Consider the following 143,862-nt stretch of genomic DNA (forward strand, 5'->3'; position numbering starts at 1 on the left):
ACCGCGGCGGTCGCGGTTCCCACAGGAGGAGCCAGGGGAGGGGCCACCGGAACCACTGCTGGCGCCGGTTCCCCTGTTCGCGATGTGTGTGCTTCACTTGGTTGTGCCAGCTGGCTCGTGGGAGCTGATGGCACCACTTGGTCCACCACGGGAGACCCTGCAGGCCCGTGGTATGGAGGAGGTAAATGATCCAGGGGCTCCCAGGTTTCTGTTTTTGTTTCATCTTTTAGTTTGATCGGAAATAGTCCTACTCTGGCCTTTAGCCAGAGTCGGGCATATTCCGGTTCCTCGGAGTCCGAGGGGACCTTGCTCTCTACATACGAGAGTAACTCATTGCACGTCCACTTTTCAAATGTTCCTAATATTGGCCAAGTGAGATGGGGCCTCAGTTTCTGTCCACCCCAAACCTCGGCACAATAGTAGATCATTTTTGCCTTGGACTTCCTTTTCCTTTCAGGGCAATTTTCCCACTCTTTTAACAACCAACCCAAAGGACTTTCTGGTGGGATGTCTAACAATTCCTTCGTTTCTATGGAAGGGTTTCTCGTGTCTACTGGTTTTTGCACTTTACTCTTTTTCTGCCCCATGGTGAAGGAAAAAAACAAAAGTCTTACCTAGTATTCTGCGTTGTGTTTGTAGTTTGAGAGTCAAAAAGTCTGCTAATACTCACCTTCTCGGATTGCTGTTCCGGGGTTTTTCTTAGCGCTTTGATCTCTCCTCCGGACCTCTCCTGGGTCCTGATTGCTAGAAGAGTTTACTCTTTCCCGAGCTCTACTGGACGTCCTCTTCCTCTTCCAGCCCTTCGTGACCAGTCCCCCAGAGCACCCCTTTGGCCCCAGGCTTTACAAACGTGTAGAGAGAGTCCTCTCACCCCGACTCGCTTCCTCCGTGGCCGGCCAATTCCCTCGCGGGAGGATGGAACCGCGGCTTTGGAGTCCGCTCTCGCTCCGTGATCAGATCACGTCTCACACACGCTTGCCCAATCACTCTGCTCAACCTTGCAGTACTTACAGCAATTTTCCTGCGAGGATGTCTTCGTGCACAACTGACTTTTTATGAGCTACCAAGCCGCGGCTTCTTTTCCCGAGCTCTTCCTGGATCCGTATTTCTCTTTTATTGTGGTTTTTACCTCAGCCTAAATTTGGTTCGGGTGTCGGAGTGAACTGCGGAGGTTCTCGGCTTCCCAGGCCGCTGAAATCAGCGGGGGTACCCCCCTGGATAGCGAGGTTCTCCCACAGTTTTTCCGATCCGAGTCACGGCACCAATCTGTTATAAATGCAAAGGCAATTTTGGGATAAAATCAAAGAGAAATTTATTAATAGACAATAATAAACAGAAACAGCGATAAAAACCCACAATAAAAAGAACAGCGCAGCGCTGGGTGGACAGGGGTCTACACCGGAGGTATAGGTTTCCCAAATCCACGTCTGAGCAGCCTCAGGATTGGGGTTTTATAGGATTTTTAAGTCCTCAGGCCAAAATTCCAGGCAAGTTCCATTCACCAAGTGTCCTTGATTGTCCAGTGAATGGATTTCCTGCCCTAGAATGATGATATTATTTTTGTGTCCGGCCAGAGTCTCCTCTCATGCAAAGGAGACTCTGTGTGTTGCAAAGTTAAGTTTTTCATGACAGGGTGGTGGAATCCGGGTTGGTGCCGATGAATATCTTGGCCGGGTTTCCTCCTTTGTTTTCCCTGATTGCTTTTTCGACACAGAGATGTTTGAGTCTGGCGAAGCTTTTCTTTTGGAACTTGTCTTTTTCGATTGATCAGTTTCTCTACCCACTGGAATCCGCAGGGCGTTGCTTGGATCCGGAGGTAGATAATTTCCCGAGCCAGTGTCATTGTTTTCCTGATGGTCCGTGTCCTGTGTGTTTGTTTGGGTTGATGGGCCAGTTTTGGTTAGTTATCTTGGGCGTTGCTGGTAATCAGCAACCTCTCGGCAGAAAGCCTCATCCCACTTGGGGGGAGAGGCTTTTCCATGCTTTATATTTTGTTTTGTTTCTACAAAACATATCTTTCTTATATACTCCGAATTTTTAATACAACCATAATTTATTACATGAACTATGAAAACACCATCAGCAGGTGACAAAGACAGGCCACAGTTTCCCTCCAAGCCCTGACTGATGATCTGCAGGACATTTTCACCATGAAATGTGGGGTTTTTTTGACTGACAGGGCAGGGAATGCTGTACATTCTGACTTTGCAGGCTCAGATGAAATTGGGAAAGGGGTTTCTCCTTTTCAATTACCTGACAGGAATAATAATCCTTTATTTTAACCTTGCAGCAGGCAAAGACACTTAGATGAGATATTGAACGTGCATGACTGGTTTTAGTCCCTGCTTTCCAAATGGTGTTTGTATGGAAGCCATCCCTTGTCTTAACAAAAATCCCAAATCCTCTGGACATGGGCTCAGCCTTCCAGCTTCCATGCTGCAGAGATGAGGTTGTCATTGTTTGCAGACCAAGGATATCTCTCAACTACTGCAATCTAAATTTCAAGCTAAAGGAGACAGCAGCTTTCAATCATAAATCCCTTCCTCCTGCCCTTGTAGAGACCCTTCCTCTCTTCTCTGCAGCATCCCAAAGGGGAGAAGTGAATTCCAGCAGTTTACAGCTCCCAGGGAGAGAATGTGCTGTGCTAATCTCCCCCAGTTTCTCGCTGTTAAAATAAATTCTTCCCATGTTAGTAAGAGTCCCCCGAGGCCTCGGCAGAACAGGTGCTCACTTGACCCAAGTGTCACCTGCACCTCATATATCACACCAGCCCCGGGGAGGGGAAAATGCAGCCAAGGCTCCCTCCCCACAGCGCCCAGGGGAGCTCTGGCTCAGCACAAGCACAGATGGAGCCCTGGGTGTGTGCTGGGAACTGCAGGGAATGCTCCTCTCCCAAGAGATGGGATTTGCTGTTGTGCCACTTGGCCAGTTGTGTGCTGCCTGCCTCCAGGGGTGGATGGCTCCTTGGGATGCTCCAAGGGACTGCACAAGGCTCCTGGCTGTGCAGTGGGATGTTTGAGGTCAGGCATCTGTACCAAATGTCCTCTTACCAGGTGGATGTGCACTGATTTTTGGAGAAGAGCTCTGGATTCTCACGGCATTAGGCTGCATAACTGATGCTGCTGGTCTTGGCCATGGAGATGAGCAGTTCCCTCTGGCTTTGGTGAATCAGCGTTTTCTTCTGCAGCTCTCTCAGAAATGGAAGGAAGTTAAAAACTGAACACTTCTATCCCTGGAAATGTCCAGGTTGGCTGGGGGTTGGAGACATCTGAGCTAGTGGAAGGTGTCCCTGCCCATGGCAGGTGGTCAAATGAGATGAGCTTTAAGGTCCCATCAACCCAAACCACTCTGTGATTCTAAGCTGGAAAGATTTTCTTCAGGGAGTGCATTCCTTGCTGCAAAAGCTCCCTCTGTCTTGTGCCACAGGAGCCATAAGGTGTTAAAGTATCCTGAACCATGATGCATCTGGAGAAAAACAGCTCTGTGAGGGAAATCACATCTTTCAGGCCCAAGATGTGATTCTGGAGGTGTGAGGGGGAATATTGTGATGAGAACAATGGGAACATCCTCTGTCCATGTGCTCCTGGCTGCCCACCACTGGTTACTGGAGCTGGCTTTAAAGAAAAGTAAATCCTGCCTCTTCCACAGAAGTTCTTGGGGACAGAGATGCCATAAAAAGAAGTTAGGGGAGGTGGTCTCAGTATTAATTGACAGGGAGGGGTAGAAGTGAGAGAGATGTAATTTTATCTGAATAATATCAAGACACACATTGCATCATTCCTACAGTTTTCCAAAGTCACCAGCCAGGTTATGCAATGATGGCTTCATTGACATTCCAATGCTCACTACAACCCAAACTCCAGGAGCACATGTGCTTAGGCTCTCGTTCTTGTCCATACCTAATTAGGTACGCTAATTATTTGACAGGTTATTAATTATTTTGCTAATTATTTAGACTCTGCGTGCGACTGGTCATTCCAAATGATGTACAACGTGGGTTGATTTCACACTTCATGCTGTGTTTATCCCAAAATCAAAAAGGTTTATATTTTTATTCATGATCAGAGACACAATTGTGGAACAGTTGTTCAACACCAGGATCTTGGGAAGTTCAGCTGGAATTTCTAAGGAGACAGCTCTCATTGTGTTCCCTTCCAGGCTGTGAGAGGCTGAATGGTCCTGTTTTGTTGAATGAAATGTTGTATGAAAACTTGCATTTCGCTTTTTATGAGCCCCTAATTGCAAGTGTTTGTGAGCCATCATCTAATATGGAAACAGGTTCAACTGGACCTTATGGTTTAAGTGACCAATTCTGCCTGGTATTGATCAGCTCATGAACATTCCCGAGCATCTGTTAGGATGGGAGGCTGGATTGGGATCCTGATGGATTTGCACAGCAAAGATGCTTCAGAAAATTAAAATCTATTCATGGAATACTCTGGCAGCAGCAAAAAGAGTTTATATATGGCTTATAAATTCTTCACCAAGCTCTGAGAATAACTGAGTGCTTGCAGGAAAAAGGGCTGGGGATGCTCACATGGAACATGAGTGAAGAGGAATCGCTGCATTAATTTGGGATGAAATGGTGAACATAAGAAGCAAATAGGAAATACACTGGTGCTTTCAAAAGGCTTCAGGATGCTTTTTCTGAGTGGCTGTTGGCAATTTACTTCTCTGCCTCACTTCCCATGCCTTGGCTGATGTGGATGCTCAATTCAAGGATGGGTGTCCAGTGGGATGGGTGGAGAAAGAGGAAGGACAGAAAAGGGAAGTAGCTTTGTATCTGCTCCATGTCATAGTGCACACTCAGGCACTGGGGAAGGGAGGACAGCCAGCTGCAGAGCATGGGTTGAAAAATTATGGAAAAATGATTTTCCATGATCCTTATTTCACTCCCATTAATAAGGCACAGGAAAAACAACCTCCTCTGCTGTGGAGCTAAAAGTCTGTGTGGTTTTTTATTTTGGTTGGAGCAGCCTGGCAAACTTTTCCTGAGGGCCACCTGTCAGGCAAAGCCTCCCCTCTGCAGCCACCCGGGAGCCACTGGAGGCAGGCTCAGTATTGATATTATTTATTTCTCCCATTGCTGTAACCAATTAAACAAAAGCTTACTCAGTCCATAAAGAGCAACAGCCTGGGGAGAGTGGGAGGGAGAGGCATTCCAAACAGGCATTTTATCTCTGACACACACTCCTGGGCAGGGCATTGAAGGTCAGTGCATACACATCATCCTGGGCTGATTGCAGTGCTGACAGCCACTTGGTTTTATGAAATTATCAATTGATCTGTGATTGCAGAATCTAATCAAGGCTTGGAAAATACGGTCAGGTGGAGGAGCCAGTTGGGCTGGATTGTTCTCCTACCTCTGGTTCTGTGGGAAGGGCTCTCCAGGAGCCCTGAACAGGGGTTACTCCATAACCTTTGCTATCAGCTGCCTTCCTTACAGGTCACCCTGGCCTTTTCTGGTGGTTTTTTTTTTTTTTTTTTCTCACTCACTGCTGAAATGACATAAAATTGTGACTGTATTCACGTGATGAGGACACTCACTGGGGTTTGGCTCCGGCTGAAAGGTTTGCATATCACAAAAGAAGTGTCTGGCAACATTTTGAAGTAATTAAAGATCAGTGGATATTGGTAATTCCTATCCCCAAGAAAACAGTGTTTGCTGGAGCCTGACAAGCGAGTCGGAGAGGAGGATGGAACATCAGCAAGGGAAGAATCTAAGAATTTGTATTACTTGAAAAAGGATGAAAAGTGCAAGGTTTATCACAAGTCATCCCTACAAAATATGGAAAGAAGGATTTTGTCAGTGATGTGCACTGATATAATTTTAAGAGAGTTATTATAAATGTGATAATATCAATTGTTTTCAGAAAAAGACCCATATCCAGGTGCCATATTATAATTTGGATCATTCATCTTCCAGCTACCTGCTTTAGGAATCAAGTTTTTATGGCAGGAGGAAAAATAGAAAATATTGTTTGTGACCATTCCAAAGTATCAGAAAATAGAAGTAAAAATATAATTTTCTAAGTTAATTTTGTATTTTACAAAAAATAGTTTGCACAGAATCTAGAGAAAAAGAAAGGTGCAATTTTTAGTGCTTTAACTTAGCAGAACTGAGCAACGTGTGTGGTACAAACTGATGGATTTTTTTTCCTGGAGCTTTCCCTTCTCAAGGCTGGACAGACCTGCTGTATCACCATCCTCTTTTCAGCAGGATTTGCTATCCTTCCATGCTATTTTCTAATCTAAATGCACAGTTTTTTCCTTTCACCTCCTTTTCTCTGCCACTGAATGTGCAGCAGTCAGAATCTGGGGTCAGCATTGACCAGCCATTAATTAAAAGAATAATGGCAAGGATGTTATTTCTACACTTCTGTAAACATTCCTGCATGCCTCAGCCCTATGAAGCTGGGGATCTTGACAGGACCCAGTACTCCAGGTGGGGAGATATTGATATTTTTTCCTGCTCTCAGTAACCTTCAGAAGGCAGAAAAAATATCCATTAAAGCCTTAGGAACATTCTCCATGTTCATGTAGCAGCCAATGGAATTACTCCAGTGGAACATCAGGAAAAATCTACCATTAACTGCAGGAGAAGAGAAGCTCAGGATTCTCATGAAGATCAGGGCTCTGTCGTACCAGAAGAAATTCAGACACTCAAGTAAAGGCATATTTGTTCTGAGGAGCTTCCTGTCTGAAAGGCAAGAAGAGCCTTTGGAATCCAGAATGTCCTAAAATGAAGGGTCTGTTCTTAAAAGTAACAAAGTAACAATAATGACTGAAGAGTACAAGACTCTTACAGTCAATAACAGAGGAATTTGGAGCAATGGAGTGTGCTGTGCTCTCTCTTTTGCTAAATAAGACAGATTTTTTTTTTTTCTGCTGGTGTAAGGAGCTATGAACAGAATATTTCCCTGTCTCTCTTTTTATTTTATTTTTATCTTTTTCTTTTTTTGTCTCCTCTGAATGAAGCAAGAGAACAGCTGTATTGTTCACATCCCACCTCCTCATTTCCAGGACCATGGATCTACTCAGAAGGCAGCAGAGAGATGGGAGAGGTTATCCCTGATCTAGCTGAGGTGGCTCCAGCAAGCACATGTATTTCCTTTCCATGCTCCTTTTAAAATGCTTTACTGTTTAATAAAACAAAGTCAACCTGCAAAGGAACAAAATGATTTTAATAAACATTGCTGTGGGCCTAGGGGCCCTTTGGATAATAGAACTTTTATCTCTGTTTTTGAATCTTCAGGCTGCCCTAAATGCACACAATAACAGTAAGTCATTCCCAACATGCACATTCTCCCAGAATTACTGTATTAAACAACTGTGTTAAACAGGTGGGGAGGGAAGGTATATCTTGTTTTATTATCCCTGCACAGAGAAGCTGACTGGGAGGAGCTGGCCTTGCTGTCAGGGATGGCTCAGAGAAGATCTGAGCCTGTGGAGGTCAGCTCAGACACTCATCATTTACACTCAAAGGCTCTGTCCTGAGCTCACATAAAACTGCAGGTACAGGGATGGCAATAAATGGTGATTTTGGGGAAGCTATCATGGGGGAAGGGGCTTTTTATTTTAAGGGTAGAGATTTTTGCTAATAGGCTGCAAGAAAAACTGGGGAGTCCTTGGGATGAGGTTTCACTCTTGCTCAGAAATGCTGAAAGAAATCCTCCCTCAGCAGTCTCTGCACAGCCTGTTCTGTTTATAACTAAGGTCAGGCTTTGGCTAAGGCTGAAATGGTTTTTTTATCATCACAGCTGAGCCACAGAACTGGAGGGCACCGTGAGAACTGGTGAGGATGGGGTGGGACAATTTCCCTCAGAGCCTCTCCCTGTCCTGGCTCAAGTTCCTTCTGTAGGAGGCTGTGTGCAGGGAGAGGGGCTGTGGCTGCAGGTGTGGATGTGCTCCAGGGGTGAAATGTGGACATTCCTTGATGCCAGCCCCTGCTGGGGATTTGTGATCCTGGGACAAAATCACCCTGCAGCCCCACTCCCTGCATCAGAAACCCCACAGGTCACACAGGGAGCCAAACTGGAGTCCCAGCCTCATCTCCTGCACATCTCAAGGGGCCAGACTGAAAGTTTCTTTGTTTTCAATATAAGTAGAATGCTGTGATTGAGATGTGTTATTGAAACAAAACCCTTTTCCACGTAAAGTTTGGGGTCAAAATACTGATATTTTTAAATAAAACCCCATTCCATCAGGGAGGATACATCCATCTCTGCCCTGCAGATATTAGTCTCTGTGTTTAGAAGTCCTGCTGAGAAGGGGCATCACATGCTGGAAATATTTCCTGCCACACTGAGAACTCTTTAGCAAATTTTGGTGGAAAATAATTTTAAATTCTTCCTTTTCACTTACAGTGTAAAACTTTTGCTAGCAGACCCTCAAAAAAACAAACAAAAAACCACCCAAAAAGCCCAAGAGCCACTGGCAGAGCTGAGGTGAAGCAAACTGAACAAGCAGTTATCTCCAGGGCCTCTTTCAGACTCCCTTTATACAGAAAGCCATGACAGTGAATTCTTCACTGATTTCTGGTGATATGAAATCAGGGGGTTTGAGGTTCTGTGGACTGAAAGCTTCCATTAGAAGAAGGTGGATCCAAGGGTTAGGAAGCAGGGGGGATATTTTGAAAAGCAACAGTTAAATTTGCTGTCTGGACACATCTTTTCTATGTTGCTTTACAGATAAGTACCCTCAGTCTGTCAGGTTCTCATCAACAAAAATGATAAGAATATTTCCATCTTATCCTAAATGTGTTAGGAAGCAAATCCAGGAGATTGAGGCTTTCTGTCTGTGTGAACACACATATCTACCTGCAGTTCCTCCTCCCTTCCCACAGAGACACGACTTCATTCCTACAGCAGATTCCCCGATTGCAAGAGGCAAAAAGTGCTGGCTTTTCCCTGAACCTCCTTTTTTCTCTGCTGTGCAAAATATCCTTCTAAAGATGGCACAAAATTCTGCCACCAGGCATCAAGATCATGGTTCTCTCTCTGGCTGAGGCACTGCCTGGCTGAATCTGACTGTGACTAAGATCAAAAGAGGAGTTTGTCTGTCCACGTTGTCTGGATCAAGTGCTGCACAGTGCTGCCATGTGGGTCACACATCCTTTCATTCTATTTATTAATTATGACCATATATAATAGTAATATATTATATTTAAGTTAATATTATTTATTAAATGTATTAAATTTATATTAAATTTTGTTACAATTATATTATTTTATATATAATGTATAGTCCACATTATCTGTGTACTATTAATTATCAATTATAATTGCTATTTGAATCTGAAGAACAATAATATATTTTGGCCTAAACAAAGGTGCTTTCTTCTTTTATTCTAGAATGAGCTGATATTTATTTCTACAAGGAGAACACAAAGCCTGAGATTGCAGAACTGAGCTGGGAAAGCTAAAATCTATTCCAGTGATCCGTGGGGCAATTCTTATTAATGTTCTGACAGGTCTTGCTTGAGTTTCCCTACCTGCTGAAGTGACACAGAAACAATGTCTCTTAAGAGTGCAGCTAAATTTATGTTTAATTGCTGCCAGAACAGAGTTGTTTGGAGGTGCACAAGGAAAAGTGTGCATCTCTGCACATTCTGAGAGCCTGGAAGAGGCTGTAATAAGATACTTTGCCCAGTCAGAGGATTTGAAACCATCTCACCTTCAGCATCAGGGTTAGAACAAGGTCTCTTGGGCAAGGCTAGGGAACATCTCACCCTGTCACCCTGGGGTGCTGTGGGGATATCAGCAGGCTCAGACCGTGTTTGGAGTTATCTTTTACCCAGTTAACCCTTTATCATTTTGCTGGTGAATGCACCAATCAGGGAATTTGTCTGTGATAAGAAACCCACTTGAAATCAATGGGAGTTTTTCCTTTCAGCGAGCAGAATCTGAGTGCAGGAGTTTGTGAGGCTGCTCGGGCCTCTCTGGATGAAAGACACAGCACTGGAACACAATTCAAAAAAAGTTCCTTCTTCCACACATTCCTATTTACAGGAATATACGTGCCTCCACCTACTTCTGCACATTGAAAGGAATCTGCTGCAAGAATAAAGCTTATCAAAGCCTAAGCACATCACAATCAGCCTTCTGTGTAGATGCAAAACCTTACCGAGCAGCAGCAACACGAATCAAACCCAACAGAGGAAGACAGAGACTCGTTAAAAGGACTTATAACAAATCAGTTATCAGACGTTTAAAGAATAAACTCGTTAGGCTAAACCTGTTAAAGAAATCCCCAGCAAAGCTAATTAGGTCGGTGTTGCAGTGGCACAATGGTTCCCTTCTTCCACAGAAGACTTAATGGCAGCATCAGCCTGTTAAAGGCATACACTAAATATACAATGAGCCAGCTATTTATAGGATACCTCAGTCGGTTCATCCTCTAAAACTGACCTACCTACAAATTGCCCCTGGTGAGAGAGCTCTCCTGGGCTCCAAACGCCTATTGAAAACCCTGGGACATGTGAAAGAGACATCCATGGATGTGCCCCTTTTCCCAAACAAAGGGAGTGGTGATGGCTGGGGAAGAGGGACATGATTGAGGGGTTTTTGTTTTCCTTTCTCTCCGTGTTGTACTCAAGGCACAGATTAACCAACAGAACCTATTCTCAGAGCTTTAATGACAATATTGATCGAGTATTGGTGAAGCAGCTAGGAAAGAAAGAGAGTAAAAATAATTACTTTGCCCCTATAGAGTGCTTTTTGTCAACACGTGTAGAGATGGATGATTTGGAGATTACAGACATTTAACTGAGGTCTGGCACTGTGTTTTTTCCATGTTCTGCCTCTGGTTTTGTGCAAAACAGGATATTTTCCATTCTTGTGAGCAACAGGGTCAGTACTGCTTGCTTTTGGCTTCACCTGTTGCCACACTGAGGTTTGTGAGGCAAACCTTAGAACTTCCCTCAGGATGATCTGCAGAGCCCAGAGAGGCTCTGGCAGAGGGTGTTAGAATTCCCGTGGTGGTTTAGTGCTGCTGCTGTGGATAACTGCAAACCATGGTGCTCTCAGCTGTAACATTGCCCAGAAATACCTCAATATATGTGATATATAATAATTCGTGCCTTTGTGTTGTGTAGGCAAAAAACTGGGTGGGCAACTGCAGTTAGCTCAGGCTGGCTTCCAGGTGGAAGTTACACAAGCACAAATAATCCTGACAAGAGTATTAGATCTGTGTTTTATCACTTGGATTGCACAGATGCAAGGAGAAGTGAGGAGGAGGAAAGAGATTCCCTTGAGAATATGTGTCTATCAGCAGCAGCAGAGCCAAAAATAGATCCCAGGTGTCCAAGTTGGTCCTGAACATTTCATGCAATAGATCACTCCCTCCAGAGGTTGAGCTGGGTGATTTTCCTCAGGAAGCACTGGAAGAGTTAAATGCTGACTGGCTGGGAGGGAACTGGTCTATAACTAACAGGGAAAGAAATGTTTATTCCTGGAGAAGGTGTCACAAGCGTAAGAAGAGCTTGAAAACAAGAATTGAGCACGACAAAAAGAAACACTTGACAGCCACAGCCCTTTCAGTTACCTTGAGTGTCTGTGTGCAGAATTTGTAGCTGGCATCCAAAAACCGGTGTCAGCTGCAGAGACTGAGCTCGGGGTGTGAACCTACGGGAACAGCACTGGGACACTGGGGGTGACAATGCTCTCAAGGGGACACCTGGGCTGGGTCAGAGCTGCCACGGGAAGCAGAGGGGAAAATAGAGGAAATAAGAACTTCTAGGATTGCCCAGACTGAATTTCTGCCTAATGTTTAACCTACAGAGGGTGAAGTGATTGGTATGGGAATCTGAAACCTGCTGGTACCAGAGCATGGCTGGGCAGCAGGAGGTGAAGAAGCATTGAGGCAAAGTCCCTGGTTAGGAATATCCCCTTTTCCATGGAAAGGCAGCAGCTGAGTTCAGGACTGCTCTGGGAGAGGTGTGCACACACAGAGTATATAGCAGTCTTTGCTTTGGGATGCATCCAAATAAAATAAATGAACAGGAGTTTTTATACTGACTCTTTAACACGCTGCTTGGGAAACACTGCCATAAAAGCTGCATCTAAACAGCTGTGTTCCACACAAAGAGCTTGGTCCTAGACACCTGGATAGGGTACACACACCACGGCTCCTTCATGCTTTCCCTGACCATGTTTCTGTAAATAAATTCCTGAATATTTTGATTTGTCCTTTCCTGCTCTGACCACTAACCAGAATAGCCCGAGGGGCTGCGTTTATGCAGAGTTTTTGTGAAGCACTTTCAACATAGTTCCTGAAAATCGATGGCATCACTTTGTCTTAACCAGATAAAAAGTCCCTTTTGTAGGTGAGAAATAATATTGCTCAAGGCATGTGGTTACTATGAGGTAAGAACAGCTCCACTTCTCAGGGTGCTGGAATGCACCAGCCATCAACCTGGTGACTCACTGCATACTTGAGGCAAAATGCAGTTATCTCAGAGTAGCAGCATGCTCTAAGACATGGCATTCCTCACTGATTCAGATTTTCTCCCAAACAAATAAGAAATAATACCCAGTGGTGAAAAAATGAAAGTTACTTTTTTATTCCTCCTCTCTGTGTTCAGTACTTGCCAGGTATATTGGTCCAAAGATAATGGTGGTGGTCCATTCTGACCTGGACTTCTGTTGTTGAAAAAAAGTGCATTTAGGTTGCATGAATCTGTTGGAACATGCTGGGCTCCCTGTCCTGCAGATTTGGACCCTTAGGCTCCAGAAAACAGAGCTTCCCCACTGTGTTGTGTGGCAGAGAGCCAGGTGACTTGGCTGCTGTTTATAATCCAGGGAGAAAAAGACAAAGCCAGCCCTTCCAGAGGCTGAAAACAACTGCCCAGACAGTTTGAAAGGCTCAGATCACACAGTCACACAGTGGGATGTGTGTTTGTGGCATGACTTGGGTTGCTGCTGGGGGTGGTATCACTATTCTGAGCTAACATCCAATGCAGGACCTTCCCTGCTGGATGGGGAAATAGAACAGAAGCACAGACCCTCCCACTCTCGTCAGAATTAGCTTGGACTCTGGATGACAGTGGCTCTTCTGCAACTCTTTTAATCAAGCTAAACCCTCTTTTTCTCATGCCTGCTTCATAATATCCACGCCTCTTGCTTTGCCATCTCCTTTGCAGTGAGTTTTATGGGGGCTCTGTGAGATATGAAACAGTTACAAGAACACAGATATGTTGGAGTGAGGAATAAGAGAAAAAAATCCATTGAACGTTCTAGTCCCTGCATTTGACAGCACATGGGTTTGATCTGCCAACATTCTTTATTTTTTTTTTTGAGTGGTCTGAAGTGCTGAGTGATTGCAGATAGAGGCAGAGTGAGGCTTGAAGCCTTCTGTGCAGCTCATGATGGGCTGGGAGTTACAAGTAGTTTCCTTTTGAAAGTCATAGTCCAAGTTCAGAAGGAAACTAAACTGCAGGTGATGAATACTGATGACTTGTGCTTGGTCCCACACAATAGCAACAATAGTGAATATGAAAGACTGCTAATAGAGAATATGGATTTGTGCCTAAATGGGAAAATCAGCAGATATAGGTTCATTTGCTTGCTCTTCCATGCACCACAGCAGGCTCTAAAGGAAAGTATTCAAATCCTCTGGCTTCATCCTTCTAAAATTTAGGAATTCATCTAAGCACTGATTTGGTTCCCTTTAGAGTCAACACAGAGAGAGACAATTTCAGAAGGAAATTCAAGCCATGTCAAAGGCACTGTCTAAGATAACAGGAAGATTACACCTGTAGAGTTAAAATTACCACCTTCTGTTAACTGCAGAGAATGTTTAGATGAAAACCCGAAACCAAATGTCTGGCCTGTTCTAATTCCCCACAAATCCAATGGATCAAATCATTAATTTGTATCATCTAGTCTTGGCCAGGAGCTGTCATATCAATGACAGTTGGGAAACAGTCTTCAGAGCTGGGAAATAACCAATTCCCACTGCTCTTTCTGCCCACTGTATTTTCCTGGATTGGACTTCAAAGTGGTCGCTGCCTTAGTTTAAACCTCAGTGAAAGACAAATCACTATTTACTTTCTTTCTCACAAGACATCTGCTAAGAAGCAGACCAGCAGGGAAAAAAAGTAAAAAAAAAGCTAATTAGAAAGCTGGATCTCAGGAAACTGAAAATCTCATTCTGTAAGCCCAGAAGCTCTTGGTGCTCAGAGCAAGTGTCCTGAAAGATGGGTGCCCAGGAGAGCTGGAGTTTGATTCTGAAGTTATGGCACTTCTGCCTTTGTTAGTTTGAACCTGGGAAGGGATTTATATAAACTGATAAATTTGGGATCTGTTAATTTAGGAACAATGCAAAGATGGGGAAGCCCCTATTTGGAAAGATTTGTGGGTTCAGAGTTTTTAAGGTATCTAAAAACTGCACTGAGGATGAGAATTCAGTTTAGTGCAGGGGAACTAGATATCAGAAACTCCTTTTAGAAAAAAACCCAAACTTTTCCTTACTGCTTCTTCCCACTCTGTTGGGACCTGCCAGCATTTTGTCTTGGGCAGGGATTCCAGCCTTTCCCCAGCCACTGCTGAAGACTCAAACCTTTAATTCTGCATTTGGAGGTGATGGAAACAGGCTCTGTTTGCTCTTTGCCTCTTGGCTGGGCCCTTGAGCCCATTCACAACCTTCTTGCTGCCATCCATTAGAACAGCCTGGGAGTTGTCTGGCCACAGAGCCCTTTGTGTCACCCATCCTGCTTGGGGAACACTCAGACACTCATCCAGGTGTTCAGGGATCCCAGCAGCAGATGAATCTGGTTGGTGCACAGGATATCTCTGCAGCCAGCAGCACAAAGCACACTCTGAGCAAGATCACTGCTTGCTGTGATATCGTTTGCAGAGGAGAAAGAGGAAATATATTTCACAAGAGACTGGGAGAGCACCAGAATATCAATACAATGCTCACAAAGCAAGTTTAATCCATTTTTAGCCTGTAATAAACAATGAAGCCTGCGAAACCTTGACAAGAATACATTGTGCATCCTCAAGGAGGACAACAGGATATGTGGGAAAGAAAAGTTTGCCAGTAGCACAAGAGGAACACAGAGTGGAGTCTGAATATCTTCACCAGCTCATGGGACTCTGGAGTGAGTTTTGCTGTAGAATCACAAACAGAGATGAAGAATTCACTGTGTGCAGCTGGCACATACAGCTCCTTTTCCAAGAGATAATAATGACCCTTTGTGCTGGCCTGTTTGGGGTAGAGTGAATTTCCCTTAGAGCAGCTCATAGGAGCCTGTTGTAGGTCTGTGACCAAAACATTTGTTGTTAATATGCTGATGTTTTTGATCATGAACATCTTGCTCAGCAATGAAAAGGGGAAAAAGAGGATTTTAGTTGGATTAGTCATCTTTTGTTTGGGATCCAGCTGGGTATTCATCTACCTGTGGGATGTGGCGGATGGTTGCTTTTGTCTCACTTGTTTTCTTTTAGTTATCTTCTACTGCATCAATTTTGATTTTTTTTTTTTTTTTTTCTCTTGGCCACCAAGTTTTTCTTGTTTTTATTTGCCTTTTCCTCTTCCCCCAGGCCCCTGGAGTGAGAGCTGGAGAGCAGTGAGGGGATGACTGTGCTGTGTTGAGCTGAACACTGGGGTTAACCCACACCCACAGCACTCCTGGAACACACCATGGAAACACCTTTGTCCATCATAGTGGCAGCTGTTAAGTGATCAACATGGACACTTCTCTGCTTTCTAGGTCTCTCAGTTCCATGTGACTTCTTCCTAAACTTCTATGAAGAGTCCAAATTACTGTTTCCCCATCCTCATCACTGCCATAATTTTTTGTTTGTCCGGTGCATGCAAATTGGAGACTCTCTTCCCCCTGTGTGTTGTGAATTTCTGTTCTTCTTCATATCCTCCCCTGACAGACTGGTTTCTATTTTCATCCTGGGAACAATATTATAGTTTGAAAAAGTCCAAATATTACTTTTAAGATATATGTGGAAAGAAGGGTGAAAAAAGTGAGGATTGAATGTGCTAAAATTGTTAAAAGCTCAAAAAACATTCCTTACTGGAAGAAGAAATAGAAATCCTTGTTCAATGGAGCTTTGCTGATTTGGGGTGAAGATCGAGGCTTTGTTCATTGTAGGAGAGAAGGTGAGTTGAAATACCCAAGACTAAAAAGACGAGACCACTGAAAAGAGAAAGCTACTGAAGTGAAATAATTTTGTTTTTAAAAATGGCATCCAGAAACCTTATCTTTGACACATAAGAACAGACACATAGCTAAATATGCTGTAACCTGCTTAGGTTTCCAAAGCAGCAAATTAAACCAGTGGACTATGCAGTGAGTGTCCATTCAGATGAGCAAAGCTCATTGAACACAACAATACTGTAAGAGAACATGTTGAATACTCAATGCACCAAATAATCCGCTCTCGATACAGAGACAGTCGCAGCTTTGGGAAATGAGGCAGCAACCGTGTGTGTGTGATTTGTGGGGGGAGACAGGGAAAACATTCTGGATAGGAAAATTAAAAGCAAAACTACTCTTTCTGCATTGTTTTATGTTTTCCTCTAATTATATTTTTATTATATTGTTGGAAAATCTTATTTCCTGGAGTTGGTTGGCTTTGACTTTCTGGATGGAGGTGTTATTTTGTAGAGAGTTTTTATCACAGAATTACAGAATCTTGGAATACGTGGAGTTGGAAGAGACCCATGAAGATCATCAGTCCAGCTCCTGGCCCTGAACAGACACCCCAAAAACCCCACCCTGTCCTTGTGAGCATTGTCCAAGCACTCCTGGAGCTCTGGCAGCTCTGGCCATGCCCCTTCCCTGGGGAGCCTGGGCAGTGCCAGCACCCTCTGGGACAAGAACCTTTTCCTGATCAGCCTGAGCCTCCCCTGACACAGCTCCAGCCCTTGGGTGAGGAAATGTTCCCGAGGTTTGTGAGACCGCTGGGTGCCTGAGGAGCATCATCTCACTTGTTTTCTCTCTCTTCCTCTTCACAGCAATATGAAATATCATTCTGGGTGGTGCCAAATCCTGCTAGACCAAATCACAGAAGCCTTCTCAGGCACAGTGAGGAAAGACACCCAGAACTGCTGCATTGGTGGAGTTGGCAAATCCCATATGGCTGCACTGCAGGTTCATGGAGGCTTTGCTTTAATTTCAAACAGCCTCATGTAGGACACAAGGGTTCCCCTTCTATTTCTGGTAAATGTCAAGAACATCAATGAAAGAACACATTGATGATAGCCCCAAGTGCCATTTATTTGTTTAAACAAGGGCTTTGACCTTGTTTGTCTGTTCTGTGTATGACCCAATTCCTGAACTTTCCCTGCTGTGGAGTTTCCTCTGTGGCTTTGCATGGGGGGAATCTGTGAGGATAATTTCAGTCTTTGATTTGAGCCAGTGTGACAGAATCCAAGGTGGCTCACCAGGAAGTGTGCTTTGTGGGTGAACAGTCACCTGGAAAAAGGCACACCTCGGGAGATTTGGGGACCCTGTAACAGATCAGCTGAGCTTCAGCCCTGCCAGAGCAGCTTGGAGTTTAACAAAACAGCTTCTAATTCTGCTTAGGAAAGATTTGCTGAAGATTTAGCGGAAGGCAATGTTCTGTAGCCACAGGGGATGGGTGAGAGAAGGACAGAATGTCCTTGCAGGCCAAAGAAGGGCTTGTCCTTGCAGGAAGGAGGGTGTCTCCCGTTGCCCTCCTTGCCTCACATACCCTGAACGAGGTGGCTGATTTTTTCCCTCTGTCCAGCCCAGCCCAGCCCAGCCCAGCCCAGCCCAGCCCAGCCCAGCCCAGCCCAGCCCAGCCCAGCCCAGCCCAGGGGTAGTGTCTGGAAACCAAGGGGTCCCTGTGAGGAAACCTCAGATCACAGCGTTGTGAAGCTCTGCCCCTACCCCGGGCTGCCTTTGCTGATCTGCTGAGGTTTATCTGGGTGGGTCATGCCCTTGAATCAGACCATCTCCATTCCTCATCCCATGCCATCCGCAAGCCCAGCCGCGGCACTTTCACCCGGGGGGCACAGCTGGGCCAGGAGAGCAGCCGGCTGCCTCCAGAGTTAGTTCGGCTCGGTTCGGCCCAGCCCGGTCCGGCTCAGCCCGGATCAGCCCGGTCCGGCTCAGCCCATCCCGGTTCAGCTCAGCTCAGCCCGGTCCGGCTCAGCCCGGCTCAGCCCAGCCCGGCTCAGCTCAGCTCAGCTCAGCTCAGCTCAGCTCAGCTCAGCTCAGCTCAGCTCAGCCCGTTCCGGTTCAGCCCGGCTCAGCCCGGTTTAGCCCATCCCGGCTCAGCCCAGCTCGGCTCAGCCCGGCTCAGCCCATCCCGGTTCAGCTCAGCTCAGCCCGGTCCGGCTCAGCACGGATCAGCCCGGTCCGGCTCAGCCCATCCCGGCTCAGCCCGGTTCAGCTCAGCTCAGCCCGGTTCAGCCCGGCTCAGCCCGGCTCAGCCCAGCCCGGCCCGGCCCCGCTCTCGCCGCTCTCCCGGCGCTGTCCGCGGTGCTGAACCGCTCTCTCCGGGGATGGGGAGCCGCTCGCCCCCGGCCCAGCTCCTGGAGGAGAGGCGCGATCCCCGCAGCGAGGCTGGGAGCATCCTGCTCTCCCATCAGCATCCCGGCGCTGTCCGGGTCCGGGAGGAGAAAACTGACGGCTTGGGGGTGTAGAAAAAAAAAAAAAAAAATAAAAAAAAAAAAATTAAATAGACGGGGTCTTCCTGGAATGGCAACCGGCCCCGCTGCAGCCTCCTCCCCAGACCTCCTCGGATCCCTCCTCGGCAGACAAGTTTCCACCCCTCCCGCAGCCCCATCCCGCCGCCCTTCCCGGTCTCACCCTCCCTTCCCACGGCCTCTGTCTGGCCGGAGCTGAAGTCCCTCCTTTTTGCCCCCGGCCCCTCCCCTTCTCTAATTATGTACAAAACACTTCTTAGAATAAAATGGCCAAGCTGGGGCTCCGCCCTGCTTTCCTCTGCCCCATTCATCCTCTCCAGCCCGCTCCAAGCCCCTCCTCCGGTGGCAAGCCCAGCCTCTCGCCTCTCTCCTGGAGCTCTTTTCATTTTTATTTCTAACCCCCTCTCCATTCTCCCTGCTGCCTCTGCTCTTTCCCCCGATGGCTACGAACTGAGCAGCAGAAGAGGGGGGGGCACAGGAAGAGGGGGGAAAAAAAAACCAAGAAAAAGGAAAAGGAAGAAGGCGAGAAGCGGATTTTTTTTTTTTTTTCCTTGCCTCTGCCCTTAATGCCCGCGATCTGGATCAGGGAAGGGGATTTTCTGTCTGAGCATGAAAAGGACTGCTAGAGCCCCAGGATTTTCACACCCGCAGTATCAGCCCCGCACCCAGTATGCGAGCTGGACAGAGAAGCTCTCCCACAAGTTCCTACCGAGCCGAATAAAAGCCACGGGCGAGCCGCTCTCCGCCACAGAGGGACATTAGCATCAGGTAAGGGAGCGCTGCCGTGCTGCGGCTGCGGCGCTGCCCCTGCCCGGGCCGGCTCCCCGCTCCTGCCCGCGTTGTGTAACGATCCCCCCGCCCTGGGAGCGCCGAGCCTCCGGCACCGATGGACGGCCCGGTCCCGCAGCTCAGCAGCCGTTCTGCATGCGTGCTGCCGAGCCAGGGGCCGAGATTGGCGCACTGGGAGGGCTGGGAGCGCTGGTTTTACTGGGGCAGCCCCCCCTCCCCGGAGGATGCTCGGCAATTGGGGTTCAGCCCCGGCTCGGCTGGGCTGGTGGCGAGGCGCGGGTGGCGGCGGGGGTGGGAGGCAGCCAGGATCCATCTGTATTCCGGAGTATCGATACATCCCGGAGCAGGGGGGGACCGTCCCCAAGGAGATGGTGTCATCTCCACTTAATCCACTGCTCCGCTTTCGCAAGTGACAAGCAAATCGCGGAGGAAAAGGAAAGTCTGTCGCCTCGAATCCCACACTGGGCTGATTGCCCCTACTTCCAGCGGGGATGGGAGACGGCGGCAGAGCCGGGGGAGGGTAGGGATGGCGGGGAGCTGCACCCCGCGGGGCTGGGGATGCGTTTTCCCCACATTCATTTCCCCATCCAGCGCTGCTGGCGAGGCTGGTGCGGAGCGTTAACTTTGCCTTTTTGCAGTCCTTGGGGAATGGCGGGACGGAGGGCATCTCCGTGCCATTGCATCATCCCCGAGTCCGGCACAGCCTGGGGCTAAAACCCCCGGGGCGATCTGGAGAGAGGAGGGGGGCTATAGGTGTGCGTGTTTTGGCTTCGGAGAGTTCCCCCGTGCTGGTTCCTGAGAGCGGGGAAGGGGAGGAGGTGTCACTTCTTGGATGCAGTCTCCTCTTCATGGAGAGAACCCAGCAGCAGATGAAATGCTGGCAGAATTGCTGTTTGAATTTAACCTGTGATTGATATCTGCACTGGGCAGGACAGAAGGGTCCTTCATGCTTTACTCTGGCTGCTCATCTGGCTGCATGATAATAATAATTGTTAAAGGCAGTAAATCTGCTTTTCCCAGGAGTTGTAGAGAAGTATTTGGGAGACATGAGTGAGAGGAGGAGGGAGCGAGTGAAGAGATGTGGCTTTGGTGTACGGAACATGAAAGGTTCTTGAAAAAAAATCCCTTCTAAAGGAAAAATATCGATCAGCTCTGCTTGTGAGTAGCAGACAGCAAACCCTGGACTCTCTCCCTCCCACACACCCCAGACAAGCCCCCGTGGTCTCCCTGGAGCATGCACACGCCGAGCACACCCAGCACATGCTGTGGCACTCAGAGCCCTCCCCGTGCTCACACACAGCACCTCGGGCTCGCTCTGCCGTGGATGCAAACACCTCTCCAAGCTCTGCGGCCCCGCAGCTCCCGCACGCTCAGCAGCGCAGCTGGGACCCACACACATCAGAACGTGCAGAAATAGCTGCATTGATATTCTTATTATGGAAATCAAACCTTCAGAAGTTCGCATGAGCACACACATGCTTTCCTCTTTGCAGGGCTCGCGGAAGGTGGTTTGTTCCTCCAGTGTAGCTTTCTCTCGTAGTTGGCTCCAGGCATTGATTTGGGGTTTGTCTGACTCCAGAGCCCTTTGCAAGTCAGCAGAAAACCCTCTACATTTGGTGTGTCTACGTTTGTTTTATGGCTCTTTGCAGATTCCCAGGACTCGGGAATGATTTCACTACTGGAAAGGCAGATGATGGGCAGACAGGGAAGCAGGGAAATGGCTGGGGGAGTGGTGGCAATTCCATACTCATCATGTTTTCTCTGATCAGGAGCTGGAGTCTGGAAGTATGGGAAGAGCTCTGCTGGAGTTACGTAGCTTTTTAATGTGTGTGAGCAGAACCACACACACATCTCCAGCTAAAACACACAATGCAGAGCTCCTCTTCGGTCTCACCGTGGTTCAGAGAAAATCCCTCCCATGCTCAGGGGACAGGTGCTCCCTTTGCATGCCCCTTTGATCAGCAATGACACAGTGGGCACAGGGGAGATGATGTCACTGGTGTTAGAGGTGTTTAGCATTCCCCTCTGACCTTCCTCCTCTTCCCCTCTTTCCATGGGGCCTAGTGAGGAGACAAGCCTCCAAGAGCAGGGATATAACGAGGCTGACTAAAGTCTGTGTTAAAACTTTGGAGAGGAGGAACATATGGTCAATTGGCTGGTTTTAGGTAAAATGTGTCCCAAAAGAAATGGCACGGAATGTGCCTCCGTTCCCTCCTAACCACCACTGTTTACTACACTGGAAGTATGCGTAAGGCGGATGCTAAACACTACGTGGGAATGGGTCTGCCAGCAGACAATAGTCACTGTTGTCTGTGTGACAGAAATAGCTCAAAGCCGAATCCTCCCGTCTTTGCTCAGGCAGGAGCCCCACCACCTTCTCCAGGTGCATTGCTCGGGAGAGCACGGCAGGAACTGACTCCAGAGCCAGGGACCTGCACCCAGCTCCCTGCCCACCTCCAGGAATGGATGTGGATTTCTAGACTTTATCCAGGACTTGCTATTTACAGCTGATGCAGAGATGTTGAAAAAGCAGGAAAAAATTGATCGGGGCGGGGGGGTGGGGAGTCGGGAGAAATCGCTGAAGAACATCAATGTGGGTGAAAAACCCCCCGAGCACCTCGAGACGCTCGTTTTGAGGTGGGAAATCAGGGAGGAACTTCCCTGGGAAGGGAACACACCCCACTCAGCCCCGCAAAACCCCGCACGGCCCCGCTCAGCCCCGCTCAGCCCCAGCCCCGCAAAACCCCGCAAAACCCCGCTCAGCCCCACACAGCTCCGCAAAACCCCGCTCATCCCCCCCAAACCCCGCACAGCCCCAGCCCTGCTCATTCCCCCCCCCAAACCCCGCACAGCCCCGCACGACCCGCATAGCTCCGCACGGCCTCGCTCAGCCCCCAAAACCCCGCACAGCCCCAGCCCCGCTCAGCCCCGCTCATCCCCCCCAAACCCCGCACAGCCCCACACGGCCCCGCTCAGCCCCGCTCATCCCCCCCAAACCCCGCACAGCCCCGCACGGTCCCGCTCATCCCCCCCAAACCCCGCACGGCCCCAGCCCCGCTCAGCCCCGCTCATCCCCCCCAAACCTCGCACAGCCCCGCTCAGCCCCGCACGGCCCCGCTCTTCCCCCCCAAACCCCGCTCAGCCCCGCTCATCCCCCCCAAACCCCGCTCAGCCCCAGCCCCGCTCAGCCCCGCTCAGCCCCGCAGCTCCAGCGCGGCGGGCGGGCGGTGCCGCCGGGCCCCAGGAGGGGGCGCTGTGGCTCCACGCAGCGCCGGGAGCGGAGCGAGGCTCTCCCGCATCCCTGCCCGCAGCATCCCTGCTCCTTCATCCCTGCTTCTTCATCCCTGCTCCTTCATCCCTGCTCCTTCATCCCTGCCCGCATCACCCCTGCCCGCTTCATCCCTGCCCGCTTCATCCCTGCTCCTTCATCCCTGCTCCTTCATCCCTGCTCCTTCATCCCTGCTCCTTCATCCCTGCCCGCAGCATCCCTGCTCCTTCATCCCTGCTCCTTCATCCCTGCCCGCAGCATCCCTGCTCCTTCATCCCTGCTCCTTCATCCCTGCTCCTTCATCCCTGCTCCTTCATCCCTGCTCCTTCATCCCTGCCCGCATCACCCCTGCCCACTTCATCCTTGCTCCTTCATCCCTGCTCCTTCATCCCTGCCCGCTTCATCCCTTCCCGCATCACCCCTGCTCCTTCATCCCTGCTCCTTCATCCCTGCTCCTTCATCCCTTCCCGCTTCATCCCTGCTCCTTCATCCCTGCTCCTTCATCCCTGCTCCTTCATCCCTGCCCGCATCACCCCTGCCCGCATCATCCCTGCTCCTTCATCCTTGCTGCTTCATCCGTGCCCGCTTCATCCCTGCCCACATCACCCCTGCCCGCATTCCTTGGCATCATCCCCTGCCCGCATCCCTTCCCGCATCCCTTCCATCCCTTCCCGCATCTCTCCCGCATCCCCCGCCCCATCCCCAGCCGCGGGTAAGGCGGAGAGGCCGGGGGTGGGCGCTCGGTGCTGCCGGGGCTCGGCTCCTGGAGCCCAGGTGAGGCTGCACCGGTGCGGGCCCCATCCTCCCGCTACGGAGCCGCGGGGCGAGAGGAGCCTGCGGGGAACCGGCCCGGTGCGTGCAGGGATCGTTCACCCGGTGATGAAATGCAGCTACTTCTGGGACAGAGCCCAGCAGCTTTTCCGTGCCAGCAAATACTACAGGGGAAGTGAAAAATCACTTCATGCATTGGAAGTGCAGAGATGAACTTAGTGAGGCAGAATATAAATTACCCAGAGCGAGGGAGCTTGTGCCCAGTTGTTTGATTTACACCATCCTGCTTGCAAAAGTATCATGAGATTTTTAACAACCATAAGGACCTTGGCCCATTTCCTTCCAGGCCACACAGAGCAGCTTTTCAGAAAGGGAGAATATCCACACACACACACAGAGATCTGGCCTCTGAATGGATCCATGGACCGGGATCTGGTGCTGTGGACCTCCCTCTTCCCTGGAAGATGGCTGCCAGAGCAGGATGCCGAGCTAGGGAATGGTGCTGAGCTGAGTCAGGGCAAAACATCTCCTGCCAGCAATGTGTGCCTCTTCAGAGCGTTCTTGGATGCCAGGGAAGGTTTTTCCCTGCTTGCTGTGCCCCTGCATGGCCACATCCAGCTGATGTGCTGGGCCTGGAGCACGTCTGGCCAGAGCTGGAGCGGGCTTGTGGCTGCAGGTGGTGTGGAAAAGGGAAATGTTACCAAGGAGAGAGACCTGGGGAAGCAAACTGGATACATCTACTGGGTACTTCTGTCTGGAGAGAGGATGGGCAGAGATGGACCAGACAAATGAGATGACATTCCCAGGGCTGGGAGTAGGCACAGGACAGCTGTTGCTGGCTTGATGAGCTAAGCTGTGCAGTGCCAGGGAAGGAAAAGTCCTGACTAGTGGGAGGGAGGAATGGGAGAAAGAGCAGAAATCAGAGGAGCAGCTGATTTAGACAGAGCTGAAGGCTATTGAAGGACTTAAGTTTATTTCAGGAATGCTGGATCACGTCTCAAGCGGAGGTGGCATAAACATGAACATGTCATTTTGGAAAGAAAACACGAGTCAGGCCCAGGATTCCCCTGAGCCTGGGCTGGGGAGTTTCACACAACATTTACAGCCCCCTGCTCGCAGAGCTGTTTTCCTGCAGCCTTGAGGCAGGACCTGCAAGCAGCTTCACGGGAGAAAGATGCTTATTTATTTTTGCTATTTGTTCTTCTGAAGTCATGTGTTCCACATCCATTTTATTGTTGCTGGCAGAGCTCAGCTCTGCACAGAGCTGCTGCTGTGTCCCCTGCAGCACTGCCTGAGTGGGACCCACGGTGGCACCGGTGGTGGTGGCGCGTTTTTGGGTGTTGGCAGAGCATTGCCCAGTGCCTGAACCCTCACACATGTGATTCCTGGCTCCTGTGCCAGCAAAACAACCAGTTGCACTGCTGATGGATCACCTCTTGCAGTGGCAATAGGAATAAGAGTAAGTCATGGAGGAGTGAATAATCTAGAGAGGGTCACCTGCAGGGGAGGATGGAGCGAGGTGCCTTTGCCAGACGTGTGCTGATGTTCACTGGTGAAAATGCTGGGCACAGGTAGAAACTGATGTGCCAGAAGCACCAGCACAGCTTTGCAGCCTTAGAGCAATTCTGTGTTTGTGTGTGTGTTAGCAGAGGCACCATTCAGTGCAGAATTTCCATCACAGAGACCCTCCCAGAGAGTCAGGAATTACAGCAAAGTCAGCTCAGAGCTGACACACCAAGCTTGCAAACCAAGCTAGGAGAGGTTCTAACACATAAGAGAAGCTCCAGAAAACCAACAAAACCACAACAATTTTCTCCAGCACTTTTGGTTGGATATCAAAAGAGAATATAGAAGGAGCTTTCACTCCCATCCGCCATCCATACTCCTAATTTCCAGTGGAGCAGCTCCAGATCCTGTAGTCTTTTCATGCCTGGGACCTGTCTCATTGCTACCCTGATAGGAAGTACATCCTTTATGCTGGTATTTAGAGAAGATACATCCTGAAGCCTTACAGCAGGTCTTCTTACAGCCTGGACTTTTATATCTTTGCATGTTACAGCTGGAATATGTTGTACAGCGAGTTCCTGCGAGGAGCTCGCAGCCTCTTGCTGTAAATCATTGCAGCCTGTCGAAGCCAGGGCTGTTAACTGGCTCAGTGGTGAGTGAGGATCTCTTTCTTAGGCTTTGATTTAGAGTGTGATTTAGAACCTGGCCTGTGCTCTGGACTCCACTGTGTCCATCACGGTTTTGGATTCAGTTTTGGCCAGAAGTCCTGAGTCGGCACAAGCGACCCCATTTAGCCATTTCTTCACCCTGCCCTGCGTGTGTGGCTGTCAGATCCATTGCTAACACTGGAGACCCCTGTGGTAATTTATCCTTGCAGCTGTGCATGCTGACTTGCTAAGCAGGGTGGAAGACAGGGAGGGTGAGCTTTAAAAGCATCGCCTCGTGCAGGCAGCACGATCCAGGTGAGGCTGCGGGACCAGAAAAATAAATAAAAGGAGTTTGTTCAAAATTAACTGCAGCAACTGAAGCTAACCAGGGAAGAATGAACAGAAACGAGCTGTGAGCCCGGGGAGGAGGCTGGGGATTCAGAGCAGGCAGGAGGAGCAGGATGAGCAGGTGTGAATCCTTAGCTGGACTGCTGGGATCAGTGGAACAGACACCAGCAAGGCAGGATGCGGGTGCTGGAGCAGCCGGGCTGCTCTTGGCGCGTGGCTGCTCTTCAGGCAGGTGCAGATGGTGAGCGGGTGAGCAGAGCCCTCAGACATATGCTGGGGTACATATGTGGCTCTGGGTCCCTCCTGGCTCTGACCCCCTCCCTGCCTGGAACAGGAATGTTATTCCAGCCATTTCCCACACTGCTCTGTGCCGAGCGAGGTTTGCAGCCAAAATCAAAGGTGTGTTTGGAGGGAGCAGCGAGAGCTTAGGAGGTACAAGCTGAGACTGAAGAATGCCTAAGAAATACTGAGAAAGTCAAAGGGAAGAACTAACAAAGACAGCACGGGGTTTGTGCTAAAATTGTGAACAGAGAGAAGAAAGCAGCAACAAGGATCCCTATAACATAGCCTTAAGACGAGCAGCTATTTCTAGAATTGCTTATTGTCATGTCGTCCAAATTCGGAGTTGCTTCTGCAAAACAACTCCAGGCTTTGCTGTTTTATGCTGGAGAATGCTGATAATGTGTTTATCTGCCATTTCCACTCTCCTAAAAGAGAGCTTTAAAGTATTTGAAAATGATGGACCATGTTTTAGGCCAGTGAATAGATAAATCTGATCAACCAGAGAAAAGTGACCAATTAGGATTTTCCCACAATATTTACCTAAAGAAACCAAAGAGAGGAAATTTGAGTTCTATAAATATTTAGATAAAACCCTTTTTGTGCAATTAGAGACACATGTGCATCAATCCTTTTACTTGCTGCTTGGGGGGAAGAGTCAAGGTGAAAAGACTGATTGGAACTGGAAGTGTTGCTCAGGGAATTTGCTGACGATTGAAGGAGGGATATATTTTGCAGATGAATCTGGATTGGACCTTGTTAAGGCTGGAAAAGCCTGAGAAGTGTTCTAACCACAACAGTAGGACACTAAAGGGACCAGAAAGAAGTGGATGGGCGCTGTCACTCCTGGGATAACCTTTCAGCCCTGTGGGGATGTGCAAAGTCAGTGGTTGTCTGAGGACTGTCATCTGCAGTGCCAGATGGAATATCCTGTGTGTGACTGTTTCTTTATTGGTTCCTTTCATGCTTTGTGTTTTCATAACATTCTGCAGTGATGGAGTAAGTTTCGAGCCATCTTTGGAAGTGTTTTTTTGGGGAGAGGGTTTAGATCTGGTACCACGTAATTTCCTTGTGTGTCTCCCAGTTTTCTATGGGAAAGAGAAGGGGTGAATAATCATATCTCAGTTCTCTCCCCTCTTTGTGACTGGATAGATGTCAAAACCACTCCTCTTGTCTCAAAGGCCCTGCTGCTGCAGGATGTGTCACTGAGTGCCCAGATATTGCTCCAAGTTTATCAAATAAAGACTTTTTTTTTCACACCTGGCTCAATTGCCACCGACCCAGAGCAGTCAGAGCCACAAAGAGCCTGATCCTGCAATTAGAATCACACAGACAAATTTTAATTACAGCCCCATGGACATAATGAATCTGATTTCCAAGACCAAAGCCTAAGCAACAGCAAATCCATACACATGCCGAGTGTGGAGTGAATCATGTTTATGGTCCATCAGTGTTCAGCTTCTTTGTTCCAAAATGCTGGTCAGGAAGGCAGAAGAAATATTCCCTGGGATATTATAAAGACTAACATATCATCAGAGGGAGAATCAATGGAGATTGATGGCAAATTAGATGGACGCTTGAGACATTAAAAGGAAGGATGGAAAATAGAAGTGGTATTATAATTGAACCATATTAATACATTTTAAATTGCTTTACAAATATTAACAAGTTAAATAAGGGAAGCCTGGAAATAATAGTCCATCTAGTCTGGGAAAGCTGGGAGTGAGGAGGGACATTCGGGTTCCAGTACAAAGGTATCTGAAGGTTAAAATGAAAAGTGATCAGAAGTATTTTAACCCTTTGATGATAGAAGAACAAGGGAACACATCAAAATTAAAGGGCACAACTCTTAAAGCAAATTAAAAGGAAATAGTCCTTTCTTCAGTGTATAGTGAAGGCACACAATTCCCTGCTGCAGGATGTCGCTGAGATGAAAGTCTGGATGGATTTCAAGTGTAAAAGGCTACGTAACTTTGTAGCAATTAATAGCATTTGCAGCCCTGCAATCTGGGACAATGGTAATCAGGTCTCAGGCTTCAAAGCAAAGGATGACCATCTTTTGGGGTCAGGAAGGACATTTTCTCTCTGCATAAAAAGAACATAATATGGTTGGGCAGGTAATGTGACTGCCTATGGTCGATCCTGCTGGAAGCTAAGTCAGCAAGAGATTAGCAAATTGCTTCCGTGGGTGCTGGATTAAGGTATTATAAAAAGGTTTTCATCAATGCCAGACAGAATATCAATCCAGCAATCTCTTCTTCTGTGTCAACTCCCACAAAAGTAATTTCAGTGATTAGAGCAGATATTGAAGTAGGACATAAAAGGGGTGGTTATAGGTGGCAGCAGTGACCCTGAGCTGCACAGCTCAGTTCCCTCTATCAGCTCTGGAATCTGTGGGCTGGCACAGAGCTGGGATGAGCCTGGAGTCTCCCAGCACCAGGCTCTGTAGGGATACAACCTCCCTGTCCCCAAGGACCTGCTGCCTGGACAGAGGAGGAGGAAAAGAAACAGGGAATGCTGTCACCTCTGCTCAGTACCGGAGGAAATGCAGCACAAGGCTCGGAGAACAGCTCAAATCCTGTCAGTAGAAGCATTTCAGTTTGCAATTTTGCCTTGACTGATTTTGAAAGTAGTTGGTGGCAAAAGGTAGCAGAACATTATAGAAAACAAGACCTTAAATACTGCCATGGGATGTGGGGAACGTTGGGAAAATCAGCCTCCAAGGTGTTTGTAAGATGTCACCTTAAAGAATCTGCCCAAGCTGATGCAGGGAGGCTGTGACAGAGATAAGTGGGTGCATGAAATCCTAGGACTTAGCCAAAGCAGCTTGGTAGGAGTGACAGGAGGACAGAGATCAGCTATGAAGCTCTGTCCTCTCCCATATTTTGCCCACAGTGCCATCCCCCTGAGGGTCCCAGGGTGACTCTACCTGTGTGCCTCGTGTTGGGCACAGTCCTGCCTCCTGCCCAGGGTCACCCACCATCACCGTGCTGCTGGAGGGATGAGGAATGTGACTTTCTCCATCACTTTCCTCTCCCATCAGCCACTCTGCTCCTGTTGCTGAAGACAGAGGTTGGGTGAAGAGACAATCAGGCTGTTGAGTACACACAGGGAAGCTGAGCTTCAGCAGGTGACACTTGTGGAGGTGCCATGAGCATCTCCAGGTGAACAGAGACAAAACTGCTCTCCTCTGGTCAGGAAACAAAGCAGTGCTTCCTTCAGAAGGGTGGGAAGGATGGGCTGTGGGGAAAACACATCAGTAGGTGGGATAAAGTTCTGACAGGTGTGTGACTGGGGGGAGGAAGGGGGGAGCTGGCTGGAGGGAACACAAAGTTCACTGTTTGGGCAGGTGTGAATGCTCAACATCGGGACAAATGATTCCTTTGCTTCCTGGATGGCAAAACAGAGAGGGATGTGAGTGGCAGGTGCAAATCTGCCAGTGAAGTGTTGTGGAGGTGTGATCATTACTGTGCTCATGGCCTGGGCTGGGAAGGATGGACGAGAGAGTTCTTGTGGTGCAAAATTCACCAGAAAGATGCATGAAAAAGATATAATAGCTACAAGGTAGGGCTGCAATTTACCTGCATTATTGGAAGATTGATTTCTGATGAAAGGAGCAGAGAAAGAAGGGGAATAAAATTTTATGGCTGGCAAGAATGGGGATCAGAGGTCTAAAATGGCAGCTGTTAGTATTCTTTAAGGATTGGTTCAAATGGGGCTGCAGAGACCAGTGCAAGCTTCTGATTTCCAACCATCTGCATTTAGAAAAGAGAGGGAGACCAGCAGGCTGGCCTTGGTGAAATTCTGCTGGATCTCTCCCGAGAATCAGAATTGTCCCTGCATTTAAAGTACCTGAAAGCCTTAAAACACTGACAAGGCTGAAAGGTGAGGTGAGGGTCGAAAGCGAGAAGGGCTGACAGGAATAAGTAGATTGTAGTCTAGGCTGGATAATTCAGGGATCTGTAATAAAACTGCCCAGTGACAGATAGTGAGTAAAAGACTACAGGTATATTATGGTTTACAGAGCACAGGACAGATGTGTCTCTAAGGAGGATGAGATAAGGAGAGGAAGGCAGCAGCGGCTGTTTGGGGATGCAGCAGCACTGTGTGAATAAAGCAGCGCTGTAGCAAGATAGTTCAATCATGGTGCTGTCACTGACATGTTATATACGACCTTGAGCAGGTCACTTAGGCTGGGAGCTTTGCAGAAGAGCTTTTTAAATGCGTGTGTTTCCATGCACAGGAGCTGAATCCCTTCAGAGCTGCGGCTCTGAGCCTCCAGCTCGCACAGCGGATGGGAACTGCCCAGGGAACTCGGATCCAAGTTTGGCATGAGGCAAAATCTGGATTTTTTTAAAGAATTCAGCAACCCCTCATATATTTCCTCAGGAAATATAATCCCCCAAAGACTGGTAGTCAGCTGTGCTGACTCTTTCCATTTCCAGTGCTGGACAGAAGCAGTATTGGTTTGGCTCTCTCTCCCCTCCACCTCAGTAAAATGGCTCCTTCTTCAGAAATCTGGCCTGAATTAATTTCTCTCCTCATCGCCTCAGATCACTGGCAGAGCTGGCCTTTTACTGGAGCAGATAAGGGAAGAACATGCTAATTGCATCTGTTTGCCTCCCTTGCACACAGAAATGAGTATTTTACATACATAAATATATCGCATAAAGTCAAGTTTGCACACACACACACACACACACCTCGAGACATATTCATTGTGCTTTAAGAACGCTGAATCAAGGCTGCTGTTCCATATTAATCCTTTTACCAACTTCAGCATTTGCTGTAAATAGCAATTAATGATAAAGCTGCTTGCATTAAATAGAAGAGCAGAAGAGGCTGATAGGTCCTTCCTACCGCTGGATGCTCCTGCAGCGCTTCTCATTACTTTAAGTTTGAAGACAGAGATTCTGTCCGTGGCTGCACTTTTTTCCCCTCACTGCTGCTCCTCTGAGGCAGCTCTTCTGTAAAGCCTTTTCAGCAGGGCAGTGCAGTCCCCAGCCCTCGTGTGTCACATCACAGGTGTTTGATGCTGTGACCCTGCCTGGGGTGCTGTGGCAGTGGTGGATGGGAGGGCTGGGGACAAACACACTCTGCTGCCCTTGCACAGCATCGCTCTGGTCTCCAGACCTCCACCAGTAACATTTGGACTCGGGGAAAAGGAAATCAACAGGAGAGCTGAGACACACTCCAGATTTTATTTTTAGGTGTGTGTTTAAAATTCCAGGCACTTGAAGGGATATGAGGATTGATTCCCAGCTCAATAACGCAGTATTTTTGTGTTCAGAGGCTCAGGATGCATTTTCCATGCCACAGATGAGGGTGTTCAAGCATGCAGCATCTGCTGGGACTGTGATGCAGGACGGTGGAAGATGACAATAAACCACTGGAGGATTTGTGCTTGCTCATATTGCCCAACAACTGATGTTAATAAAACAAAATATACCCAGAACTGGGTTACTTCTGAGAGGAAGATTCTTTCCTCCTGGAGAAACTCCAAGAGCAAACTAACAGGGAGCTGAGATCTTTAGCAATGTGGAAACATCCAGAGATATCTCCATGCTCAGTTCCTACACATATACTTAATTTTCTTTAAATCCTCTGGATGCAGGGAGCTGAGCATCCCTAAACACCTCCAGGACCAAGGCTGCTGTGAGCAGGGTCCTGTGCTGGAGAAACCAGGCACAAAAATGGGTGCAGAGACTGCCTGAGGAGCAGGATCCCTGGAACAGGCTGTTCCCATCCCTGCCTGCCTCATTCCAAGTGCTCTTCAGGGCTTTGAGTCAGGGATGGCTGCTGGAGGGAGCTCTGCTGCTTCTTGTTTTTGGCTTGTCACAGGTGCTTGGACATCACACCTTCCAATTTTCTGTAGGGACTTCTGTGTCTGTTTGATTCTGTGGTGATTAAAAAAAATATAAAAAAAGGAAAGCCAGGAGTAGTGAAGAGGAAGAATTCAGAAAAATAGAGGGTGAAAAGGGATGGTGTCACTGTCTTAAAATACAACAGCAGCATATGGCAATTTCTAATGGAAAAAGTAAATTCACTCTCAGATTATTTCCTGGGAACTTTTCACTCATTTTTGATACAGGGCTTTGCTCATCTATTGTGCTGTAAATCTAATTATTTCATTTTAAGTTCTCTGTTGAATGCAGGTTTAGACTAGAAGACAGCAAAGGACTCTGAAAGTCGTCAGCTTAAGGAATTCACAGAAACTCAGCCTTGCTGAGATCCCTCATGTTGTTATGAAGATCTGACAGACAGTTATTGGAATTCCTGGTAGGAATAGGTGAATAATGATTTCTCTCTTTTTTTTTTTTTTTTTATCAGTTTAGTTCTGGAAGAAAAAATGAAGGGAAAAAATTACTTTTAGATATTTAAATATAATTAGTGTGGCGGGGGAAGAATGAAAAGATTTTATATTTGAGACTAAAAGGAAAAGAGAATAGAAAATCAGTTCAAAACTTAAATTTTGCATAAATGAATAACTTTCTTTTTTCATAACCATATTATTTCACTTTTAACCCGTTTTGTTTTTCAACATTTCCTTCTAGATCCACTTTATAAACATCTCATCATGGAGCATTTACGTTAAGAAACAATGCAGTCATGTACTTTGGGTATTTTAAATTTTTCCCATCCCACTTTCTGACAGTAACTATCTAATGAATTCAATCTGAATTAATAAACATTGGCAGACAATCCCCAAGCACTTTTCTGAGCCTAATTTTAGGACGTGTTAAAAACAATGTCTCGCATCCTTCAGTGCCGATGATTGCAGTTCCCTTTATGCTGCACACAGTTAAAGACAATTCCTACCTCAAATAACAGATACTCAAAAGGGTCCAGAACGATGGGAGATAAAAGGAGGAAGTAAAAAGATCTGTCTGAAGTAAATCAGGAGCAGAGCCATATAGAGAAGAGGATGGTTTTGACTCCATTCCCTGCTTTCTCACCAGCCTGGGGATTAATTATAAATCTCTTTCTCACCCATTAGATTTTTCTCATACTCCTTCTACTCCTGCACTTTCTCATTCACACCTTCAAGTCTTTGCTACTCTTCCTTTAATCCAACTTTCCTGATTCTCCGATTTTTGCACACTTTCCTCTTTTCTCGTCTGCTCCTCCTGGAGAAGATTGCTAACTAAGTGGCAAGTGTTAATAACATGTCTTGGCTGTGCCTGCTGCGAGGAGAAAGGAGGAGCAAGCTGAGTGAAGGAAAGCTGCAAAGGAGGAGGAAGGGGATGATCTGAACTGATTTCAGACTCTGCACAAAGGTGCAGGGAGGCAGAGGAAGCCCCTACACGCTCAGAAACCTCACTGCAATGGGAGCAGAGTCTGAGCTGAGTGTCCCAGGAGGAGATCATCAACCTATCTGCAAGGTGGGACTTGTTTTGTCAGGGATACAGCGGCCAGAGCAAAGGCTTGCAGGGCTGGGAGATGTGAGGGGAAGCAGCAGACCCTGTGCTGTGACACTCAGACAAGGCCACACTTGGTTGGTGTGGCTGGGTTTGTGCACAGGGACTTGTGGCACTGGGGTAACACCAGCTGTGGGTGTGAGATGGGGGTGACACTGCTCCCTGTGCTGGCAGGGCTCCCTCTGCCCCCACCTGAGCCCGGGATGTCACCACATGTCATCCTACCAGCTCCCTCCCTCCTGCAGGAGCCCCTGCTGGGCACTGCAGCCTCTGCTGTGGTCACTGGGAAAATGTGGGCAGAACCTGTGGGTTTAGGGGACTGAAGGGTTTAAGGGGGACACAGGAGAGCCCCTGGTTTGGGCTGGAAGCTGCAGCTCTCTGAGGAGAACAGGCTCAGCCCACAACTCTCTTGGTGTCATGGAAAGAAAGATGTTGTCTGGTCTGCAGGAGGAGGGACAAAACAGAGGTGTAAATTAGAGGGAAGTTTCCTTGAGCTGCCCTGGTCTGAGAATAATATACCAGGAATAAAATGTCCGAGAATAGCTGTCTGTCATTGTAAACAGGAATATAAGCATGATAGATAACTTCAGGCTATGTCTTCATGATCACAGCACACTCTAAATACTCTTCTTTCTTTGGAAACTCCTTCCCAGCACCTTTGATTTCACAGGGATAAACCAGCTCTATTCCTGTTCTGCATTTAATTTAGCACTCATACAAATTATGTATCTGGAAAGCTATTTATTATCTAATTCGATGTCTGCAGTTGAGGAAAGACTCTATCCTTTCCCACAGCAGTGTCTCTTTGTCTGCCAGCTCTGACTAGCTGCTAGATGCCCTGGGGAATGTCAAGGCAGAATTTATTAATCATGACCAGCCATGGAGGTGTTTTTCAGATTTGGATTTGGCCAGCTGATCGTGCAGGATCTTTCTGGGAGTCAGGCTGTTGAAGACACAAATGTGAAGCTTGCTCTGGATTGCTTTCAAAGTCACTTTGGGAAACTGCAAAGGCATGCAGGATCCTTCCAGGGTGAGGAGTTCCAGCAGGAGAATGTGTGCAGGCTGGTGAAGGGGGCTGCTCACTCCCTTTGGCAGGACACCATACCAGGGAAACTTTACCTCTCAGCATGTCCTGTCCTTCCCCCAGCCCACAAAGGTGTGAATCTCTCAGCATTGCCGTGGAAGCCTTGTAGGCATTCATTCTGAATGTCTCCCTCGGAGCAGGAGGAGCTGTGATGGCACCTGGCACTTGCCAAGCTGGAAGTCACCCCTGGGCCTGCCCACGAGCGATGGCAGAGCCGGCCAACTGCACAGGTTGTGCTGAAACCACAGGGTTTGTTTCACAAACAGCTCTCAGCTCTTCCAGAGCTTCTTGCCTCCCTTTGTAGAGCCTGGGTGAGCATGTGCTGCTCTTCCTGGTCAGTGATTTCCTCCTGGCTCTGAGGAAAGGTCAAGTGTCCACGCCAATTCTTTTGGGTCTGTCAGCAGCCCTCAGACCCTCTGGCGATGAAGGGCGAAGGATTTGCAGTGTCTGGCACGGATGGGCAATATCTCCCTGCAGGAGCATTCCTCCTTTCCAAAAGACACTCCACAGTGTAACTTGGAGTAATGAAGCATTTCCCTCAAGGTCTCTTCCAGGGGGTAATTCCATGCTCAGTTGTACTGCTGCTGTCAGAGGGACGGGGCTCCAATGCTACAGATGTGCTGGTGACAAGGGGTAAGGTCAACTTTCAAGTAAATTATCCACAGTTTTCAAAATTGATCATCCTCAAACCTCCTTTCCTGCCTTCGACTTGTTCCATTGTTGCCTAACACAGAGACAAATTGAGTCACTTTGCTCCTTCCCCACCCCAGAGATGAGGCCATACGCACAGAAACGTCAGCTGGGATGGGATGGAGCCATTTGTGGGGTGGGGAGGTGGAAACATCGGCTTTTAATGGAAGTCTCAGACTCCAGCAGTGCTCACTATTAGCCAGGAGCTGTAATCCATAGTGACAGGCCAGCTGGAGCAGGAGGATGCTTCCAGGCAGATCTGCATTCAGAGGTGCACTCCCGGCAGCTGCGTGGGGGAATTCAGATTTCCAACCGTGGAGCCTGGCGCACCAGACATGTCCCATTCGGAGGAAAAGCAGACAGAAAAGCCCCTCTTCCACTGCAAATAAATCTCCTAAAGTTGGGGATGCTTCTTTTTATTTACCAGCTCTCCTTGGGAGAGGAGGTGAGGGCTGATCCCTCTCTCTGAGGTTTCCTTAGGAAGGAGCAGCCCCTGGTGTGTATTGGGGCTTCCTTTAAGGCTGGTGAAAGGGAGGAGAGGGAAGGAGAACAGTCCTGCATGGCCGTGCTCTGCTCTCTCCCCATCTCCAGCAGCCTCTCTGTTCTCCTGCCCCTCTCCACCTTTGAATGGGCTCCGTGTCCTCCAAGCACCCAGCGCTGTCTCCGTCCCTCACCCAGCCTGTGGCTGCACAGGGGACCCTGGGGACATTTTCCTCCCCAAAATGAGGAACTGATGGATTGTCACAGGCTCAGATCCAGCTCTTGCCCTCCCTTCTGCTGCTTGCTTTGCCCTTCTCTTCAACCCACTTTTCCCACCACTTACACGGACGGAAACTCACAGGGAGCGATTCCCCTCTGCTACGTGCAGGGGAGCAGAAATGTGGTTTAAAACAAGCAAAAAAAAAATAAAGATAAAATAAAATCAGGTAGATTTCCGAGAAGGAGGTGGAATATATCTTTTAAAAGTACCTAAGTGGTTTGGAAGGCAGAGGTCCCGGGGGGTCAATGGTATTCAGACTTTTAAATCCCTGATGCTCATGAAAACATTGAATACAAATTCTACTCTGGGAAAATCTGCATTTTCTTCTCTTTCTTCTGGTTGGTTTTTTTTTTTCCTTTAACAAGTAGAGGAGTTGGTTTTTTGGTGTGCAAAGGGGAAAGGAGCTGTATTTTGCTGTCATTGAGCTGACAGAGCTGCTTGGAAAATGGATAATTTCCTCGGGAAATTCCTGCCTTTTGATATGTGGTTGGTTTTTTTTAAACTTCAGTGTGAAGGAGAACCATGATCCCACAAGGCTCTTATGACCTAAAAATTTAAAAGTAATAATAATTTGAGATCACTGATATCTTCTGCTCCTGTGGTGTTGAAGCATTAAGATGCTGTGGGAAATATTTAGCACTGTATGATAATACATAAAATAAACAGCACCAAATATTTTATGCAATATATAACGCATTTTAAACATACATCAATACAATACACAATATGTAAGAATGTCAAAACAAATTAATTGAAACAACACATAAATAATGTGTTTATTTCCTCAAAATTAAACACTTCACTATGACTGAAACGAAGAGAGAAAATCCACATGATTTGTTTTGACACTTTAAACATGAAAAAAGTTTGTCAGAACTGACATGTTCCCATGCAACATTTAGATTTTGAGGGAACTGCTTTTTCCTGAGAAAAACTGTTCTGTCAAAATTTTTTGACCAGCTCTACATACAGTCTATCTAAAAAGACAAGCATCACAGCCAAGACTCTCAAACGCTCCAGGTGGTCAGGAGATGGATTAAGCACAGAGCAGAACAGTCTCAGAGAAGAAAATAAATAAATCTCACAGCTAGAGGTGGCCTCAAATGTGGGTAACAAAGGCCTGCAATGTTTGAGAAGCGCAGACCTGAGTGGTGTTGAACTTTAATCCCAGAAAGGACTGAATGCCTTCAGTTTTTAATTTTTTTAGTTGCAGAACTGCTGCACTGATGGGAGAGGGTGTTTGTGATGCCTGTGCAGATCCTCAGGATCCTCTGGGATTTTCTGGTTCTTGGCTTTGGTTGGGGTCTAGCTGCCACCAGCCTTCTGTGCTTGCAAGATGAATACTGGTAAGGATGAGATGGCTTTATTTTCCACACATCCTTCTGTCCCAGGGGAAATCCCAGGCTGGGGGCTCGGGGAATAGCTGGAAATGCAGTGCTGCAGGTAGATTGACTCTGGGATTCAGAGCTTCTGAGAGCAGCTTTGGGTAGGAGTTCTCCCACCTTCATGATACACAGATTTTAAATCTTCTCATTATATAAATGCAGTTCCAGGTTAATGTGAGCTTCTAATTTAATATGCTGTTCCAAATTAAGAGTTAATATGGTATTTGATTATCTTTTTGCAATGAGATCCAACCCAAGGCTCATTGACTTCAATAGACTTTCCAGGAGAACCTACAATGGCAGAGCCTGCGCTCCAGATTTCTGACTTCTGCTGCAGAAGCTGCCCATGAAATGCTGTTCTTTAGGGCTAACACTCATTCTGGCTCACATTTCCAGCCTGAGTTGAAGTGCAGTGTGTCTAACCTCTGCTCTGTGGGGTGACAGGGCTGCAGAAGGGGCTGACCCTGGGTGTTTTCAGCCTCAGAGCAGTTCCCTGCGTTCTGGGAGCAGTGGTTTGTGGAAGCCACCTCTAAATCCTCCCCCAGGGAGCTGCAGGGCTATGGAGCCCACGTCAGGGGCCAGCTGGGCTCACCCTGTAGCTCTGTTCCCCCACAGAAACCTGAGCCAGGCCATCCTCAGGAGGTCCCAGAGTGTCCTGGCAGGGCTCTGGGGCAGTGGCTGCAGGAACCAGGGGGTCTCAGTGCAAGGAGAGCTTTATGGCCACTGCAAACTCCTGATCCAGTGGGATAAGGAAGGTGGAGCTGCCCAAGGCTGGAATTTGCAAAGCTCAGAGACCCTTTTCTCTGCCCTCTTCAGCTGCCCCTGCTTCCCTTGGCTCCATCCAGCTGAGTGGTGCCCAGAGGAAGCTCTGGTGGTATTTCTCATCCTGGCTGGCATTATCCAGGCAGCAGGAGCTGTTCCAGAAGGAATGGCCTGGGGATTTTAACCCCTTCTCTCCTCCAATAACAATGGAGGAACACAATAACCCAGCCAAAGACTAAGCTCCTTTTAGAAGGACAAGACAAATGGGAAGATAAACTATTTTCAAGGATTAGATAACCTCAGCATCTTTTGCTGAAAGAATCAGTGGTAGTTTGCATTTCCCAAGCCTTGTGGAGCAGGATCACTCCATGTGGGGCTTAGGTGACAAAATCTCTTCCCAGGAATGAACTTCAGAACAGAAATATTGCACAGACTGTCAGGTGTGGGATATAAGTTGACTTTGTTGGACTGATTCCCCCATTATTCCCCCATTACTGCTCTCCAGAGGAGTTTTGCCATCACTCTTTTTTTCCTTCAGCCTCTCAGCTCACAGATCCCAATTGTTGCAATGGAATATGTTAGAAAGGCAAGACTGGCACCAGGATGGAGCAGCCATGAAAGCAGAAACCAGGATTTCTGGACTGTAGCGCAGGTCTCATTAAACTGAGAATTCAGATTACTTTTTCCTAAGTTTCCAGCAAAAAAATTGCAGGGAATAATACTATTTTTGTTCAGTTTATTGTGTCTGGTTTGCAGGTGTTTCTTTTTCCAAACTGTAAGAAAAGTATTAAATGAATTTGGATATTTCCTCTTGTGCATAAATTACAAAATCTATTTCAGCTCAGTCAAAACACAGCTTAAGAAAACACTTGATTTTGATTTTGAATGTATGTTACTCAACATGTAATGAAAAACAAAACACAATCTTGAACCGATCCCTTCCAAACTGAACACTCAACACATTCTGTTCCAAAGAAAAGCTGACTTTATCAAAACGCCTATTTTTTTCCCCCCCTTAAATCAACAAATTTCTACAAAGTGTTTTGCCTCTGATGAATTGGCATTTTCCTGACATGAAATGAGCAATCCAAAATAATTCTAAGCAGCTCTGTGGCAAGTCCCAGCTAATTCTGGAACAGTAGCATGAAGGTGCGTAGGAAGGGTACTGCAAGGAGACGGAGCACTGAGCTGAGACGTAAGAGATTTGGGTTGAATTCCTGAAGCAGTTCTAAAATGATCTGGGACAAGCCATTAATCTACCCCGTGTCTCAATTCCCATCCTGCTGAATGGAAAAAAGCATTGTTTCCCCATCTCCTAAAGATGCTGCAAGAATAAAAATCTATTAACACTTGTAAGATTACTGGACTTTGATATGAGGTGTATAAATACTGAGGAAGATAGAGGATAGAGCTGCATTTTTGTGTAACTTAGAAAGAAATTATGAGGAAGTGGACTAGCTAGGACAACACTTTAATAACAGTAGGAATAATTTCAAGTTCAGGGCACTGCTTAATAGAAATCACTGCTCAACACCCGCCATATTTTTTTCTTTTTTAATAAGCAGCTCAGAAAAGTGCAATTTATCATTATTATTATCATCATCTACATTCATTCTATCTCTGCCACTTCACAAATGAGAGGAGTTCCTCACAAACATCGACAAAAGCGAGCTCATTATCCAGTCTCCCTATTTTTAACTCTCATTTGTGACAATAGCTATCAAACTCTTGCCAACAGTTGGGCTGCTGGTGTGCTGACACCGCTGCTCCGCGCCCGCTGAGCGGGATTAGCTCACTGTTCCCTCGCCTTCCCCCATCTGTCCCCGGCCATCTGCTGTCCTTGCTCTCCTGAATAGATTGAGAGCTTTTTGGGGCATGGACCGCCTTGCTGGTCTGTGCAGCACCCACTGTTCCAGTCTGGGATTCTGCAGGATTGCCTTTGGAATCGCAGAGCTGTGGAATGGCTTGGGTGGGAAGGGATCCACAAGGAGCAGAGTCCAGCTCCTTCCCAGACCCCCCAACATCCCACCCTGGGCATCCCTGGAGCTCTGGCAGCCTCGGGGCCGTGCCCATTCCCTGGGGAGCCTGGGCAGTGCCAGCACCTCTGGGGGAGGAACCTTTCCCTAAATCCAGCCTGAGCCTGGCCTGGCCCAGCTCCAGCCGCTCCCTCTGATCCCATCACTGGTCACAGAGACATCAGAGCCTCCCCTTCCACCTCCCCTTGTGAAGAACCTGAATGTCACAACTTCTCCTGAGCCCCCTCTTCTCTTGGCTGGACAAACCTCAGCAGCTTCTCCTATGGCTTCTCCTCTAGACCTTCACCATCTTCATGACCCTGTGACACTTCACCATAAACCTGTGCATGCACAAACAGAAGTTCCTTTCAATTGTTTTCCCTGTGAGAAGGATCTGCTTTCCCCACAGAGCCCTGACCCAGTGCCTGTGGAGCCTGGAATTCAGAGCAGTGCCTTTGGCACCTTGGCCAGCAGATTCATGGTCAGGACTTTTGGGGTTTGACCCCCTCTGTCCAGCACCACCTGATTCTGTGACTTGGTGGAGTCACCTGCTACTCTTGCTTGGTTTGAAGCCACCACTCATCCTCCTCATCATCACACCAGGGTTTATAATTAGCTGAAGCGTGGGGACAAATGAGTTGAGAGCAGGTACAGAGCTGTTACCACTGCGATTCTCACCTCCTTACAGGCAAGGAGTAATTGGAGTTTCTGCACAAAAACAGGTCCCTTTCGGCTGCCGGTTGAACTGAATTAATAAAAGAGGGTTTGTGGCGTGGTTTTGGTTCACTGAATATTCTGACAAGTAAGCAAAGTGTTGATAAACTGAAAATAAGAAAAAATCTTTTCTCCTACAAGTCATTTGGGGCCAAATGTGATATTTTTACCACTGTTCCATCTTAAGGGGGTGGAAAGATAAACCAAAAGGAGAAAAAGCTCCAGTACTTTCAAATAGAGATTTGGAAATCTTTCCCCTTGGAGCTCTCACAACTCAAACACTGACATCTCCCAATCATTATTTTTTTCAGCATGAGCAATTTGGCAAAAGTGAAGTGAATTTGTGGGCTCTGTTGGTATTTATGGAGAGGTGTTTCTCATCTTCTCTCCTTGCCTTTCCTCACCCAAAAACATTTTGGCTGATGAATATCCTGCAGGTTTAACCACTCATGCATATTTAAAACTAGAGTGGTTAAAGAGTAATGCAAATTTAGACACTGATCAGAGCAGAATTACTGAGATTTGGGGATGGATTAGCCAATCACTGCCCGAAATAGTGAAATCCCACTTCCCTAAGGAAATAGCTTTCCAACCATTTGGGATTTTACGATGTTGTATGCCACAGTCACCCAGAGACTCAGAGCCACTGCTGAGCTGCAGCTCCAGCCCTGACTCAGTCAGATATCAGTGTCTGCAGTCTGAGCTATAAAGACATCTAGGTCAGAAGTGCCCAAATTCTGTTTTCCCAGAGCTGAGGTTTATCCACAGCACTTCATATGACTTTAACTCTGACAGATTGGTTTCCCTTTCCCTCCACATTGCCTGTATTCCTCTGGCCCTGACAGAGGAGAGGTGCTCCCGGCGTGGTTGGGTTGCTGGGCAGGGATTCCAAAGGACAAGCAGAGCTGCTCCTGGGTGTTGTCTTTCCAATATTTTCATAGGCCATCTCTCAGTTAAGGACAGAGATGTTAGTGCTCCACAGGTTGAATCCTAAAGGTGTGGGGCAGTAATTAGCTGTCCAGGAGTTTGAGTGCATAAACTCGAAGCAGGCATAGCTGAATAAAATCTAGAGTAGCACATCCTGTACTTAAAATTAAGGGTACACTTAATCTGTTCACTGAAATGAGGTCAGACATTCGTCACTTTCCAGGGTTGAGCTCTAAACTAACATAAGCTGTTTCATCTCTCCCCTGACACTTCAGTCTCTTACTAATTTATCAGCATCCTAAAGCCGTGTGTGAAGTTGCTGAAGAGCAGAAGTGTTTCAGATACAAATAGCAATTGTTAGCCTCTTCCCTCTGGTAAATGGCAGCAGGCAGAAACCTCTCTCAACCTGCCAAGAACCAAATGTGGGACACAAGGAAGAATTATTGGTGCATGAAGCTTAAAGAGATAGGGGACTTATTCCTGTACTGCAAATAACGTGTTTGGTAATTTCTCTTTCCTGAGTCTGCATTTCTGATGGAAACAGTTCACAACAACAAGCATGGGAAAACAGGGATGTGTGTGAGATCAATTTGGATCTAATGGAAGGGATAAATGAAAGGTACAGGGGTTAGGGGAAAGGTAGAAAATCCCAGGAGGCAGAGAAATGTTCACAGCAAGCGATGGAGAGTCAGAGCACCTGCATCCTGTCTGCCTGCTTATAGCAGGGATCTGGGGCTGCACAGCCTCCCTTGCATGAAACAGACCTTGCAATATAATTTTGTGCAAAATCTATCACTCTGAGCTCTCCCACTGTATAAAAATTACCTTTTAAGTGGCTAAGTAGACATCCAGCTCTATTCTTTTCTTCTTATTTCAAGAAACAATGGGAGTAACAGCACTTGCCTGCCTTACTAGAGTGCTGAGAGCTTTAATTAATGTCTCTAATTCAATTTGAACTCCTTGGATAAAAGGCACTGCCTTGTGACAGCAAAGGTATTGCCGAAAATAGAATATAATTAACACACAGATATCAATCACAAAGAAATTAAGTGTACATTCAAATACAACTTGCACTTTACAGAAAATACTTGCCTATTTTCCTCCAATAATCCTGAAGACTCATAAGATAAGGAACATTTAATGTTCCAGGCTGAATTGGTATTAGAAAAAGGGCATCTTAAGCCACCTAACAAACTCCAAGGGGCTTTAAGAGGGATCTCCATGTGCACTGGGGGATGTGTCTCCATGCTGGATGGTGCTGGAAAATGACTGTACCATGACTCAGAGTCAGCACATCCAACATTCCCTTCTCCCACTGCTTGTTTGCTGTGATCTGGAGCCATGTCCTGGCTCACCCACGGATCATGTTTATTAACAGATGTGATGATTGCATGGTCATGTTTGTTGACATGAGCCAGAAGGACCCAGCTCACTCGCTGCTCCGCTGTGCTTCTCAGTGGAAATGGGCTTTATAACTGGATTTTAGCTGCTGCATTGCAAAACTGGCTAAAATGGTTCATTCCTGTAGGACAGAAACACCTCAGGAGTCACTCAGTGGGCAGCAGGTTTGTGTTTTTGGGGGTTCTACAGCCCAATCCTGGCCTCTCCAATGAGTCCATGGTCTAAACAGTCACACAAATACCATTGTGACTCCACGTTGATAATTGGGAAGAGAGGCCAAGACCCCACACGTAAGGGCACTGCCCAAGGTCATAGGGAGAGTTTGGGGCAGAGTTGAGCAAAACACTGGATTCTTGGATCAAAACTCAGTGTCTGGCTCCCCCAGGCCTTCCCTTTCATCCACAGATTGCTTCTGTGCCAGATTTAGCTGTTAATTAGCCTTGGGTCTCCCACCCAAGGGCTCAGGACTTGGAGGCATCCCCTCCCTGCTTCTTCCCTGGCTCCTTCTTCCAAATCCACAGAACCTACTTCACATCGGTGGAGCCCCATAAAGACACCTGAAAAATTAATTTCAGATTCAAGCTTGTTAGGAGGTAGATTGAATGCACCTCACAATATTGTCTTAGACACAAGATAATCCCACTTTAGTAAGCTTTATAGCTTCCATGGGGACCAGCCCTGTGGAATGGATTAATCTTTAATGTGAAACAACATCTCTACAGCAGCTACAGGGGGGAAAAAGATACTACTAAAAAATTAAAGTTGATGGTGTAATAGTAGTCTGGACTCAGTTGTGCTCCACCATCCTCCATTGCCTCGGGCACCATTCCCTGCTCTCAGAACTGATCCAGGCAGCTTCCAGGCTGGAGATTTGATCATTTCTTCAGTGGTCTCAAGGTGTATTCTCCCCATATCTTACCTCCTGAATAGGAACATCACAGCCCCAACCATCCTGACTCCAGCTGTGCCCCAAAGGAGAGGAAGAGAGGATGGAGAGCTGTGTGTGGGGAATTAGGGACAATCTCTTTCACAAGCTGCTATTTCCCCAATGTGTGATATTCACATGTAGGACACACTGGGCTTTCTCTGAGGCCCCTTTTGTTTGGCTCTTCTCATATTTCAGTTCTCACTTGCACTGTGCTGGAAACTGGAGTGGGGCTCTCTCCACCTGGGTACATCAGAGCTCCCCTCCCCTCTCTTTGCAATAGAAATCCAACAGAGAGTGAAATATTTAAGGGGAAACTGATCCAGCCTGGCAGATGAGGAGAATAGCTGAGTGTAATGATCAGACAACCGAGGAAGCTGGGACAACATGGACAGAGCAGCTGATTGTTACCTGCTCACCCAGCTCATGGCAAATGCTGAGTTTGCAGCTGCTCACCCTGGTGGGACAAGAACAACCAGGCAGGGAAGGAGCCTGGGTGGAGAAGCAGTAGAAATACCCTTCTGAGCTGGAATTTGGAGAAGCTGAGGGTGGGATGTAGCTGGGAGCATTCCCCAGTAATCACCTTGGGCTCATGAGTGAGTGGGAGCAGGGATGTTCTGCTGCCCTCTCTTGCCCTACAAAACTCCCCTGTTTTGAGCTGGTCCTTGTGTGATGTGAGGGACTAAGCCCTGAGAACTCCTGTGAAACAGGAGCCAGTGGTGAAAGCTGATGTTAAAAACATGTCTCCAGAAAAAGATCAACCTCCTCAGTCAGGAGCTGCAGGTACCACCAGGTTTAATAACAGTAATATTCCATCTGCAATTAGAAAGAAGTTATGTGGGACCAACAGAAAAATCAAACATTGACTGACTTTCCCATATTTTATTACTTCCTCCCCATTTCTTCCTGTAATGCAACAGCTGAGTGTCATCTTTAACCAGACTTACACAACTCGGTTCTGTGGAGTGCTGCAGCTCCTGGAACACATGCTGTGCACACGTGCAGGCTCCCACACACTCTGGCACACTGAGAGGGCTCCTGAGCTCCCCAGCACAGCCAGGGCTCCAGCCCACCTGCACAGCAGCCTCACACACTCACTGCCATGGGATCAGCCCTGCCACGCTCCAGGGAAGGCTCCTGGAGCAGAGGAGATGTCTTTGTACATCTCAACAAAACCTGGTTTTGAGTCTGAGTCTTCTGTGAGCACTCTAAAAGTTTGTAATTCCCAGAAAGAAAAGATTTTGCTGAGTGTAGGGAGGTGTGCTGGAGGTGTGCCACGCTCCCAGCGCTGTGTGTGAGCCTTGGCTGGTGTGAGCAGCAGAGCACAGAGCAGAGACCATCGCTGCTGGTGGCCAGCATGAAATCTCACTGTGGCAGAGCTCTGAGCTGCCTCATTTCTCCTGCATTAAAAAGTATCTGTGCACTGTACTTTGCAGAAACAGATGGGTATCACCTGTCCTGAGGACAGCTTCTGCTCCCAGAGTTGGGGGAGCAGCCTTAAGGTCACAGCCAGCCCACAGTGCTGGCATTCCCTCCACAAAGCCCAGGAGGCTGGAGGAGGAACAAGTTGTGAGCGTGGAGAGGGCTTTTTCCAAGCAAATCCCTGGTGTGAGGAGCACAACCCAACAGGCTGAGCTGCTGCAGCAGCCACCTTGTGCTGTGGGAGCAGCAGGGACCGTCCTGGGCGCGGGGTGACAGCTCAGCAGGTCCCTCACCTGTCACCTGGGGCACGGTGCCAGCAGCCTGATGGCTGAGGAGCCGGGGATGGGAGTCAGGAGAGCAGGGCTCCCTTCCAGCTGTATCCATGGCTTGCTGAGCAACCTTTGGCAAGGCACCTTACCCCCTGATTGCCTTCCCACTCATCATATGTCCTGTCACATGCCTGGGAGAGGAGCTGGCTCGGCACAGGGCTGTCCCCAGCCTGGCTCTGCTGCTCTCCCTTGGTGGATATGCATGTTCAGAGTGTCACCCTGCAGAGCCTTGATCTTGGGAAGAGCCTCCAGATCCCAGCATCACTGAAATAACAACAGACCCCATCCCCTGCACCACACACACCTCCCCAACACCCCGGCAGGGAAGCAGGGTGAGGATGTTTTTATCTGTCAGAGTTTGGCAGGATTTCACAGCTCTGTGTGTGTGTGTGTGTGTGTGTGTGTGTGTGTGTGTGCCTGTGTGTCCGTGTGTGCTCGTCGCCAAAGCCTGGGTAATTATTTTGTTTTATTTCTTTTTTTGGCAGCACTTGAAAGTAAGAGCTGGGTCTTTATAGATTGCTCAGGTTGCACAGAGTATGGATTACAGATCATCAGAGAGACATGAAAGCAGGAGACACGTTTCTCTGGCACAGCATTAAAGGGACAATAAAGGGGTAGTTGTTGCCTGGGGTGCAGCCACCTCCTGCGCCCGGCCTTCACTCGCCTTCGCAGCACTCTGGAGAACTTCACGAGGGAAATGATGGAGAAGCTGGGGTGAGGATGTCTCAGGTCAGGACCTGGTTATTTCAAAGGTGATATATGCTCAGGAGGTTAAAAGCACCACTTAAATACATGAATAAAACACTGCCAAATGCTCTAAGCTGTAACACGGGCAAACCGAAGTCTTTTAAAACTTGATTTTTCACATCTGTTTTCACCCTGAGAGAAGGTTGTCAAAGGATCAGAGCATTTTTAATCTCTCTCTTTCTCTCTCTCCTCCCCTCCATTTCTCTTTCTCTCTCCCCTTCCTCCTGTCCCCTCTCTCTTCCAACAGGACTCCACAGAATGGAGCAAGAATGAGAGGAAAAAGGCAGACAGAAAAGCATGAACTGGAGGCTTGTTGAGTTCCTCTACCTCCTGTTTATATGGGACCATATACTCATACAGCCCTCCCACCAGGACCCAGCTGCTACCAACCAACATGTCTCCAAGGAGTTTGATTGGCTTATTTCAGACAGGGGGCCTTTCCACCACTCACGGAGCTACTTATCCTTTGTGGAAAGACATCGTCAAGGATTTACAACCAGATATAAAATATACAGGTACGTCGGCTTCCAGAGGCTCGGGGGGGATTTTAGGTGGTGGGAGCTCGTTCCCACGGGCTCCAGGCTGGGAGTGGATGGGAGATGCACCATTGTCCCTACTCCACCTGGAAATGCTGCTTTGGATCCCCGTGGCCCTCAGCTGGCAATGCAAATCGCTTCAAAGGCTGGCGTGGAGTGCTGTGATAGTGAGATGAAGGCGCTGCGGTGTCATGGCAATGTGCACAGCACAGAGTGAGATGAAAAGGAGCTGAGGGGGTGGGTGTTCTTCACTCGTGGTGACAGACAGTTCACAGGCAGGCTCCCAAGCAGCTTTTTCAAATCAATGGAGCTCTGGACAGCCCAAGCCTCTGTACCAAACTCGTACATGGGAGCTGCCAATAGCTGCAGGTTCACATAAAGATGTCACCACGCACGTCACAGTGACAGTTCTCACACTGCTGTGTAGGAGCCTTGGCTGTGTGCTGCCTACCACGCATCCTTGGAGGATTTATCTCCATGTATAAGTTGGACTTGGCCCCAGAACTGCGATCTTGGTTTAAAAAACTACAGAGAGTTAAAAACACCTACGGACAATAGGCACAATTTGGATTTCATTTTGCCTTCTAGGTTTTTAAGTCTTAGTTGTTGCTTGTTTCAAACTCTTCTTGCCAGCTGTGCTATCTAGAACCACACTTTTTCCTCTTCATTTTAATCTGAAAAGCTGGGGTGCTCACATGAACATCCTATTAAAGCAGCAAGCACTTTGGAGTGAACGGGAATAAGCCAGCAAGTGTCAGGAGATTGGTGCTGAAACCCAAAGAGACTGAAAAACTCTCCCAGCCATGTGTGCATTTACATAATTATATGGTCCTGTTGTGCTTCAGAGAGACACTTGCACACACAGCCATGCAAAGTGGTGGGCAGGGAAATGCTGGGGAACAGCCCATGGCACTGGGCTTGTGGAGACATGGATGTGGGGATGGGGGAGCAGGGAGTGACAGGGAGTGACAGGGAGTCACAGGGAATGACAGGGAGTCACAGGGGGTCACAGGGAATCACCTGTGTGCAGGGAGTGCTGTCCCGTGGGCACGGAGCCAGAGGCAGAGTAACAGAGATGTGTGAGGCATCAGCTCTAAATGAGGAAGAAAAATGAGTTGTTCTTGTCCTGTGGCCTCCAGGGAGAGCAGCACCCCCCTCCCCTTGCAGCAGCAAGGGCAGGTTAAAAATATTGTCCTGACTTGTCCCCTCCAAAACTACTCAGGGGGAAGACAGACCAAAAAAAGTGAAAACTGTTCTGCCTTTCTTCCACTGGCGAGGTCTCACTGCCTGTGCACAGAGCAGTGGAGGAGATGCCTTTTCTCAAAAGCCTTTTTCCCTGGCTGTGCTCTGCCCAGCTGCCCTGCTGCCCTGCCTGCCAAGGCACACAGTGACCCAGCCTGCAGATCCCTGCCCTGCTCCTGCCTCTGGCACCGGCTCTGCCCTTTGCTAAAGAGCTGTGCAGCCCAGGCTGCCAGCACGGAGTCTGCAGGGGCTGGGGGGAGAGAGGCACACGATGGATGTGTTCAGACATAGCTATGAACTGTCACTGTGGGTCAGGCCACAGATCCATCAAGCCTGGGATCCTGTCTCTAAGCATCACGGAGAAACGGGTCTGGAAGGACCTTGAGAGGTCATTTACTCCGTGCCTCTTCCCCAAGGCACGCTCAGACATACCTGTGTCACGTCTGACAGAGGTTTGTGGGGAGCCTGCAAGGTCTCCTGTGATGGAGGATTCACACCCTGAGCAGGCAGCCTGTGCCACAGCTTTACCTCCTCCACTTGTATAAAGGAGCCAAAACCTGGTTTGCATGTGCAGCCTGTGATTTTTTGTTTTACCTGTCAGGGGGAAAGGAATAAATTCCCTTTTGGTTTGTAGGGAACTAATATGGATTTGTAGCCTTACCTCAGTTCAGGATGAACTTTATGTATGGGAAGTGGAAAGATTTCCTCTGTTTCTGCTGAGTATTGCATTTATGAAAGACATGAGGAGAAGGTGGAGAGCACAACGCCCTCCTTCCAGCATGGGAGAAAACAGGCATCAGCATTCTGTGTGCATGGGAGGTGTCTGAGAGGGGCATTGCAGATAATGACCGTGCTGGAGAAGTCACCATTCCCAAAAAAACTGGAAATCAGACAAAATCCAGTCCAGGTAGTTCGGGAGAAAGTTCAGAGAGGACTGCAAGGGCACCCAGGGCATCTCATGGCCAAACACCACGCCCTGAGCTGAAGGAGGGAGTGGGTGCTTGGGGAATGCCAGTCATGTGTGTGGTGGTTGTGGTGCTGGGAGCTGAGCACTTTGGAAAGACAGATCTGGGACAAACCTGCTCCCACTGTGGTCAGCTGAGGAGGAGGGGAAAGCCTCGTGTGCCTCAGTAGGGCTGATGGAACCATCAGCTGGGAGTCTGGCTGGGGGCTGGAGGGCTGTTTGTTTTTAATGTCTGGCCCTGTTGGCAGAATTGGTCACTTAAAAACTGAGCCCATGCATTTTTGAAGGGGATATCAGACTCAGTCTGGCTATGGAGAATTGGTGGAGCCACAGCCAATTCTCGCAGTTAAGAGCTAGACTGTGCCCACACTCCCCCAGAACATTCAGTTTTACTGAAACCCACAGGGGTAAAATCTCATTTTGTGGGCTCCTTAAATTGACTTCTAGAATCTGTAAAGCTGTTGGGATTTTGTCAACTGTTTAATTCCAGCATAGAAGCCTCTTTCCTACCAAAAGATGCCTCTCAATTGCTCTTTGCACTAGAGTAGCCCAAGGGAGGCACATATCCTGCATTAAGGATATCACTCCTTTCCTTAGAAAAGCAGCTGATATGGAGCATGGGAATTTTCTGTGCAATCTTCTCCCTCAATGCCCCTTTCCTCCCATACTTTTTTAGGTTGGCTGGTTTTTAGTTTGTTGCTCTGTCAGGCAGCTCCTTGGGGCACTTGTGATTTTGCTGAGTGAAGTTTGGCCTGAGCCCTGCTCCTCTCCCAAGGCCGATGGCAGCAGATCTCAAACCAGCCACAGCGACCCAGGGTTTGGAGAGGATGTGAAATCAGTCCAGAGGACTTCACCCATCCCTAATTGAAACACTGTTGGACATTTAGTGGTGATTTCCCCTGTGCCCTGCTGTGTGGGAACACGGACACATCGCATTAGGATCGTGTCATTTACACTGGAAAACCACCAAGGCAAAGGCACTGCTGGTGCTAAGAGCAGCACAGGGCAAAATGCAGAATTTTCTCCTTTTTGCAGGTGATGCTAAAGAGAAAGCAACATAAAATCATGGAGGAGTCCTCATTCCATCACTGCTGAAGTCCAGAGGTTGTCAGCAGCAGGCACAGAGCCTGTTGCAGTGAGCAGGGCTATTTTATATTCTGCATAAGCAGGATTGCTGTAGAACCTCAGAGCTGATATTATCTTTCACAGGAAGCCTGGATCCAGGTCTAGCATCCTAGCATGGAGAGCCAGTTCACTGTTACAGCCTCTGAAGGCTTGTTCCCTCCTTCCATGCATTTCATTTCCCTGGATTTTAGGTCTCTTTCTTGTAAAACTTGGATCACTGATTTTCCTGGTACCCTCAGTCAAGGCTCACACCTTGCATGTGGCATTAGGAGGAAGGCAAGCAAAGGGGGAGATGTTATACATTAAATCATGAACAGAAAGAATGGATACAATTGCATTAGGGAAGCACATTAGTCAGCATTGATTCATACTAATAAGGGTGGTTTAGGGGGGCCTCTGGCAGGAAAATGCTGCTTTGATCATTATCTGTGCACGCTGGTACTAATGCAGATAGGATGGCAGATGCTGAGAGTGGTTTGTGGGATGTCTGAATATTCATTATCACCCTCCTTGTTGTTATTCCTAGTCATGAGAGCCTTGGGTACGAGGTACTGCAGGAAGGCTGGAAAACAGATGAAGCTCAGCTTGGCTTTGGGACTGGGGTCCTGCTCAGACCAGAAAACATCCCCGTTACCACTGAACAGTTAACAGCTTCAGCCCACTGCTTTGAAGTATGTTGTCATGTTGTCCTTTTTTTTTCCTTCTCTCAGAAGTTATTTAGCTATAAGGCAAAGCAAAAAGTGGGCTGAGCACTGGAATGCTCCATGCAAATTGCCAGGCAGAGGCACTGACAGAGGAATTTCCCTGATGATGCTGCTCAGCTGAAGCAAGTTCTAGAAAAAGCAACAAGAGAAAAACCCAACAAAAAACCCACACCCAAAAACAACAACAAATAAAGAACAAAACCAAAAAAGTTTCCTAAAAAAAAACCAAAACAAGAGGCTTTTTGTGCAGTGTCAGAGGTGGGAGGCAAAGAGGGGCAAGGTGAGATGGGCTCATCCAGCTGAGCAGAGAGGCTGCCACTGCCAGCTCTATGGAAAACAGGGACAGGACACAGTGCCTTGCAAAGAGGAGCCCACAGGTAGAGAGGCAGAAGGTTGACACAGGCAGGATCTGGATTATTTTGCTCTGGGCTCGTGGTGTGGCTGTGGGTGAGCTCATTTCTGTATGTCTCAATTCCCTCCCCACCCCCTGAGAAGGGGAGATGAGGAGATGACAGCACTTGCCTGCTCTGCATTGCTGGGCAGACTTAATTAAAAGCTGCAAGATGTTTGGACATAAGGGACAACAGCAATATAAAATGGATGATCACACGGGGCTGCAAGTGGAATGTGCATGTGCAAGAAGAAAAGTGAGTATTTTCCATGCGTGGGAGTTTAATTCCATTTTCTGAAATGACAGTGGGGACAGGGAAATCTGGCTCTCTGTGTAAGAGAGCAGGGAAACCCTGGGGTATAAAAAGGAGATCTGCCTTGTAACTTCTCCTGCAGTGGGACCAGTTAGAGGCTGCCTAATTTCATGAAACCTGCAAATAGAGAATCCTTCTGAGACCTCTGTCAGGTCTGCTTAAAATTCACCAGCAGATTCAAAACTTAGGGAGGTGACAGCAAAGCAGCCAGTCCTGCCCCATCCCTCCTCTGCAGAGTGACAGGACAGAGCCAGCTGCTCACATAAACTCTGTACAGCAAGGTCCCAGACAGATAAAAAGGGAAAGGAGCTTCTGAGACAGGAAAAGTTGGGAGTAACTGGCTGCACAAGCTGGACAGAAATTGGTTGGGATGCTGCCTGGGGAGAAAAAAGCTGGTTATGTTTTTTTTTTTTTTTCTCTCCCAAAATGTTGTTTCTCAGGAGAGCAGTGCAGGTCTAGGAAAAGTCAGTGGAGAGGTGAGAGGTGTCTCCATCCTTGGTGGTTTTCAAGGCTTGTCTGGACAAAGCCTCAGCTGATGTGCTCAAGAGCTGGTCCTGCTTCAAGTGGGAGGTTGGATTAGGGACCCCCAGGGTTCCATCTAACCAACATTTCTGTTATTTCCCCGTTTCTCCAATTCAGAGTGGACACTAAACTCTGTGCTCATAAAGGGATTTGCACTGGCGAATGCGTTCAGCTGCACTAGAGATTTTTATTTAGTCCTAGAGAACTCACAAATCTGAGCAGCTACGTGCTCCCTAAATGTGTCACTCCCTCAGTGAAGAGGAAGAGGAGGATCCTGAAGCCAGGATCTTTGCTGTGCACATAGCAAGGGCTACAACAGACTTAGAAATGCATATGCTGTTCTGCTGCTTGAATTTTCCCTTAGAGGAAAAAAAAAATAAAATAAAGAAAGGAGGAAAAAAGATTGGTCTCACAAAACTGTCTCACAAAACTTTCAAAGCTTTATGGCACCACAAATTAAAAACAATGAGCCAGATTCTCTGTGACATAAATACGTGAAACTGTTGACTTCAAGGTAAATTCACCAATTTATTGGCTGGAGAATGTGTTCCAGCACATCCAGCAGTGCCCAGAGCTGCACACACAGCACCAGGGTTTGTGTGGCTGCCTGCCCTGGCTGGGAGCACTGACAGCCTTTAGTGGTTCTGAGCAAAAGCAAAATGTGACTCTTCCATCAGGCACTGGGCCTGGCCGAGCTGGTCAGTGATTGTGAGGGTTTTATGGCTGCTTTTATAGCAGAATCACAGATCACAGAATTGTTTTGGCTGGAAAGGAATTCCAAGGTTGAGTCCAAGCTGTGCCTGATCCCCACCTTGTCCCCAGCCCAGAGCTCTGAGTGCCACGTCCAGGCTTTCCTTGGACTCCAAACTTCCCTGGGCAGCCCCTGACAAGGCCTGAGCACCCTTTCCATAAAAAAAAAATAAATTCTTCCTGATATTCAACCTAAAGCTCCCCTGGCACAGCTTGAGGTCATTTCCTCTTGTCACTCGTCACTCCTGTCAGGGAGCTGTGTCCCCACAAGCCTCCTTTTCTCCAGGCTGAAGTTTACTCCAACCTACAGAAGCTTGGCCTTTCCTAGCTGGAACTTCCAGGCAGATTCATACAAACCTGTGATTTCCAGAGCTGAGGAACTGACCTGGCAGAAAAACAGCATGACAGGTGTAAAAAAAAAAAAAAAAAAGAAAAAAGAAAAAAAAAAGTTAATTTTTAACTAGAACACTTTCTGCTCTCACTCATTCTGTTGTCAGGGGATAGCAAAGGGACAGGACTGTGCTGATGGAGGGTGACAGAGGGACTGGTGAGGAGGCTCTTTCCAGCAGCAATGTGCATTAAAGTTCTTTCAGAGGCCTTGTGAAGTTGTTTGCTTGTGCTAAGTTTTGGCACAGACAATATCTATTAGAGCTGCTTTCATCATCTTTTCAGGCTGTTCTTCCCTCCATTCTTCATTGACTGTTTTTGTTTTCTCTTTATTGCATTGAATTTAATCCACTGGTCACTCGAGCAGTACAAAGAATTGATTTTGTGGTTCAGTGGTTGTACAGAACAAAAATAACATTAAAAATGGGCTGATATGAAATGGATGTTTGTTCAACTTTTCAGTAAAATGACAAAATTAAAACATTTCATTTCAGGCTCAGTGAAAGTTTTTAGCTTTGCTCTTTATTTTCACTTTATTAATCCAGTGATTTTTTTTTTTTATTTTTTTTTTTTTCAATTTTTAAGGCACTAAAGTTCATCTCAAGACATGAATTCAGGCAGTGCCACTTCAAAAATGTCAGAAGAGGAACATTTTGGTTTTGAGTGTTTTGTGTTTAGCTGTTCGTTCTTCAGCTTGAATTTGCAAGGAGTTTTTATAACCTTGAGTTAGGGAAGGACTGAAAAAAATCCCAAAAAAACAAGACTGATGTCCTTATTCACTCTGTGACTTTGAAATCTTGAAACTCCCCAGGGCCCAGCTTTGATTTTCCCTGGGTTCAGCATCTTAGAATAAAGAAGAAAACCAATAATAATTTCCCCAGCACGTCTGGGCGAAGGAGTGAGAGCCAAGACGGGCAGCAGGAACGCAGCTGTGCCTGGGGAGGCTCGTGGTGCTTCCCAAATGAAACTCCCAAATTCCCAAATTCCCTGGGTGCTGGGACCTGGCTGCTGTGACAGTGACAAACTGCATGCCAGGCTGCACTCACAGATCCTCTCTCACACACCCTGGCAGCTTCTCAGTCCTGTTCCACTTGGCTGGGTGTCTGAAGCATCCAAGAAAGCACCGTGAACGTTCCTCTCAAGCAGCATTAAGGTGATGTTTAGCTCAGGTATGAATTGATGGGCACTGTTAGGCCTTTTAATCTTCACTTGGGCTTTTTTAGTTGTGCTGAAGTTCCACTGACAAGGTTTTCTTATTAGGGTTTTATGCCATGTGTTTAAAAGGGACATCAAGTCCTTTTGTTTTCCAGTCTGAGGCAAGGATTTTTTAGCAGTTGAAGGACAGAGGGAGCTGAGATGAAAGCAGGTTCTTTTCTCTGTGTGGGATGAGCAATGGAAATCCATACAGGCAAAAATACAGAATCTCCCTGGTTTATATTGTGCCTGTAAACGAGTGATGTACATTGGTTTGTAATCAGTAAATGCCGTGTAAATAAATGTGTGTAAACCAAAACCTGAAATCCATTTCCATAGTGCATGTAAACAATGAAGCCTCCTAGTGCTGTCTTCAATGTAAATGCTCATCTAAAAATGACATTACTACACGTTTATGCAACTTTACGAAAGCCACAATTTACATTCCTGTCTCAGCATCTCTAAAAGCAGTTGGCAAACAGGATCCCTTCAGTAATGGGCATTAAACCAGACAATTCCATCACACAGCATCTCCTTCAGCCCCAGCCTTCATTCTTCATGCAGTGCAGGGACTGCTGCTGTTACCTCCCCTGCATAATGCAACTCCCTGCAAATGTGCAGCTTCTCGTGGGTTTGCATGAGCAGAGAAAAGGCAGGAGTAGGGGCTGGCAGGGAATGGCTGAGCTGTGCAGAGCTTTGTCCTGGGGTGTCTGATCAGGCACAGAACTTGGCCCTGCTCAGGCTGGAGGAGCAGCTGCTCTGGCTCTCTTTGGATTCGAATGGTGAGGGCTTGGGACCATCCCTGGCAGCTGCAGGGCTTGACATGAGGACACACCTCTCCTTCTCCTTGATACTCTGGAGAACAGAGGGTGAGAGGAAGGATGAGTGGCACCAGCCCTTGATATGCCTGGAGCTGCTGAAAAATGGGAGCAGGAAATGTGTCCAGGCTCGGGGAAGGGCAGCCCTGCACGCCCAGGCCACGGGGATGGTGTGGAGGAAAAGCAGTTGATAGTTCACATTCTGATGATGCTCCTGCTGTTAGGACACACCAGTTCCTCTGGAGAAAAGCTCTCCTGTGAGCTGTGTGCCTGGAAAGGCAGATCAGTGCCTGCCTGCCCTGCCTGCTGATCCAGGGAAGCTCTGAGCTGGATCGGCCGGGCACCAGCACAGATCTCCAGAGCTGCATCTTCCAGCAGGAAAAGTCCCCTTCTCCATCCAGAACGAAATATTTTGATCCTCCTCCCAGTGAATCCCAGAAGCAGCACAGAAATATTTCAGTCACTGAACCTTTCCAAAGAGATCTGCATCCTGCTGGGCTTGGACAAGGATGTCCACATGCTGTCCCATTGGAGACCTCCTGCATGGTGGGGACTGTTCCTCTCCACATGTCAAGTGGAAGTTGTGCCCAGCAGGGCTGCTCCCAGCATGCTGTGACAGCAATGACTCTGCACATTCATCCCAGATTTCTCCAGAGCAGCAGACTATGGTCCAGTGGCTTGGGAACATATTTTAAAGGCTAACAAGGCAAAGAGAAGCTTTAACTCTCTTTCTTAAAAATATATATTTTTAGCTGTTTTTATTTCTTTATTTTTTTTGAATAATCTTATTAATTCTGTTTTCAAACCAGGCAGATGCTTATTTCAGCAGAGAAGCTGTTACATTAAAATTAAGAAGTCATCCTGTTAGATAGACAGAATAATTTTGTTCTGGCACAAGGAAAAGGAATTATAAGTTTGGGGTTTTTTTTGTGGGGTTTTTTTTTGGGTTTTTTTTTTTTTTTTTATATTTCTGGATCCTGCCAATGTTTCCCTTGGGTTCCAGAAAGTATTTTTTTTTCCCTTTCTTTTTTGCTGATTGCTTCCCACCAGGCTCTGTAAATGGAACAAGATGTGTCCCACCAGGGCAGCCGGAGCCATGCAGGCAGCTTTCCTGGGCTAAGCTGCTAAGAGCAGGTACAGAACCCAAGGACACAAAGAAACCCTGGGATCAGCTTTGCCTGCAGCAGGGTTTGGGTCAGCCCTTTGTGCCAGGATCTCCTCTGCAGGCAGTGTAATATCAAATATTCCTGTGCAGAGCCAGCGCTTCCTTTGTGCCGCTGCCCACGTGTGCCCGGCGAGGAGCTGCCCCAGCAGCCAGGTGTGCTGGCACAGCCCAGCTTCCCTCAGGACAGCCCTGGGCAGGTGAGAGCTGCTCTGCCCCAAGGCATGGGGCTGGTGGAGGCACCATTTTGCTGCCAGGGCTCTGCACCAGGCTCTGTTTGCTGGTGGCCAAGCCTGGGAGCTCTTGTGACCAAACCCATTTCACACCTGCAGAGTTTCACTCTTCCAGCACTGGCACGGCGGCCACAAAATATTTACAGGAAGCTGCCATGAGGTTTCCTTCACCGTGGAATTATTTTTTTCCTGGTTAAATACATCCCATCAAGTGAAAAACACGGAGAGAGGGAGGAAAGGGGATGGGTAGGGAGGGTTTTACACCCACCCAGCGCTCTGGGTTGAGGCACTGCAGTGCTGGCCGCTGGCAGCCGCTGCCTCCCCCTCCTCCTCTTCCTCCTCCTCATTCTCCCTCCCTGCCAGACTCCTCGCAGCTGCCTGGCTCTGGAACCACTATTCCAAGAAGACAGTGATGCTCCCATCCCCACGCTCTGTGGCGTGGGAAAGCCTCTGAAACCTGACTGAGAGGGAGCCTTGAGGTCTGGCACTGCCAGCAGGGCCAGGCTGGGGCTTCCAGAGGGATGGGATCCTCTGAAGGATCTGTGATGCTTCTAAATCAAAGTCCACTGACAACACAGAGCACTAATGCCTGCCTGGGGATCTGCCCCTGCAGTCATGTGACGACATCAGAATTTAAGCTTTAATTAAGAAATGAGTGCAGGCAGGGAGGGAAGAGCCTCTAGTCCTTATGGCTACAAAAGAAAGCTTGGAAACATGACCTGAGTGCAACCAACATCTGCTTTAATGTGCAGATGGCTCCCAGCAGAGGGGTGAGCAGCGGGGAGAGGAAGCCATTCCATCAAATTCTCAATCAGGTCAGGCCAGCTTGTGCTTCTGCTTGCAATGAAAGAGCTTTTTTGGAGAGAGATTCCAGAAAAGCTATGCTATGACAGAATTAAATAGAATTGTGGAAGCCTAGAAAGGCTTGGGTTGGAAGGGACTTTTAAGATCCTCTAGTCCAGGCACCCTTTCATGGGCATGAGATCAAGTTGCTCAGGGCTGTCCTGCAGCTTTTCAGGGCCAGGTTTCACACTGACACAGCCCCTGCTCAGGAAAAACATCTAGAGGTGTGAGAGCTGCCTGGCTGAACCTGCCAGTGGTGTGCAGCACTTTTTAGGCAGCAGCATGGAGTTTCTCTGCTCTGGGATTGAAGCAGGAGGTGTTTTTTGCCTCCTGGAGTTCCTTAGCCCAAACTGTAGGGATGCCTTTAGTGTACCCTTGTGTCTTGCTGGCCCAGAACCCCACACTGTGCTTTCTCCTGCCAGTTTCAGCAGGGGTGAGGAACAACCAGGCATTTTAGTGACCAGTTAAGGAAAAGCCTCTGGATACTCTCCATGTTCCAGGGATTCAGAAGGCTTGTTGAAGGAGAAGCCTGTTTGATGGCTGTGCTCTCACCAGGGTCTGGAGGTTCTGAAATCCCTGATATTGCAACAACCTCTCATTGCCCTGAGTGAGTGTCATGGAAAAGCCACTGGAAGAGCTCCCTGTTACAGCTGGGACCAGTCTGGGGACCCTGACTCAGTGAAGCGTCCTGACACCTGGAGCTTGTCATTCCTGCAGCAAAAGTGCCTTTTTGCAAGCTGCAAGCACAGCTTCCATGGGCTGGTAGTGACTGGCAGCTCTGCTGGAGCATGGGCTGGGTTTGAGTACTGATTTGGGATCTGAACATCACAGAGCACTCGGGGCATTTGGGTTGGGTGAGGATGCACTGAGCAGTGAGGGACACTTCCACCCCATGGCAACCTGCAGGTGGAAGAAGCTGTGTTATGTCAGGAGAGCAAAGGTTCTTTATGCCTCTGCATCCCTGAAAGGTGTTTTCATTGCCCATGTACCCCCACCCAAGCTCACTCTGCTTTCCCTTCCCTTTCTCTCATACTGGTTATTTCCTTTCCAGCAAAGGCAAACCTGCCCAGTGAGTATTCAGCATTAAATATTTCAGTGTTAGCTTCCAGCTGGAGTGAAAAGCCCAGAAAGAATATTACTTTTAACTCCCCTCCAAATATCTGGGGCTGTCCCTGGGGAGAGCAGGTGCACAGCCAGGGTTAGGCTAATCAGAGAGCTTGGTACACAGGGAACAGCGTGTGTTGCATGGTGAAGAGCAAGCAGGAAATATAGGAATAAGACAAGAAGTTTTTTAGCTTCATCTCTGATTAAAGAGAAATGAATAGTCCCACACTCCTTGTTCTCCCTGTTTTCCTTCCCCTGTTTTCCTCCCCTTCTCCCCCATTCATGTGCAGACTGTGAAAGTGTCAGATTTCCCACTCCCACCCATAAAAGGCTCCTCTCTGTTCCTTGGGAGTATTTGATATTTGGAGTCTGTGCTGTGCTGTTCAGCAGTGAGTGTTGCCAAGTCACATGATGAACTGTATCTCAAGACTATTTAATGTCTCTTCAAAGCCCACACTTTCAGAGTCCTGTGATTATGTAAATGTCTCAACTCAATTTTTAAAGTAAGTTTACGGCCCTCATAATTGCAGAGGAAAACTTGATAATACGACTCCTACATACTCAGAAAGCAGAAGGCAAAAAAAAAAAAGAAGAAAAGAACCCCTGAAGTTTATCAGATTTTAAAAGTCTCATGAATTTTAAAATCAATCTCTTAATTCTTTTTTTGAGCTTGACTCATGATTTTCAAACTGTCACCAGTGTGGCTGTAGGGATTGTAAGGCTGGTTTGTTATCTTATTAGGTAACTTACATAAAATATCCAAGCCCATGGAGACTCTGAGATGGAGTATTGCATTTCAGTGCTCATCTGGAGACAATGGTGTCTTTTCTTCTGTGGAGTTGCTGAGGATCTCCTCTTAATCCAGGTCTCCAGTCACTGCTGCAGCATAAATATTTTCCCAAATTATATTAATGTTAATCATATGAATGAGAATAGCCATAATATTGATCTTCATAATACTTAGGTTATTAAATTTGAGTTTGAAGGTAGTTTTGTGGTGCGATTCATAATAGCAAATCTCCTCAGCATGCATAAACGGGGAGAGCAGGCCACAGAGCAATAGCACTGCAAACCCAGAGAGTAATATATTCCAGAATCTTCCATCCTACCACAGCATTGCACAGGGAACAGACACTTGTGGCTAAGTTAGCAATGCCACAACTGCAGTTTTGCTAATTGTTTGATGATCTCAGATGAACTGGATTGATCCGAAGGGAGAAAAAAAAGCCTTTGAGTGTTGAAACGAATAGTTCCAATATTTCTATGGGTATGCACACCACCAATGGGCTCTTTATTCATCACAGAATCACAGAATGCTTTGGGTTGGAAGGGATCTTAAAAAATAAACCAGTTCCAACCCCTTGCCATGGGCAGGGCCACCTTCCACTAGACCAGGCTGTTCCACGCTTGGCCTTGGACACTTCCAGGGGTGTGGCGTCCACAGCAATACTGCTGAGATGTTTGCAGACACAAAAGCAGGGATGCTGGTGTGATAAAGAGAGATCAGCACCATCACTTGCCTTCCCAAGCAGGTTTACTCAGCCTGTGTTGTTTTGTTTTAGGAGCCAGACCCAGACAGAGCAAACAGGGCTCTGCTGGTCACCCAGAAATGGCTCTGTGCCCGCAGAACCATTGAGTTTTGAGGTGTCTGCAGCATCTTGCACAGCCTACAGTGGATTAAATGAAATCTGAGAATGCTTCCCTGTGAAATGACTCTGTAATAAGGGACAGAAATTACCAGCTCTTCCAGCATGTAAAAATAGAGGAACCAAGAGTGTGCAAGAGGCTGAATGCTGCTATATAATAAGCTTACAGGATAATTGCCAACTGTACTTGGACTTAATTTTCTCCTGCAGAAGAGTCATAAAAATAAGTTTATTGTTTTCACTCTGGGGAACTGAGATATTTGGATCAGGTCTTTAAAAAAGACAGTACTTTATCTCCCCCTTGAATATATCAGCTCTGTTGGTGACCATCTCCTGCACAATTGTGAGTGAGCATCCAGAGGAAAAGATTTTCTATGCACAGTGGCAGTCTGTGAGCTGGCACAGAAGGATCTCAGCTCCCTGTCAAGGTCTTGCAAGTGTTTGTAACACTGAAGTAGGATTTTCACTCATAGTGGTTGGGATTGTGCACCAAAGAGGAGCAGAACTGATGAAATTCTACGAGGGTGGAGGAAAACAAATAACAGAATGGAGAAGTCTTTGTATTTTAGGCTCAATAAAATTGTCTCGATGAGGCAGAAAAACATTTTCTTCACAGTAAGGTTTTGTCAAAATGCTTTATTTTGTTAGGAGTAGAGTGTTTCAGGCTGATGAATTGGGTTCAACATATTTTTGATATCGTAGCCTCTCTGGTCACCAATGACTATGGTGAGAGCAAGAGATCTAAGAAACGAGCTATTTTGACAAAATTTTGTCTAGTGAAAACATTACAAGCTGTTCCAGATTCTTCCAGCATGGAACAAAGCCAGATTCTGCAGGCCTGAGAGTAGCTACTAAAAGGAATCCTCTCCTGGGCAGCTCCAGCCACAGCTGAAGCTGGAGCTCTCCCAAACGTGAGCGATTTTAGCTTTGTCTGGAGACGCAGAACTGGAGACCTTACCAATTACAGATGAGTTATCCTCAGGTGCCACGGGGAGAGTGCACAGGGACTGAGGAGTAAAGGATTAGCCAGCGCACACAGAAATATTGAGCAACTCGCTACTACCTCCTATTGTGCTCGTGCCAGTGGAAATCCTTCTCAGAACGGCATATTTTATTCAATTTTTAAGAGCTCTCAATTTTTCATTTAGGAAGGGAAGCTGGAGCAGCCTCTGATCCGTAATCAATCAGCCCGCCCTCACAGGAAAGCTCTGAGGAAGAGCTCTTGCTCTTTGGTCCTTTATCTTCTCTGAGAACCCACAGAAATTGTATTTCTGAATGGGATTGAGAGCGAGGGAGAGGGAAAAGCACAGCCAGGGCAATCCTCAACTAAATCTCACAGACCTCTGTCCTGTAGTAAATATCCTGTAGTGACTAACCCTGGGGACAGTATCCCAAACAACATTTCTCCACTCAGAATGTTACAGATAAGCTTGGCCCAGATTTAAAAAAAAAAGGTATTTAAACACATCATGTGGGTAAATAACTGCCTAAGTACCAAATTCCTGTAGATTTTAGGGGGCATTGCAAAATCAGGAATTTTTAAACAGGATCTGCTGCAATCTGAAATGAGGACATCCATAACATAAGCCATGAATTTATTCTCCCTGGTAATAAATCACTAGAAATACACAATGATAAAAGGAGGAATAATAGACACAGCTCATCCAGGGATCTCAAAGCTCTTTGCAGCCATTAGAGTTCTTTAGGATAGTGGAGGAAAAAAAAGGCTGGGCTTTGTTTGTTTGTTTGGAATGAATAAATTAATCATTAGTAAAATATTATGCAGTTCATCAGATATATTATTCACTAGCTATTTGTCAAAATAACAGCTCAGTCATATATCATCAGAACTAAACATTTATAATGTGTGTATATCTAGTCCTGAGTTGATTTATTCAGGTTTATGGTGTTTTAGTTATTGACCAGTTAAAGCTCCATTCCCTTGGGAGGCAGAGATGTGGAAGGTTGGGAGCTCTTGGTGAACTTGGACCATCTCTTCTTGCTGTGGATTTATTCAGGACCTGAAAAAAGCAGAATATTTCATCTGGGTTTCCTTTTGGCACTACCTCAATAGATCAGCCTTAATTCTGATTATCTCCAGCCAAAGCTAGGTCCACCTCAGGTAGGAAAATCCATCCACTTACCCAAAATCAAGCTGTGATCTGAGTTCTCTGAGTTCTGGCAGGGCCTGTGTCTGACCCCAGCACCCAAGGTCCTCATCCCTTCTGGGTGATCTCAACTGTTTAATGTCTCCCCACCTCGCAGCTGCTGCTCAAGAGGGTTTAGGGCTCCCAGCTCACTGCTCCATGTGATAAATCACACGATTTCAGAAATACTGGGGGAGAGCAGAGCAGTCTTTTACCAGGTCCCTCCCAGCTCCCTCTCCTGTGCCAGCGAGCTGGACTCCTTCCAAAAGTGCCTCAGCAGAGCGAAGCGACGTGACTGACACTCCCTGACTCCCCTTGTCATTCGTGAGCAGCATCCCAGAAGGTTGCAGCTCCTTCCAGGCCTTTATTGGAGTCAAACATCGCAGCCTCTCCCCTGGGTTTTATTAGGGAAGCTGGTGCCAAATCACTCAGCTCCCTCCTACTCGATAAAAAATGTTTATAACCCAGTAAATCCTAACATATCAGCAGCTTGTTATGGAGGGAAAAGGTCACTGGGAGAGAAAGGGGAAAAAAAAGTTACCCTTCCATTGGAAATGCTGGCTGGGTACAGGCGAAGGAGTCAGCACCAGGAAAATATCTTTTGATATGATAAAGTCTCATAATAGAAAATGTTGCTGCAATACAGGCCTCGTTTCTTCAGATAAATATTTAATATAGATCACTAAAGATTAATCGAGTACAGAAAAGTGTCTCTCCTATGGTTGGTGTAAAGAAAACATCTTCTCGTTAATTTATTATGGAGCCTGAAATGAGAAAAATCCTATGGAGAGAAATGCAGGGTACGGTTTCCATAGAGAAGCAGAGCACCACACCAGAATTTATTTAGTGTGTGGGCAGAAGACTTCCCAGAGCCAGCTGCAGCGTGGCGTTCGCGTGATAAAAAACCCCAGTGTAGGAAGGGACCTCACAGAGACACTCGTTGTGTCCCCTGCTCTGAATGCTGCACATCCCAGGGGCTCCTGAAAGCCTCTGAGACCTGTGGCCATTCCAGAGCCTGGATGGAGGCTGTACAATGGCAGGTGTGACATCCCAGCTCAGGAATGGGCATTCAGTCCTTCTGGAGTAAGGTGGTGTGAGGAGCGAGCTCACTCCTCATCCTGGAGGCTCCTTGCTTTGGTTTCCCGATTCAGAATAATCAGGATTGCTGATAACCATGGCCCTTGATGGCTCCAAGGCACTGTGGAGTTTCACTACTGGGCAGTCAGGAATTCAGGGTGCTGCTGTGGGATTTCCATCTCCTGCAATGCTGGGACATGTTCAGTCAGTTCCTCTGTGATGGGTAAAGGACAGGATCCCTCTGCTGTCTTCCACTGTCCACTGAAACCATCATCCCAACCATTCTGCAGCATTAAATAAGTCAGCGACCGAGAATAAATCATAAATAGCAGCAGATACAGTAAGAGGGGGAAAATAAGAGTCCCAGGCAAGGGAGGAGAGATAAAAGATCCAATTTCAGCTGAGGCTGAAATGGAACAGAGAGTCAATGAGATGGAGAGATACATGGGGTGTCTTCCAGATGGCCAGCTCCACTGACATGGAGCCTCTGGCACCACCAGCATCTTGTGATCAGCTTGTGAACAAGGGGACACCTCTTGTTTTTAGCTGAAGTGGGCAGGAAAATCCAGCAACTCTGTCTATGCTCAGGAAATAGAGGAGCTCCCTCCTAAAATGCATATTCTAGAGAGCAGAAACAACTCTGGAGAGAAGGAGGCTGGAACATTTTTCCACCTCTCCAAGAAGCTCAGTGCACCATGTGTAGTTGTTTCTCCGGAGGCAAAACTTCCTTTTTCTCCTTGATCTTTCTCTGTGGACACCTTTCCTGTTTTGGGCAAGCAATGGGCAAAATGTGAGTCTGCATGTTTAGTTGTCCCCAGGAGAGAGGCTGAGGGGGGGAAGGTTGAATGCCACCAGTCCTACCCCCTGAGCATGGCTGGGGGGTGAGCAGGGACTGGAGATGGGAGGAACACGGCAAACCCATGGCTGGAAGGGATGGTCACCTCCATTTCTGTGCCATGTGCAGCTCCAAGGGTGTTCTTCTGCCTGAATCACAGGACACCGTGAAATCCTAAACCTCTGGGATGCTCTCTTTGCACTCTGCATCTCCCAAGTCTTGACTGCTCCCAGAACACAAGGAACAACCAAAATCCTAAATATTAATTTTCTCTGGTTCTATCACTGCCTGTTGGACTCTATACAGGTACAAATGAACAGCAGCTCTAAGCTGGGACTACCTAGAAGAAAGACCAACAGATTTTTAATAGCAGTGGGGACTGTTGCAGTCATTTACCATGAAACTGTTCTGTGTTTAGAACATTTTTTTCTGGCATGTGGCATGGACCTGGCCAGGAGAATCACAACAGTTGATTATTAACAGATATCCCATCCATCCCACCCCCAGGATAACCCATGGCTGAGCAAGGGGCTCTTGTTTAGTCCCCTGCAAGCGCCAGGGCTGCACTGCAGCTCAGTCCCTGTCACCTTGCTCTCCCACTCTGCCTGTCGTGCTCTGCACTCCCGCTGCAGTGAGCCACAGATATCATCTATGGAACACAAATACGATTTTATAATAAGTTTTCTATGCAGGCAGGATAAAATGCCAAACAGAATCAGAAAACAATCAGTCAGTGAAACTCAGCCTCGGTGATGAGTGCGCCGCTGGGCACGGTCCAGTGCCCAGGAAGATTGAGGCTCTAAATACAGGCACCACCTGCCCTTCCAGAGACAGGGAGCAGTGGGGCAGGGAGGGATGGGCAGGGCTGTGGGAATACCCAGTGCACCTCCTGTTGGGAAAAACTTAAACCAGGAGGAGTATCAGAGCTGCACAAAGACGGCTCCGTACGAGATCGCTTCTCCTGTACGTGGGGATGGATCCAGGAGCAGCTGAGCTTTGGCAGTGCCAGTGGAAGGAGCAGGGACAGGCAGGGCTGGTGCAGGGACAGATCTTACTGAGATAAACATGCACTTGTTGTGGAGGCCTCTGGGTGCTGCTCTTGCACAGAGCCGGATAATTCATTCCTCCCACAGTTTTAGGAGTCTCCCTGCCCTCCATCAGGTTTTCAGGTTGGGATAAGTTTAAATCAGGTTCTATGTCCTGCTAAAGAATGTGGTGTGTAGGAGCCTGGGTCCGTCCTGCTCTGCACACTGCAGGAACTGGGAGATAGAAAAACGGAAAGGAAAGCTGGCAATCATGAAGAGGGGAAGGAACTCCACCAAAAAAGCAGGAGAAAGGAGAAAGCTGGACACTTCGGTGTGGAGGGATGTGCTGAAACACATCCCATGGGCTGGAGCATCACTCTGCTACTCTGGGGATTTATCCTAGTCCAGAGAAGGCAGAGCTGCATCCCAGGGATAATGACCTAGACCCCAGCAAGGAAGCAGCTGTTCTCCTGTCCCCCTCCCTCCTGGCACTGGCTCAGGCACTGGGGACTGTGAGGTTTCCAGACAGGAGAAAAGATCAGGACCCGCTCTTTACCAGACCATAAAGATATTGCTTTTTATTTTCTGTTCCATTTGTGAGAGTTGGGGGATTCACATTGGCTTTTTTCCTGTCTTCTTTAAACACTCCAGGCTTGAGTCATATAATTGTATAACTCACAACTTCCATTTAAAAAACAAGAATAGGCTGTCTTTTAAGATTGCAGAGGAAAGCCAGAAAATACAAGTATTTAAATCTCAAAACACAGAAGGCAAATAAAAAGCTTTGCAGATATTGTTGTTTTGCTCAGTAGATAAATATATACATATGCATGTGCCTCTAAATTCTGGGGTTCAGTTCATTCTTTGGGAGCAGAGGCTCAGATGTGCAATAGCACATAATCCCTAACTCAGGTGTGTGTGTATCTTGAATTAGAATATGAGCTGATAATTTAACTTTGCCCAATCCTCCCCTCCTGAAAAAGCCATGAGGGGAGGTTTTTCATGGAATGCTGGAATGGTTTGGGTTGGAAGAGCCCTTAAAAATCACCCAGTTCCAATCCTCTGCCACAAGCAGGGACACCTTGGGGTCTCTCCTCAGCTTTTCTGCAGCATCTGATGCTCTCAGACTGAATTTTCATCCTCAGAAGGATCCTGTATTTTAACTCAACACAAACCAAGAAATCTGCCATGACAGAGAGCAGCACAGGAGAGAGGGGAAGAACCAGGAGTTCCTACCCAGGACTCAGCAAAGGATTCCCACCCCACCACGTTGGAGATGAGTGCCAGGGGTGTCCATCTGATCCCTCTCACTTTTGGTATCGGTCAGGACCAGCTCCATCCCTGTGGCATGGCTCCAGCTTGCATTTGGCTTTTGTGTCCTCCATGGAGGGCTGGGATTTGGGAATCTGTGCAGTTGTGGTTTTTAATAGCAGTGTTTCTGACAGGACAGGAGGAAATGGCCTCAAGTTGGACCAGGGGATGTTTTAGGTATTAGAAATTGTGGAACAGCAGGCTTTGGAAGGGCTGCTTAGGAAAGTGGTGGAGTTACCATCCCTGGAAGAGTTAAAAAACTGTGGGGATAGATTTTTCCACTTAAGGACATTTTTTTCCTTTTTTTTTCCAAGGTTGTTTTGAACTTAAGGACATGTTTTAATGGTGAATGTGGTAGCACCACATTGCTGGTTGATTGTTGGACGGGATGATTTCAGAGGTCTTTACCAAATTCAATGATTTAATGATTCTAGCCATGTTTCTGTTCTCTGTAGCTGATGTGGGGTTGTGTTTGCACATCATCAGCACCCTGAGTGAGATGGGGAGGCAGAAATGAGCTGAGCCCTGGGCAGGCAGAACAGGGGAGCAACTTCAGCCATGACCCCACCATCACTTTAGTCCTTGCTGGTGAAATACTTTGTCCTGTCTCTGCATCTGTGTGGATTTTCTTCATGGTTGTGCTACATTCTGGATCTCTTCCTTGGAAAAGTTGTTCATCTCCTGCTGCTTTAGCTTCTCCGTCTACAGTGACACATTTGTTTAAAGGTGCTTTGAGATCCACATATCAAAGTCACAAATAACAGCTAAAGAAAACATGACTCATGATGGGGAAATTGCCAAGCATGTGCCTGAATAACCAAGTGCCTCAGAGCTTCGCAAACAGATCCCAGGAAACAAAAGCATTTGCATTCACAAGTCCCTGTTCACTGGCTAGGACAGGACAAAAATAAAGCTTTTTCTTTATGAAGTGTTGCATAAAAAGCATGGTTATCTTTTCATTGCAGGCCACTTTGCAGCATGCAAAGAGATTGCCTTTCTTCAAGAGTTTGTGAATTTTTATTTTATTGCAGTCTTTTTATTTCCTCCATCAAAACATGCCTGAGTTTGAAATGGCATGACTAGGAATGAAAATTAAATACATCAAAACTGATTTTTGTAGAAATGAGATTTTGGAGCAACCAGGGAATATTCAAGGCTTTCTCACAGCTTGTGTTCAGTTTTTTTGCTAAAGAGGGATGTAGTCTGAGGAAATGGGTCACCTTTTTCCTAGAGAAAATTTCTTCAGTTTTACTGTAATTCTGAAATGTCATAGGCTTTTGGAGACTTTCTTTTCTTTTTTAATCTCGAGCAAAGCACAAATGTCTCTGATTATGTATGAGTTGAATTTTGCTGCAGCTATACTCTGCAGCCTAATTTTTTTTAGCCCTTAACCTCTTATCTTACACTATTTGCTAGTAATTTCAGACCCAGTCACTATCTGAATCCTATACTGAGAGGGGACATCCTCTGCATACAGCCACTGTGGATATTCCTGCTTGCTGGATGCCACTGCTTGAAATTCAACCCTTGGCCAGTTGAGTGGAACAGCACAGCTTGGAAATCAGAGGGATGTGGAACCCCAGCACAGAACTGAGTGTCCTGAGGAGGAACCATGAGGAGGAACCACTGTTTTCCCCTAAACCAGCTCTGAGGAAATAATGTCCCAACACTATGGAAATTCAGTGGCAAGGATCAAAGTGGGAAGGAAGTGTGGCTTTGTTTTTACTATTTTAACACAGTTTTTGTTCACTTGCTCTCTCCTACCTGTGCCACATGCTCCCAGAAGATTCCTGCAAGACCTCTTGCAATGGCTGAGATGATGGAGGATGTGAGTCCCTATCCCATCCCCTGTGCCATTCTGAGGCTGGTGCCCATCTGTTGGATCTGGGGGTGCCTTTGCAGTCTGCCTGTCCTGTTGCATCCCTGCAAGTTGTCTTCCCTCCTCCTGCAGCCTGGAGCACGCCCTTCCATCCGAGGGACGGCAGGGAAAGGGCTGCACCCTCCTCATTTCACTTCATCTGGGCAAAACCCCCCTCAGCTGCCCTGCAGACAAGGATCCCTGGTGGGAACAGGTGATTTTGCCAACTGGTTCCCAGCCACCCACCAGCTCCTGCCTTGAGTGCTCAGTGGTGTCTCCATCAGCTGAGGATGACTCAGGGCCGAGGGGTGGGCGACAGGGGACAGTCTCCTGTCACTGCCTGCTCTGCCCACAAGCCTGGCAGCTGTGCCCAAGTGGCTCTGCCAGGACTGCCTGGAGGGCCCAGCTGGGTAGAGGAGGCAGGAGCAGATTTGTATTTAAACATCATTTTTTGTTCTTTTTTTTCCCCCCTTTTAAATCAGTGAATTTGAGCCTTTGCCAAGTGAGGAACACAACTGACCAGAGGAGGGGTGATGGCTTCATTTTCTAACAACAGCTTGAGTTTTGAAACATGGTTGCATGCTGTGCTGGAGAAAAATCGGTGCTTTTTTTTTGAGAAAAAGGGCAATCAAGGCTAAATTTCTGATATTACTTTCCCAGTATTGACAAACGCTGTGCTTAAGCTGCCGGCGGTGCAGCAGCCAGGTACCCTCGCCTGCAACGTGAGGAATTAAGGTTCAAGGCGACATTTCTCAGCTTTTTCATCTGAGCAAACTGTGAATCATGATAAGTATAGAGCAAACTTTGGGGCTGTGGTGTCACAGGCTGAGGTTATCAGCTTGCTACAGCTAAAATTAGGAAAAAAGCCTGTGGTTCGCATGCACCTCTATCTTCGGGAAACGAAGCAAGTGCAATTTAATGAAATGATTTGTTCCAAACTGTGTTCTTGTTACAGCCTTTGATTGTGAGCACAGGCAGGCTCTGAATCCTCATGGTGGATTTTGGGGCAGGGTAGGCACCTCTGACAGGGTCCATGGGGTAACAAGGGCTCACCAGGACTTAACCTGTGCCAGTCACCCCTGGGGGATTTGTTATCTGCTCTATAAATCAAACTCTCCCTGTTTGTCTTCCACTGCAAACTTGGTTACAAAAGATTTAAATATTCTCATGTACCACGTAGCCACAAGAGGAGGGACTTCATCAAGGTTGTAATCCTCTAACCTACTGCAGTCCCAATAAACACATCAATGTGAAAAGGTCTAGTTTGTCAGGTGTTTCTTTGTGGATTTATTGTTTGTTTTGGGGTTTGGGGTTTTTTGGTTGGGTTATTTTTGTGTGTGGTGCTTGTTTCATTGGTTTGGTTTGTTTGTGTACAAGATTGCATGGTTTGGGTTTTTTTTTCTGTCTATGCCACATGTTCCTGTAGAGCCTGATTTCTCTCAGCATCCTGTGTCTTGGCTTCCCTTCCAGCCTGTTGGCTGATGTCTGCCCTCATCCCCTGACCAGGATTGTGTGCAAAGGAGTGTCCAAGAAGGGAGTTGACAGAAGTGTGGAGAAGAGAACCTACAACCATGCCAGCTATCCCAGCTTTCCTCAATAATACCTAAAATTCCTTAAATAACTCAGGTGTTTCCATCCATTGCTTCAAAAGTGCTGTTCTCTGAAAGCTTCTTCTTCTTGACAGCTCCTTGACATTCCAGGATCAGCTTGATTGTGAATTCTGGGTCACTCTTGCAGAAACAGAAATCCAGGAGGCCCTGCTATGAAAAAATAATATCTGTGTCATTGTATTGATAACCAGAGCACTCAAATTGCCTGATTCACAGATGGGTTGCTCTAGGCTCTGTCAGGTATTTTAGTGGGAGAGCTGTTCCTGCTGCCTGTGCCATGATTTTTATCCTAATTCACAGTGAAGGACTGGGTGTCTCTGTGTTGTCCATGCCAGTGCTCGGAGCACAGGACCCTGCAGCCTGTTGGAGCAGCTCTCCCAGTAAATAAATAATAAAGCATGTCTGGTCTGGGTGAGCTTTCAGGGAGGAAACAGCCCCAGAGCAGAACGTTTGCTATTATTAATAATGCTATTATTGATAATGTTTGTTAAGCTGTGGTGGCATGAACAGCGCTGGGAGCTCTTGGAGAGATGTCACTGCTGCTTCCAGCAGCTCCCTTCAACCTGCTGGGAATTGTAGAGGCTCAGAAGTGCCATCAGCCCAGTGTGGGAACAGCTGAGATGGGGTTTGCAGTCATGGGAACCAGCAGTGAGGGAGGCTGGTGATGGGAAGGGGCTGGGCAGTGCTTGAGGTGTGGGATTTGTGCAGGGAAATCTGCACAAACAACGTTCCAGGGAGAGCTGGGGGAATAAATGTCCACAGGCTGTTTGTAATGAACTGGTGGGGGAGATGGAAGGACACTGCAAGAAGGCTCTGGTGGGATGTGGGAACAGATCCACACAGGACTGATGAAGGCAGATGTGTGGAAGAAGTTCAGATGTTACTGTGTCTTACTGAGGATGCAGAAATCCATGACCTGGAGGTGGTCCCAAGCAGCTGAAAGGGGAGAAACCTACTTTGCCATGTTTTCATGTGTTTGGATTTGAAGTCAGAGTTAAGAATTACAGTCACATCCTGGCCATGATCACATTTAATAATAAACAAACTTAATAATGATCAAATTTGATGACCTATCTTTCAATTTGTTATTATCTATGCTGAATCACTCTGCTTTGAGTCTCTAATAATAAATTTATTTCAGTTTTTTTCTAAATAAATCAATCTTTTGGACACCCAACAGTTCCATGTTGCTTCCAAAGAGACCCAAATGCAGTCCTATCCTAAGAGAGAGCACAAGATTTGCATTCATGTTTGTCTGACTGGGTTTTAATTCAGTGCTGGGACAACCTGTTTACCAAGGGGCTTTCAAGGTCACATGAAATTCTTCTGGCTTTGAAGTGATTTTATTTCATTTTGATTCTTACAATTGTCATGTTGCTCTGGACCTCTTTTTTACCTTCTCTCCCCCCCCCCCCAAAAAAAAAAATAAAAATAAATCCACAGCAACCTCAGAGCTTTCAACTCTGGAACAATTTAATGTCTTTAAGAAAATAGAGAGATGAAAACAAAACTCTAGAGCAGGCTGAACGGCTTGCCCAAAAGAGGGTGAGTGTTTGAGGTTTTAGAGCCCTCAGCCAACATCAAGCACAGGGTCAAAGGACAGAGCAGGGGGAAAAGCAACAGGAGAGTCTTCCTTTGACCTTTGGAGCCAGGTGGAGGAGGAAGAAGTCCAACAGCTTTGCTTAATTTCTGCCATAGGACTCTGCTGAATGACTGAAACTCTGATTGTCCTCCCCTTGCTTCAGTCTATCCAGGTAAATGCCCTTATAGCAATAAAGCTGCTGCAGAAAGCACAGCATTTATCAATCGATCAATAGTCAATTTATTTATCTCATTCACCTGCCAGCTGTCATAAGTGAGCCTGTCTGTTTGCCTGGCTGTTATGCAAAATGCTGTTGGACTTTTAGCTTAAGTGATTTCTTTTTCATACTTCTCTGGAATTAAATTTTTAGGGTCCTTTTTTTTTTTTCTCTTTTTCATGGCAGAGTTTCAGGCTCTGTCTAATTTGGAACTAGTTTAAATCTACAGACTGGAGGTTTTTTAAATAGATTAGGGGGGATGAGTGCCAAACCCTCACAGGAAACTAATTCTTGCAGGTCCTTTGAAAAGCTCAGCTTTGAAGAGTGACTTCTTCATGCTGGCCTAAATAGGGAAGAGGCCAAGCTGCAGAGGGAAGTGCTAAAGGAATATTGCACTGCTCAGCCTGGGGCTGTCTGGCATTTTGAGGGCACAGACTGGAAATGAAACATCAGTGACCCCACCATAATCACAGATGCCCCGCACAGGCTGGTGTGAAGGCTGATCTGGCAGAACAAGATAAGCTTTAGAGCGCTGTTGTCATGCTCAGACCCCGTCCCTGGGCATTGTTTGCAGGATCCAGGGCTCACAGAAACCTGCAAGAGCCATCATGCTGAGGGCTGGAGATAACCAGCACTTTGTGCAGCCAGTGGCTGGGACAATTGGGCTGAAAAAAGGAAAAGCAAAGCAAAACAAAACCTCCAAACCAACAGCTCTGTTGTAGGAGCATCTGGAAGGATTCTGGAAGATTTAGGGCTAACACAGAACTTATTTCTTACCCAGACAAGGCCTAAAATCTGTCTGGTTTGGTTCACATTCATTCTGACAGATGCTAATATTTGTCTGCAGCACACACAGACATGTCCAAAAATGTCTCTCTTAATGATGGTGAAGTGCTTGAAGGAAAACAGGGGCAGGGACACCAAAATCCCAGGGAACATCTCTCTGACATCAGGGAGTCCTGATGATATCACAGTCAATTATGTGGGCAATATGCCAAGGAGAGGGCATGAAATAATGTTTGTGTCCTGCTGTTACTGAAGAGTGTGCTGCCCTCCACAAGGCCCATCACCTTTGGGAGCAGCTGATGACTTTCAAGATAAATTTTATTTAAAAAGTAAAGAGCCATTGAGCAGAATGAGCTGGTGCCTTGTCCTTGGCCGGTTCCCAGGGAGGGGTGGGATCCTGAAGGATGCACATGCAGCACCAGGAGGGGCTGGGGTGCTCTATTTAGGCTTTGTTCAGTGCCTTCCTCCTCTGCTATATTTTATTTTTTTTTCCCTTTTTAAAACTGTGACTGTCATGATCATTATTTAATACATTTAATTTCTTTTTTGTTTCAAGCACCAGCCCCCAAGGTCTGTGCTGAACTTGTTTCGTCACTTACACGCTTTGGCTGTCCTGGCCATTTGGAGATGGGGAATTTAATTTGCTCTGGTGTCCCCTCTCCCTCAGACTTCCCTCCCTGGGTAGAGCTGCCCCTGCCCTTGGATCGTGCTGTCCTTTCTGATGGTGCAGACTGGGGTCTGCATCATGCACCTATTCCACTCTCTTGACTTTTCCTCCCTCTTCTGTAGCTTTTTCCCTGTTTTTCTCTTTCCCTGGAGGGGTCATAGTGCTAATGAGCACTGAGCCATTCCTAGTGGCTCCTTCTGCCCCTGACATGCAGGCCTTGATGGAAGCTCATTAATGCAGACTTGAAGGGGTAGAATTTTCTCATCCTCAGCCAGATTCAAATAAAGTGTGTCCCTTGCTGTTAGAGCCTCCAATGTGTGCATTGCTCCCTGAGGCAGTGCTTCACCCCTCTTCCCTCCCACCTCCCTTCCCCCTCCAGCATCTCCTCCCCCTTCCAGCCCTTGAAGAAGCTCCTCTGTATTTTCTCTAGAGGGCAGCTGCCCTGTGCTGTGGAAGGTATTTCCTGGCACAGCCCAAATTCCCTTGGGCTCTCAGCCCTGTTGAGACAGAGCAACAAGTGCCTCTCTCCCTCTGCTCAGACCTTGGGTCAGAGTTTCTCCTTATCCCAGCTCTGCCTCAGGGATTCTGACTCTTCCTCCTCCTTGCCAGGAGGTTTCCCATCTTTCCAAAGCCATTGAAAGCTTCCCTGCTGGCAGAAGTTCAGGTTCTTGCTTGGGATTTCCCCTGAGGGTCAGAAGACCCTGTACTAATCCCAATTTACCAACCTTAGCTGTACCATGTGCTAATCCTGGTAGAGTTTTCGCAACTTCTTCACCTGGAAAAGTGATGCACAGGGCAATATTTCACTTTTTGAGATGCCTCAGTACCTGTAGAGGCCTCTCTGTGTTCCTGGTGCTGGCACAGAGAGCCTGGTGCTCAGGGAAGTAAAGAGTGAAAGGCAGCCAGGATGGTTTTGTGAGGAAAGGTTTCAGTACCCTTTTGCACCCGTTATCCACCAGCCCAAGGCCTTGGTAAATCCTCCCAAGATTCACAGGTAAAAGGATTCAGCAGTGACAAACAGACAAGAGTATTGTTTACCTAACCCAGCACCCGAAATTCATTTTGGCTGATTTTCTGCTTCTGCAGAAAATGCAATTAAATCTAGAGCTGAAAGCTAATAGAAAACCTGTTCTTGGAGGTGTTTCTTCAGTGACTTCAGGAGTTTCAGGCTGGAACATTCCCTAAGGCTGGATCTATGCTGTTCCCTGCAAATATAATTTATTTTTTTTTATGACCCCAATAATTCTAAATTATTTCAGTAGCCATATCTGTTAATGTTAAGTCTATTTTCCAAAACTGTACCATAATCTTGGCCTCAGGTGCATCTTGCAGCAGAGGGTTCTGTAGGTTGCATGGAAGATTGCTGGAGTTGGAGGTTTGCTTTCCATGTAAAATATTGGAATTCAGTGAGCCAAGTTTAAAATATATATTTTTGGACATTAAAATGGAAGCTTAACAAGGCCATATCATTTGCTTGACCACTGAGGTTGGGGCAGATGACCCCACTGGTGTTCCCTTCCAAACTTAAACCTTCTTTGATTCCAACCCCAATGAATCAACAGCACACAAAGAAATAAGGCAGTCAAATGCTATGTAAAACCTATAAAAAACTTGAAAAGTGTCACAAAGTAAATTCAAATAATGCATAACTTAGAGGGAATTGCAATTGGTTCATGGATATTCTATGAGCAGAAGATAAACATCTAAGTTAGTTGCATAAATTATTCATTATAACATATTTGTTCAGCTTTTCTTGTCAGCTGGGAAAGCCACACATCCAAGCATAGGGAGAGTGCAGCAGAACTGGGCTTTCACCTCCCTGATGTGCCCTGGGAGCAGGGAGCCCTGGGGAGGGATGGCACCAATAACAACTGGGTGGGAGAAATCTCCTTTACCATAGTGCCTTAGAGGTGGATTCTGCTCAGGGCTCATCTGCACCACTGGGGGCTGGGATTGTCCCATGGCAGCATGAAAAGGCTGAAGATATGGCAGTGATTTCTTTTAAACTCCTGCTCTTGCCTCCTGCCAGTGGTGTCACAAGGTGATGTTGGAGCTGATGTGAAAAATGGACCCACTTTCCCTTTGGACACATCGTTTATCAAAATGTCATTCTCCTTTCTGCCTTCTCCTGCCTTCATTGCCCATCCCTTCCCAGTCTGACCTGTCCATCTCCACCCCCTGAATGGAGACACTCCATGACCTGGGTGTTGATGTGTCGTGGAATCCTCGAGTGGTTTGAGTCAGAAAGGAGCTTAAATCCCATCCCATCCCAGCCCAGCCATGGCAGGGACACCTCCCACTGTCCCAGGCTGCTCCCAGCCCATCCAGCCTGGCCTTGGGCACTGCCAGGGATCCAGGGGCAGCCCCAGCTTCCCTGAAGGAGAACAGGGATCAACACTTGACCAGCTCCATGTTTCAACTCGATGGTCTTTGCTGCTAAATTATCAATTGCAAATCAGCAAAACTGAATTCTGTGCTTTATTGGGAACATGAAACCTTCCCTCAGCCCTTTCTGGAATCCTGCAGGCTCTGGAGTGCTCTGGTCCCTCCTGACTTTATGGCTACTGCAGGAAGCAGGAATCTGAATGTGTGCTTGAGTTTTACAGGAAGCAATAATTGTCTCTTTGGAGAGGAAGCACAGATGGCATTCTTCCTATGCTTGCTAGTTGTGATTTTTCTGATGAGAACATGGGAATCTCTATTTATTATAAAACCTTGCCTGTCTTTGAGCATCCAGCTCTGCCTCTTCCCATGCAGTGCAACTGCTGAAGGAACCATTCCTTCCTCAAAGGGAATTTCCTTCTGTGGCAAGGTCTGGGATTGAAACTAATTTGGAATCATTAGAGAAACCTCTCCATAGCGTCAGAGAGAAGTTATTCATCTTTATTTTTAAAGTTTTATCTATCATTAAAATCAACTTTTACACAATTCTGGGACAGCAGAGAACACCCTCTGCTCCATAAAGGGAATACATTGGTGGTGTATTTGTTATCTGCAGGCAACTTGGGAGCCAATGATCTGTTTCAGTCACTCCTCATGTTAAGAACCTGTTGTATGGGGGGGCTTTTTTGTCTTTTGACTGAGGTTTTTCTAGGAAAGATGTATGTTTCTTCAGATTGCAAGGTTTGACACTAATGACTCTTGTAGCATAGCAAGAGGTGTGTTTTGTTTTGGCATTTTCACTTGGCTTGTGAAAGCAAGGAACTACAGAGGGGGCATTAGCTCAGGTGTAAGGAGATATTTTGAAGTAAATAGCTGGCACTTTCCTATTTTGATAAATGTAACTGCTGTCAGGCAGCGTGGAGTGTTGTGAAGGGGCACAATCAGAATAAATGCCTGCATAATTACATTAAGTCAAATAACCTAACACACACAGAGTGGACTGAGCATAGAATCAGCCTGGGCAGGAAAGATGTGGTTTGTGATCCTGGCTTTGCCACCAAACCTCCTGAATCTGCCTCTGTGTCAGGGGCTCTGCCAGCCACGTGGGCTTCTTGTGCTGGGGGACACTGGGATGGGAAGTGCTGCCTCAGGGCCAGGTGTCATTCCTGGTTTGGGTGTTATGGATTATTCCACACCAGCCACAGAGACAGATTTGACCCCAGGATCCTGCCAGGAATGCCAAGTCTGCCTGAAGGTTTCCAGTTAGTTTTTCCTGGGTTATAATTTGAGCTGGGTGCCTGCAGAGAGGATCCCTGTCCCAGTTCATGCCTCAGAATTATACCTGTGCCATCTAATCACCCAATCCTCAAATCCAACCCCAAATCCTTAATTCTGATCAGTGGTCCCTTAACTTTTTATCTTTTTTACCAGTCACTGGGCTGGCCTTCTGAAGCTACTTCCATTCTCTTGAAAGAGTCTCCTTGGTCCTTATCTTCATTCCACTTGTTTCTGCTGAATTCAGCTCATTCCTTGTTAGCAGCATTAATTTTCTCAAAGAAGTTTACCCTTGGTCAGCTCTTGCACGTGAGGGCTTCCTCTGCTGCTGCTGAGCTGCACTAATGCTAAACAAGACTATTCCCAGAAAACATCATTATTAAATTTCCTCTGTTGCACTGGGATAAAGTTAATTTTTTTTTCCACAGAGGCTGGTATGGGGCTGTGTTTTGGATTTTGCTGGAAGGGGGCTGTGTTTTGGATTTGCTGATAGCACAGGTGTGGTGCTGAGCAGAATGTGCACAGGTCAGGGATTTTCTGCCTCTCTCCCAGCCCAGCAGAGCCGAGGCTGCACAAGGAGCTGCAGGGGGATAAAACCTGGAGAGCTGAGCCCAGCTGAGCCCAGGGATAACCCACAGCACATCAGGCTCAGCTTGCAGAGCTGAGGAAAGGGGGATGTGCAGTGTGAGGACATTTCTCCTCCCCAGTCACTCTGATGGAGTCCTGGGGATGGCTGAACTCCAGACCTTGATGGGAAGTGGGGACTGAATTCCTTGTTTTGCTTTGCTTGCCCCTGCAGCTTTTGCTTTATCTGCTAAACTGTTCGTCTTAACTCACGAGTCCTCTCACTTTCACCCTCCTGACTCTTCCTCTCTAGGAGGATTGAGTGGCTGTGTGGGGCTGGGATTAAACCACAACACCTATAGTCTAAATAAAAGGTTTGTCTTAAACCCAAATTACAGGAATAGGTGAAGGAAAAGTGACAGAGAAGCCTGTGAGCTGATGGTCTGGGAGATAGCTTAAGACAGAGCAGGTGCTTTGTAGGAGAATGGGTATAAATAACATCCTCTCCTTTAAGGAAGGCTTTGCTCAATATTTTTTGAAAGACATTAATAGGTTTCTCATTTTTCAGGTGCTCAGCTGGTGATGTTTCAGAGGCCTGATTTTTAGATTGCAGGTGTGCAGGCTTTTCTCTAGGCATTTCTCTCTGTGTCATTTCAAAATGGATACCTGCAATAAAGAACTGCTTTTGCAAACATTAACTTCATTTTTTTTCCCCCAGTTGCTCTCAGTTTAAAAGCACAGATTTGAGAATTACTTTGGGTTTTTTTTTTCCCTAAAACATGAGCAAAATCTCTGCTTTCACCCTGGACTCTGCTTATATCTGAGTCCATCCTTCTATATGGTAAACTAAAAACTGTTTTCTATAATGCTCTTTTGCCATACTCATGCTGCTGAAAGATGAAGATGTTTGGGGAAAATGTATTTTCTTCAGCTTTGCTTTGCTTTGCGAAGTGTGCTAGGAGGACTTGTGGGCAGCAGGGATATAACAGTGATCAGTTTGGGCTGGATCTGTGGTCTAGACCATTTGCTGACAGAGACCAGAATTTGCTGCTTTATGGAGAAGTGCAAGACCTCAAAGCATGGGAGGGTGGAAGGACCAGCGTGGTTTTGTTTTAGGGGAGTCCAGCTCTCTGGCAGACCCCAAGGGCTCCTCCTCACCAGCCTGATCCCCGTAGTGTATGGATATTGTGCAGTAATGTCTCATTTCTCCTCTTCTCCTTCCCTGCCCCTCTGTCCAGCCTTGTGGCCTCATGTGTGTATCCATGTGGGGGTGTCCGACAGGATTGGCCCCTTCTCCATCCTCCTCTCCCCACCCTGGTGACTGTCCCTGCCCCTCCAGACTGGGAGCCTGACCCCTGTTGTGTTCCTGTGTTGTGGCACAGGGAGTTTGCCCGTTGGAAGGTGAGGAACACAGCCATCGAGAGGAGGGACCTGCTCCACAACCCCCTGCCCCTGATGCCTGAGTTCCAGAGGAGCATCCGCCTGCTGGGCAGGAGACCCACCACGCAGCAGTTCATCGACACCATCATCAAAAAGTACGGCACCCACCTCCTCATCTCTGCCACCCTGGGAGGTAGGTGGCACCTGGCTGGGTCCTGAGGGGGCTGGAGGGAGAGGAAGGCACTGGGAAGTGCTGGAAGTGTGTCCAGTTTGGAATGCAGCTCCTGGAGCGAGTGCTGAGGGAGAGGGGGATCTGTTCTGAGGGAGAACTGGGGGAGCTGGGGCTGGGCAGTCTCCAGAGGAGACCTCATTCATGAGGATAATTATCTAAAGGGTATGAACCCTTTTAGGGTCCTTTAGGCATGGACATAATTACCCTAGAGCATGGACCAGGCTCATCTTGGTGGTGCCAGCCACAGGGACAAGAGGAACAGGCAGAAAATGATGCCCAGGAAGTTGCAGCTGAATGTCAGGAAGAGTTTCTTGGGATCACTGGAACAGATTGCCTGGGGAGGGAGTGGAGTGTCCCTCACAGAAGATATTCCAGAGCCAGCTGGGTGCAGTCCTGTGCCCTGGGGTGACCCTGCTAGGGCAAATACCCCACTGTGCTCCCTTCCTCTGTGACTCTGAAACCAGTGGGGGCACAGGCCAGGCTGCAGCTGCCCCTCCCAAAGCCCAGATGTGCCCCCAGAGCAGCAGGATGGATTGGGAGTGAGAGGTGGGAGCTGTGTCCCTGCGCTGCTCTGAGCCCTGTGTGTGTCACACAGCTGGGGGACTGTCCTGCCAGCCCTGCACCCCTGCCCTCAGCTTCACTACAGAACCTGTCCACCCCTCTCTTTTCACAGGATGAAAACAAACACAGGGGGAAAAGCATCCTTTCTTGCTGGAACTGGAGGAATTTTAAAGAGCTGCAGGAAAAGGGAGTTCAAGGAGCTGGGCAGGGAGCGTGAGCAGAGGGGAAGAGATGGCCAGGAGGCTGAATGCATTAACATGGAGCAGACTTGTGGAAAAACAGCAGTTCAGTGAAATTCAAAATGTGTATGCAAGGGCTGCAGAGAGGTCTGTGTGTGCACAGAATGTGTCAGGGATGACATCAGAGAGAGCCCTGTAGGGCCATGAACTCCTGAGCAGGCGCTGCTGGTGGTGCTGCAGGAACATTTTGAGTAGTTACTGTTGAACACTGGAGGCTGAAAATCAGCAGCTCCTATTGATATTTACTCCTGGGGTTTTTTTCCCCCCCTCTGTATTATTTTCACGGTTCTTTTCCCCCTTTGGGGTGTGCCTTTCTTTCATTTAAATGCTTTTCTTGCAAGAACAACTATCTGTGAGAAGGATTCTGCAGCAGTAAAGGCTCAGTTTCACTTCAGAATTTGTTGTTGTTGCTCCTTCTAATGCACCTCACCTCCAGCCTTGCCACATTGCCGTGTTTGTAGTGAACTTTGAGGAATTTCTGGCCATCTGTCTGTTCCCAGAGCATTCTGCAGACACTGGGATGAGATTAGATAGATGTGTGCATATGATTCATGCACAAATTAGGTGGTAGGTAAATTGGCACGGTTCCCCTGAAGTCAAATGGCCTCTGGTGTAGCAATGTCCTTCAAACGTCCTTGGGCTGCTCTTCCAGTCCAGACACCCAAACAGATCCATTCCATCAGCAAGAAATGTGAGAGGAAGAAAGTTTCCAAGCATGGAAGAGCACAAGTGACTGCTTTTTCAGCTCTTAATGAAGTCTGGGTAAAGATAAACTGCTTTATATCAGGTCCTTTTTTTCAGGACCATGTTTTACAGAGCCCAAGACAGCCAAGTAAAGTCAGATTTTATTTTTTTTTTGGTGTGGGTTTACTTTCTTCCCATTGACATTCCTCTTTTTCTTGCCACTCACATCCATGGAAATTCAAAATAAGAAAGACCTTTGATGGTAAAATATATTTTTAATTTTGCCTGGGTGAGGTTGTAAATTATTCACAGGGGCTTGTTTCTTCTCCTGATTTTACAACACAACAACTTTAAATATGCAGAGACTTGTAATGAGAAGTGGTATTGGAGGGGAGAGCTAAACGCCCCGGCAGCCCCGAGCGTGGTGAGCAATGGCAGGCAGAAAAAGAGGATTTATCTTGGCAATGGCAGTCCCAGGGAAAATGCAGATGGAGCTGGGCATGCATTATGCACGGAGGACATGCTCTGCTCGCAGTCTGTGGGCTGAACAAGAGCTCTGGGATGTGAAAGCAGAGGTGGCCTGGCTCTCCCAGGACCTGGTGATGCCCAGCACAGCTACAGCAGCTCTGGCCTGGGTCACAGCTGTGTCACAGGGGGTGGCACACACTGACCAGCACACTGGAAATGCTCTGAAACAGCCCCAGCAGGGTGGGACATGGAGCAGCACCTGGACACAGCAATTTTCACACCTGGCCACAGGAGGAACAGCTCTGGTGCCTTTCAACCTGCACAGCAGCCAGGTGCACTGAGAGCCCAGAAAAAGCCAGCTCTGCTCCAGCCTGGCTCTCACAAAGGCAGTGGTGAAGGGTCACTTCGAGGGCATCCAGGCTCTGGGATGGAGCACACAGAGCTGAGAGCCAATTTTCAGGAAAATCCCTCAAGGAAAAACAACTTCGAACATATCATTCACTTAATAAAGGAGAAATTAAGACTTAATAATGCTGCAAAATTCTGTTAACCTCTCTTGATCCAAGAGTTGCTTTCCCATGCGACCCCTCCATGGGGATGCTGTGCTTTTCCAGCTCTGCACAGAGCTACACAAAATAGGTTCCCAGCAGCAGTGTCCCTGCTCAGCACCCCTCAATCCTAGGGACAGCGCTGGTCCTGCAGGAAAAAGCATCATCACTCATGGACTTTGTTTCCTTCCTTTGGAGGAAAACATATTTCTGTTCTCTTCCTTTGGAGGAAAAAATGACAACTTTTATGGGGAAATCACTGATCCCCACTGCCCCAGAGCACAGATTTCTCTTCTTGCTGTGTTTCTTTGTGCTGGTTCGTGTTGTGCAGGGACCAAACCCAAGAGGAGATCTGCTGGAGATCTGCCAGCAGTGCTGTTCCCTGATGTGATTTGACCCAGGCCTCCTGCCTGCCCTCTGGCCACGGCATTCCAGCCTCAGCATCCCTCTAGTGAAAATGAACTAGGCTGGAATGAACAAGTCCTGACTTTTGTTGGCTATTAATATGAGGCATGATATTTTTTCCAGGAAAAAGTTTTTTTTTCCCAGTTATTGGTGCAATTGATGAAGAGTTGATGGTTGTGAATTACAGCTAAGGGGAGAATTATCCCAGATCTTCCTTCTCCTACCACAGCCTCAGAAAATGGTGGCAAAGCATCATTTCTCATTTCTCTCTGCTACATCTCCTTGCAGTTAAATGCTTCTGTTACATGGGAGATCCAGAATTCTGGCTCCAAATACACTTTCCCACTGATCCAGCCTCTTCAGTGGCAAATGAGTTGACTCATGAAAACTGACAAAGTTCCTTCAAATCCCCCTGAAAAACACAAAGAGATGAGACTCAAAAATGCACTGAGAGTGCTCATTGCAGTGACCACTGTTCCTCACACTAATCACAGACATTTTATTACCTGTGCCCTGCTGGCTGTTTGTTGTGTTCACCTGTTGTGTCTCAGCTGATACAGGGGGTTGATTCCCCTGGAAGGTGGATTGGCTTTTTTTGTGTGGACAGAGCCTGATGTGGCAGAGCCTTGATCCCTGCCAAGGCCTCCTCACAAGCTCAACACATAAAAATGGTAATGGTAATAAAGGAAATCAAAGCAGGTCATTTTGCAGGGAAAGGGTTTTTGTGAGAGGTAACAATGATGACATTGTTACTACCACAGCTTTGATCCTGGTGGAGGGCTAGCCTGTTATTTTTAACAAAATAAAGACAAAGTTTTACATGCCTAGCTTCTCCACTTAGGTCCTGCAAAGCTAATTAAAAGATTTCAACTGATCAATTCTTTTGATGAAAAGTACCTTCTTTCCATAAAAATGTGGTCCATTTTTCATCTCAAAGCCAGAGGCTGAATCCTCAACACAACTATTGCTTGAAAAAATGAAATCTAATAAAAATATTTTGATTTTCAGCCAGAATATTTTTGGTTTCTTTTCAGGCATTTGGCTTTCAGATAAAAGCTGGAAAATTTCCAGGAAAAGTGAGGGGGAGAGCTTACTGGGATTTTGGGTTATTTTTTTCATATATGCAACAAAAGAAATAATTTGTATGAATCAAATTATTTTAACTAATAAGAATTTTAAAGAAAAGTAAGTCCTTGTTCTCTTGAAGAAAATATGTAAAGATGATGAAGAATTAAATATTTTTTTGGCCTTGAAAGTGATGGTACATATTTTTTGGACCATGCTATCACTGCCAGAGGCAATGTATTCATCAGTGGCTCATCTATCAAATCAGAACAAGCGCCATTCTTCTCATTAGGAGAGTTATGTAGAATTGGCACATTCCTCCTCTGGTTGTGGCTTCTCTTCATTTATTAAAATCCAAGTTTCATGGGTTAAGGATCCAGGATGGCATTCCACCTCTTTAGACCTCTGACAGCTCCAGCCGTGTGTTAAGAGTGAACTGGATTTTCATGTGCCTCACCCATCAGAAGTTGAACTGTTAGGTAAATATTCCATCTCAGCTTTATGTCCCCTTCAGACATGCTTTGTTACATTCAGGTGTCTGCTGATGTTTATCAGTTCTTAACTGCTTCACTCCCAGATTCTCTCTGGTTACCATTTCAGAATCACCTGCTTTTGTCCCCTGTCTTCTATGATATTTTTTACTCTCTGCTTATATTCCCTGAAGGAGATTCTGAGAGAGGAAAGAAGGCAGCAAGGGTGGTTAGTTCAAATTAACTTTGTTATTTGCTCTTTCCTGAATTAATTCTCTTTACTCGTCCCCTTTCCCCTCCCCTTTTGCAAGGCTGCTGGAAGCTGAAGAGGCCCAACTAGCATTTGTTTGTCCACTGTACCTGCCTGCACACTGTGTTCTATTTGCAATCATCATCTATTCCTTCTAGAAACCAGGTCAGACAGAGACTTGCTTAAAGTGGGATCTTCTCCTGTCAGGTGTGCATCACTCTAGAGCACTGCCTACAGAGAGAATGGTCCTCGAGTGGGACAGATGTGCTCAATCCTCTCCAACAGTTGTGGCAAAGCTCTGCTGGCTAAAAAATGTCCAAAACCTTGTCTACTCAATTCATCAGAGCTGCTTTACCTCTCTGGTGGACTTGCTGTCTAAATAAAGAAGTTTCTGTAAATCCCGGGGATCCTGGTGCTCGTGAGGAAGGGTGGATTCCTCCAGGAGTGCTTTAGGTGTCAGATTTTCTTTCTTTAGGTGCAGTAGATGTCACCATTTGCTCCTGTTAAGATGGCCCTGCCTGGCAGCCTGAAATCTCCTTTTCTTTCTGCTGCAGGAGAGGAGGCCTTGACCATGTACATGGACAAAAGCCGCCTCGACAGAAAGTCAGGAAACGCCACCCAGAGCGTTGAAGCTTTGCACCAGCTCGCGTCCTCCTACTTTGTAGACCGTGATGGCACCATGAGGAGACTCCATGAGATCCAGATCTCTACCGGAGCAATCAAGGTACCACATATTGCCTTAGGAAGAGGAAAAAGATTGTCTGCCTTACATGGATTCTCTAGGGATCTGGGGCAGGACTTTGCCAGTCTGATGTCCTCTGTGATTGCAAGGTATTTTGTTCCCAGGGTTAGTTTTTCTCTTATTCAGCTGAAGAATTGATTTCCCCAGGGCCACTAATGTCTGGAAAGAGGTGGAAATCCAGTGTGGTAGTTTTGTAGGGTAGGAGACTTTCACTAAAAGTGACAGTGACTTCTGGAAGGGAGAGAGGGAGCAGAGGACCCAGATCAGTGACGGAGGTTGGAATGGAGGTCTGTGAAATGAACAGCCCTGTGCCATGCAGGAGCATTTATCTCCTGGGGGTGTAAGGCTGCAAAACATCTCTCAGCTGAATTTGCTACAAGAAAAGGTGAAAAACTCAGTGTGGCATTACTGAGGCATCTGGAATGAAACGGACTGAGAGACAGCTTGGGGGTTGCAGCAGGAAGGAAGGGAAGCTGCTCAGAGAATACAAAATAGGGAAAATGGCTCTGCAAAGGCTGCCTTCTCTGAAAGCAATCATCCTACAGTGGGCAGGGATTTTATTGTTGCTGAGTTCACTCCAGGGAAGGTGATGTGGATGGAGTCGTCATTGTTAGCCATTTCTGAAAGGTTTCAGCTCTCGTTATTGTTCTGTGCTGTCTCGTGGCTGAGCCTGTTCCCTTCTGGATGGGAAATTGTATTGAGATATTGAAACAGTGACAGCAGATAATCACCCCTGGTGAATTCCAGAAGGGCAGCTCTCCTGCGTGGCTGGAAACCAACAGCAGCAGCAGCACTGCAGGTCATCTGTGCCTCCATCCTTCCTCAGCACAGGGCTGGTGTTCACATCTGTCGTGGGAGCACCAGGCACCACTGTGGCCTGGCAATCCATCTCTGTTTCTTGCTTTCCAATAAGAGAAGCCAGGGAACAATTCCTCTACAGGCTTCTGATGTTCTCCAGAGGAGATCCTCTGTGAGAAACATCAATCTGCAGGATCCCATTGCCAAGCCAGAATAACCTGAGGTACCCTAAAGAAAGCAGCCACAAATCATTCTGATTTTTCAGCTCATGACTGCACCAAACATTAGCAATGTCTGTGCAGGGTGGGGCATTTTTTCCCAACTAGGGAAGACGTGCTTTAAACTATATCAACAGGTGACAAGGAGTCCTTGAATTAAAAGATTTAAAAAGCCTGGGGAAGGTGTGGTGCTGCAGTCCAAGGGAACATTCTCTCTTTTCTACATCCTCTGTAGGTAACAGAAACTCGGACCGGCCCCCTGGGCTGTAACAGCTACGACAATCTGGACTCTGTGAGTTCTGTCCTTCTGCAAAGCACTGAGAGCAAACTCCACCTGCAAGGTAGGGCCCAGGAGCCAGGGAAGGGGGTAGAAATGGGACAGGGTTACCCTTTTCCTGAGGCTTTCCCCCTATTCTCTTTGCTGTGATTCTGCTGTGTCTGGAAGTTCCCTGAAGCTTCTGGTGGCTTCACATGAGGCTGAGCTGAGCAGAGCTAGGGCTGGCCCCAGTGAAGTGCCCTCTACCTCTGAATTTTGGTGGACTTCTGTGTATGACACCCACACCAACACAAAAAATGTGACCTCTTCCATCAGTGTTGAAGGAGAATTCTGCCCACATCTCTCCATCCCTCCCGAACTGCTGATTTGTGTAAGAGGTTTGCAGATCAGCTTTCGGGGCTCTCTAATGACCATAATCTTTGGGAAAAGTCACAGAGGTTTTATTTGGATGCTAGAAGCCATGGCTTCAGTCCCAGATGGGGAGCTAGTCCAGAAGTCAACAGATAGAGGTCATGGCTGAATTAATAAATAAATACATGCTGGTTAGCAAGAAGTCAACTTGAGTAGAAGGAGGAAATTCACTGGCCATGTAATTTACAAAGGTTATTCCCAAGTTTTTGACAAAATAAGGAAATGTGGGATTTAATTGCTCATTTGCCCAGATGGTTTTATTTCTCGAATCCTTGTACTTGCACAAATTTTAATTTTTCAGATGAATGGGCTACATTACATCTTCCGCTTTGAGTATAATTTGGCAAGTGCTGTTTTAATCTTTGGTTTCACAGAAACTGGGTTTCATTTACCAAGTAATGTTGTGGATATAATATTATTGTTGTTATTATTTGCCTTTAAAAATAATAGGCAGGTTGTTTTCACTATGCTGGTGATTATCCAAATCACTGAGTTCTGGTTCTTACCTAATTAACAATAAGCAGTTTGAGGGGTTTTTTACACTGTGATGATAGCTGCTGGTAATGAAAACCAAAGGATGACACATGAGATAAGTGGGGAAGCAGCTAAATCAGCAGGCAGCTCGGGTTATAGGCAGACTAGTGGGTAAATCAATAGACCTGTATTGGTTATCTGATCCTACAAGAGAGGAGATAAACCAAGGGAGCAGGGAGGAGGTGGAGGAAGAGGGAAAAATTAGGAGAGCGAGGGGATGAGGCTGTGATCTCTGATGGGAGCAGACAGAGGGCAGCCACAGGTGGGTTTCATGGAGCTCCATGGCTGAGCCCAGGGCAGGGGGAGGCTGGAGCCAAGCCAAAGGAGACAGCGAGGGAAGGGAGGAAGGCAGGAGCTCTTCCTCATAGAACAGAGTGACCTTTAAAGCTCCACCTGAGTTTTCTACTTAATCTGGAGAGTGGTTCTTGGGATAATTACCCAGGATCCTTGCTCGGCTCTGAGAGGCCTCATTACGAATTAGTCACAGGGCTGCAGCAGGTAATGGATCGTGACCAAGTCTCCTCTGATCTGATTAGCAGCTGAACATGGGCTGCTGACAGAAATCCATGTTCCTGCCTTTGTGTCACTCCAGCTCTGAGCCTGGCTCAATAAAAGAGCAGCTTCTTCGTGACAGGGAGAATTTCTCTGTCTCAACTTGCTGCTGCCCAGCCCCAGGAGATGAGGTTTCAAAGCTGTGCCTCTGAGGAGAGACAATGGGTGCCCTGGTCTGGTTGACAAGGTGGTGATCAGTCAAAGGTTGGACTCCATGACCTTGGTGGTCTTTTCCAGCCTGGATGATTCCATGAACCCACGTAGGGTTTGGGCAGGTTGATTTCAGGGGATGATGGTGCAGAGTGTCTGAGGCTGGGCTTGTGGTCACTGGAACAATAAAGAATCACTAATTTATAAACCACTATCCTTGTGGGCCCAGCATACACTGGGATATATATATACACACATATATAAGTATGTAAAATATTGTGTGTATATATATGTACACATATTTATCACAGAAGGTCTCCCTTTTTTCCAGCACTCCCTGGAGCAGGATCCCTGTGGTGATGCAGGGCAGGATGCCAGAAGCTCTACAGCAACCCATTGAGAAAGGAGAATTTGTGTTCCCTGGACAAGTGTCCTGGGCAGAAATTGGAAATTTTGACTGAAAAAAAAAGCAACACTTTAAAAAAATTTCAGGAAATCCAAATTTCAGAGGCATGTTGAGTTATATCAATACAATAATTCACAGTGTATGTCAATATTGCAGCATTGCAATATTTCAGTGAGGTACAATCCCTCTGTGCTGTTCTAAACTGTGCAACAATAAACAGGAAATGTTGCATATCAGGTCATTTGCTACATCAAATATGGTCATATATAATAATACTAAACATAATGCATGTTATATACAATACTTATATAATATCAACTATATTTTATTTCAGCATTTAATATTATATTGTTGTATATGTGTAAATACCCTTATATATTATACTTATGTAACGACATAGAGAGATACATCATATACCTACATGTTACATATGGTAGTATAACATTAGAATTTACATTGCAATTACCATTAAAGCTTTTTCCAGGATGGGCAGAAAATTAATGGCAAGACAAAACATTTCAGCTTTTCAGTGCAGTGAAATGAGGGAGTATGAAAAAATACATTTAGAAAGCCAAAAGTGCTTTTGGAGTCAACATGCTCTCACAAAATGCTTCAATGGAAACTGCATTTTCAACAGAGAACTCTTCTGTGAAAAATGTTTCAAATAGCTCTAATTTAGAGCTGGGGAAATTTACCTCTTTTAATGCAGGAAGCCTTTTATATACAGTCTAAAGCCAAACATCTCTCTCTAATAGTTTTTCTCGGTGAATTAAGGACATGTTCCCTTGTCAGATACTTCACACTCTACCCGTAGTTATCTGAGATAAACCTATACCAAATCTGTGCTGCTCTTCATTTTTAAAGCAGAATTTAATGCTTTACAAAGTGGCAGAATTCCTCCTCTGTTCAATAAGTTACCTTCAAAACTTATATATTCAAGACAGCAGCAAACTCACCTTGTGCATCTGTTACCAGCTCCCATTCCTTGGGCCCCTGGCTTGGAATGAGGGATTCTCCCCATGGAAATGGTCCAAATATCCCAGTTTTTAAGACCAGCTTGCCCTTCTTCTTGGCTGTTGACATGACGTTGTTTCATCAGTAGACAACAGTGAAAGACTGAATATATATATATATACACATACACATATACATATATATATATATATATATATATATGTATGTATGTTGGGTTTTTTTAAACGTTCCCAATATCCAAATAAATTTCTTAGACAACACCACAGCATTTGTGATGTTTTATTAAGGTTGTGGATGGCAGCAGGGCTTTCCCAGCTAACCCAAGCTGCTCAGTGGGGCTGTTTTATTCCTTGGAATCGCAGCTTTCCTGCCTTACAGGGAACAACTGAAGCACCCAGAGCAGTGGTCTCGAAAGATTAATGCCACCTGTGCTTTACTGACAGCCATAACCCACTGAATTCCAGCAATATAGCCATAACCCACTGAATTCCAGCAATATTTAGTCCCTGGGCATGGATAGAACTACACATGAAAGAGAAGATGCCAGGACTGGGTGAGGCACAAAATCTCTTGCTGAGATCTGATCACAGAGATGCTCAAAACTAAAGCAAAACCAAAAAAAAATTGGTATGAATCTGCCCCTGTCTGGGGATGATGAGGAATCTGTGAATATTTATGTGTGTATACATAAAAGTACTTCTGTGGAAATAGGCACAGCTGTATTTCAGTAGCACTGATTTCTTCCAGGAGGGAATTCCTGGCTGGAAGATGTGAGGCAGATGTAATCCCAACAGGCTGTTTGAGAGTCAGGCTGCTGTGTTTGGAGAGCAGGGGCTGGATTTGGGGGTCACTTGAGCAAACACAGCTCTGAGGGTGTGCTTCTTGTCAAATGCTTCAGGCAGCTGATGGGCTCCAGCAAAACTGCTTTCCTGATGAAAGTTAAGTATTTATATAAGTGCTTTGTTGAGTTGGTGCTAAGTGTGCAGAGGTCTGATTGCCCCATAAACATGATATTATTTCTTACAAGAGGAGGTTATCCTGGAAATGTTATTGTTTTTTCAGAAACCACGAGTTTTATGGGCAAAAAGAGAGTATCCATGTGAAGCACTGCAGTGCTAAAATATGTTGTGTTTTGGAGATTACAGGGTGTTCATGTTTCATCTGCTGGGGTGCACAGTGGATGTTTCATACAATGGGAGGTGCTTTCCTTGAAACTTCAGTTTCTTTTTTCATACCTATTCCCTCAAGGAAAAAAGAAAAGAAAGGGAATATTTTATTTTAATATTTATAAAAGAAATAAAGGAAATAAAATATACTATTACTACTACTACTACTACTAAAATAATAATAATAATAGTAATAATAATAATAGTAATAAAAATAAATGAAATAAAAATCTCCAAAGCCAAGATAATTTTTAGCTGGGACCAAACAGCTTGTTGTGCTTTATCCAAGTTAAAAGAGAAACTATGGAGAACTTAAGAGCCTGAGGTAATTTGATCATATTCAAAGAGCCAGAGCAGGTTGCTCCTCCATGAAGCAGAGTGGAAAATGTATTCATGGGACTTGGACCATGAATGAAGAGTCAATGCACATCAAGAAGTCCAGCTCTGCTCTCATGTGAGCTTCAAAGCTCAGTGAGTACAGCTGCCTTCAGGCTCTCCAGTCCCTGTGTGAATCAGTTCTTTGTTAGCACTGCACTTCCATTCCATCCTGAAGGAAAGTTTGGGATCTGGCAGGTGGGACCATCACCAGTATCAGTGTGAGGATTTGACGAGGGACCACCCCTCTCCAGTGGTTGTTTCAGATAAATCATAAAATCCCTGAATGGGATTGGAAGGGATCTTAAAGCCCATCCCATTCCACCACCCTGCCATGGACAGGGACAGCTCCCACTGTCCCAGGCTGCTCCCAGCCCTGTCCAGCCTGGCCTTGGGCACTGCCAGGGATCCAGGGACAGCCACAGCTTCTCTGGGCACCTGTGCCAGGGCCTCACTGCCCTCCCAGGGAAGAATTCCTTCCTAATGTCAAAGCTAAATGTACTCTCTGTCAGTTTAAAGCCATTCCCCCTTGTCCTGTCGTTACAAGAGGCTGAGCTTCAGGACTTGCTGAAGACAGCAGGAAGAAATCTGAGCTTCTTTTGAGACACATCTCAGAAAAGTGACCTCAAAATGATGATCCTCTTCAGGCCAGTTTTGAGATGGTTGCAGGGATGCTGCACTGCTCAGCTCCTTGTGTGTTCCTTCCAGTCCCCAGCAGCAATGCAGAAAAGGCAGCAAGATCGATGCAGAAATAGTGTCTCTGAATGCCAGCCTGGAAATCCTTCCCTCTGCAGGTGCCACAAACATATTCCCAGCTGGAGGGTGCTCCAAGCTCGTCCTGCCTGGAGGCTGCCAGTGGGGCCAGGCAGAGGGACAGCTTGGTGCCACCAGGCATGGTGCTCAGCAGAGCAGGGGGAGAGGACACAGGGCTCCCTGGGGCTCCCACTGCCTCCTGAGCCCCCAGACCTGCTCCTCCAGAGGGACCTCATTACCACTGAGGTGCTTCTCTGCATCCAAAAGCAAAAGGGTAATGGGGTCCCAGGGTCACCACCTGCTGTTCTTCTCTTGTCTGAGGTGGACACAACCCATCAGAGACGGGCCTGCACTCCTGAAAGGGGTCACAACCCTTTTTGCCATTCCTGCACACTCTCATCCTCTGAATTATTGTCTGATTTTCATTCCACTCCAGTGAGCTGTCAGGCACGGATCTGGTAATTCAGCGCAGCAGAAACACAAACAGATGGGTAATTGACCCTCGTGCCTTCATTACACCGGGGTCCATAAACTCCTCCCGCTGCCACTGCAGAGTCCCCGGCCTTTCCCAAGTGGGGTCCCCTGAAAGGCTCACTCAGAGTCACCATCCTCTGCCTCGTGCAGCACAGACACTGACAGGGGCTGACAGGCAGGACTTGCCAGGTAGAGGCAAACAGCTGTGAATCCTCAGGGACATCCACAGGGAGCGGGGAGGAGGACGGGGTGGAAAAACGGCGTGCGCAGCACAAACACTGAAAGTGCCATTCCATCCTGAGCAAGGCTGCACCTACACTGCTGCCTGCACACATGGATGGATACACAAACACTTGCCACGAAGAAAGGGACAAGGGGATAGATCTCCCTGCTAATGTGAGTCTGCCAAGCAACACTGAAATCATCGGCACTAAATCCATTTGCACTTTTATAGGATTTGGCAAGTGGCCTTCCTAGCAGGGAGCAAGCTGCGAAGGCTCAGGTGCCCAACTCCTGTATTTATGCTCTGGGATCTGGGCACTTAACGCTGCAAGGGTCTTTTATAAATCCCCTCTCATGTTATTTTCCTTTCTTCTGTTTTCTGTTCCTTCTTATTTTCCCTTTCAGGGTGTATTTTCCTTTTTTCTGTGGTACCAAACCCATTTAGTGTCTCAAAACAGGTCAGAGCAGCATAATGCTCGTTGCTTCTGAACTAGCACTTGGTTTCAGCAGACAAAAACCACCACACCTGGGAATAAAGGAGGCTTTGCATTCAGGGCCTTTGTACTGTGCTGGGATCTGGGAATGGGATGAAAGGCTTTTGGGGAAGGAAGTTTCTTGTCACCCTTCTCCCACAGAGGAGATAGCCTCTGCTTTCAGCTAAATCACTGTTTGCCCTGGAGGGATGCATTTGTACCTTCCTTATTCACGACAGCTTTTAATTCTTTACCATAACTTTCCCAAACTGTTAATGAAACAGGTTTTGAAAAGAGGAACAAACACCCAGAATTACTTTTTTTAATCACTTTTTTTCCCCTCCTATAACCCTGTTGTTCTCTCTCCAGGTCTCCAGATCATCTTCCCTCAGTATTTACAAGAGAAGTTTGTCCAGTCTGCCTTGAGTTACATCATGTGCAATGGGGAGGGCGAGTACATCTGCCGGGACAGCCAGTGCGGCTGCCAGTGCTCCGAGGAGTTCCCGCAGTGCAACTGCCCCATCACTGACATCCAGATCATGGAGTACACCCTGGCAAACATGGCCAAGACCTGGACAGAAGCCTATAAAGATCTGGAGAACTCAGGTAACTGAGCAAAACTCGCTTTCTCAGTCCGTGGCTGGTCGTAAAAATCTTTTATTCCCTCAGTATAATGCTCTAATTCAGCTAAAAATAGAGGATATTGAACCCAACCCCAGGATCTCAGTGCTGAGGGTGTACCTTTTCTTCCTCTATTAAACACACAGACAGGAACACACACCACACATGAATTATGTGTACAGGGATATTTTCCTGCATACGTTTGGTTAAAAATCTGATTTTTCATACCAAACCATCTCCAAATCTCTCTTTTAATAGTTCTGTGGAGAAGCTTGCACAATATGGATGATGCAGAAATTGCTTTTCAGATTTGCATGAATGCTTTATTCTGCTTTGGTGAAAGCATTTCAGAGGGAGAGGAACACCCAGGCCAGATAACACCTCCTTTGAGGCAGGGAGGAGAAGGGAAATGACTCCTCTCTCCTGCAGGGCAGTGTCTGCTGCTGGGAACATTTCTCTTTTCCACTTTCTTCCCAGGTGAGGCTGGGGGTGTCAGTGGAGTTTGTTCTGTGTTGATACTGGTAGTGTGAGTAGTTTACCCAGAGTGGGTGTGTTGTACTCACAGGATACACACTCCTGAGGGCTTGAGGTAGCAAAGAGCAACTCTTGCAGTGAATTCTATCCTTTAGCAAGTGCTCTGCCTGCCCTGAAACCACACAGGCACCAAGCAGAACTTCACTGAACTTGTCCTTGTGCTGACTCTCATCTTTCAGTCTTAACCAGCCACTTTCCGACACATTTTCTTCAATGATTATTATCACAGCTACCCAGATCTCCATGTCAGGAAGGAAAACTGTTGAGAAAGGAGCCATCTAGCTCAATTCAAGAAGAGTTCTTCATAAGTTCTCCTTCTTCATGCTGAAGGTCACCTTAATCCCTTTAAAGGCTGAAATGCAGTAGCCTGTGATGTTTCCATGAAGGGCTGTTGAGGATTTGCTCATACTTCAACACTGCTGGTGTTTGTGCTGCTGCACAGATCCTTGTGTCCCCCTCCTGCTGTCACCCTGGTGCTCAGCTGGGCAGCCAGAGTGGGATTTCGTGGCCCAAGGCTAATGACCATCCTGACCAGACCCTCCATGCACCCTGGGGAGCCTGGGCTGGGTTGTTCCAGCAGCAGCTCACCAGCTAACGAGGTCAGATGCTTTCTGTGAGTTTCTATGGGTTCATGGATGGGGTGGGGAACACCAGGGCAAACCAGAAATGTGGATTTCAGGAGCTTTTGCCAGCTCAGCACTACACAAGTTTACAAGGATTACTGGTGGTGCCTGCCAGCACAGCTCTGCCACTGCTTATGTGTTACCAGTTAATTCTGGCACAGAATCTTCACAAAAGGTGCTCAAGAGCCACAGGTTGGTCTCATCAAACCCTTTCCCTTCCCAGGGGATCTAACCCAGGCACTGAGAAGGGAGCCCTATGGAGAGGGGAGTTCCAGCCCCACATTCTGTCCTTGCTGCACTCGATCCAGGCACAGGCTGGGGTAGATAATTACATTCAGGCTCCCTTCCCTTGAGATTTGAATGGGGGAAGGTGTTTTTCATTTGCCATGTTAAAGTGACATATTGCAATGCAATTTCTGCCATATTCCACCCAGGGCTGGAGGCTTTTCAGGGCTAGATGGAGTGATTATCTTTATGTCTAAAGCTGCTGCATCTGATTCATCACTTTGATGCATCATGCGTGAACTTATCCTTTGAGATGGAAGTTGCTATCACAAAAGACTGCAGTATTAGTGTTTTGCTTCTTTGTTTTAATAAATATTCCCAATAACTAGAGGATTTTCTTCATTATGAACAGCAGAGGAGAAATCTCTGATGACATCTGAAGGCTTTTCCAATAAAGTGGACTGAAAGGCACAGGAGTGCTCTGAAAGCAAATACCATTTTGCACAGGAAGCTGCTGAAAGTCCAAAACATTTGTATTCTGCTTCTGGTCTGTGCTGGATCCTCTGTTAATTTGAAAAAATCCTGCAGGGCGAATCAAGAGTTGCTGTGATTTGGAATAGTATCTTCAAAGTCAAGGAGGCTGCAGTGAACTGAGGCTGCTTTGAATCGGCTCAGGAGGTTTTTTAGCCCTGTGCTTCACTGCTTGTGGGTAAATTGAGAAAAATAACACTGCCTTATTCTTGGCATTTTAGAATGGCTGGTCAAAAAAATCTGTGATTGTGGATTAAAAAAGCCACAACTTTTAATTAAGTCATTTGGTGGAGTTTTATCTGTTAATTTGTTTGTTTATTCAAGATTATTGCTTTCTGATGTAAATGGGATTTTTTTTTCCTTTTTAACACTGGCAAAAGGAAAATTTCATCTGTGAAAGAGATGTCTGACCTGTCAATTCCCTGTGGTGCCACTTGTGCTGCTGAGTCATTGCCATGGGACTGCCTTAGGGAGGGGATGACTCTGCAGAAAGAGGGACCAAGCTGCATCACGGGAGGTGTAGTTCCAGCCATCAGCAAGGTTTGCTGTGCAGAGGAATAAAACAACAACAAATGCAAACAGACTTGTTAATTCATTGGAAATTCTCAGGGTTAAGAATGAACAATTCCCAGAAATGGGGAATATCCCCATCCATGCCACCGGTTTCCAGGCAGAGTTATAAAAAAAAATATAAATAATGAAGAAACTATGTTGGTTTTAAAGTACTTTTTGCATTTTTTTTTCCTTCATCACCCTAATTTTAAACAACCACATCCAGCTTTTATTTTGCCAGATTTGCTGCTCATTTGTTTTTCCCCCAACGTTGCACTGCGGTAGCAAAATGTGCACACTGCACCGAAATTCCTGCCTTGCCCGTCTCGATGAAAAATGTAGCACATTCATCATCAGAGGGAAAAGAGCCTGGGCTCCTGCACAAAAAGGCTTTTGAGGAAATTGATTTATAAGGGGCGGGAAGCAAACGCAAGGCTTTTACTGCTGAAAGGTACCCGGAGTAATCAGCATGGTCAACAGAAGCAATTATACGAGATGGTGGCTGCACAGCCCCGCGGAAAAGCACAGAGCAGGGTTTGGGGAGGAGAAGGGCACTGGAAACAGCATTAAAAACAGAGTGGAAACCTGAGAGATGACTAAAAAAAAAAATCTCTTGGTTATCTTAGGGGGGGAGGAAGACGAGCAGATGTCCCACAGATGTTGGTAGTGCAGTGACGATGATTATTTTTATTTTGGTAGTGCAGTGATGATTATTTTTATTTTGGTAGTGCAATGATGGTGATTATTTTTATGTTGGTAGTGCAGTGATGATGATCATTTTTTGGTTACACCGTGTGATGAGTAGGATGTGAACATCCATTTGCCATCCATGTCAGGATGAGACTGACTAATGTACAGATATCCTTTGTTAGGCAGCTTGTTGAACTGCAAGTTGATGAATAATAGGAAATCTGTTATGCAAATATCTTTAACTTGGTACTATGGGATGTAAATTATCTGGTCTGATTTTCTCCACTAATTCTATGGATTATTTCTTTATATTTGAAAAGATATCAGCCTTTACAAGCTCTCATTTTTCTTCTGAAAATAGGATGAAGGAATTAAAAAAAAAAAAAAAAAAGGATTGGGAAAGGATCAGAAATAATGGAGATATTGTAGAGGAAAAGATGGCTATACTTGTTGGCTTGTTTGGGAAGTTTATGGCAGGATTCTAGTCCAGTCCCCCTCTACAAGCAGGACCACAACCAGAACTAGGTCAGGTCAGCCTTGGTTTTATCTAAAATGAAAGATTTTTATACATCTCTGATCACGTTCCAGTGCTGCATTACCTCCAAGTGACGAAGTTTTTCAGTAAATCGTTTTAATTTCTCAAGCTGCTAACTTGTTGTACTGCTAACTTGACTTCCTCCTTGTTATAGCAACTGTCTCTCAAAAGAGGAGTTTTGTGCATATCTGTGAGCACCTTTTGAGCAGTTGCTGCTGTAATTAAATATCCCCTGGCCTCCTCTTTAAACCAGTGCAGCTCCCCACAGCTGACTTTGCAGAACTTGTGCTCAGGCCCTGGAGCAACTCGGTGTCCCTCAGCTCTGCCCTCCCAGCCTGTTCATCCCTTTCAGGTGGGTCCCCTGGGTGGAGCAGTGCCAAGAAAAGGAGCATTTCAGCTTCCCCAGCCAGCTGGATTCAGCCAAATATGAAGTTTTTTTCTAGTGAGAACAGGATGTTGACCCAGCTCAGCCCCCAGGACCTTCCTCAGCTGATGGTGCCCATCCTGTGCTGACACGTGGGGCTTTTCTCTCCTGGTACAAAACATTGCTCTTGTCATTATTGCATTTTATGGAGTTCTTATTGTCCTCCTCATTGCATTTCTCAAGGTCTCACTGTGTCAAATACGGTTTACTAGCATCAAAAATTGAGTTATTTTCCCCTGAGAAAGTTGGAATCATCTGTTTTTTCCCAACTGAGGATGTCCCAGCCTGGTAATCAGAGTCTGAACAAACCACCCTTCTCAGGTAGGAAGGGCTGACCATAAACAGAAACAGCATCAGGATTTCTGATTGTGATGAAAAATTACCTCTCAAACAAACCCTGCATAACAGTGTTTTTTTTTTCATTAGCAAACAAAATAAAATGGAAATAAAGTGATCAAAAAACAACAAACAGAACAAATAGCAACACTGAGCAATATATTTTTCGATCAATTGGATTTGTACCCTTTGGCTAAAATTGACACCTTTTGTTCTCACCCGAAACCTGCAAACTATTTTCTTTTATTTTCCTCATTACAAAATGCAACTCATTTAACTTCAAATGGAGTTAAATGAGAGGTAAGAATCAGTATGCTCTTTTTAAAAAATGCGAAAGCAGGACATTTTAACAACATCCATACCTTTCCTCTGGGGAATTTTTAAAGCTTTGTTTTTCCCCCCTTTTTTTTTTTAATTACGCAGCAAAATGCTTTGCCTTCAACAACAAACAGCATTTCAGGAGCAGCTGAAAAACAATGTAAATGAGAACTCTTTAACTGACAATGATTACAACTCCCAGCTTTTTGTTTACAGCCCTTAGACTATAACCTCATATTCCAGGGAATTTCTCTCTTTTTTTTTTTTTTACTTCTCCACCCTGTACACTTCAACTTTGTTGTTTCACCTTGATATCATAAACCATATATAAACCTATAAACCATAGAGGGTTTTATTCCTAAATGGGAGCAGCAACAGCCATGGAATTTGTGTCTTCCTGGGGCAGAATGACAGACTAGTTACTGATTTACCTTTAACTAAAGGACATCACCTTCCCCTGGCAGAGCTGAAGAACTCTCATTCCTCACAGCTCCTTCTCCACCCTGCTAATGAAAATCTTTGTAACTGTTACCGCTCGGAAACCGCCGTATTTCTCCCCATTTCTTCTGTGTGTTGCAGATGAGTTTAAATCCTTCATGAAAAGGCTACCTAGCAACCACTTCCTGACCATTGGGAGCATCCACCAGCACTGGGGGAACGACTGGGACCTGCAGAACCGCTACAAGATGCTGCAGAGCTCGCTGGAAGCCCAGCGCCAGAAGATCCAGCGCACTGCCCGCAAACTCTTTGGCCTCAGTGTCCGGTGTCGGCACAATCCTAACCACCAGCTGCCTAGGGAAAGGTACCTCCATCCTTCCCTGGGCATGGGGGAGCTGGGCTGGGGGGCTGGAGGAGCTGAGCTCGGGCCCAATCCCAACAGTGTTTGCATGTAGGGTGTGTTGGCATGGATGTTTGGGGGAAACGGTCAAATCTGAAATTTCTGGAGGTGTGGGTAACTTTTGTCGCATTCCTGACTACACTCACATCCCCTCTGTGTGGTTTTACCTATCCAGGGGAAGGGCATCACTTGTTCCCTGTTCCCAGCATTGCCAGGGGACCCCGTGTCCAGTGAGCAACAGTCAGAAAACACTGTAAAGTAATTCTCACTCAGAGCTTGGCCTGTACATCACACTTATTTTCACTTTAGAATCATGGAATCATTGAGGTTGGAAAAGACCTCCAAGATCATCAAGAATATCAAGAATATAAACATATTAAATATAAACAGAACATGTTTAGTCTGTTCTGCAGACTAAGCTGCTTTTTTGTGGTTTTCCTCAAGATCCACAGCTGAGTTTTCAGCCTCCACTTGTGGAGCACAAGGTGCTTCGGCCCATGTTTGGATGGTGCTCCTCAATATCTCCAGAGTGAAAGGAGAAGCTTTAGTTTCACTTGGAATGCATCACATTTCTGCTGTGAGATGCAGCGTGAACCTGTAAAACCTCACTGAGCAGAAGCCTTGCAAGGTTATTACAGGTGGAGAGAGCAGATTTTCCATTACTGCTACAGCAACTATTGATATCTAATAATCCACTCCTGCTGGCTCCTTTCAGCCCTAACCTGTAGCTGGGTTTGCTTCAAGTCATTTTTGGAGACTTGCATTTCTGGATTTTAATAAACATCTCTTGCTGTGCCTTTCTACATTGTCTGGACTGAAGCAATACTGAAAATCCTGGGGGAAAAAAATAATAATGAGTCTGAGTGCCTTTTCTTCCGTGCTTCCTTTGGAAGGGTCAGGCCAAGTTAATATTTGAAGAGAAACTGTTTATCCACTTCCTTCATTACCTAAATATTCATTTTCAAGACAAAATTGACAGACTGACTGCTGTCTACTGCTCTCATCCAGCTCCTTGGCTGCTGAACATGCTGACTTTTCATTTCATCACTGTGCAGCTCAGAAAACTCTTCCAGGGCTTAACACCTCTTTAATTACCAAGGAATCTCATGTTTCTAGACAAAGATTTGATGGACTTACTAGGGATGAGGAGAAATATCTATTAAATGTAAGAGATTATGAAATAAAGTCCTTGGAGAGCTTCCTAAACCTGGTCCATCCCTGCCAACTGGCTGAGCTGTCCTGACCAGGTGGAGAGCTGGAGGAGCCACAGGCGTGCCCAAGGTGGAATTTTTTTAATTGTGCCATAGCAACAGCTACAACAACAACAAAGTGAAGCAGCAGTGAGGAAATCTCCATCCAATCACGTTGCTCCAAAACATTCAGACAAATATGTCTTCAGCATTTATCATCTATTTTAAAAACCCAGCCAAGCAGAAAGGGAGCCTCCAACAACTACAATGAAATCTGGGGGAAGGGGGGTGGAATGGATGATGGCAGATGGGTTTTTAACTGACTGATGTGCTTGATTTGTTTAAGTCAACATCAGCAGGCATATTATCATTTCTTTTCTTGTTTGTCATTCTGCATCTGCAGCTAGGCAGGGGAGCAGTGTGGTAGGAGCTCTGTAGTGGAAGAGGTGCAGCCCATCTTTCTCCTCACAGAGCTGGGAAATACTCTCATTTTCTAATTGTTGCTGTACAGAATGACAGAGGATTATCAAGCATGCCAGTGGCTTTGAAAGGATGGCATGGTTCTATTAAGAGCAAGCCTCTCTTTAATACACATAATTGTGAGCCTGCATTATACATTCAAAGGCAATGTAAAAAAAAAAGAAATGAGATTGCTGTTGATTGTCCTCAGGGAAAGAAAGAGGTGGTGTTTCCAAAAGGAAGATAAGAAAGGAAGAGTAGGGATCCTGGCAATTAGGCTGATTCTCCATGACCCTTTGCAATGGCTAGAAATATTCATATCTGTATATCTAAAATAGATATCTAGATATCTATATACCTATATATCTATATTTTTCTTATAGATATATAGATAAAGGTATAGATATATAGATATATAGATATTTAGATATATAGATATATAGATATATAGATATTTAGATATATAGATATTTAGATATATAGATATATAGATATATAGATATATAGATATATAGATACTGATATATTTGGTCTGTACCTCTTTTGTCAAAACCCAGGAAAGTTTAAAATTTAAAACAGAGTCAAGTCTGTTGGTTCAAAAAGGAGACCACTCCTCAGTTAATAAAACTGTGGTGTAGCATGCTTACCTGTAGTTTTATTTTAAAGCACTGGATGTAAAATAGAAATAACATTCAATGGAGAGAGGGGTTATACATGTTCTGGCCTTCAGCCAAAATACATCTCACAGCTGCTGAGAATAAAAATAGCATTTTTTACTTCACTGTTCTGTACAGAAAATGCAAAAGTAACCCCAGAGCAGCTAGCACTGGTTGGAAAGGTGAGTTTGCAAAGGAAATTTTTTAAATGCCTGCCTTTTTTCCTTGCAAATAAAAACCAAAAATCTGTCTGGCTCCCTGTTCCCAGCATTGCCAGGGAACCCCATGTCCAGTGAGCAACTGACAGAAAACACTGCAAAGTAATTCTCACTCAGGGCTTGGCTTGCATGTCATATTTATTTTCACTTTAGAATCATGGAATCCATGAGGTTGGAAAAGACCTCCAAGATCAGTGAGTCCAGCCTGTGCTTGGTCCTCATCTTGTCACCACAACCAGAGCAGTGAGTGCCACATCCAGGAGTTCCTTGGACACCTCCGGGGGGGGATTCCCACCACCTCCCTGGGAATATTTTAAATTAAAATCAATGGCTACTCTGGTACTGATTTTCAGCTGTTAAACAGTGGATCTTTCCAGCATCCTCCTGCTCTGACACCTCTTAGGTACAACGAGCCTGAGCCATCAGAGGGGTGTGTTTTAAAAATTTACCTCTTGTCAGCTGAAGGGCTTTGCCTGGTCCTGTGTATATTCTTAACCTGTCCCAGTTGCAAGAAAAAATGGGGTAATTTATACCACTTTACTTCTCTCTCACTCTCTCACACTTCCCATTGTCATGTTTGCTGTTGATGCCCAGCTCTGCCCTGGATTCTGCATTTTTATTTAATTACATCCTTTATTGCTGCCATCAGCAGATCGTGGGTATCTCCTGTTTCATTTTCTTCTTGTTTTTTGTTAGTCCTACTTGTGCCTTTGCTGAAAGCTAAGACACACACACAGAGCAAAATCAACCTCCCATCCATCCTCCACAAAGTTCATCTGGGGAACAGGAAATTTACTGGTGTCCATTGCAAGATATCAGCTGAGGTTTCTTTCCCATTTTGTTCTGCTGGCTGTTAGTATAAAGCAGGACAGAAGTATCCAGTGATTTCTTTTTCCTAAGAGTGAACACACCCAAAATGGACTGAATGTGATCACCTCACTCTGATTTGTACTGTGTCCCCTGCTATGGCCTGGCAGTCCTTGGCCCAGGAACTCAGGGGCCTTATCAACACCTAAAACCTGTGTGAAGCATCAATCCAGCGCTGCACAAATCCAGGTGCTTTTGACTGCCTTTCCAAACAGGCAGCACAAGGCCTCAGATGGGTGAAAGCATATTTGTCTTGTTGAAAAGTGAGCAAAAAATTCACCTGTGAGCAGAAGGCAGCCTCAGCCCCCTGGGATGGTTTGGAAGTGCTTGCTGCTGGCAGCTTGTGGCTTTTTGCAGCCACACTGCGCTGTGCTGTCCCCTCTCTGCCCAGTCAGAGCTGTCCCAGGAATTAAGAGGAGCCCTGTGCACATTTTTGAGGGGCCAGGGCTGTCACTGTCTCCCTCCACAGCAGATATTTATGGAGGTCACTGCCTTGCTCCCAAGCTTCCCAGCAAACCTCGTCCTTTCTGCCAGCAGAAGAGCTCCTCTCGGCTGGGAATAGGGGAAAGAGACCCTGGCAGCCCTGTAGCTCAGGGAGAATGTGAAAATTATGTTTCCACACCCAACACTTCAGAATTTTTCTTCTAATGCCCTTCCTTTTTTCCTCATCCTGTCTGTTTAACTAATTTTCTTCCTGCTTTTCATTCCTGCCTGTTCTCTCTCAGTTGCTGCTGTTGCAGTTTTTCCCTTCTTCACTCATTACTCCTGCCCACTGTTTCTCTCTCATTTTTCCTTTTACCTGCACATTTTCTTCTCTTTCTTCCCCAATCTTTCTGCTTCTGCTCCTTGATTATTTCTTTCCTTCCAGTGCTTTCTTCTGTTTTACACTCTCATCCCTCCACTCGCTCCCTCCCCCCAGTCATCTTGCTGTTCTTTGCTGCTGTATCATTTAATGCCTTCTTTGATACAGCCTACAGCTTAATGATTATTCGGAGGTCAGGCGATGCAGGTGCCATGAATTTCACTAATCCAGCTCTGAGAGCCTCTGTCCATAATCACTCCTCTCGTTCTACAGGGGCTGAATCCTAATTTGTCATTAGCCAGTCCTCTCACTGCAGCACTACCGAGAACTTTTTGCCCAGAGGAGACAATGAAGTATTCATTAGCCAGGGGGGAGGCGGAGGGGAGGGAGCAGCGGCGGCACAGAGGGTTCTGCTGAGAAAGGAGTCGCTGTACCCAGCTTTCCTGGGGCAGTGGGAAGGGGGAAAAGGGGGAAACCAGGCAACAGGGCAAGTGGGTTGTGCAAAAAGTGAATGTGGGTTGCGGTGTCGTTTTCTAGGAGTCGTTCCAGTGCTGCAGGATGTGGAGTTGAAGGTGCTGATACAGCAGCGTGGGAGTGATGGGGCTCAGGGGTGGGTGAGTGGGGCTGATTTTAAGGGAGAGACTCCAAGAGGTGGTTAATTAGCAGCAGTCTTTTGGGGTTTTTTAAAGAGGAATAGTTTTAGCAGCTTTGTCTCCATGCATCCTGGCTTCCACCCTCTTTTCTGCTGTTCTGAGCTCTGCACCATGAGCAGAGGTTGCTGCTTGCTTTACCTTGTCCTGTTATGGATCTGTTTTTTAGAGGGTGGGGTCAATTGCCAATGACCTGAAGAGTTGTGTTCTCCTGCTAGACTGGGAGCTCTGCTGACCTTGTGATGTCTGATAGCCCCACAGCCTCTGGCATGGCTTTATCAGCTCCATTCCCATGGCACTGTGGCACTGCTGGGATCCCTGGCAGGACACAGTGCTGCTCTCAGCTCCTAGTGCAGAGTGAAGAGAGAGAGCTCAGATGAGCGTTTCTAACTGGTAGCAATTTCTTAGAAGTCTTTTTCTCATCACCAAAGGAGTAAACAGCAGATGAAAGATTCAGCCTAGAAATAGACTGGAATAGCTCCCAGATGCCATGGCAGGGCATCGATGTTCCGAGAGCTCTGCCTCAGACACATCCCTGAAAACACTGTAGCTCCAGCAAGATGTCAACAGGGAGTCCCTGTGAGGCCTTACAGTGCTAATTCTTCCTTCTCCCCACCTGCAGGACGATACAGGAATGGCTTACCCGAGTCCAGTCCCTGCTGTACTGCAATGAGAACGGGTTCTGGGGGACCTTTCTGGAAAGCCAGCGGAGCTGCGTTTGCCACGGTGGCACCAGTCTGTGCCAGCGCCCCATCCCCTGCATCATTGGGGGCAACAACAGCTGTGCCATGTGCAGCCTTGCCAACATCTCCCTCTGCGGCTCGTGCAACAAGGGCTATAAGCTTTACCGAGGCCGCTGCGAGCCCCAGAACGTGGACTCGGAGCGGAGCGAGCAGTTCATCAGCTTTGAGACGGACTTGGACTTCCAGGACCTGGAGCTGAAGTACCTGCTGCAGAAGATGGACTCTCGCCTGTACGTGCACACCACTTTCATCAGCAACGAGATCCGCCTGGACACCTTCTTCGACCCGCGGTGGCGCAAGCGCATGTCCCTCACCTTGAAGAGCAACAAGAACCGGATGGACTTCATCCACATGGTGATCGGGATCTCCATGCGCATCTGCCAGATGCGCAACAGCAGCCTAGACCCCATGTTCTTTGTCTACGTCAACCCGTTCAGCGGGAGCCACTCGGAGGGCTGGAACATGCCTTTCGGGGAGTACGGCTACCCGCGCTGGGAGAAAATCCGCCTCCAAAACAGCCAGTGCTACAACTGGACCCTGCTGCTGGGCAACCGGTGGAAAACCTTTTTTGAGACCGTCCACATCTACCTACGCAGCCGGACTCGGCTGCCCTCCCTCCTGCGCAACGAGACTGGCCAAGGGCCTGTGGACCTTTCCGACCCCACCAAGCGCCAGTTCTACATCAAGATCTCAGACGTGCAGGTCTACGGCTACAGCCTGCGCTTCAACGCTGACCTCCTGCGCAGCGCGGTGCAGCAGGTCAACCAGTCCTACACGCAGGGCGGGCAGTTCTACTCCTCCTCCTCCGTCATGCTCTTGCTGCTGGATATTCGGGACCGAATCAACCGCCTGGCGCCTCCGGTGGCCCCGGGGAAGCCGCAGCTGGATCTGTTCTCTTGTATGCTCAAGCACCGCCTGAAGCTCACCAACAGCGAGATCATCCGAGTGAACCACGCACTGGACCTGTACAACACCGAGATCCTCAAACAGTCCGACCAGATGACAGCCAAACTCTGCTAACCCTGGACTTAGCAATGGACACCTTGGTGATCGATCCTTTTGCTGTATAAAAAAAAATAAAAAATAAAATAAACACACACAAAAAAAAAATACCCAAGAAAACCAAAAAAAAAAAAAAAAAAAAGAAAAAAAAAAGAAAAAAGAAAAAATAAAAAGAAAGAGGAAAAAAAAAGTAAAAAGGAAGAAGGAAAAGCGGGGGGAAAGGAAAGAAAAGAAAAAGGGGGAAAAATAAGATTTGTAAAATGTAATTAATATACAAAAGAGGAAAAAAAAAGAGGAAATTCTTCATTTGTTGAAAACTAAACCCGTTCTAGCAGCTGTATAAAACTGTCAGGCATGTTTGTTATTTCTATAATCCGTCATAAAAGGGTAACACCGTACTCTCTCTTGACCTTGGGGGTGTTGCTTGCGAGTCCTCAGGGGCAGCAGAGGAAATAAAGGGAGGAGCAGAGAGAGGGGCAAACTTCTGTACTGAACTGTCGAGTTTTCTGCTATGCAGGTGCCAAGACAAAGAGACATACAAAAAAAAAATCAAAAAGTCAAAGCAAACAAACAAACAAGAGTTATATGTAAATGTAAAAGAGCTACCATTATTCCTATAGTGGGAGTAAATGGTTAAAGATAAAAGATATTTCTTTTCTGTTGAGATTTATGCCAGCTTTATGTTGAGTTATTCCCGCAGCCTGTGCTGAGCTTTGCTGGAGGACAGGAGGGGATGGCAGCCCTTGGGGAGTAAAAACAATCCCTGGTGAGACCACACAGAAAAGGTGGAGGGTGGGTGCAGGGCTCAGGTGTCCTCCCTTTGGGATTTCCATCTTGTTTCACCAGAGGCAGAGGCTCAGCAGATGCTGGAGAATGGGAAGTGTTGGGTTGTTTAGCTTGAGCTGCAGCGTGTGCCCTGGGCACTGGGCTGGTGCTGCCTTCAGTGGTGCCAGAGGAGGAGCAGCACCTGTAAATCTTCACTCACTCATCTTTCAGGCCCTTCTACATAGTCCCTAAAGCAGAGAAAGCCAAAATCATAAAGGCAAAGCTGAGTTTGTCTTTCTGCCTCAGGTGCTGGGTTTTCCAGTAGCGCTGGGTAACCCTCATCACCACAAAAACTAAAGCACAATGCAAGGGAATACATTTCCAAGGAAACCTGGAGACACTGAAGGGTACATAGGTCATTTCTGTTCACTGGGAAAGGAAAAAAAAAAAATCCTTTTTACTTTCTTATGTTTCTGTGGCTGTGAATAATATCCTTGTCTCACTTACACTTTGTCCACAAAAAAAAAAAAAAAAAAAAATACAGCAAATATATGAGAACATTTTATTAAAATATATGCAAAATTAGTAAAAGGGAGGGGTGGGAGGGAAGAGCACAACAACCAAACCTATCCTGAGTTTGCAAGGATAAAGCCAAATTAAAAAGAAATTGAGTTATCAAAAAAATTACTGAAATAACCAAAAGGTGGGTAGAATTTTTTGGAATGTGTGTGGACATGTGTTTGGATTTAAACAAAAAATAGGATGTTGAATGGAGTGTGTGAATGAAGGATCAGCTGCGCTGGGTGATGAAGCCTGAACACTGTGGGAGGTGAGTAGTGAGGTGTTTCTCTTAATTTCACTGTTTTTTTAGTTGAAGTTGATTGAGAAGTGCTAGTGAGAGACTGGAATTCCCGCCCTCCAGAAGGGGAGAAATAAATCTCTGATCCTGATGCCTTCCAGAGCTGGAGGAGCATCCTGGGGAAAACAGGTCTGAGCAAGGGGCACAGTTCTGATCCAAAAAACAAGATTCAGGTTTGGCTCAAGATTTAACATGTTGATTCAACTGAGCTCAAAATAGTCTTGTAGGAATTTTCACTTTATTTCAAGACTTTGGCTGAGATTCTGAGAGTAACATCAGTTCTGGAAAGACCTGAATGCATTTTGGTGTTGGTCATATGGCACCAGGGACTTGGACCACTGAGGCTGGTTTCAGGTTTAATTCATATGATTTAGGTTCTCATCCAAATTTCCTGAGAAGGAACTGATACCTTTGGGAAAATATCCATTCACTGAACTCTCCTGCTGAGCTACCAATTGAGGGCATGAGAGAAGCAACTTGGGTAATCAGTAAAACCCCAAAAAGGGGGATTAGTCACAAGAGGAATGGGTATCAGAGAAAGAGCTGGGTGAATTAAACAGCAAGGATGTTCTTAGGGACATTTCCTTTAGTAATAGCTTTTTCCCCCCTACCTTTATCAAGATCTCTCTCTCCCCTGGTCAGTCCACACAAGAGGCCTCAGGTTGCCCATTTTTCCCAGTGTTTGTTTTTCATTTGCTTGGTCTTTGCTTTGTGTAGCAGAAAATCGTATTAGACCTCACCATTCCAAGAGTGTTCTTTATAGATGTGACATTTCTGCCTCAGCTTTCTGATAAGAGAACATTTGGCAGCAATCGTATGCATGGAGGTGAGTTTTAAGCAAATAGTAGAGAGTATTCATGGGAAATGAATGTCAAATTTGTAATTATCAGTAGAAATAATGTTCCTGACAGTTACATCCATCTAAGCAGGGAATAGAAATGTACTGTTTAAATTACATGTATGACCCAAAGAGATGACACTTGAAAGAGCTATGGTTATAGCTCTAAAAATACTGACTGCTGCTTCTGAGCAGCCTGAGCTGCAGCCTGCATGCAATGATGGGATTTGCACATGGCTGGGAATAGTGACCGTGCCAACACGGGGTGAAATTAATTCGATAAATTCTTTCCTTTGAGATAAGAATCCAGGTCTAGTGAGCAGAAGCCAAAGAAGCTGCAATTAAATCTCAGATCTCATGGGTAGCCAGCAGCACATTACCTAAATCTCGCCCGGTGTTTGTGGCACTGGTGGGGATCAAATCAATTGCCCTCACGTATCTTTAATGATGCCTTGGGATGAGCAGCCCCCAGCTTTTACTGCCCTCAGCAATGGGGGAATGCCATAAACATTAAGCAAGGTTTTGGGTGCCAACAGAACATTAAATCCTGGCTGGCCCATCCAGAACCGAGTGGATGGTGTGGAGCTGAGAGAGGCACCTGAGGCAACGTTCCCATCGTGGATGGGAAAGGGCAAGCCAGAGTGTGAGGAGAGGGAAGGAATTTTGGCATAGACATGCTGTCAGCATGTGGAACTCACCTTGGGAGTAGCTGATGGTGCACCTGGATACGATGGCACATCAGCACCACAAAGTGGAGCCACATTCCAACGTGGCTACATAAAATATTGTGAAGGAATGCAGCAAAAATGTCAAGCATAAGCTCCCCACGTCCTTCAAGGTAGGGAGGATGAAGTTATTTGGCAGCTCAACCACCATTTTGGGCTCACTGAGAAAATGGGAAAAACCCCAAAGAAGCCAATCAAATGTGGATGATTGCTTTTGATGCCAGGAAATAAATTAAACCGAGCACGTGCTCTGCTTCCACTGCTCAGTCCCAAAAGCCCTTCCCCAGGTAAGGGCAGCCTGTGACAGCCAGATCCAGAAACATCCCCCAGGTTTGGTTTAGGGAATTTGTTTTGCAGGCAACTGGAGATGTGGAGGCATCTGAGGCCACACCAGTGCCACAGTGGGGTTAAAGGGCTCCTGAGGAAATGATGGTCGTAAAATCATGTTTGACAAGACAATGACTGGAATGGAGGGTAATTAACACAGCAGAATTAGGCAGGACCCAGAGAACCCCTTCACCATAAAACTCGACCCACTAACCTGCATGATCAGTGGGTATTGGAGAGTTTAGTGATAAAAGGGATGTTTGTGCTCTCAAGTCAGAGTAATCATTCTCTGACTGTGTCAGAACAAAACCCAGCTTCCCCCCTCGGCACGAGGAGGAGTTAGGGAGAAATCCATCAGATTGTCCAGCTCAGCATGTAGAGATGCTCCTACCAATTCAGGACAGATATTTTCATTAAATTAGGGACTACATGAAAGCTGGAGCTTCCAAATAACCCAGAGAAAAAAAAAATAAAAAAGCAAATTCCAGGTGTCCCAAAGCCAAAGCATGGAAAAAACAGCAGGTAGGGCAGAATCCTGCTTCCTTTCAGATGCAGAAGACTTCTGGGACCATTTTCCTCCAGTCACAGGAATTCATTGGGAGCTTCCTAAGAAATCTGCTCTTTTTAAATTATTCAAATTTAGACTCACCAGCCGGTGTGGCAGAAAGCAAAAGACGTCAGCAAGTCTTATTAACATGCTGATGCTATGGCTTCAGGAGTGTGCAGAATGTCCATTTGGATCAGGGCTAAGAGCACAGCATGAAGTTGCCATGGAAACGTGGGGAGGCCATTAATTAGCTATCACATGGAATCGTCAGAAAGAATCTGGACCTCAGCAGCTTCGGCCTCCTCAGAGGCAAAGGGCACAGCCCCAGAGACCACCCCAGTCAGGCCCAGTGACCCCTGCACAGCTCCAAAAACAGCCACGTTCCAGAGCAGAAATGTCCTCTGGAGGGGCTGAGAAGTAGGTGGACAAGAAAGGGGAGGGGACAACAAGCAGAGAAATAGATAAAGGATGGAGACAACTTCCCTTTTTCTTGCCCCTTCCCTTCCCAGGAGGCCTGGCTGCTCTTGCACAGAAGAACATGAGATCTGCTGCTTTTTGAGCTGGCAAGGCTTATGCCAAGTGACCTCCAAGAAGTGAAGAGCAGCCCCAAGGCCCTGGAAAATCAAATTAATGGAGTTTGCATCTTCTTGGGCTGGCTGCACCTGGGATGAGGGAACTCCAGTGCTCCCTAAAGCCATCCCAGGCCATGCTAAACCAGGAATCCCTTTCCCCAGAGTGAAACTTGGGCAAGTAAGAGAGGCTTCTTGGCCACTTGCCCAGCCTCCCTTCAGAGCCAGAATCCTGTAAGCAAGCTGTGATGGACTTCAGCTGCCATGAATGGGATGTTCTTTTTAGCTCTTTAGCCCACTTGCTAAAGCATGGCTCAGGAGGACATTTGGCAGATGGTGCCTCCTGCACAGGGGTGTAGCAAGATCCCCAGCCTGGCTGCTCAGTCCCAGCGCTGCAGGAGACACGCTGGGTGCCAATCCCAGCTCTGTGCTCCATCTCCTAAAGCACTTTCCTCCAGGAATTTACCCCCACTGAAAGGAAGAAATGGCACAAGGAGGAGGTGCTGCATGTCTGAGAGCAGAGACACAGGAGGATGGTCTGTGGTGTGTGTTTTGGGGAGAGGCTGAAGGGAGACACAGCAGACAAGGCATGAGGAGGTCATGGGGGAGACATTTCCATGTTCCTTCTACCTTAGAAAATTTGAAATCATAGATTAATCCTGTTGGAGGCAGTCAGATTATAGACTTCTTGTCCAAGAATGCACATATCAATTATCTCACCCTCACAATTTCTTTGCCTTAACCTAAATCTTTTCCTAATGTCACCAGAATTATTATTCATCTGTGAATTAAATAAATATGGAAATCAATGAGGACTAAAATACTATATAAAAGCCTTGTTGGACACTTCAGTCCCTCCTCCTGAATCTTTAACTGGAACAAGGTGGGTGCTTTGTACAAACACATTGTTCAACCAAAGCCTCCTTCAGTGTGACAAGAAAAAAAAGGCAAATTATCCAAGTCTCTACCCCTTGGGTATAAAAGACATCTCCAGGAACAGCCCCAGGTACTGTTACCCATCTTTGTGCCCCCACCCTGGGTATTTATCTGTAGAACAGTGCAGTCTCCAGGTGGATCCTGTCCACCTCCAGCACTTGCTTGTAAGAGAAGGAAATTTGACCTTGTGTAGAGACCTTAAAAACACAGGCCATGGGTTCCTCCCCAGGACAACTACAAAAGGTATAGCTGGAAAAAATCACCAGAGCAGCAGAATCTGTGGAGGAGTGAGATCTGGTGAGGTGACCCTGAAGAGATACAGGCAGGCACAAAAGAAATTGGAATACTGACCTCAGTGCTCTGGGAGGACTCCTTTCATTCCCCTGGCCCCTCGTGTCTCTCATCACCTCCTCATTTCCTTTTGGCTCAGTGATGAACAAAACCAGCCCATTAGATATTAAAATAAAAATAAAATAACAATTTATCTATATATAATATATATTATAGACATATATATACAATATAATATATATTAAAAATTAATATAATTATATAACATTTTTATATATATATATATAACAGGCATCATGCAAGCACAGCTTAAAATAATATTTTAATGATGAAAAAGTCAATAAATCAAACTGAACAAAAAAACCCCAAAATAAAATGGGAAAAGCACACCAACTCATTTTGTTTATTAGGGATGTTTTAGCCAGAAATAAATCACTGTGAAATCCCTTAATTTTTAACTAGACAAGAGCTTCCCGTAGAAAATGTCCAACTGAATCATTTTGGCTGAAATTTTAGGTATAAAAAAATAGTTTAAAGTCTGACAAAGTCTGACTGACAAATGTGGGAGGGGAATTACTTTTTGAGAATCTGACTTAGCCCTGTGTTTTAATGCTGTCAGTCATGTTGTCTAGAACATAGATTTGTCTAAACAGGAAAGAGAAGTTCAAGTGGGGTGATTTTCCAAGGTGCTCACACATCTCCTCAAACAGGGAGAGCTGAAGGTCAGGAGTTCTCAAAGCTGCTGCCAGGAACAGAGGGAAGAACTCCTGGATGATGGTGCTGCTGAATTCAAGTGAGGGAGCCAAGAGACTGACGTCAGGAGGACAGAAACACAATTACACCTTTTGTGTTTCTATATCCAGGTTTTTATAAAGCTTTGATATATGGATATTATTGATCTTTTAACTTATTAACAGACATCTATTAATTTATCTATTAATCTACATTTTGAGGGCTCTGTGGCAATCCAAGTCTCATTGTGCTTATTCCTGTGTGTACTCTGAATTAACACAAGAGTGCCAGTTACACAGACATGGTCAGTTTAGGACTGCTCTGCTTTTATAGGTGAGAAAAAGGAGTCCAAAACAGACAGAGAGTGACTTGTTATGGCAAAGCCTGCACAGAGCTGTGACCAGAGTCTCTCTGGAGAGCCTGACCTTTGTATGAAGATGAGGAGAATGTGGGTGTGGGAATGGTTATTCCAGGTGTGTTTGGTTCCCATAGCTGGTTCCTGGTGTCTGACTGTCCCACCCACACAGGCAATGACAGTGACCTTGAGAAAGATGTACAACACTGTGCTGCCACGGTGTGGGTTTTGTTTCAGACTTCTGACATCCCAAATGCTCAGGTCCAGCCTGAAAGGAAAATCTTCACCTGATTTTGGAGTAAAGTGACCCTCATAACAGAAATTAAGCAATCATTCAGCCTATTTTCTGGAGCAGGCTCCTTGACCTCATTCAGCATCTCCCTCTTTGTGGGCTTGTGCTGTAGTTTAGGACTGAATCTTATTCTGCCATGTGGTGACAGGATCCTATTCTACAAATGTCAGGTATTTGAGGGCTGAGATCTGGCTTTCAAACTTCCCTAAGACATTTAGACTCAAGGTTCTGTTAAGATTCTTTCCAGAATGAGAAAGAAAAACCTGGATATTGCCTGAGTTGGATTTAGACACTAATTCTGACCTTTTGTGTTTTTACAAGCTACTCAATTAAGGTAGATCACTCCTGCCTCACTCCAGGATACTTGTGAACTATCTCCAGACTTTCATTCCCTCTTGATATGAAAATCTAATCATGTTCATTGCTCAAAATCAACTCTGGTTGAAGACTAATGCAAAAAGGCTCAGCTTAAGCAAGCAGCTTGTTCAGGAAATGTAGATAAGAAACCCTGGCGGGTTGCTTTGAAAGTCAATAGACTTGGATTTAGGAGGATTAGTGAAGGGCTCAGTCCTGCAAGGTGCTGAGCTCGATGGGTTGCAGCACTGAGGGTCTGAATGTGTGTGGCAGATGCATGAAAGTCAAAGGGACTGTTCAGACCCCTCTGAGTTGAGATAATGCCCATATATTATTTTGGAATTCAGAGTTCTCAGTAACTGGCAACGTGCAAGGAGAATCCCAGATCTGAGGGCTGTAAAGTCCCTGGAGTCCCAAGATCAAAAACCCAACTTGCCAGCCTGAATTAATTTGTTGATCTCAGCAGCTGGTTGGGTGAGGTGAGCGTGGGCAGCTGTGATGGAAGGTGAAGCATCAGAGTGCAGCCAGCAGCCAGCCAGGGGCACAGCACGTGTCCAAATGAGCACTGATTGCATCATTTCTTAATGAGAATTAATATCTCTGATGTAGCACTGAGGGACCTCAGTCGCACACCAAGACCCCAGAGGAGCTGGCATTTTACTGAGATGTAAGAAAAAGGAGATCTGGTGTCACAAAGTCTCTCAGAAGAGCACTAATTAAGAGGAAGATGCATGTGGCACCATCTGAAGTTCCCAGCGGGTTTTCAAGGGTCAGTCCCATGAAGGACCAGTCCTTCATCTGATTTTTAGGGTGGTTTTTTGCTGCCCCTGGAAATGTTGGACAGGAGCCATTGCTTTTACCATTTCAGTATAATTCCATTCAGAAAGTGTTTTTATACACCTCTGATATCTTTATAGAGTGAGCAGCATTTCCTTCAGGTCAGCATTACTTGTACATTTATTACAGGATCCAGTTAATAAAAATAAAGGCCAACAAATTCAGAACAAGAAATAACATAAAAGCAAATCAGATGGCATGGACAGGACAAACTCATGCTCTAAAAAGAATTTGTTTAAAAGAAGAAAGAGGCAGAGGAGATGTTGAAAGAGTTGCCCATGGCCACAGAGTTAGGCACTGACAGTGGGAAAGGAAAGAAAATATAAAAATTGATCTCGTGCAGACAGCTCTGATTGTACCCATCCCATGTCTGTGGTTTTCAAAGTTTGTACCTAAAGCAGCAACAGTTAGCTGGGAAATTTAGGCTTTGTTGCCAGGGTGAAGGGAGCTAAGGAGCCAAAACCACATCTAGTGTGTGACTGGTTGTGGAATAGCTCACCAGTTGTGGAACAGCTCCGATTTATTTGAAATATCAGGCATTGGCCAGGGGCAAGGTGTTTCAGACCAGGGCACCCAGCTGTTCTAATGGCCCTGGCATATTCCAGCTTTCTGTGCTCTCCTGTAAAACAATAATGCCATTTCTGCCATCGTTATGCATCACAAATCAATCTGGCTGCTCATGAACAGCTCTGACCTGAATCTGTCATTTTACAGCAACCTCCTGTAGGATTCCAGGTTTACTGCCATATAAGTGCTTTATTAGACATGGAAGGCTGTAATAAGCTGATTAAGAAACCTTTCTTTTCCTTTTTTTTTTTAAAGACTTAACATATACTTTTCTGTCATCAGATAAGTACGAAATAAACCTGAAGCTTCACCCAAAATACATTATGCAAAGAAATCTGTCACTATAAAAAGCCTGAACCACGCAGGACTCCCTGTACCAACTCCTCTCTGCACCGCCTTGGCTGCATAAGAGGGAGTCCTGTTGTGGAAACTGTTAATTCTTTAAAAGCCTTGAGTCAAACCATCCTTTCTGTGATTCAGCTGCTGCAAGACACATTTTCTCCCTAGAAATGCGGCTTTCTGGAGCAATAGTTTCATTCCAAAAAGGAAAGTTCTAAAGTTAAATGGAAAGCAGCATTCTCAAAGTTTTGGGTAAAAGGCAACCTTCCATCTTATTTCATCTCAGGAATCTCAGGACAGGCTCCTTGAAGGGAAACTTTGGTGAATGATTTAAGAGGCAAGGGCTTCTCTGCTGGGTTTTGATTACTTCACGCCAGATGAGACAGAACCAGCCAAACGCTAAACTGGAAATGAAGTGTTTCAATAATTTCCCATTACAAATGTCAACAAAAATGATATTTTGCTGAATTTGCATTTCTGTGAGAGAAAACTGTTCAGCTGGGGAAAAATGAATTGGTCAGCTCTGTCAGCAGAGAGCGAGTTGAAAAGTGAAGTTCATCCCATCTGGGCTAATGGGGTGTGAAATCTTGGCCTCGCTGAGTACATGTAGACCTTCCTTAGTGCTCCTGAGAGGCTTCAGGGGAAGGAGTGATCCTTGATTGCTCTGTCTCCTTCTACACAGCTGCAATGTGCTGCTCCAGACAGGGATAGGGGGTGAAAACCCCATGGGGATGCTTTCTATATTTCCAACTCCCACCCTGGTAATCAGGCAGTCTGCAAGAGCTGCTCTCCATCACACACTTCCATGGCTAATGCTCCAGAGAGGGAATTAGCCACGAGGGCAATACATCACACCTCACCCGAACTGGCTCTTGCCCTCGGGCTTCCACAGCTCTGGAAAATGATTCTGGGTGTGTATTTCTTCACCTGAGTGGAGGCACCAGGGCTGTGTCCCAGCCCTGCTGGCACAGGGATGACTGGTTGTGGTGGGAAGGAAGGAGCACAGTCTGTTCTGATAGTGGGGAAGAACTGTCCTGGATAGAGAGAACCAAACCTGGCAGACATATGGGTATCCAAAATAGACCTAGCAGCAAAATTTCCTGTAAGCTACAGCAGTGTGGAACGTGGAGGGAACAAGGTGGCTGCTCCAAAAGGAGCTGGCTACTGTGTGGGATGTGCTGGCTCTGGATGTGGGGCCTGAGAGCAGGATGGTGGCACATATGGCCAAGAAGAACAGTGTTTTTGCAAAACAGAAGACAGCATTGTGAGGATCGTCTGTAATATTTTAAAGCACGACTCGACAAGTTGGAGCCCAGCTTGAAAGGTAGAGGAGGTATTTTGAGTGTCACATTAGAGCCACTGATGGTGGCAGGGTTTTGCAGTGTGTGCTCTGCAATCAGGGCACAAAAGCCCCGGATATTTCTGGTAATCAAAGCCCATCTTTCAAATCAGTTATTGAGTTTTTCCTCTTGTCGCAATCACTGCCCAGCACAAGCTGAATTACAGTGTTCTTTATTAACCAGCACTGCTTGCTTCACCTTAATTAGTGCAGACCACTGGAGTTAAGGTGAATGAGGTGAACATTAGATGCAATTTTATCACTGATGTTGAAAAGACAACCAAACCTCAACTCTTCTCTCTGTGAGTACCTGCCTTGCCTTTGTGAGATGATCAATAGCCCTTACACTGGAGGGGGGTGGGCAAAGCACCTTTCAGAACTGATAATTGTACAGGATCCAAGTGTTTTCTAATAAAATCTTTGAAAACCTTCACAAAATTTCCACTGAAGGCCAGATTTCCTGGGACACCTATAATTATTCAGAGCATAAAAGAGAAGAGATGAGAGTTATCGGCCTGTTTCACCTAAAGAGGCCCAATTCAAGCAAGGGACCAGAAAGACCAGGACATGGCTAATCAAAAGAAAGTGAAAAGAAAATTATAATAATAAATAATAATAAAAGAACAAGGATCAATATCTTGAAGAAAAAGAAAAAAAAACATTTAATTTTATGCAAACCATAAAGTGTACACACATTCTGTGATTTCCCAGAGGTCTCCTAACTGATTCTATTTTCTTGTAAAACCCACATCTTTACACACCACGTCCCCAGCTCCTGTCTTTGCGATACAAATGTACATCCAGACTGCAGGACACCCTGAGAGATTTATTCCCATGATGCTGCTCTTCCTCTTCTCTTCTTTCATACTTCAAAGTCAAATATTTATTTTTTTGGCATCTTCTGTGCTTTACTTTGGTCCCTGAAAGAGAGAAAATTCCTTTTCCTTGCCCTGACTCTGGAAAACCACGAAGGCAGAGGCACCGTGGCTCTCAGTGAAGTGGCCAGCAGGATGCAAGAAGACAATCAAATTCACACAGCAGATGGGAAAATGGCTCCAAAATTATTGTTTTCCCCAAACTGTGGCAACATGTCAACATATTGACACATTCAAAATCCTGGCATCCTGGCAGGAAAAATGCTAATTCAGGTTGAGGAAGACACCGGGACATCTTCCCTTACCTTTGAAAATATCTGTTTTCAATTCACAGCTTACACATTGTGGCACAGCGTGGTTTATGCTGAATTATTTTGAAGATCTGGTCCTTTCTAGAAGAGTGGAGAACTAAAAAAAGTGTTTTATACCCAGTATAGTTAGTGCCTCCCAGGCTTTTGCCTGCAGCTTTAGAGAGGAATGTCTGTGTGAGGCCTGTCCTAAATTTATCCTGATTCAAAGCTGTTTTCCTACACCTATATTTTCCTGGACTGTTGTCCAGACTGTGAAAAATGATGGTATTGATCCCACCTCCTTGATGACAAGGCATGACATGGATAATTGGTGATGCCAGGTGGCAGAGTGGGCAAAAAGAAAATGAAAAACCCGGTGATGTCCCCCTCTCCCACCGCTGGCAAACACAGCCAGGCCCCTCAGGCAGCTCTGCCTGGGGCTCCTGCCTCAGAGGGGAGGTTGGTGGCCCAGGGCACTGATGGATGCCCCACAAGTGACCCCCTGGCCATGATGTTCCAGCCAAAGCTGTGTCCTCCTGGCCCCAGAGACGTCAGCCTCTGGTTTCTTTTCCAACTTGCTGGCCTGGGGAAGCTTGGCTTGTTATCCTTCCATCTCCTGTGAAGGGGAGAGGAGACCAAAAAAAAGAGAAAATAATTAAAAACAAATCAAGGAGGAGGGAAAATAGCCACTTAGCAACAACTGGAGATCTCCTCAGATGTCCATAGAAGCACCAGACTTTCTGAGGTGCATCTGTGGGAGCAGGAAGGACTGGAGGTGAGAGAAAAAGGGAAAGAAAAGAGTTTTTACATTGAAAACTCAGTTTAAGGAAGCCAGGAAAGGTGGGTCTGAGCCAGGCTGCAGTGCTGATTCGAGCTGTGCTTATCACTCTGTGTAGTTCAGGGAGCTTTCAGGTGATTGCTCTAAAAATACCTTATCTGCAACGGTTAAAAATAATTTCCTCCTTTCTATTTATTGACCTCCCTCTTCACTTTTATGACCTCCCATTTCCAAACATCTTCCAAGGATTTAAAAATACCAATCTGTCTTTCTTCCTCCCCACCTAATTTGATTAATGTACACAGCTCTGTTTAATTGGGTGTGTGAGGAAAATGAAGACCTGAGAGAGGAGCATTGCGTCACTGGTCTGACCTCCCCGAGGAGTGAACAACACTCCCTGCACTCTGTCCCTGCGTAATTCAGTGAATTTTGGGTGATTCAAATATGAACTGCTGTCCTCTGAGCTGCTGCTTTGTTGGTCTGAGGAAGAGGGAAAGGGAGACACTCCAGATGGAGGGGAGAGCAGAGAGAGCAGCAAACCACAACCACTTGCTTTGTACATGGATTAACGGCTGTGCTTTATCCCAGGTGCAGTTTTCCTGGCTGTGGTTTATTCCAGGTGCAACTTTTCCTGGCTGTGCTTTATCCCAGGTGCAGCTTTTCCTGGCTGTGGTTTATTCTGGGTGCAGTTTTCCTGGCTGTGCTTTATCCCAGGTGCAGTTTTCCTGGCTGTGGTTTATTCCAGGTGCAGTTTTCCTGGCTGTGGTTTATTCCAGGTGCAGCTTTTCCTGGCTGTGGTTTATTCTGGGTGCAGTTTTCCTGGCTGTGGTTTATTCCAGGTGCAGTTTTCCTGGCTGTGCTTTATCCCAGGTGCAGTTTTCCTGTCTGTGCTTTATTCCAGGTGCAGCTTTTCCTGGCTGTGGTTTATTCTGGGTGCAGTTTTCCTGGCTGTGGTTTATTCCAGGTGCAGTTTTCCTGGCTGTGCTTTATCCCAGGTGCAGTTTTCCTGTCTGTGCTTTATTCCAGGTGCAGCTTTTCCTGGCTGTGTTTTATTCTGGGTGCAGTTTTCCTGGCTGTGCTTTATCCCAGGTGCAGTTTTCCTGGCTGTGGTTTATTCCAGGTGCAGTTTTCCTGGCTGTGCTTTATTCCAGGTGCAGTTTTCCTGGCTGTGGTTTATTCTGGGTGCAGTTTTCCTGTCTGTGCTTTATTCCAGGTGCAGATTTTCCTGGTTGTGCCTTCTCTGGCTCTGTGCATGGCCCGGTGTCTTCACAGAGTGGGTCAGGCTGGAAGGGATCACGGTGGAGTCACCTGGCCCAACCTCCCTGCTCAAGCAGGGTCATCCTAGAGGTCTTCTCAGACCTTGTTTAATTCTTGCCTCTAATGCCATGAGTGGCATTTACCTCTTCTTGTTGGTCTTCTGGCAGCAACAGGAAGAAATCTTAAGCTCCTCAGAGAGGAGGAATTCCACAACGCTGCCACTTCAGACTGAATTTTCTCTTTAAGGCACCAGAGATTTCGTCAGGCACTGAGTTACATAAGGGAGGAGGCTGTGCCTGTGGGAGCCCTCAGGTGCAGGCATGGAAGGAAGGGCTGTGCACGATGTCTGTCCCGGCTGGATCTGGAAGGACAATCCAGAATTACACTGTTCAGCCTTTGCTAGACACAGGGCATTATTTAGCAAGAAATAGTATCAAACACAGGGGGAAAAGAGTCCGGCACAATGGATACAGATGCACTTCATTTAATTTAGTACTTTCCTGCTCCCCGCTCCATGATTGGGGACTCGGAGAACAGCAGCCACTTCGTGCTGCAAGCACAGCTTTTTATAAGGACTTTGCAGTACCTTCTGCCCTATTAACACTTGCTGTATTCTACTCCCAGGCTTAATTATTCATTTTATACCCAAAAGTGCAGCAATGATTAAACTGAAGAGCAGTTAGGCATTTTCAAATTGAAGTAATGCTGCAGTGGTGGAGAGACGCGTGTTTCAAGGGTACGAGTTTGTCCCTCTCACCGTGCCCAGATCTCCTCTCCACTGAGCTCTGCATCTGTGCTCCTCCTCTCCTCAGCCTTTAAAGCACCTCTCTTTGTTCCCCTTTCTCCCCTCATCTCACAATTATGTCTTTTAGCTCTCTCATGCCATTACCTTTCCCCTCTGTTGATTTGCGTCTGCAGCTGAATTTCCTCTATTGCTCTCTCTGCAGGCTTGGATCAAAGCCCATTGAAAACAACAGAAATTTTCTTACTGACTGTTGGGAGATATTGTTGAAAGAAGAAAACATTATGAATAACAAAACTGAACTGCATTCTTCTGTCTGTGGATTAGGGATGGGTCAAGTGACTTTCTGTTTCCAGCAGCCTTTAATTTCTCTGATTCCATGAAGCTTGAGCAAACCATTTCAGCACCATTTTTGAAGGGCAAAGATGTGCAGATTCCAAGAGAAAGCACAAAATGGTCCTTTGAAGTGCCATCAACTGAGAAGGAAGCCTTCTCACCTCACTCTAACTTGTGAAAATAACTCGAGACAAATGCTGGTGACACTGAAGATGGCTAACTTCTGCCACCACGAAGTCAGGCTTTCAGTTTAACTAGTCATTTAAGCCAGAAAGAGACTGTTACCTTTGGAGAATGACTCATCCCACCCACTTCAGACACTGTACATGAGAAGAGGTGACTCATGCTCTGGAGATTCCTCCCTTTCTCCTCACAGCCTGTACAAGGGCTGGATCACTTGCTTAGACATTTAAACTTTTACAAGACTAAAATTGGGTAAAATTAATCCTCCCTTAGCTGAAGAAAGCCAGCTATTTCTGTGCTCCTGTGCACATAACACCAGACCCTGCACATGGAGCTGCAGGATGGACCTCCTGTCTTGCCCTAAGCAGGTCTGAAGTAATGGATGCCCAACCAGCAGTCAGCTCAGGTTCAAGCTAAATCCTGCTGGGACACAGCAGGAATTCCTTCTGTGCTCCCTCCTACAAAGCAGTAGGTGGACATCCAGTGTCCCCCTTGATTTCAAAAGTTTCTTCCCTCTCTTTTGCTGCCCCACTTGGATATTGTGCCCTGTGCTGCCTTCATTTCATTGATCTTGTCATCCTTTGTCACCTCCTGCTATGCTGATGGCTCTAACAGGATAGGCTTCATGTCCCTGACTTATCTGGGACATCCCAAGGTCCTGGGGCAGGTGGGAACGGGGTGCAAGCCCTGGTTTTGTTTTCCAAATGTCCCCCCAAGCTGGGCTGTGGTCACACTCCCTGTATCTGAGCAGAAGGATCCAGTCCAGCACTGGAGCACAGCCAGTCCTCTGGTGAGAGAGCATGAGAGCAGTGTCCAGACTTCTCATTTCCACAAAACCACACAGTGAGAACGAAGTTAGGACTTGCTCCTTCTCTCCCTTGCTCATAGTTTCTCCCGTGCATTTTTGTTGAGGGCTGCATCAGTATTTTCATTTATAGAACTGACCCGAAGACAAATGCACACAAGCTTTTCTTGCCTTCCCACTGCAATCCTGGAGGCGAGGCTCCAGTTTTTAACCATATGACACAGCAAGATAAGCCTCATAATAAAAAGCAAACAATGCCAGGCCAGCCCTGGGCGCCCAAGCCGCGATCTCTGTTTGTTCAGCGTTTTCCCAGGAGGCTGTGGGAGATACCTGGGAGAGAGGCTGGATGCAGAGAGCCAACTTTGCTGAAGCAAAGAGCACAGCATTCTGGGTTATTAAACCATTTGTCTTCCAGCCCTGGGGAAAAGGAGTTTGCCACAGAAAGTCACAAATGGGCTGAGTTTGTGTATCCCAAGCCTGCTTCTCCTCATCCCGCTGCATCCCCCAGCGAGGCACCGCGGCAGCGCGAGCACCAGCTCGGGTGAGAAGGGAGCAGGGACTGGGAAAGGCAAAAAGAAGGATGTGCCTGATAGTTTTTGAAACTATCTCTGGTTCTTGTCTGCCTTATCTCCAGATCTCCTCTCAACAGTGGTTTTTCATTGCTCATGATAGGTTGAGGGTTTTTTTTTCAACACAGACTTATAAGAAGAGTTAATACTGTCAAAAAATTCACTTTTGGAGTAAACTATATTCTCCATGGCATGATAATACAATATGCTGTTAAATTCTTTTACTCAGGAGGGAATAAAGGATATTTGAGCATAAATGCGTTATCCACAATCCACAATAGCACAGTCTATACCCCTGTGGATAATGCTATTAGTGCTACATTTCAAATTAAAAAGCATATGCTCTTCTTTCAAAAACAAGGGAGTGCTGCCCACTGCCTTCACTTGACTAAGAACAAAAGCTTTTAAAGTGATAAAACAGCATTCATTTGACAAAAACAACCATCTGTATCTGATTTAGATAAGTGTTCATATTTGAAGACAAATTGCTGTTTTGGGAAAATTAAATACAAGTGGGAAGGTTGACTTGATCTGACCACAAATTGGAGTCTGCTGTCCCCAGCAGCACTAACCCAAATCCTGACACCCAACCCTGCCCTCCAACAGCAACTCTTGTGCAAGGGCTCCTTAAATAATTTTCCAAAAACCCTTCAAATAAACACGCTCCCAAGATCACCCTCTGCCTTCCCAACTTATTAGTCTGTATTAGTTAAAGTGGGCTGCTTATTAAGGTTTTTTTTATATCTTCAGAATAATTTGGAAAGACACCAAGCTCTTAATGTACCAGATTCTCATAATGCAATGTGATATTAACAAACATCAAACTCCATCAATGATCTGTGCAGCAGGCACCCTTAAAGCATGTAATTAAGATAACAGGAGATAACATCAGCCACGAGAAAAAGAGAGCGGAGGAGGGAACACAAATGGAGTTTTTCTGAGGAGGCTGTATTGAGCGTGACCCTTTGAGGTCAGGACACAGCAGGGACATGGGAACGCTGAAAATGGTGTTGTGATAGTGTCCCAAGCTGAGATGGGCACGGTGATCACCCTCAGAACCACTGCAAGAAGCTCAGCCAGGGTAGGAAATGAATATTCACATACACGTGTCCCCTTGGAAATGGTTGTGCAGGCTCTTGAGGAAAAGACCTCAAGTGTTATAAAGCTTTCCTTGATTTTTAAATTGGTGATGAATATAACAAAGACAACAGGAGCCACCTGTCAGTGCTTTTATCAGGAGGCCTTACAGGCTGTGCAGAGGGGTCAGTGTTATGAATTCCACACAAGTTATCTCCACTGCTTGATTTCCTCTGCCTCTCTGCTGGCCTCTCCCAAAGGTGGATGTGCCCATGGAGAGGGTTCAGCTGGAGGGCAGGGCAGTGCTGGCAAAACACAGTGAAACCAAATTCAATGTTAATATCACTTTGTGCTGCCAAGAATCACCCAGAATCCCCCACCTGCTGGGCTATTTCTGCTCCCTCTACAAGGAGAGAGGTGGGAACAGTACTTTCTTTCCAAAATGTTCCCATAGGTTTGGAGAAATGTTTGTGGCTGTGCACACCTCCTAATCTATTTTCTCTGGTAAATGGCTGGATATTTTTGTGCTGGAAAGTGTGGATGTATGTGCTGTTCCTTTCCCTAACATAAGTGAATACATCCATACACAACTGAACATTTATATTTAGCTGTAAAATTAAAAAAAAAAATAAATTAAAAAAAAATCCCAGTATAGCACGGTAACAAGTTTATTTCCAACCAGAAGATTCCATCCTTTTGAGCAAAACTCACTGCATTTCAAGGCAGTAAAAGACAAGGCCAAATACATATTTTAAATAACATCAGAGAAGAGAGTTTACACAGCATATTTCAGATACATAAGTCCAGGCTAATAAACCCCCTTTCCCCACACAGAACCCCCAGTGTCAGGCAGAAAAGTAAACCAATTTGTCACTGCTGCTGCCTGGTGCCAGGATAAAAGTGTGTGCTATTCCCATCCCTTTGCCAGAGGTCACTGGATGCAGCGCCTTGAAGCCTGTCTGACGGAAAACAAATGAGCACAAACGTTATAAATTGAACAGAAGGAGCTCTGTGGTGGCTGGGGGAAAGGCAGGGGGATGATATCTTTGGGGGGAGAGGGAGGAAAAGAGCTGTGCATGGTTCATGTGGCACAAGAGTGCTGTAATCACCACGCAGGGGGACGGCTGCTTCCAAGGACAAATGGATAATACGTGTTTTGCTGGGGCGATGGTGAGATAGTGAGGAGCTTTGAATGCACTGATACAGCAATTAAGTGAACTCCTGTCCTTGGGCAGCTGCTGAGGTTTCTTAAAAATGCAGTTTTAGACAGCACTTCAAGTCTTTCCTCAGCAGCAGTGGGGCTGCACAGAAAATGTGCTCCTGTGTGTGCTGGCAGGAGCAGGACTGTCCAGGGACACCATTCCCTCCTCCAGGGACATAGTCAGGGACCAGAGAGCCCTGAACTGGCACATTCCCTACTCTAACCTGCCCCTTCAGAGGGTTAGATTGGATCAGAGGAAGAAATTCTCCCCTGGGAGGGTGATGAGGCCCTGGCACAGGGTGCCCAGAGAAGCTGTGGCTGCCCCTGGATCCCTGGCAGTGCCCAAGGCAGGGTTGGACGGGGCTTGGAGCAACCTGGGATGGTGGAAGGTGTCCCTGCCCATAGCAGGAGCTGGTATGAGATGATCTCTAAGGTTTCCTCCAACCCAAAACATTGTGTGATTCTGGAATTCACAGGGGAAGAGTGAGGGACACCTCAATGCTGATCCCATGTCAAATACAGAGGTGCTTTCCAGTGTTATGTGATAGCAAATAAAACCATGAATGTTTTCACTCTGGAACTGTTGCCTGTAGGATAAATTAATCCACAGAAACATGCAACTGGGATTGCCTTCCTATGCAGTTTGGACAAATTTGTTTTATGGTCTTATTGAGCTAGATCCTTCTTTTTATTTCCCAAAATGCACAGGGATGAGTCCAGCACTGCTTCAACCAGCAGTGCTCACACAGCAGATCTCTGACAGTCTCCAGAGGAACAACAGCACAACAGATGCCATTTTGGCTGACCGCAGAAACTGGGAAAAGAGCCCTGCAAAGCTGGAAGCCTTACAAAGCCTAACAGCAGGTTCTACAGAGGCAGTGTCGTTCTCCTGGCAGGAATGGACAGGTACACACGGACACGGCTGTGAGCAGGGGGCTGGGAGAGCTTTTTCGTCCAGACTGATGCATCCCCACTGAGTCACTCTCTATACCCAGCATCACCCCGAGGGAAGGGACATTCCACCTGGGCACTGCACTGATTAACTTTTAGCCACAGGTTTATCAGGCTAATTTTGCTTTGGAAATTCTTTCTAATTTACTCGACTCGTTTTGCCTTTCTGCGAGTTATCCTCCTACAAGGGAATAATTCTTTGCATTTATTTGCCAAACACTTTTTCGTGGAATTATTTTTTTCTGTGTCATAACTTGGTTGAATTGTAAGGTTCTGCAGGTTGCCTTTTTTTGTTCTGTTTGTAGTCCATCCAGCACTTTGAGTGGGGGCACACTGTCCCTCTGGGAGATATATCTATGTATATATATAGATATATATATATAAAAAATAGGCATTGCATTGTTATTACTCTGCATCCCATGCTCATGTTGTGCTAGTTGGTTCTGACACAACCCAGAGTTCCCATGCTGAGTATCAGCCACCTGATTTCATACACATTTCTCCATCAAAGCAGGTTGCTAGGGCTAAATCTGAGAAACAAAGTCAAGTTCCTTCTAATTCCCCAGCAGTCATTTCCAAGCACAGGAAAAGGAAGTTCAGCCACTGAGCAAACAATAGCTGTATTAATTAGGCTGCTATATCTGGAAAGTATTTTGAGGTATTTTCTCACTGTTATTTTGTTCCCTTTTGTGGAATGCCTGTGCCTCGTGACCCCACCTGACACTCTCACCACCATCCTTGCTCTTTCAAGGTGTCTTTTATTGCCAGACAAAGGGAGAAATATCTATTTGAATGTGGCACCAGATAGGCCATTGCTAACATCTCTACAACAGAAAAAACTCCTGCAGAATAAAGCCAGCCCTGGTATTATCAGGAAGCCAGGTGAGGGCTGGGAGGACGGAGGTGTTGTCACACGTGTCAAGGATTAAAGGTTGCCAGCCCTGGCTTTGGCCACACTAGGGCGATTCTCAGCTGGTGTAAACTTCCATGAAACAAAAACCATATTGAACTGTGTCTGTTATGCCCCATGGTTTCACTGGAATTGCAGGGAACACGTGATGGAAAGAGCCCTCAAAGGTCAGAGCATCCAGTCCCCGCTATCTTGGGCAACAGTTCCACGCAAACCCACTCGAAAGCTGATGATAAAAGCTCCATCATAAAACCCATCAGGCTGCTGCCTGCCACCCACTCCTCTTGCTGAAGGCTGTCCCAGAGCTTCCCTCCTCTGCTGGCTGCAAACCTTCCAGCTTTCAAACAGAATTTATTACATGGAATCCATCCCGGCTCACTTTCTGAATGCACAATTTTAATCCAGCTGGGGGAGGAAGCAGAGGATGGTGGGGCTTCTTTGCATTCCTTTTATTGCACAAATCTGGGAGAACATTCCCCTGGTGTGGGGAGCCCCCTGCATGGATGAAAGGTGGGGCTCAGCTTTCAGTTCCTTCATTTCCTCATCTATTTGCAGCTAACTCACTGCTCTACTGAGCTCTCTGCTATTCCATTGCAGCCTTTCCTTCACAAATCTCTTATTTCTTTTGTAGGCAGAGCTATTTCCTTATGGCAAGATTTATCTCTGGACAATCAGCTGCAAGGAGACAATATCTGTGCCAGTTTGTCCAAAATCCCAGATTCACCACAGGCAATTCACTCACCACAGGATCACCAGGACAAACCTGAGCATGGTTAAATGTGAGTTCCAATGTGAGGAGAAAGGTGGGTTCCTTCTGCCTCATGCCCTCTGAGTGAGTTATCGCCCTTTTAACGTGCAGAGTAAATCACAATTTATTCATCCAGATTCATTTAACTATGATATTTCATATTGGGTGCACCATAATTTTGACCAGCTGGGAACATGGGACAACTTTAACACCATCAGGAGCATAAAAGTCCTCTCAGTCCTAACAGGTTAAAGCCTGATCCACCAAAACAACCTGAGAACATTGTGGTTATCTTTAGCCAAGAAGGCCCCAAACCTTGGACACAAATTCCTTCTCTCTCTGCATAGAAATAAACTATTTTTGACCAGCATTTTCGCCTTGCTGAATGTGGAAAATATCAAAGGAAATGTGCTTTATATACGTGAAAAAATCAGCTCAACGAGAAAGATTTCTCCAGAGGGATGTGATTAGAAGGAGAAATTCACTGCTGGACCTCCATTTGTCTGTAGAAATTATACCTTTGTTTTTGCTAGGTTTTTATGACTAAAATTACAGTAATTAAGAGATTCATTTAGTAACTTATGCTTCTGCCTTTCAGGTACGCTCTCCCTGAAGGAGCTAAATTGAAAATCCAAGGAGGCTTCTGAGGGTGGGGAGCTCAGAGGAGGTGTGGAGAACATATTTCAGCAGTGAATTTCTGAGAGGTGGCAGGTAGCGATTTCAAGTGAGGAAGCAGAGCAGGTTGGAGTCTCTGATCAACCCTGGCTGGCTTCCAGCTCTCAGGAATGGATGAAACCATGGACCCAATTCTGCTAAAAGAAGAAATTCCTCCCTGTGAGGCTGGTGAGGCCCAGGCAGAGAGTGCCCAGAGAAGCTGTGGCTGCCCCATCCCTGGAAGTGTCCAAGGCCAGGCTGCACAGAGCTTGGAGCAACCTGGGACAGTGGGAAATGAAAAAGAAAAGCCTTTAAATCACAGCCCCAAAATGTTAAGTCACAATCTGGACCCAGCAGCTACAGGAGGAAAAAGTACAAACTCTTTTTGCTATACTTCTCATTTCTTTGTCTTCCTCAGATTAATTCTTCATTTATTTTCTGCTTTTTTGCCTTCTCTCTTTCTTCCTTCCCATAAACATTTCTTTGTCCAGTTTTATCTCCTGCAACACAATTTTATATTAACACCATCTTATCCTCCTGTTCTTCTGTCTTACCCTTTTCTGTCCTGATCTGATGTGGCAAATCCCATTCTCCTGCCAAACTCTTACTTTCACTCTTTATTCTTAATCCAGCTCCAGTCTTTACCCCTCCTGTTTGCCTCTGACAGATTTCTCTGCCTCTACCTTCCAGGAGACCCTGCCCAAGGTGTCCATCATTAACCCAGGCAGAGATGTAATAATATATTTGTATTTCATTATTTTATGGCCACATGGAGGTATTTTAGATTATAAAATAATATCAGAGCAGGGGGTGTACATAATAACTCGCAACAAAAAGCAACACCGCTGGAAGATTTCCCCTTACAGGTTTATTTTGTCAAGTATTGTTCCACATTTACATTTTTCCTCTTAAACTAAGAAACAGATCCTCCCTCTGTATTGTGAACAGCACCTTTTGAAGACAAGAAAGAAAGAGTGGGAATAAAATGGCAAAACATAAAATAAACCCTGGAGCCCATGTCTCTACTGCCAGGTAGGAGGGGGTATCAAAGGGAAGCATTTGTGATTTCGATTTCTGAGCAGCAATGCAGAGCAGCCCCACCACTGACTGCTCCCTGCTGGAGATGCTGAGGCTGTGCTCCTGATGCTGCTGCTGACAGAAGATTTGGGAATAAGCCCAAGAACAGCAACCCAAACCCCTTCAGCTACTGAGTCACAGGAATTCTGCAAAGTCACTCTGTGACTCAGATCAGGGCTGTCTCAGCCTGGCTCCCCTCCACATCCCTGCACATCCCCTGGAGATGCCAAATCCTGCTCCAGTGAGGAAACTGCCTCAAGCTGCCACTGTCACCCGCCAGAAAGGACCTGTTGCTGTGGCAGACAGCTGGATGTTAATGCTTTTCCTACAGCACACTGCAGAGGGGCACAGCAGAGCCTGGGGGGATGCCTGGAGCACACCCAGGTCCCCCAGGATGGGTTTTGCCAGGAGAAAAGGGATTTGAGCAACATCTCCAGGCCCAGCAGCTGGACACCCATGGCGTGTGACATTGCACTGGGATTTTGCTCTGCTGCAGCTGCAGATGGCACTTGCTGTGCCCTTTCCTCACTAGGCTGTGCTCTGGGGGCATTTCTGCTGCTTCCAAGCTTGATTTTGGACTTCAGAGGGGGAATTTAATTTTGCTGTAGCTCAGTGTTCCTTTATCTTCTCAGATAGTGACACAGGGAATTTCCACCTCCCAACTTGGTCACTGCCAAGGACCACTGGCCTTACTGTGCTCCATGAAAAGCCCTCAGTCAGCACAGCAAGGTGAAGCCAAGTCTCTGGTTTTAATTTGGATGAGAAATTAATTGCAATGAGATCCCTATCACCACAAGCAACCCCCTACAGCTCGGGGATATTTGAGTGAGAGAGGTACTGAACAAGGGGAAAATATAACAACAGGGGCCTGGATGGATGCTCTCCACCTGCTCACCCCACAAGTGTTTATTAAAGGTGAATTCCTGAGGGTGTTTGGAATCCACCTTCGACTCACAAAGAAAATGACATTGAAAGCTTTGATGAGAGTGGTCTGAGCTTCCAAATTTCTGAAGCTGTATGAGTTTTTGAACTCCTGAGGAGTTAATATATGCAGGTGAGAGAGGGGACAACTAACCTAACCTGGTGTATCAACCACCCACACCAGTACAGCTTCAGGAGATGATGTGGATCACAGGGCACCCCTTTCCCAGTCCTTGGGCTCCCTCAAGCCCTTCTGCAGCCCCAGTTTGGAGGTGGAAGCAGCAACAGCAGATGTGGGTGTGCTCTGGGGTGCCCTCCACCATCTCCTCCTGCCTTTGGGGCAGCAGAGCTGCAGTCTCTCACCCTGTCCTCAGTACTTTGGGGGACAGATTTCTGCAGTACCAGGGCAGGGGTTTGGTCCACACCATCAGTGCCAAGTTTAAAGACACATCATTTGAAACTGGGGACCATTGAAAGTGGCTTTGTCTCACAAAAGGACCCTCCTGTGGCTGCTTCCTTCTCAATCACCCTAATCCAAATATCTCCTTAATGCCATTGCCATCACCATATCAGTTTTTCCTGGACTTTTGCTGTCCCATTTCTGCTCCCTTTGCTTGAACTCCTGGTTGGCAGGACCTCTCCAAACTGTTAAAGGTGTGTGCTGTCACAAGGTTTGTCATTTTTCCTTGTGCACCTTTGCTCTTATACAATGAGATCCAGGCTGTATTTGAAGTCTTCACCAAACTTTATATAAATATCAAAAAACCCAGGGAGTTATATCTGAAATAATCTGTGTAAACATCTTCTGAAAGTGCGCTCTCCAGTCACAAATATACCACAGCCTAACAAATATGATCTCCCTTGGGTTTAAGGAAGTGACAGAAGTTCTTTATCTTAAACTTCAGAAGCTTTTTCCATTCTGACTCCAGTAATTTCCAAAGTGTAAAGGGTAAAAATCTTCACCTATGGACAATAGGAAGGATGAAGGTTTGGAGCAGAGGGATCAGAAATTAACTAGCTGAAGAACACAAGGGTCCTGAAAACACCCAAGGTGAAGAAATGCTTTCCCCCTCTCCATTATTTTGTCATCCTTTATGGTCTGAGATGAAAAGAAATTGGAAAATTGTTTCACAGTTTAATTTAAAATTGGGAAGTTACACAACTAGAGCCATAATGAGAACGCTGCCTGGACAGGAGGACAGGAACCTCCTGGGTCTGCCATGCTGAGAACACAAGCAGGCCAGCTCATGCAGAAGCAGGACAGAGGGAGGGACCTCGCCAGCTGTTCCCCACACAAACCCTGTGCAGTTAACAGGTGCTGGAAATGAAGCAAAGCCAACATGACAGTCACAGCTGCATTGGCCTCCTTGCTGAGCTCTGTCTCCTGACCAAGCGCAGGCATCAGCATCCTTCCCCTTTCTGGGGCATCTCTGAAAGCCCCTGAGCAGCCCAGATCAAGCCTGGCCTCTTTTTGCTTCCTGCCCTCCTGCAAAAACTCACAGCTCTGCCCATTTGGGGTGACCTTTGCTGAGCCACGCTGGCAGTAGGAGCCAACAGCTTCTGCTGACCCTGGGAGATGGATTCTCCTTTCCAAGTCCTGGTTTTGTTCTCTGCTGCTGCACAGCCCCTTTAAAGTCAAGCAGAAAAAAAAAATGGATCAGGTGGGAACGCGGGGAAATGAACTCACAGGTTATTATGATGGAAATAATTTAATTTATTCAACTGTATCATTAAGCCCCTTTCAGAATCTGTGGTGTCTGGGGCCCCTCCTTGACGAGTGGGGTAGTTCTCTGTATTTCTGTGGCTGTCCTTCCCTTAGCAGGAGTTGATGGGAGCTGCCTTGGTCTCTGGGCAGTGAAGGGATGATCCACGTGTCTGAATTTGACCCTCAGTGAGATTGAAGCTTCACAGGGACACAGGGGATGCACAGCCTTGGAGAGGGAAACGAAAAACCAAAGTGACAAACTGCATTTGGGACAAGCACAGGAAGGGCTCAGAGGTGGAGAGTGAAGGCAAAAACTGAAGCTTGGGTTCTTCAGTACAGCCCCCATCCATGCTGATTACATTTCCATGCTTTCCTGATCTACCCCACAAAGCCTGCACGTGTCCCCTGAGTTGCCAGCCTGGCAGCCCCTGATGATTGGCTGCAGATCCCATGGACTGCAGAGTTCCTGAGCCCTTTCCCCTCCATTCCAAACACATCCCTTGGCTCTGGATGATGCAGGGAGCTCCTCAGGCATCTCTCAGTTGCCTGGTTACCAGGTTAAGGCTGGTGACAAATGCTGGGTGCCAGTTTGCTTAACACAGCTTCCTCCATGACCTGGGGTCCAGCCCTCTTCCTCCCCAGCCTCCTGTGGTGTCGAGTCTTCAGAAGCTCTTGCTCACACCCTCTTTTTGGTAACTTAACTCCTGCATCCTCTGTTTGGTCTGCTCTGTCCTGTAATCTCCAATGTCCTGCAATTGAATGGTCTCCTTCCAGGCCAACTTCCCCAGGATCTCTCTGATTTAATGCCTCCATTCTCAAGTAGGCTGCTGCAGGAAAGATCAATATTTTTTTTCTCTCTTCCTGCCCTAGAAAGGAGATAAATCCATATATCATTGATCCCATACCTTATAAACCCCCAGCCTCGAGGTGTCTATTTTACACATTCACTTGTGACCTCATACAACAGGATACAGTCTCACTGTTGCAACTGTGATAAAGGAATAATGTTAATAATAATAATAATAATAATGCACAGAACCACCAACATCTCCTTACATCACTCATATGCAGATGATGCCCTTTAAAACAAGGCCACCTTTCCTTTCTTTATTTATAGATTTGGGTACAATGTGGATGTTACTTGTTCCTGTAATGTAAATAGACATAGAGGAGTGACAGGACAAGGAGGGATGGTGTTAAATTGACAGAGAGCAGGTTTAGATTCAATATTAGGAAGAAATTCTTCCCTGTGAGGCCAGTGAGGCCCTGGCAGAGGTTGCCCAGAGAAGCTGTGACATTCCTGGAAATGTCCAAGGCCAAGTTGGACACAGCTTAGAGCAACCTGGGGTAGTGGAAGGTGTCCCATAGGACTTTAAGATCCCTTTCAACCAAAATTTTGCCATGATTCTATCAAATAAAAGATGTCCTGAAACCCACATTTCCTTCTATCTCTAAAATTTAGATGGGTTTTCATATTCCTTAATTTCTTTCTGTGTTTTTGTCTTTTGTGACACCATTGGAGATGCTGAATGAATACATCTGCTTTTCCAACTCCAGAATTCAGAAAAGACAACTCTAACCATTAAGTTCTTCCCTCTCCTGGCCCAGTGAGCTCCTACCTCCAACTCTTCAGAGCATCTTCTTCCTCTGAAATGGGACATCATCACTTCAGACCCAAAATCACTCTACAAATGAGTGAGCTGCTGCAGAGAGGTGTTTCAGGCACTGTGAAAGAGGCATTTGTCCAGCTGCAAACAGAGTGACCAGAATACATTCTATTCTTCCCCTGCTGAAGCCCAGAGCTTTTGGATGAATCTGAGCTTAACTATTTATAATTGACCTTTGCACAAAAGAACATGAAATTTTTATAGTCTAAATCCTCATTTATTAACTTTACTGGAGTGTAAAATATTGCTGTTTGCTATAAATTTGTACCAGGACAAACAATATATATGCTAATTAGTGGCTGTGCAGCCTTTTTGGGGGCATCTGTGCTCACCAGTCCTTTCCACCAGGCAACAGAGAAGAATGGAGCAGACAAACAACAATTGAGAGGTTTGATGCTCTCTGTTCAAACAGTGGAATCTGAAGAGGTGAATTAATGGTGTTCATTATAATGAGTCCATTTCCTTTTCATTTCCTTTAGAAATTAGCCCAGGTGCCACGCTGTGTCCCTGAGAGAGCCCATCAGAGGCATCCTGCTGAGATGCACCTGCAAACCCATCACTCTGGAGTTCTTTCATCACTCCTTACCCAGCTTTCCCCTTCCTTTGCCTTCCCTCAGCCCACCCATTCATCTTCTCCATTCTGGCTCCTCCATCTTCACTTTGTCCTTTTAGACTTTTCCCTATTTTCATTTTGCATTACTTTATTTTTTTTTGCCTGTCCCTCTTCTCCTATTTCCTCTTTTTTCCCCCCACATTCCTTTATATTGTCTCCTGCTTGGTTTTCCTCACCAAACATCATCCTACTACTGCTTTGAGGATCTCATTGTTATTTTATAAACTTTGGATCATCCAAGGCCACGTATCTGTAAGGCTCATCAAAACTCAACATGAAATAGAACCATCAAGGGAGGGAAATAGAGTGAGATGTGTTCAGTTTCTCATGGCTGAAGCAGCTATTCCAAGGTTAGTTGGCTTTTTGATGCCAAAAAAATAAGGTGGTGGGTGATAATAAAAGGAGCCTGTTGGAAACATCTCAGATTTTCCAGGATCTGCAGCTGCATCTGATTTCCTGTTTCCATGTTTGCCACAGGAGTAGCAGCAAACACAGGCTGGAAAAAGCAATCTGCTAGGAATGAACAACAGTGACCCAGGGATGGGGAAATGGGAGGCAAAAGCATTTTTGGGGTCACAGGATTCTGACATGGGTCCGAGATGCTGCTCCTCAAAATCCATCCTTCCTCTCCTGATTCCCTGCACCTCTCCAGTTCATTGTGTGCAGGATGCAACAGGACACCCAAAGGAGCAGCATCCAAAATTGTAATAAAGCCCAATCATCTGTGGGAACAGCACAAATCAGAGGGGCCGTGACCAAGGAAGATCCAGATGTAATAAAGCCAATAAAAATGTGTGCATAAATCCCCCGGAGACAGATTCTGGATGCTGCTTTTCACGGAATTTAGACCGTGCAAGGAATCTAATTGAGTTCATTGAATTGTGGGAAATTGCTAGGGATTTTCCATCAAAATATTTGCAAAGTGGTAGTTGGTTTTTATTAAAATAAAAAATAAATAAAAAAAAAAAATCTGAAAAATACCATCGTCACAGAAATTGCTTCAACATTTCCTTTGAAGTAGGCAGGTACAAACCCTGCTCTGAAAACTGTGTGAGAGAAAAATGTGCCCCAAAATATCATTATCATGAGCCAAAATTACATACCTGAAGGATTTTAACTAAAAATTTATATTTTTTTTTCATTTTCAAACAACTTTTTTTTTTTCTTGCAGCAAGGTTGCATTTCTGCTTAACTTTTTCTGCTCTCAGTCTTATGGATACATTGAAATATTTTAGTGGGGCAAAATTTGGCACGTGAATCAGGTTTGTGGTCTAGGGAAATGTTTTTATTTATCATTAGACACACAAGCTTTCTGTTTCCTAGGGAGTAATATAAACCCTGCTGCAAAGCTGTCCTTGGGTGTTTGTAAAGGTAAATAAACAACAAAATACTTCATTACCAGAATGTTTGTGTAGAAAGAAACCCAAAATCAGTTCATCAATCTGTTTGAGTTTATACATATTGAAGTAAAAAAATCTTTCTGTAATGATTTTTGTTTTCTTATTTTTCCCCATTAATTTTAACAAATTTTAAATGAGCACAACAATGTACCAGAAGCTCCAGGGTTTTTAATTCTAACAGAAAGGCTGCTGAAACCACAGCTTTTATTTCCTTCTCAATTAAAGACAGGTTTCCACCTAAAGCATAAGGTTTAAGGGGAAAAATATTTCAGTGAGTGGGAGATGGGGTTTGGGGTTGAAATCTGAATTGTTATAATTGATATTTTAAGTGCAGGTGTCCCCTCCATAGCTCAGTTCAGCCATAGGAGAGGGAGGATGTGACACACCTGAGGCAGACACAGCTTTGGGTGGGTTTTCTTTCGGTGCCAGTGGTTTGGGAAGTGTGGTCTGGGTGGTTTGACGAGGAGGAGGGACAATCCATCTCCAGGGATTGCCAAGGCTCCAAGCAGCCCGCAGGGAGGGAGGGAACTGTGGTCAAACACCCACTGCCTTCAGAGATTGTGTTTCAAATTGCTGGTCATGAGAAAAATGATGGGCCAAATTATCTGCTGATGTAGCTCATCTCAACTCCAGCAGAGTTCTAGCAGGAGAGATGTCAGCTGCAGCCAGAGTGTGCCCAGCTTTCCGTGTTCAAACAGCATGAGAATGGCTAAAAAATGCATTAGGTTTTTACAGGCGTGTTTTGAATTCCCATTTATGTGTCTTGTCTATTTTAAATCTTTAGGATATGCTGGGATCATGGCAGTGGGGAGCTGTGAGTTGGGTTTTTTTTCCCAGCTGCATATACAGAAAAAAGAAGCAGCTCATGCTTTGCTTACCAAAAAGAGCAAAATAAGAATTCCTTAATACACATCGTTAAGAACAGGGGATTTATCTGAAAAATCAAAGCCAGCTGGGATCATTGGGCAGTGGTATGAAGGAGGAGATGTCTGGGATTGCTGTGTGTATGGAAGGACATTCCTGTTAGTGTCATGGACACTCCAGTTTCCTCTCACTCTGATTTACATGAAAGCAACCTGGAGATCTCCGTGATCACAGAACAGTTTGGGCTTGAAGGAATTTTAAAGATCATCTAATTCCAACCCCCTTGCCGTGGATGATCTTATTGGCTCTTCTTTTCACAGTCTCAGCAGGGAGATGAATTGTTAATGACTCAAATTATCACCCTCAAGTATTGCACTGGCCCAAATCACAGATGTGGCCCTGGCAACTTCAGTCCCTTCATTGTGTCATTGACTTGGTGTTAGCTGCTACATTAAATTCATCAATAAAGAATTTAAAAGATCTTCCTTCCATCCTTTTTATTGTCATATAGGATCTGCATTATTCACATGTCTGGATGTTTAAGCATAACCTGAGTTTTATGATCACTTTCATTCCATTTTTTTAAGGCAAACAATATATCAGTGAAGGCATCATCATAAAAATATTGACCCTGATCATACCTGGCATAAAATGCCATTGATTTCAGTGGGGCTGTGGGATTTGGCTCACTCCTATAAACATTTCCCATGAAGTCCTATTCAACAAAGTACCTGCAAACCCTCCTTACTCCTGCCTTGCATAACCATGGTGCAGCAGCAAAGCCATCAGGACATTTTCCTGTGCTGGGGAAGCTGCTGATTCAAACCTTTCCCCAGCTTTATGCAGCTCTCTGCTTCATCTCTTCCTGGGATGATGTGCTGGAGCCAGGGGAGAGCTGGATGCAGCAAACGTGGGCATGGGAAGGCTCCTTCTGCCCAGCTCCCTGCTCCCACACAGCTCTGCCTCACTCCCCCTACACCTGAGGCAGATGAATGTCATGCCAAATGCATTCCCACTTGCTTTCAGATGTGGAAAGTGGCATTTAAATGTAGTTTTTCCCCCAGTCAAATCAATAACGGGTGAGATTGGAGCTCAGGCAGCCTCCGAGCTGGACAGGATTTCTGGAGCACGTTCAGCACCTGACAGGCCTGGCAACAGAGCCCAGGTCTGAGTGCTGTGAGTGAAGGCACTTCTTGCCTTGACTTGTCCCACACGATGGCTTTGCTGCCACTGCTAATATCTGAACAATGTGTTTGCCAATTACATTAATAGGAACAAGACCCCTGGAGCCCCAGGAAAAGGCTGAGCGAGCCCAGAGCAAAAGAGATGAGATGCTGCTGCTCTGGCTGCTCTGCAGACACTCTGCTGCAAGGCATGGAAAAGGCAGAGTTCTCTGTCATGTCCCCATCTCTATGGACAAATCCAGCAGGAATGATGCTCCTCTTTTCCAGGGACATTGTGTTTCCAGCTCCTTTTCACTTCAGATCAGACCTGGAATTTCCTCTCCCTGGGAAAGCAGGGAGAGCCTGAGAGCACTGCAGCCCTTCCAGCTTCAGAGCACACACCCACATCCACAGGCATATCCTGACGTGGGAAATCGGCACAGACCTTCTCACTGCTGTTCTTGTGCAACACAAAATACTGCACAGCTGGTTCCATGGCATTTAAAACTCCATTTTGGAGCCATCCAGGAGCTCAGCCTCACCATTACAGATGTGCTCATAAAGCTGGGAGTGAGTTCACAGTGCCCAGGTAGCATCTCCAGGAAGGAGAAGGCCACTTTCACCTGGGCTCCATCTGGAGATGTTTTTAACATCCTCTTTAATCCCTGAGAGAGCACTCCTGGCTTCTTCAAAGCAGCAGAAAATCCTCCTGCTATACCAAATTTCATGGTCTCCCTGCTCTTCTTTCAGGTCCAAGCACTCATCCATCTCCAGCCATTTCCTAAATTATGCCCAAGCACCTTCCATTTGTTTCCTTCTGAAGCTGCCCAAAAATTGTGGGTTTAAAAGTTCATCACCAATCTGGCCATCATTGGCTTTGCTTCCACTTAGGAGAAACTGGGAGCAACAGGAGCAGAGAGGGCCAAGTGAGAGTCCAGAGAAGGAGTAAACAAATTAAATGGCAACAAAGCTCTGAAAGGTATTTTCAAGCCCAAATAAAAAAACACATCTTGCCATTTCAGTTTAGATAAGAAATAGGTAGTTATTGTGTTTCTTTTTTTCAATTTTTTCTTTTTGTCCTCTTTAAATGAGTCATCCTTAAGGTAGTTGTGGAGATGAAGGTGAAATTACAGCAAAGTGACAAACTAAAATGAAGAGAGTACCAAGATCTGGCAGGCTGTTCCTGTCCATGGCATTACTTCTCCCTCAAATGAATTCTTCTTGCCAGTGTTTCCCCTTGGCTGTTCTCCTCTCCCAGGCTCTCCTCTCTCCATAAATCAATCTTGTATTTCTGTGCTTTGGTCCTACATCCTTTATCCTTCTTCTCTGCCTCAGGCCAATGCTTCTGGTTTTCACAACCATCTCTGTGCAGATTTTTTTCCTTCAAAATCCTCTGTTCCAATCCTTCTCTCAGTTCCTGAGATCCCCACTCCTTCCCTGCCCTATTCATGTTTATCAGCGACATCATGGATTTGGCAGTTTTGCCTTTGCATTGAGGCCTTTCAGAGATTCCCTCTGACTGCTCATTTCATCCCATAATTCTATTTTCTGTCATTTTGTGGTTTCTTCTGTGCTGTCATCTCACACAGGCTGCCCTTCACCTTCAGCTCACGCTCCTCCCTCCCTGAACTGCCCCTCACCCTTTTAGCCATTCAGACTCAGTCTTTTCTGTATTCCAGAGTAACACCAGCTTGAAGACGCTCTTCTGCTTCAGGCTCCACTGCTTTGCTGGTATTACATGCACCATCACACCATGCTTTTCTCTCTGGAGCTCACTAAAGGCATCTCCTGGGTGACCTCAGGCTCAGCTCTGCTCTCCAGTGCTGTGCTCTGAAATCCCAGCACATACATAAGGGAATTTCTTCCCTCACACTCTCTCTCTCCCAGGCTGGCTCCTGAAGCGTGAGATTAGGGGAAATGGGAGGTGTAAAACCTCACTTGGAAGGGAGATGTAAACAAACCCCATCCCCAGTGAGGGCAGGGCTGGAATTCCCTGGTGAGCAGCAGGACCAGCTGGAGCAGGAGGGTGAACCCTTCACCACAGCCAAAGGGGAGGGCAAGAGGCCAGAGAGCTGCAGGGAAGCACAGAGTTAGCTGCCTGGGCAGGTAGATACAGATATATCCATGTATTGATAGGTACAGGGCTATAAAGTATTTCTAGATTTAAAGGATTTACAGATTTATAGATTCTCTCCCTTTCTCCCACTGGACTGCATCGACACTAGTTCTAGCTGCACATCTGCAGCCACATCTGCAACCAGACCTCAGCAGCCCAAGTGACAGTGGGCTTGGGGCCTTAAAGGCTTCATATTCCTCAGGAGACCTTGTTTCCTTGTTTCCAGCCTGATTTCTTGTATGACTTTAAACTCCTGAGTGCAAGGGGTGCTGCACAGAAGGGGGTTTCTACAGACCCCACTTTAAATGCCAATAAAAGTGGAAGTGTGCAGTGAGAGCAGCTCAGATCGGAGTCATACTGTGGGCAGCTTGTTAGAGAGCAGGAGGAATGCAAGGACATTAGGCTTTTCCAAAGGTTTAATTTGGAAATATTTTGCATAAACCATGATTTATGCTTCTTCATCAGGGAATTTCATCCAGAGATAAATAACTAGCCACAACTTCCTTACTTTGAGTTTACCCATAGCCATTTGCAATCTAGGGAAGGAAGGGTTATATCCCCTCTCCCTCCTTGTGAAAGGAATTAAACAATCAAATGAGCTGGTTTCCACGTCCTGCTCTGCAGCCAAAGGAAACATTGCTGGGAGCAGCTGGGCAGTGCTGTGGATGAGTGGGCTCATCACTGCATCCTTCAGAGCCCTGCAGATGTCTGAGAACCTTCTCAGGAGCCCAGTGGAACATTCAGAAGTGAAGCTGCAGCATTTTCTTTCAGAGCTGGGGTCGCCTGTGGGAGGGAGAAGCTCTCTTTGTCTGGAGTGCTCAGGGAGCACAAACACCACACACAGGACAGACACAGCCTCTCAGGAACGGGGCAGGAGGGTCCTGCAGAGCCAGGACACAGCCCACCCTGTCCCCCTGGCAGTGTCCCAAGGGGTGACCCCTCCACAGCTGCCCCTTTGGGAGCTGGACACCAGCAGGAATGTCTCTTCCCACAAAGCACCCCGTTCCTGAGCTGAGCAGAGGCGTTTGGGGGATGTTTTTCACTCAAGGAGCAGCTGCTGTTCAGCTTGGTGCTGTCTCAAGAGGCTGGCCCTTTGTCCCTTTGTCCCTTTGTCCCTTTGTCCCTTTGGCCCTCAGCTTCTCATCCACTGCCCACCACAGAGCCCCCTGCCCACCTCCTCTCAGCAGTGACTCTGCCAGCTCTCAGTGCCAGAGAGCTCTGGAAACCCAGCCTGGGCGTCTCACCAGACATTTGAGAGTGTCTGCCATCACAACACCCACTAATTAAATTTCCCTCTGGATTTATTATCTACTGCAGCATGACAGGCATCTTCAGGAGCCTCTTCCTGACCTCCTCGCAGCCACCAACCAAAACAGACACCTTTCCTACAAGGACTGGAATCTTGGGTTTCCCTTTGCACAGGGACAGAAGAAGAGGGGGAGGAGGGGGGAAAAAAAAAAAGAAAAAGTTTAAATTAAAAGAAATATAAATCCTGAACTCTTGCACACCACTAACCATAGCAACAGCATCTCAACACTACAATCTCCATCCTCAACACTGCAATCTCCATCCTCCCTGTGCTCCCCCTCCCAGGGAACAAATCCCTCCTAGTGCAGCTCAGGGACCATGGATGTGTCTCTTCATTACTGTGGCTGCTTCTAACTTTGGAGGGAATTCCATGGTATTCCTTGTTACTCTGAAAAATCCCAGTCCTTGGAGTCATGTTACTTTGTATGAATCAAATCAAGCTTTCCCATTCTGTCTTTTAAATACATTAATATTTTATTGCTTTTAAAGATGATTCTTACAGGCCTGCAATTTTCAAAGACAAGTAAGGCAATTTAGACAGAGCAGAAATTTATAGAAACTCTCCTTATTTACTAATCTTTTGCATAAAATATCATTTTCCTCATAATGAACTCTTAATATTTTGTGAATTTGCCCTTTTTTTGAGGCTGGAAGTGCTACTACCAGTTGTGATGAGTTCAACTTACAATAGTAAATACTAGCTGTAGTAATAAAAATTAATAAGTAAGATGGGATCATAGGCCATAAAATGGGTTTATTCAAGATCCTGGATCTCTGGGAATGAACCTGAGGGCCAGGGGAGCCTCAAGCAGGGAACCCCCTCGAGATCCTCATCTGCAGACAGGGCAGGTGGGATTGAGGCTGGCAATTGCAGCATCCTGTGGAGATTCTGTGACATCCAGGCCACCTTTCACTCCCTGGTAATGATTAATTATCCACTTCAAAGTAGGTTTCACCTGCTGGCTTTGTGTCCCCAGTTGTGAGCCCTGATCCTGTGCTTGTTGTCACGCTCTAATCCTAAACAAACCTTTAGGTCAATGATAACATCCATCAAATGGCCACACAACGTGAAAATCCATTGCAGGGTGTATTTTTTTTTAGCATTGCTATTGAATAAATTAACCAGGTAGCACAGGGGTAACCTTGGGATAAATTATTAGGTGGTTTTATTTTTTATTTGGGAAAAAAAAAAAAAAAAAAGAAAAAGATGACACTGTTTTATCATATTTATAATAAAAGTCATTGACATAATAAAACACCACCATCACATCAGTATTCATTTCTGCAAATAGAGCTCTGACGTTTTATAATATTAACATGTGCTATAAATGTCACTGATATATTAAGATTTTCAGTCTATCTAACCAAAAATATAGAGAGATGACTGAGGAAGAGATGACTAATTCTAAAAGATTAAAGAGAACATTTTCCCATGCAATTAAATAATCTGCTGGTGATTGTGAGCTGAGGATAACACACAAAAGTCCGATTCTGTGACTGTAATTTTTACCACAAGCACAGAATGGCCTCGGATTCCTGAGCAGCTGGAATATTGGGAAAACTTGGGCATGTTGGGAAGGGTGTGAGCTGATGAGCTGAGCAGGCTGGGGATGGCACTGGCTGCACCTGCTGGGTTTGGACAGCTCAGGATCCTGGGAAGGGGCTTTGGGCATCTCCTTGCGCTGGGACAGGCTGGATGAGGACTGGAGATCTTCCTCCCATCCCCTGGGATGTGATCCAGGGAAAAAATCCCTGGGCTTTGTCCCTCACAGGAGCAGCTGCAGGGAGGTGAGTCCTGAACGGCGGATTTGCAGTTCCTGGGAATGCCAGGGAATGCCAGGAAATGCCAGGAAATGCCAGGAAATGCCAGCAAATGCCAGGGAATGCCAGGAAATGCCAGGGAATGCCAGGGAATTCCAGGGAACACCAGCCTGTGGCATGAGCTGCTCCTGTGGCAGTGGGGAAGAGTCCAGCTCACCACAAGGAGCATCACTGGAAGGTGACAGGGACAGCCAGGGCTGTCACCAGCGCTCTGTCAGGAACAGGAGCCCCAGTTACTGCTGAGAGACAAAGAGTGGGCGAGGACCAAAGCAGCCCCTTGACACCAAGACTGATTTTTCCTTAGAAAATCTTCCTGGAGTTCCTGTGTCCCATCAGGCTTTGGTGGAACACACAGATTCTCCCAGGCCTTGGGCTTACAAAAAGCTCTGTGCTAAGTAATTAAGTTTATGTTTCAAACCTAGCATATTCTGGGGAGAAATCCAGAATAAATTAAAAGCTAATAATAAATATAATAGTAATAATTTAATCAATAATTCTGAACTAGTTTATTCTGCAGGTTTGAAGTTCCTACATAACCCAGTCTGACAATTTCATCCCATGAGTTTTGCATAACATCTGGAGTTTTTGTCTTACTATTTTTATCAGAAGGAGATATTTGTGTTTTGAACAAGGTCAACACAGAATTTTTACACCAGCATGGTTTGTGGCTCATTTATGGAGACTTTTCCTCTTTTAACTAACAGTTAAAGCAGTGCAGCACCTGAAATACATTCCCTGGCAGCTGACACATCAGTATTAATTATTTTTCCTCCTCCATGGAAATTACATCTATTTATACAATACGTAGTTTCCCTAAAAAGCTTACTGCAAAAGGGTGGGAGAAAAGAAGCAAACTGTAAATCATCTTTATACATCTATATCTATGGATATATCTGCATATCCATATCTATATGCCTATCAATCTTTCTTAACCTCCTCTTTCCCACTGAGATGCTGACATCTTCAAAATGTTTTTATCAGCTCCCAAATGAATATCACAGACATTGCCAAATTTCAGTTCACAGGAGAGAAAACGTGTGTGCTTTATTTTATTCATTTATATTCAGGGAAACAGTGCTGGTGTAATTATGCCTGCATAGCTGGAGGGGTAGGGAAGGCCTAAATAAATGTATTCCTAGACAATTGGAGTAACGAGTTTTAATTAGTTTTTGCAGCTTCTTCTTAGTTCTGTTTTGCCAGAGTTGCAGCTCCTGGTCTTTAACGGGGAGCAGGCAATGGGAGCTAAACACAATAATCAAGTTTTACACACACACACCTTGTTGACCTTCAGCAGTGACGCCCTTAGTTACTGGAGACTGGAGCATTTGTTCAAGGGTAATTTGATCATGGAAGTCCTCCTGGGGTTCCTGCTGCTACAGGACTTGAGAGGGGTCTGGCAGGGGTTGTTTGTGTCACTTGTCAGGGTT

At 46.3% G+C, this 143,862-nt stretch overlaps 1 protein-coding gene across 1 annotated transcript; it reads left to right on the forward strand.

Annotated features, from left to right (window-relative positions):
• The first annotated feature begins 19,114 nt into the window (after positions 1-19,114).
• BRINP1 (BMP/retinoic acid inducible neural specific 1) lies at positions 19,115-105,812 on the forward strand. The gene is made up of 8 exons (XM_058853682.1): positions 19,115-19,401; positions 47,068-47,335; positions 79,473-79,663; positions 84,947-85,116; positions 86,386-86,491; positions 93,288-93,524; positions 98,887-99,109; positions 104,610-105,812. Exons 2-8 carry the CDS (start codon positions 47,118-47,120, stop codon positions 105,748-105,750), a joined length of 2,286 nt encoding a protein of 761 aa, XP_058709665.1. The 5' UTR covers positions 19,115-19,401; positions 47,068-47,117; the 3' UTR covers positions 105,751-105,812.
• The last annotated feature ends 38,050 nt before the right edge of the window (positions 105,813-143,862 follow it).

This window comes from Poecile atricapillus, chromosome 20 (genome assembly GCF_030490865.1).
Source record: "Poecile atricapillus isolate bPoeAtr1 chromosome 20, bPoeAtr1.hap1, whole genome shotgun sequence".
NCBI lineage: Eukaryota > Metazoa > Chordata > Aves > Passeriformes > Paridae > Poecile > Poecile atricapillus.

Excerpts from the sequence above, each read along its gene's own strand:
- BRINP1 (XM_058853682.1), top strand. The coding sequence starts at position 47,118 with ATGAACTGGAGGCTTGTTGAGTTCCTCTACCTCCTGTTTATATGGGAC. Across the intron at positions 47,336-79,472 it reads ACCAGATATAAAATATACAG|GGAGTTTGCCCGTTGGAAGG; the intron begins GTACGTCGGCTT and ends GTTGTGGCACAG. Across the intron at positions 86,492-93,287 it reads GAGCAAACTCCACCTGCAAG|GTCTCCAGATCATCTTCCCT; the intron begins GTAGGGCCCAGG and ends TTCTCTCTCCAG.